We start from the raw sequence: 121,896 nt of genomic DNA on the forward strand, positions 1-121,896 counted from the left end.
TTCTTTTTCTAGTTGTATTTCAGAGGAGATGCTTCTTTGGATCTCAAGTTTTATTGCCACTCATCATTGCTCCAACCACAGTGTTGCTAAAGTTGCTACCTTTGATAAGATCACTGACATTTTTCACCTTTTGTGTGATTCTGAGGTGCTATGTGTGGTGAAGGTGTTAGTATTGTTTTATTATTGTCACGGTTAATCTTTCCTTGCCTACAGTTTGTACTGATCAAATTATTAACCAGTGTATTGAGATAGGCCAAGGTAAAGCAGTAACAACACAGAATAAAGTGGAACAGCTACAGAGAAAGACAAAGTGCAAATTCGTAATGAGATAGATTGTCATAATTGAGAACCATTCAATTGTCTGATGATAGCAGGGTAGAAGCTGTCCTTGAGTCTGCTGGTACATTCTCATTGGCTTTTGTATCTTCTGCCTGATGGAAGAGGGAACAAGAGAGAATGTCTGTTAGTGGGTTCTTTGATTATGCTGTGTGCTTTCTGAGGCAGTGAGAAGTATAGGCTGAGTCGATAGAAGGGAGGCTGCTTTACATGACTGGCTGAGCTCTGTTCACCATTCCTGAGATCATGTGCAGAGCAGTTACCATACCAAACCGCTACGCATCCATGGGGCATCGATAAATGTTGATGGGGACTACTGAATGTTGTTAGCCTCCTCAGGAACTAGAGGAGTTGGTGAGATTTCTTAACCATGACACCAACATGTTGGATCCAGAATTAGTGATGTTCGTTCCTAGGAACGTGAAGCTCTCCACTGCAAAACCATTGATGTAGACACGAGCATGTACACCGCCTCCATCCCTGCAGTCAAAGTCAAGTCAAGTTCATTGTCATTTCGACCATAAACTGCTGGTACAGTACACAGTACAAATGAAACAACATTCCTCCAGGACCCTGCTGCTACAGGAAACAACACAAAACTACACTAGGCTATGTGAGATAGCACAAGGCCACACTAGACTACATAAAACAACACTAGACTACAGACCTGCTCAGGACCACATAAAGTGCACAAAAAAGTGCAGTGCAGGGCAGTACAATAATTAATAAACAGGACAATAGGCACAGTAGAGGACAAATTACAATATAATAATAAATAATATAGATGTCAGTCTAGACTCTGGGTATTGAGGAGTCTGATGGCTTGGGGGAAGAAACTGTTGCACAGTCTGGTCGTGAGAGCCTGAATGCTTCGGTACATACAGAGAGACAGACATACTTTATTGATCCCGAGGGAAATTGGGTTTCATTACTGTCACACCAACCAAGAACAACGTAGAAATATAGCAATATAAAGCCATAAATAATTAAATAATGATAAATAAATTATTCCAAGTAGAAATAAGTCCAGGACCAGCCTATTGGCTCAGCGTGTCTGACACTCCGAGGGAGGAGTTGTAAAGTTTGATGGCCACAGGTAGGAATGACTTCCTATGATGCTCAGTGTTGCATCTCAGTGGAATGAGTCTCTGGCTGAATGTACTCCTGTGCCTGACCAGTACATTATTGAGTGGATAGGAGACATTGTCCAAGATGGCATGCAACTTGGATAGCATCCTCTTTTCAGACACCACCGTCAGTCCAGTTCCACCCCCACAACATCACTAGTCATGTTTGTTTTGTTGACATTGAGGGAACTTTGTTGCCATAAGACCATAAGTCATAGAAGCAGAATTAGGCCATTTGGCCCATCAAGTCTGCTCTGCCATTCAATCAAGGCTGATCTTTTTTTTCCTCTGCTCCTCAATCCCAGTTCCCAGCCTTTTCCCCAAAATCTTTGGTGTCATGTCTAATCAAGAACCTATCAATCTCTGCCTTAAAAATGACCCGGCCTCCACTGCCGCCCGCGGCAACAAATTCCACAAGTTCACCACCCTCTGGCTGAAGAAATTTCTCCGCATCTCTGTTTTGAATGGCTGTGCCCTCTTGTCCTAGACTTTCCCACCATGGGAAACATCTTTCCAAATCTACTCTGTCTAGGCCTTTCAACATTCGAAAGGTTTCAATGAGATCCCACCCCTCATCCCTCTGAATTCCAGCAAGTACAGACCCAGAGCCATCAAACGTTCCTCAAGTGATAACTCTTTCATTCCTCAAATCATCCTTGTAAACATCCCTTGGACCCTCTCCAATGTCAACACATCTCTTCTAAGATGAGAAGCCCAAAACTGTTCACAATACTCAAGGTGAGGCCTCACCAGTGCCTTATAAAGCCTCAGTATCACATCCCTGCTCTTGTATTCTGGACTCATTTCGAGTGCGATCATTGCACTTGCCTTCCTCACCACTGACTCAACCTGCAAACTAACCTTTAGTGTGTTCTGCACAAGGACTCCCAAGAGCCTACACATCTCAGAGTTTTGGATTTTCTCTCCAGTTAGAAAATAGTCCACACGTTTATTTCTACTACCAAAGTGCATGACCATGCATTTTCCAACAGTATATTTCATTTGCCACTCTCTTGCCCATTCTCCTAATCTGTCTTAATCCGTGCTGTAGCTTACCTGTTTTCTCAACACTACCTGGCCCTCCACCAACGTATCATCTGTAAACTTGGTAACAAACCCATTGATTCCATCATCCAAATCATTTATACACAGCATAAAAAGAAATGGTTCCAACACTGACCCCTGCGGAACACCACGAGTCACTGGCAGCCAACCAGAAAAGGATCCTTTTATTCCCACTCACTGACTCATTCCAGTCAGCCAATGCTCTAACCATGCCAGTAACTTTCCTGTAATGCCATGGTTCTTATCTTGTGCCTCATGTGTGGCACCTTGTCAAAGGCCTTCTGAAAGTCCAAATGTCAACATCCACTGCATCACCTTTATCTATCCTACTTGTAATCTCCTCAAAGAATTCCAACAGGTTTGTCAGGCAAGATTTTCCCTTAAGGAAACCATTTTGACACTGTCCTATTTTGTCCTGTGTCACCAAGTACTTCATAACCTCATTCTAAACAATTGACTCCAACATCTTCCCAACCACTGAGGTCAGACTAACTGGTCTATTGTTTCCTTTCTGCTGCCTTCCTCCTTTCTTACAAAGTGGAGTGACATTTGCAATTTTCCAGTCTCTGGCACCAATGATTTTTAAAAGATCATTACTAATACCTCCGCCACTCTCTACCACAACCTCTTTCAGAATCCTAGTGTGCAGTTCATCTGGTCTGAGTGACTCACATACTTTTTGGTCTGTCAGCTTTTTGAGCATCTTAGCTCTTGTAATAGTAACTGCACCCACTTCTCTTCCTTCACACTCTTCAACATCAGGCACACTGCTGGTGTCTTCCCTAATGAAGACTGATGCAAAATACTCATTTAGTTCATCTGCCTTGTCCCCTGTTATTATTTCTCCAGCCTCATTTTCTAGTGGTTCCAGATCCAATTTCATCTCCCTTTTATCTTTTTTTTACATACTTGAAAAGCTTTTACAATCCACTTTTACTCCTAATGATTCTTTTAGTTGCCCTCTGTAGGTTTTAAAAACTTCCCAATCCTCTGTCCACCCACTAGTTTTTGCTCTGTTGTATGCCCTGTCTTTTGCTTTTACATTAGCTTTGACTCCCTTTGTCAGCCATGGTTGTACTATTTTGCGATTTGAGTATTTCTTTGTTTTTGGAATACATCTATCCTGCACCTTCCTCATTTTTCCCCAGAAACTCACACTATTACTACTCTACTATCATCTTTGCCAGCATCTCCTTTCAATTTATTTTGACCATATCCTCTCTCATATCACTGTAATTTTCTTTACTCGACTGAAATACTGCTATGTCAGAATTTATTTACCCCCTTTCAAATTTCAAGTTGAACTCAATCACATTGTGATTGTGATCACTGTCTCCTAAGGGTTCCATTAGCTTCAGCTCCCTAATCGCCTCTGCTTCATTTCATAACCCCATTCCAGTATAGCTGATCCCCTAGTAGGCTCGATGACAAACTGCTCTAAAAAGTCACCTCATAGGCAATCAACAAACTCACTCTCATGAGATCCATTACCAACCCGATTTTCCCAATTGACCTGTCCACATGTCTAGATGTCCACAGATCCCTGAAAGTTCCCTCATAGGTAGATAGGGTAATTAAGAAAACTTATGGGGTGTTAGCTTTCATAAGTCAAGGAATAGAGTTTAAGAGATGTGATGTAATGATGCAGCTCTATAAAACTCTAGTTAGGCCACACTTGGAGTACTGTGTCCAGTTCTGGTCGCCTCACTATACGAAGGATGTGGATGCATTGGAAAGGGTACAGAGGAGATTTACCAGGATGCTGCCTGGTTTAGAGAGTATGGATTATGATCAGAGATTAAGGGAGCTAGGGCTTTACTCTTTGGAGAGAAGGAGGATGAGAGGAGACATGATAGAGGTGTACAAGATATTAAGAGGAATAGACAGAGTGGACAGCCAGTGCCTCTTCCCCAGGGCACCACTGCTCAGTACAAGAGGACATGGCGTTAAGGTAAGGGGAGGGAAGTTCAAGGGGGATATTAGAGGAAGGTTTTTCACTCAGAGAGTGGTTGGTGCGTGGAATGCACTGCCTGAATCAGTGGTGGAGGCAGATACACTGGTGAAGTTTAAGAGACTACTAGACAGGTATATGGAGGAATTTAAGGTGGGGGGGTTATATGGGAGGCAGGGTTTGAGGGGTGGCACAACATTGTGGGCCGAAGGGCCTGTAATGTGCTGTACTATTCTATGTTCTATGTTGAAATGCACTGATACTCACCCTGCTGGCTGCAATTATTTCCTATCATCTGCCTGCCCTTCCTGACAGCCAGACTGCACGCTATCTTTGCTTTTTTACAATCCATCCTATCCTGAGTTCCTGTACTCCAGTTCCCAACCACTGTCAAATTAGTTTAAACCCTCCCCAACAGCTGTAACAAACTTGAATGTGAGAATGTTAGTCCCCCTCGGGTTCAGGTGCAACCCGTCAATTTTGAACAGTTCATTCCTCCCCTGGAAGAGATCCCAATTATCCCCTGATGCCCTACCCCCTGCACCAGCTTTTCAGACGCACATTTATTTGCCAAACCTTCCTGTTTCTACCCTCATTAGCACATGGCACATGCAGCAATCCAGAAATTACTACCCTGGAGGTCCTGCTTTTCAGCTTTTTGCCAAGCTCTCTAAATTCTCTCTTCAGGACCTCCTTGCTTTTCCTTCCTATGTCATTGGTACCAATATGTACCAAGACATCTGGCTGCTCTCCCTCCTTCTCCAAACTGTTGTGGACTTTAACTGAGACATCCCTGGCACCTGGGAGGCAACATATCATCCACTTCCACAGAATCTGTCTGTTCCCCTGATTATTGAGTCCCCTATCACTACCGCTCCCCTCTACTCTCTCTTTCCCTTCTGCACCATGGACCAATGCTCAGTGTCAGCAATTCGGCCTCTGTGTACTCCCCTGGGAGCTCCTGATCCCTGACACCTGTAACTTCCACAGTGAAGACAAATGGAAAACGCCTATTCAGTTCATCTGCCGTTTTGTTCTCCCCCATTACTACCTCTTCAGTATTGTTTTCCAAGGTTCAATATATACTCTTGCCTCCCTTTTACATTTTATGGATAAGAACTTTTTAGTATCCTTTTTAATATTATTGGCCAGCTTACTTTAGTGTTCCATCTTTAGTTTCTCAATGACTTTTTTAGTTGTCTTCTGTTGGTATTTAAAAGCTTTCCAGTCCCCTAATTTCCCACTAATTTTTGCTCTATTCTATGCTCTCCCTTTGCCCTTTTTGTTGGCTTTGACTTATTTGTGATGTATATATCTGTTGCCTTGCAAATTAATTACAGTAATTCCAGCCATTGCTGCTCTGCCATCATCTCTGCCAGTGTTTTTTCTACTCAATTCTGGCCAACTCCTCTCTCGTGCCTCTTTAACTCCCTTTACTCTACAGTAATACTGAAATATCTGAGTTTAGCTTCTCCTTCTCAAATTTCAAAGTAAATTCAAACATATTATGATCTCTTACCCCAAAGGATTATTTTACCTTAAGCTTTCTAATCAATTCCAGTTCATTGCACAACCCCATCCAAAATAGCTGATCCCGGAATGGGCTCATCCACAAGCAGCTCTAAAAACCCATCTCGTAGGCTTTCTAGAAAATCCCCCCCCCCCCCTTGGAATCCTGTACGAACCTGATTTTCCAAATCTACCTGCATATTGAAGTCCCCCACGACTATTGTAACATTTACCCTTTTGGCATGTATTTTTCATCTCCTATTGTAACTTATAGACCGTATCCTTACTACTATTTGGGCATCTGTATATCACTCCCATCAGGCAACACACACAAAATGCTGGTGGAACACAGCAGGCCAGGCAGCATCTATAGGGAGAAGCACTCTCGACGTTTCGGGCTGAGACCCTTTGTCAGGACTAACTGAAAGGAGAGATAGTAAGAGATTTGAAAGTAGGAGGGGGAGGGAAAAATGTGAAATGATAGGAGAAGACCGGAGGGGGTGGGGTGAAGCCAAGAGCTGGAAAGGTGATTGGCGAAAGTGATACAGAACTGGAGAAGGGGAAGGATCATGGGACAGGAGGCCTCGGGAGAAAGAAAGGGGGAGGGTGGAGCACCAGAGGGAGATGAAGAACAGGCAGAGTGATGGGCAGAGAGAGAGAGAAAAATAAATAAACAACTAAATATGTCAGGGATGGGGTAAGAAGGGGAGGAGGGGCATTAACAGAAGTTAGAGAAGTCAATGTTCATGCCATCAGGTTGGAGGCTACCCAGCCGGTATATAAGGTGTTGTTTCTCCACCCTGAGTTTGGCTTCATCTTGACAGTAGAGGAGGCCATGGATAGACATATCAGAATGGGAATGGGACGTGGAATTAAAATATGTGGCAACTGGGAGATCCTGCTTTCTCTGGCGGACAGAGCGTAGGTGTTCAGCGAAACGGTCTCCCAGTCCTTTTAAAATCACTCCCATCAGAGTCTTTTTATCCTTGCAGTTTCTTAGCTCGATCCACAGCAATTTAACACCTTCTGACCATATGTCACCTTTTTCTAATGATTGAATTTCATTTTTACCAACAACGGCACGCAACCCCCTGGGCCTTCCTGCCTGTCCTTTCAATGCAATGTGTATCATTGGACACTAAGCTCCTAAGGTGCAGGCCTGACTCCATGTGGCATGTTATGAACAGTCTCAAGCCCTGCATCCAAGGAATGATGTGCTAGTCCTGGAGAGGATGTTCACAAGAATGATATAACCATAACCATATAACAATCACAGCACGGAAACAGGCCATCTCGGCCCTCCTAGTCCGTGCCGAACCCTTAATCTCACCTAGTCCCACCTACCCGCACTCAGCCCATAACCCTCCACTCCTTTCCTGTCCATATACCTATCCAATTTTACCTTAAATGACACAACTGAACTGGCCTCTACTACTTCTACAGGAAGCTCATTCCACACAGCTATCACTCTTTGAGTAAAGAAATACACCCTCGTGTTTCCCTTAAACTTCTGCCCCCTAACTCTCAAATCATGTCCTCTAGTTTGAATCTCCCCTACTCTCAATGGAAACAGCCTGTTCACGTCAACTCTATCTATCCCTCTCAAAATTTTAAATACCTCGATCAAATCCCCCCTCAACCTTCTAAGCTCCAATGAATAGAGACCTAACTTGTTCAACCTTTCTCTGTAACTTAATTGCTGAAACCCAGGTAACATCCTAGTAAATCGTCTCTGCACTCTCTCTAATTTATTGATATCTTTCTTATAATTCGGTGACCAGAACTGCACACAATATTCCAAATTTGGCCTTACCAATGCCTTGTACAACTTTAGCATTACATCCCAACTTCTGTACTCAATGCTTTGATTTATAAAGGCCAGCATTCCAAAAGCCTTCTTCACCACCCTATCTACATGAGACTCCACTTTCAGGGAACTATGCACAGTTATTCCTAGATCTCTCTGTTCCTCTGCATTCCTCAATGCCCTACCATTTACTCTGTATGTTCTATTTGGATTATTCCTGCCAAAATGTAGAACCTCACACTTCTCAGCATTAAACTCCATCTGCCAACGTTCAGCCCATTCTTCTAACCAGCATAAATCTCCCTGCAAGCTTTGAAAACCCACCTCATTATCCACAACACCTCCTGCCTTAGTATCATCGGCATACTTACTAATCCAATTTACCACCCCATCATCCAGATCATTTATGTATATTACAAACAACATTGGGCCCAAAACAGATCCCTGAGGCACCCCGCTAGTCACCGGCCTCCATCCCGATAAACAATTATCCACCACTACTCTCTGGCATCTCCCATCTAGCCACTGTTGAATCCATTTTATTACTACCTAACGACTGAACCTTCTTAACCAACCTTCCATGTGGATCCCAGGGAACATTTAATATCTGGGGGTTTGTACTCTATTGAGATTGGAAGGATGAGCGGTTAATCTTATTGGAAACTGCCAGATATCGATATAGTGGTCTGATGATAAAACTGTCATAAACTGAATAAAGTGTCCATGTGGGTTTCCATCAGTGGGAGAGTCTGGGATCCAAGGACAGAGTGTCCGTGTGGGTAGGATGTTTCCATCAGTGGGAGAGTCTGGGATCCAAGGACAGAGTGTCCGTGTGGGTAGGATGTTTCCATCAGTGGGAGAGTCTGGGATCCAAGGACAGAGTGTCCGTGTGGGTAGGATGTTTCCATCAGTGGGAGAGTCTGGGATCCAGGGATAGAGTGTCCGTGTGGGTAGGATGTTTCCATCAGTGGGAGAGTCTGGGATCCAGGGATAGAGTGTCCGTGTGGGTAGGATGTTTCCATCAGTGGGAGAGTCTGGGATCCAAGGATAGAGTGTCCGTGTGGGTAGGATGTTTCCATCAGTGGGAGAGTCTGGGATCCAGGGATAGAGTGTCCGTGTGGGTAGGATGTTTCCATCAGTGGGAGAGTCTGGGATCCAAGGATAGAGTGTCCGTGTGGGTAGGATGTTTCCATCAGTGGGAGAGTCTGGGATCCAAGGATAGAGTGTCCGTGTGGGTAGGATGTTTCCATCAGTGGGAGAGTCTGGGATCCAAGGATAGTGTCCCCGTGTGGGTAGGATGTTTCCATCAGTGGGAGAGTCTGGGATCCAGGGATAGTGTCCCCGTGTGGGTAGGATGTTTCCATCAGTGGGAGAGTCTGGGATCCAAGGATAGAGTGTCCGTGTGGGTAGGATGTTTCCATCAGTGGGAGAGTCTGGGATCCAAGGATAGAGTGTCCGTGTGGGTAGGATGTTTCCATCAGTGGGAGAGTCTGGGATCCAAGGATAGAGTGTCCGTGTGGGTAGGATGTTTCCATCAGTGGGAGAGTCTGGGATCCAAGGATAGAGTGTCCATGTGGGTAGGATGTTTCCATCAGTGGGAGAGTCTGGGATCCAGGGATAGAGTGTCCCCGTGTGGGTAGGATGTTTCCATCAGTGGGAGAGTCTGGGATCCAAGGATAGTGTCCCCGTGTGGGTAGGATGTTTCCATCAGTGGGAGAGTCTGGGATCCAAGGACAGAGTGTCCGTGTGGGTAGGATGTTTCCATCAGTGGGAGAGTCTGGGATCCAAGGACAGAGTGTCCGTGTGGGTAGGATGTTTCCATCAGTGGGAGAGTCTGGGATCCAGGGATAGTGTCCCCGTGTGGGTAGGATGTTTCCATCAGTGGGAGAGTCTGGGATCCAGGGATAGAGTGTCCGTGTGGGTAGGATGTTTCCATCAGTGGGAGAGTCTGGGATCCAAGGATAGAGTGTCCGTGTGGGTAGGATGTTTCCATCAGTGGGAGAGTCTGGGATCCAGGGATAGTGTCCCCGTGTGGGTAGGATGTTTCCATCAGTGGGAGAGTCTGGGATCCAAGGATAGTGTCCCCGTGTGGGTAGGATGTTTCATCAGTGGGAGAGTCTGGGATCCAAGGACAGAGTGTCCGTGTGGGTAGGATGTTTCCATCAGTGGGAGAGTCTGGGATCCAAGGATAGTGTCCGTGTGGGTAGGATGTTTCCATCAGTGGGAGAGTCTGGGATCCAAGGACAGAGTGTCCGTGTGGGTTTCCATCAGTGGGAGAGTCTGGGATCCAAGAATAGAGTGTCTGTGTGGGTAGGATGTTTCCATCAGTGGGAGAGTCTGGGATCCAAGGACAGAGTGTCCGTGTGGGTAGGATGTTTCATTAGTGGGAGAGTCTGGGATCCAGGGATAGAGCGTCCGTGTGGGTAGGATGTTTCCATCAGTGGGAGAGTCTGGGATCCAAGGACAGAGTGTCCGTGTGGGTAGGATGTTTCCATCAGTGGGAGAGTCTGGGATCCAGGGATAGAGTGTCCCCGTGTGGGTAGGATGTTTCCATCAGTGGGAGAGTCTGGGATCCAGGGATAGAGTGACCATGTGGGTAGGATGTTTCCATCAGTGGGAGAGTCTGGGATCCAAGGACAGAGTGTCCGTGTGGGTAGGATGTTTCCATCAGTGGGAGAGTCTGGGATCCAAGGACAGAGTGTCCGTGTGGGTAGGATGTTTCCATCAGTGGGAGAGTCTGGGATCCAGGGATAGAGTGACCATGTGGGTAGGATGTTTCCATCAGTGGGAGAGTCTGGGATCCAAGGACAGAGTGTCCGTGTGGGTAGGATGTTTCCATCAGTGGGAGAGTCTGGGATCCAAGGACAGAGTGTCCGTGTGGGTAGGATGTTTCCATCAGTGGGAGAGTCTGGGATCCAAGGATAGTGTCCCCGTGTGGGTAGGATGTTTTCATCAGTGGGAGAGTCTGGGATCCAAGGACAGAGTGTCCGTGTGGGTAGGATGTTTCATCAGTGGGAGAGTCTGGGATCCAAGGATAGTGTCCCCGTGTGGGTAGGATGTTTCCATCAGTGGGAGAGTCTGGGATCCAGGGATAGAGTGTCTGTGTGGGTAGGATGTTTCCATCAGTGGGAGAGTCTGGGATCCAGGGATAGAGTGTCCGTGTGGGTAGGATGTTTCCATCAGTGGGAGAGTCTGGGATCCAAGGACAGAGTGTCCGTGTGGGTAGGATGTTTCCATCAGTGGGAGAGTCTGGGATCCAGGGATAGAGTGTCCGTGTGGGTAGGATGTTTCATCAGTGGGAGAGTCTGGGATCCAGGGATAGAGTGTCCCCGTGTGGGTAGGATGTTTCCATCAGTGGGAGAGTCTGGGATCCAAGGATAGTGTCCCCGTGTGGGTAGGATGTTTCCATCAGTGGGAGAGTCTGGGATCCAGGGATAGAGTGTCTGTGTGGGTAGGATGTTTCCATCAGTGGGAGAGTCTGGGATCCAAGGATAGTGTCCCCGTGTGGGTAGGATGTTTCCATCAGTGGGAGAGTCTGGGATCCAGGGATAGAGTGTCTGTGTGGGTAGGATGTTTCCATCAGTGGGAGAGTCTGGGATCCAAGGACAGAGTGTCCGTGTGGGTAGGATGTTTCCATCAGTGGGAGAGTCTGGGATCCAAGGACAGAGTGTCCGTGTGGGTAGGATGTTTCCATCAGTGGAAGAGTCTGGGATCCAAGGACAGAGTGTCCGTGTGGGTAGGATGTTTCATCAGTGGGAGAGTCTGGGATCCAGGGATAGAGTGTCCGTGTGGGTAGGATGTTTCCATCAGTGGGAGAGTCTGGGATCCAGGGATAGAGTGTCCGTGTGGGTAGGATGTTTCCATCAGTGGGAGAGTCTGGGATCCAAGGACAGAGTGTCCGTGTGGGTAGGATGTTTCCATCAGTGGGAGAGTCTGGGATCCAAGGACAGAGTGTCCGTGTGGGTAGGATGTTTCCATCAGTGGGAGAGTCTGGGATCCAAGGATAGAGTGTCCCTGTGTGGGTAGGATGTTTCATCAGTGGGAGAGTCTGGGATCCAGGGATAGAGTGTCCATGTGGGTTTCCATCAGTGGGAGAGTCTGGGATCCAAGGACAGAGTGACCATGTGGGTAGGATGTTTCCATCAGTGGGAGAGTCTGGGATCCAGGGATAGAGTGTCCGTGTGGGTAGGATGTTTCCATCAGTGGGAGAGTCTGGGATCCAAGGATAGAGTGTCCGTGTGGGTAGGATGTTTCCATCAGTGGGAGAGTCTGGGATCCAGGGATAGTATCCCCGTGTGGGTAGGATGTTTCCATCAGTGGGAGAGTCTGGGATCCAAGGATAGTGTCCCCGTGTGGGTAGGATGTTTCATCAGTGGGAGAGTCTGGGATCCAAGGACAGAGTGTCCGTGTGGGTAGGATGTTTCCATCAGTGGGAGAGTCTGGGATCCAAGGATAGTGTCCGTGTGGGTAGGATGTTTCCATCAGTGGGAGAGTCTGGGATCCAAGGACAGAGTGTCCGTGTGGGTTTCCATCAGTGGGAGAGTCTGGGATCCAAGAATAGAGTGTCTGTGTGGGTAGGATGTTTCCATCAGTGGGAGAGTCTGGGATCCAAGGACAGAGTGTCCGTGTGGGTAGGATGTTTCATTAGTGGGAGAGTCTGGGATCCAGGGATAGAGCGTCCGTGTGGGTAGGATGTTTCCATCAGTGGGAGAGTCTGGGATCCAAGGACAGAGTGTCCGTGTGGGTAGGATGTTTCCATCAGTGGGAGAGTCTGGGATCCAGGGATAGAGTGTCCCCGTGTGGGTAGGATGTTTCCATCAGTGGGAGAGTCTGGGATCCAGGGATAGAGTGACCATGTGGGTAGGATGTTTCCATCAGTGGGAGAGTCTGGGATCCAAGGACAGAGTGTCCGTGTGGGTAGGATGTTTCCATCAGTGGGAGAGTCTGGGATCCAAGGACAGAGTGTCCGTGTGGGTAGGATGTTTCCATCAGTGGGAGAGTCTGGGATCCAGGGATAGAGTGACCATGTGGGTAGGATGTTTCCATCAGTGGGAGAGTCTGGGATCCAAGGACAGAGTGTCCGTGTGGGTAGGATGTTTCCATCAGTGGGAGAGTCTGGGATCCAAGGACAGAGTGTCCGTGTGGGTAGGATGTTTCCATCAGTGGGAGAGTCTGGGATCCAAGGATAGTGTCCCCGTGTGGGTAGGATGTTTTCATCAGTGGGAGAGTCTGGGATCCAAGGACAGAGTGTCCGTGTGGGTAGGATGATTCATCAGTGGGAGAGTCTCGGATCCAAGGATAGTGTCCCCGTGTGGGTAGGATGTTTCCATCAGTGGGAGAGTCTGGGATCCAGGGATAGAGTGTCCGTGTGGGTAGGATGTTTCCATCAGTGGGAGAGTCTGGGATCCAGGGATAGAGTGTCCGTGTGGGTAGGATGTTTCCATCAGTGGGAGAGTCTGGGATCCAAGGACAGAGTGTCCGTGTGGGTAGGATGTTTCCATCAGTGGGAGAGTCTGGGATCCAGGGATAGAGTGTCCGTGTGGGTAGGATGTTTCATCAGTGGGAGAGTCTGGGATCCAGGGATAGAGTGTCCCCGTGTGGGTAGGATGTTTCCATCAGTGGGAGAGTCTGGGATCCAAGGATAGTGTCCCTGTGTGGGTAGGATGTTTCCATCAGTGGGAGAGTCTGGGATCCAGGGATAGAGTGTCTGTGTGGGTAGGATGTTTCCATCAGTGGGAGAGTCTGGGATCCAAGGATAGTGTCCCCGTGTGGGTAGGATGTTTCCATCAGTGGGAGAGTCTGGGATCCAGGGATAGAGTGTCTGTGTGGGTAGGATGTTTCCATCAGTGGGAGAGTCTGGGATCCAAGGACAGAGTGTCCGTGTGGGTAGGATGTTTCCATCAGTGGGAGAGTCTGGGATCCAAGGACAGAGTGTCCGTGTGGGTAGGATGTTTCCATCAGTGGAAGAGTCTGGGATCCAAGGACAGAGTGTCCGTGTGGGTAGGATGTTTCATCAGTGGGAGAGTCTGGGATCCAGGGATAGAGTGTCCGTGTGGGTAGGATGTTTCCATCAGTGGGAGAGTCTGGGATCCAGGGATAGAGTGTCCGTGTGGGTAGGATGTTTCCATCAGTGGGAGAGTCTGGGATCCCAGGACAGAGTGTCCGTGTGGGTAGGATGTTTCCATCAGTGGGAGAGTCTGGGATCCAAGGACAGAGTGTCCGTGTGGGTAGGATGTTTCCATCAGTGGGAGAGTCTGGGATCCAAGGATAGAGTGTCCCTGTGTGGGTAGGATGTTTCATCAGTGGGAGAGTCTGGGATCCAGGGATAGAGTGACAATGTGGGTTTCCATCAGTGGGAGAGTCTGGGATCCAAGGACAGAGTGACCATGTGGGTAGGATGTTTCCATCAGTGGGAGAGTCTGGGATCCAGGGATAGAGTGTCCGTGTGGGTAGGATGTTTCATCAGTGGGAGAGTCTGGGATCCAAGGACAGAGTGTCCGTGTGGGTAGGATGTTTCCATCAGTGGGAGAGTCTGGGATCCAAGGATAGTGTCCCCGTGTGGGTAGGATGTTTCCATCAGTGGGAGAGTCTGGGATCCAAGGATAGTGTCCCCGTGTGGGTAGGATGTTTCCATCAGTGGGAGAGTCTGGGATCCAAGGATAGTGTCCCCGTGTGGGTAGGATGTTTCCATCAGTGGGAGAGTCTGGGATCCAGGGATAGTGTGTCCGTGTGGGTAGGATGTTTCCATCAGTGGGAGAGTCTGGGATCCAAGGATAGAGTGTCCGTGTGGGTAGGATGTTTCCATCAGTGGGAGAGTCTGGGATCCAAGGATAGAGTGTCCGTGTGGGTAGGATGTTTCCATCAGTGGGAGAGTCTGGGATCCAAGGATAGTGTGTCCGTGTGGGTAGGATGTTTCCATCAGTGGGAGAGTCTGGGATCCAAGGATAGAGTGTCCGTGTGGGTAGGATGTTTCCATCAGTGGGAGAGTCTGGGATCCAAGGATAGAGTGTCCGTGTGGGTAGGATGTTTCCATCAGTGGGAGAGTCTGGGATCCAAGGATAGTGTCCCCGTGTGGGTAGGATGTTTCCATCAGTGGGAGAGTCTGGGATCCAAGGATAGAGTGTCCGTGTGGGTAGGATGTTTCCATCAGTGGGAGAGTCTGGGATCCAAGGACAGAGTGTCTGTGTGGGTAGGATGTTTCCATCAGTGGGAGAGTCTGGGATCCAGGGATAGAGTGTCCGTGTGGGTAGGATGTTTCCATCAGTGGGAGAGTCTGGGATCCAAGGATAGAGTGACCATGTGGGTAGGATGTTTCCATCAGTGGGAGAGTCTGGGATCCAAGGACAGAGTGTCCGTGTGGGTAGGATGTTCCATCAGTGGGAGAGTCTGGGATCCAAGGATAGAGTGTCCGTGTGGGTAGGATGTTTCATTAGTGGGAGAGTCTGGGATCCAGGGATAGAGTGTCCGTGTGGGTAGGATGTTTCCATCAGTGGGAGAGTCTGGGATCCAGGGACAGAGTCCCCGTGTGGGTAGGATGTTTCCATCAGTGGGAGAGTCTGGGATCCAAGGACAGAGTGTCCGTGTGGGTAGGATGTTTCATTAGTGGGAGAGTCTGGGATCCAGGGATAGAGTGTCCGTGTGGGTAGGATGTTTCATTAGTGGGAGAGTCTGGGATCCAGGGATAGAGTGTCCGTGTGGGTAGGATGTTTCATTAGTGGGAGAGTCTGGGATCCAGGGATAGAGTGTCCGTGTGGGTAGGATGTTTCCATCAGTGGGAGAGTCTGGGATCCAGGGACAGAGTCCCCGTGTGGGTAGGATGTTTCCATCAGTGGGAGAGTCTGGGATCCAAGGACAGAGTGTCCGTGTGGGTAGGATGTTTCCATCAGTGGGAGAGTCTGGGATCCAAGGACAGAGTGTCCGTGTGGGTAGGATGTTTCCATCAGTGGGAGAGTCTGGGATCCAAGGATAGTGTGTCCGTGTGGGTAGGATGTTTCCATCAGTGGGAGAGTCTGGGATCCAGGGATAGAGTGTCCGTGTGGGTAGGATGTTTCCATCAGTGGGAGACTCTGGGATCCAGGGATAGAGTGTCCGTGTGGGTAGGATGTTTCATCAGTGGGAGTCTGGGATCCAGGGATAGAGTGTCCGTGTGGGTAGGATGTTTCATCAGTGGGAGAGTCTGGGATCCAGGGATAGTGTGTCCGTGTGGGTAGGATGTTTCCATCAGTGGGAGAGTCTGGGATCCAAGGATAGAGTGTCCGTGTGGGTAGGATGTTTCCATCAGTGGGAGAGTCTGGGATCCAAGGATAGAGTGTCCGTGTGGGTAGGATGTTTCCATCAGTGGGAGAGTCTGGGATCCAGGGATAGAGTGTCCGTGTGGGTAGGATGTTTCCATCAGTGGGAGAGTCTGGGATCCAAGGACAGAGTGTCCGTGTGGGTAGGATGTTCCATCAGTGGGAGAGTCTGGGATCCAAGGATAGAGTGTCCGTGTGGGTAGGATGTTTCATCAGTGGGAGAGTCTGGGATCCAGGGATAGTGTGTCCGTGTGGGTAGGATGTTTCCATCAGTGGGAGAGTCTGGGATCCAAGGATAGAGTGTCCGTGTGGGTAGGATGTTTCCATCAGTGGGAGAGTCTGGGATCCAAGGATAGAGTGTCCGTGTGGGTAGGATGTTTCCATCAGTGGGAGAGTCTGGGATCCAAGGATAGTGTGTCCGTGTGGGTAGGATGTTTCCATCAGTGGGAGAGTCTGGGATCCAAGGATAGAGTGTCCGTGTGGGTAGGATGTTTCCATCAGTGGGAGAGTCTGGGATCCAGGGATAGAGTGTCCGTGTGGGTAGGATGTTTCATCAGTGGGAGAGTCTGGGATCCAGGGATAGTGTGTCCGTGTGGGTAGGATGTTTCATCAGTGGGAGAGTCTGGGATCCAAGGACAGAGTGTCCGTGTGGGTAGGATGTTTCCATCAGTGGGAGAGTCTGGGATCCAAGGATAGTGTCCCCGTGTGGGTAGGATGTTTCCATCAGTGGGAGAGTCTGGGATCCAAGGATAGTGTCCCCGTGTGGGTAGGATGTTTCCATCAGTGGGAGAGTCTGGGATCCAAGGACAGAGTGTCCGTGTGGGTAGGGTGTTTCCATCAGTGGGAGAGTCTGGGATCCAAGGACAGAGTGTCCGTGTGGGTAGGATGTTTCCATCAGTGGGAGAGTCTGGGATCCAAGGATAGAGTGTCCGTGTGGGTAGGATGTTTCCATCAGTGGGAGAGTCTGGGATCCAAGGATAGAGTGTCCGTGTGGGTAGGATGTTTCCATCAGTGGGAGAGTCTGGGATCCAGGGATAGTGTCCCCGTGTGGGTAGGATGTTTCCATCAGTGGGAGAGTCTGGGATCCAGGGATAGTGTCCCCGTGTGGGTAGGATGTTTCCATCAGTGGGAGAGTCTGGGATCCAGGGATAGTGTCCCCGTGTGGGTAGGATGTTTCCATCAGTGGGAGAGTCTGGGATCCAAGGATAGAGTGTCCGTGTGGGTAGGATGTTTCCATCAGTGGGAGAGTCTGGGATCCAAGGACAGAGTGTCCGTGTGGGTAGGATGTTTCCATCAGTGGGAGAGTCTGGGATCCAAGGATAGAGTGTCCGTGTGGGTAGGATGTTTCCATCAGTGGGAGAGTCTGGGATCCAGGGATAGAGTGTCCGTGTGGGTAGGATGTTTCCATCAGTGGAAGAGTCTGGGATCCAGGGATAGAGTGTCCGTGTGGGTAGGATGTTTCCATCAGTGGGAGAGTCTGGGATCCAAGGGCACAGCCTCAGAATAAAGTTTGTCCCTTTAAAATTGAGATGAGGAATTTCTTCAGTCAGAGGTGGTGACTCTGAGGAATTCCTCACTGCAGAGGGCTGTGGTGGCCAAGTTATTTGTGTATTTTAGGCAGAAATTGATAGGTTATTGATTGGGTTAAGTCATGGGGAAAGGTGGAAGAATGGGGTTGAAAATAAAATCAGTCATGATTGGATAGCAGAGCAGACTCAATGGGCTGAATGCCCTACCTCTAATTCTATACTATCACACACATTCAGCAGGAGAGGCTACTCTCCCTGTGTGTGAGAACATGTATGAGAGGTGATATTTTCAAAGGTGGGTCCAGTTTCACGGCTTCGCAAGATCCTTTCTGCTTCAACCACACTGTTGCTGATGTTCTGTGGCTTTCAAAAGTTCAGAGACGCTTTTGTTAGTGTGACTGAATTCTCTGACCTCAAGCATTTGTTGTTTGGATCACTGAGACTTGCTGAAGTTTCATCGAGAACAATGAGTGGCCACAGCCTCATCTGATCACATGGCTGTTGACCCTGCAGCCAACAGATGTACCCAAAACCAGAGTGACCTGATACAGGTTAAAGTTATGCTACCCACTAACAATCTCACTCTGTGCCCTGGGTTAACTGCAATGGAGACGGAGTCAATATACAGCTATTTGTGAGATGTCACCTGATCTTCCACAGAACACACTTGATGCAAAGTACCAGCTAAATTCAACTGTAATCTCACCAGTCTCACTTCTCACAGAATCAAGGTTTGCTTTATTAATTCCTTGGTCTTTAAATGTCTACAGAACTTAGAACATGGAGGAGACCTTCAGTCCACGGTGTTGAGCTGCAGTAACTAAATAGCTGCCTGTTATTTGCCTGCTTTAACATCCCTGAAGGTGCACTTCAGATGCCTTTCACAAATAAATGTTAAAAAAACTTCCCCTGCAGGTGTTCTTTGAACTCCCTATTACACTTGGGATAGCGATTAGAGAAGAGCCCTGCTCCTCCGGCAGGATGTGGGAGATCAGGGAGACTGCCATTCCCCTTAGAAAGTGCGCCCAGCGACAGCTCCTGACTGACCACATTAAGAAACTGCAGCCGAAGTTGAACATGCCTGGGTTTACCAAGGATGATCAGAGTGTTAAAACTGGACTTTCCGCCAGGTGGTCACAGCTAGGGTACAGACAGCAAAAAGTTAAGTGCTCACCAATAAAGATCGAGGGAGCAGACAGGCAATGCAGGATCCGTTCCCCTCAACAACAGGCACTCACCTTTGGATACCACTGCAGAGATGATTATCAGGGCATAGCTACAGCAGCCAAGTCAGTGGCTCTGAGGATCGGTAGGGACAGGCAAAGTCAAGCAGTGCCATGGTGATAGGGTACAGACAGCACGGGGTGTTGCTGCCTGGGTACCAGGGTCGAGGATGTCTCAGTGTGAATGCAGAACATTCCCAAGGGGAGGGTTCCCATGCAAGGCTTATTGAGAAAGTAAGGAGGCATGGGATCCAAGGGGATGTTGCTTTGTGGATCTGGAAATGACTTGCCCACAGAAGGTAAAGAGTGGTTGTAGATGGTTTGTATTCTGCATGGAGGTTGGTGACCAGTGGTGTGCCTCAGGGATCTGTTCTGGCACCCCTTTGTGATTTTTATAAATGACCTGGATGGAACAGTAGAAGGGTGGGTTAGTAAATTTGCTGATGACTCTAAGGTTGGGGATGTTGTGGATAGTCTGGAGGGTTGTCAAAGGTTACAAAGGGACATCAATATGATGCAGAACTGGGCTAAAACGTGGCAGATTGACTTCAACCCAGATAGGTATGAAGTGGTTCATTTTGGTAGGTCAAATTTGAAGACAGAATATAATATTAATGATAAGACTCTTGGCGGTGTGGAGGATCAGAGAGGTCTTGGGGTCCGTGTCGATAGGACACCCAAAAGCTGCTGCGCAGGTTGACAAAGTGGTTAAGAAGTGTATGGTGTGTTGGCCTTCATCAACCGTGGGATTGAGTTCAAGAGCCATGAGGTAATGTTACAGCTATATAAGACCTTGGTCAGATCCCACTTGGAGTACTGTGTTCAGTTCTGGTCACCTACCAGATGTGGACACTATAGAGAGAGTGCAGAGGAGATTCACAAGGCTGTTAGCTGGAGTGGGGAGCATGCCTTAAGAGAATAGGTTGAGTGAACTTGGCCTTTTCTCCTTGGAGCGATGGAGAATGAGAGGCAACCTGATAGAGGTGTATAAGATGATAAAGGGCATTGATCGTGTGGATAGTCAGAGGCTTTTTCCCAGGGCTGAAAGGGCAAACATGATGGAGCATAGTTTTAAGGTGCTTGGAAATAGTTACCGAGGGGATGTCAGGAGTAAGTTTTCCACACAGAGAGTGTGAGTGTGTGGAATGCACTGTCGGAGGAGGTGATGGAAGTGGATACAATAAGGTCTTTAAAGACCTTAAATAGGTCCTTGGAGCTTAGAAAAATAGAGGGCAATGCGGTAGGGAAATTCTGGGTAGTTTCTGGAGTAGGTTTTATGGTCGTCGGAACATTATGGGCCGAAGGGCCTGTAATGTGCTGAAGATTTCAATGTTCTGTGTTCCAAAGAGGTTTTTACCAGATTAAGCTGAGAAAAAATAAAAATGAAAGGTGAAATGTTTAAGGGGAGCATGAGGGGGAACTTCTTCACCAAGAGGGTGCAAGAGTGTGGAATGAGCTGCCTGCAGAAGTGGTGGATGTGGGTTCAGTTTCAATGTTTAAGAGAAGTTTGGGCAGGTCCAGAAATGGGAGGGCTGTGGTCCAGGTGCAGGTTGGTGGGACTGGGCAGGTTAATAGTTTGGTATGAACTAGATGGGCTGAAGGGCCTGTTTCAGTGCTGTAGTGTTCCAAGATCCTATGACTCAGTAAACAAGTAAATGATGAAACTAATCCCCTCTGCCCAAACCTAACCAGAAAACCACAATCTGTGACTCGCTGACAATTAACAGTAGCGCTCCACAGGGAAGTGAGCTGATCTACTCTCCATACACACCTGATGCTGTGGCTAGGAATAGCTCAAACAGCATCTATAACTTTGTTAATGAGACAACCTTCTCCTTCTTCTCCTTCTTTTCCCTCGCCGTCCTCCCCCTCCCCCTCCCCCAGCCTAATGGTGCATTACCACCACCTTCTTTATCCTTTCTTATTTGGCTATCCTAGTACCCTATTCCTGCTTATCCATCATATCCTATAAAACCCCCTGTATCCCTTAAGAAAGCTAAAACTACCCTGACCTGTGCCCTCTCACTCATGCCCAGTAACCCTTTTAATGTGAATTCCTGCATCACCAATTCCCTTAGATAAATTCTTATTATTTCATTCTTAATCCCACACTTCCTGCAACTCAGAATTACATATTCTACTGACTCGTCTTCCTGACATTCCTCACACAAACCTGTCTTGATGATACAACCATTTTTGGTGGAACTTCAGATGGTGACAAAGGGCGTACAGGAGTGAGATGGACCAGCTGGTTGTGTGGTATTGTAGCAACAACCTGGCACTCAACGTCAGTAAGACGAAAGAGCTGATTGTGGACTTCAGGAAGGGTAAGACGAAGGAACCCATACCAATCCTCACAGAGGGATCAGAAGTGGAGAGAGTGAGTAGCTTCAGGTTGCTAGGTGTCAAGGTCTCTGAGGACCTAAGCTGGACACTATATATTGATGCATTTATAGGGAAGGCAAGACAGTGGTTTTTCTCATTTGGAGTTTTGGTTTGTCAACTAAAACACTTGAAAACTTCTACAAATGTACGTGCAGATCGTTCTGACTGGTGTCACCGTCTGATATGGGAGAGGGGCTACTGCACAAGGTCGAAATAAATTGCAGAAACTTATAAAATTAGTCATCTGTACCAGCCTCCATACTATCTAACACATCTTCAAGAAGCAGTGCCTTTCTGAAGTGCCATCCCTAAGGATGCCCACCACCCAGGGCATGCCCTCTTCACACTGTTACTGGCAGAAAGGAGGTACAGAATCCTGAAGGCACACACTCAGCGATTCAGGAGCAGCTTCTTCCCCTCTGCCATCCGATTTCTAAATGGACATTGAACCTGTGAACATTATCTCACTACTTTTTTATTTCTGCTTTTTGCACTACTTATTTTAACACAACTACTTTATTGACATATATATAGTTAATGTAACTCAGTTTTTCCCTATATTTATTTATCATGTATTTTATTGCACTACTACCATAAAGTTAACAAATGACCTATGCCGGTGATATTAAATCTGATTCTAATTCTTGAACATAGGAGTAACAATTGCCACTCTCCAAGTGTCCTCTGGCCAGTGATCATCGACAATGGCACAGAATTCTCTTCCCTCGTTTCCCATAGTAAACTGAGATATATCCCTTCTGGCCCTGGGGACTTAACTTTCCTAATGTTTTTCAAAAGTACCAGCACATCCTCTTAACATTGACATGTTCAAGCACATAAGCCTTTTTCACATCATCGTCACAAACCCCAAGGTCCCTCTGGCTGGTGAAAACTAAAGTATTTTTAAAAATGTTATTTAAGGATTTCCCTGATCTGCTGTGACTAATAACGTGATTCCTTTTCTATCCCCAGTCAGTCCTACCCTCACTCTAGCCATCCTCCTGTTCTTCACATACAGCACCTGTCGAATGCCTTGGGGTTTTCCTTTATCCTTCTCACCACAAACTTCTCACGACCCCATCTAGCTCTCCTAAATACATTAGCACCTTGCTGGTTACCTTGTAACTCTCAAGAGCCATGTCTGACTGTTGGTTGCTCATCCTGAAATAAGCTCTTCCTTCCTCTTGACTAGATGTTCCAAAGCTCTGGTCAGCCATGGTTCCTTCACCCTACCATCTTTTCCCTGCCTCAATGGGACAGACCCACTTATTATTTTTTCTTTCAAATCTGTCTACATCCTTACCTCCAATGTTTTCACTTCTTGATCAGTTTAGCCAGTTCTCTGGCTATAAACTTAATTTACATAAGAGCGAACTTTTTCCAATTAATGAAGAAGCACGAGAATTAACATTTCATGATCTCCCTTTTAAAGTAGTTCATAATCAATTTACTTATCTTGGAATTACAGTTACAAGGAAGTTTAAAGATCTCTTTCGTGAAAATTTTGCCAATCTTTCATATACTATAAAACAGAGTCTGTTACAATGGTCACCTCTATCTATGTCTTTGGTAGGTCGTATTAATGTTGTTAAAATGTATGTTCTCCCTAAACTTTTATATTTATTTCAATAAATCCCAATTTTTATTCCTAAATCTTTTTTTGATTCCTTAGACTCTATTATTTTGTCATATCTATGGAAGAATAAGTGCTCTAGAATTAATAAAGTTTATCTCCAAAAATCTAAAAAAGAGGGTGGTATGGCCTTACCTAACTTTCATTTATATTATTGGGCAGCCAATATACGTTGTGCTACCTTTTGGTCTTTTTTCCATGGCCAACCCGAGTGCCCTAATTGGGTGGCAATGGAGTTGAGTTCCACTAAAGAATTATCTATCTCTGCACTTCTTGGCTCTGTACTCCCTAGTAGCTTGTCCAGATTAATTGTTAATCCTCTTGTTAGACACACTTTGCGTATATGGGCTCAGTTTAGGAAATTTTATGGTTTCCATGGTTTTTCCTTTTCTAGTCCTGTCTTACATAATCACCTTTTTTTACCTACTACGTATGATTCAGCATTCCATGATTGGTATAGGAAGGGCATTAGACATTTTGAAGATCTTTTTATTGATAATCGCTTTGCATCTTTTCAACAGCTCTCTGCTAAGTTCAATCTGCCCAATACTAATTTTTTTAGGTATCTCCAAATTAGACACTTTATTAATCCTTTAATTCCTAACTGCCCTGAAATGCCTGAGAAAAATGTTATGGATTTATTTCTTTCTATTAACCCACTAGGTAAAGGTTTAATATAATTTATTCATGATAAATTAGCATCCTTACGGCGTGCCCCTGTGGATAAAATTAGAATGGCTTGGGAGCATGATTTAAATATCTCCTTATCTGATGAGACTTGGGACTTGATTCTCAAATCAGTTAATTCAACCTCTCTTTGTGCTAGCCATTGCCTTTTACAGTTTAAGATTGTTCATAGAGCCCATAACTATCTCAATTTTACCCTAATATTAGTCCTCTTTGTGATAAACGCAAAAAAGAGAGGCGAGGCCTCTCTTATTCATATGTACTGGTTTTGTCCTAGCTTGGAGAAATTTTGGAAAGATGTCTTCACAACGTTATCTTATAATCTGAATCACCACCACCTAACCCTTTAATTGCTTTGTTTTGTTTTTTGGGTGAGACAGATTTACGTCTGAGTTCGACCAAGTGTCGAATATTATCTTTTGCCTCTCTCCTGGCTAGACGCTTGATCCTCCTCAGATGGAGAGATGTTGCCCCGCCCACTCATGCTCAATGGCTTAATGATATTATGTCCTGCTTAGACCTTGAAAAAATTCATTATTCAGTTCTTAATTCGGATACAAAGTTCCATAAGGTCTGGGGACCTTTTATTGAGTACTTTCATAACCTTCCTCTTAACTAGGGTTTTTTTGCTTTCAGCTCCTTTTTTTTTGGTAGTAGGCATTAATATCTTCTGTTGCTAAGTGTATTCACAGTTTTGGGGGTTTGATTGTCCTGATTTATATTCTCTGTATTGTGTTGTGGTTGGTCTGGAGTTTTTTTTTGTTGCGGGGCTTGGGGAGGATACTAATTTTACATGTCTTCAATTTGGGTGCTTTCTCAATTATCTTCTTTTGTATTATATTATTATTGTATGTTTATTTTTGCACTGTATTAATGCTCTTCATTTCGATCTGGGTTTTTTTATCTGTAGCGATGTAGAAAATGTATTTAATAAAACAAATTAAAAAAAAAATGGGACAGACCATTCCAGGACCCCAAACAAGTGTTGCCTCAGCAACCTCCACGTTACAGTGGTGCATTTCCCTGAGTACGTCCATTCCCAGTTCCTGCCAAATAGCATCATAATTCCCCCTCCCACCGATTAGATTCTTTCCCATACCAATGGCTCCTATCCCTGTCCAAAGCTATGGTAAAGGCCAGGCAGTTGTGGTTACTCTCTCCAAAATGCTCTCTCACTGTGACGTCTGACACCTCACCTGGTTCTTTGCTTATATCTCTTGTCGAGCCTGAACATTTACATATCGAATCAAGAAGAAGATGGCGCCAGCAAACAACACGACCAAAGGCAACATCCTCCAGATAGCTCACAAAATCACTTTTTCACTTCTTTGATACCTTCTTTTTCTGTCAAATGTGGTTCTCTTACTGTTGGAGCCTGTAATCTACACCTGCAGGAGGGTTCTGTGCGATTCTAGTGAAGCATGTAGTCTTGAGACCAAGAAGCTGGAGATGGGATGTGAGCCCATGATTGATTCCATTTCTCACAGATTAAAGCACCGAGGAAGATTGAAATCGTCGAGACAAGTGTGGAAGGGCAAGCAGGTGTTCAGCACCATCTACCAGCCTCTCGTTCACTGCTGCCAGAGGAAAATGTCTGCGTGTGACACTTTATCTCTCTCGCTCACTGCTCCCGAAGGAAGACCCCTGTGTTCGAAAGGTCTCTCTCTCCCTCGATGCTGTCGGAGGGTGGAGCTGGAATCCATGGTCTTGTGCAAGATTTAATCGACACAGTGTGTGGATTGGACTCGGTAGTTCACGTTATGATGTGTTTCTGCTTTCTGTCACTCCTTTTCTGTTGCTATTTTAGGTGATTTTGAATCAGGGTGGCCTGAAAATAACAAACACTGAATATGCCTGGACTCTTTTGATTTTGAGGTTTCATATTCTGTTTCTCAATTTTTTATTGTTGCCTTTTGCATGATTTGTTGCTTTTTTGTGTAGTGGGTGGAGTTGGTTGATGTGTTTCTTCAAATGGGTTCCATGGTTTTCTTTGTTTTGTGGCTGTTGTGGGGAAGACAAATACCAGACTTACATACTGCATACATACTTAGATAATAAACGTACTTTGAATCTTTCCTGGACACACCTAACAAATTCTGTCTCTTCTAAGCCTTTTGAACTATGAAGATGCCATTCAATAATAGTGAAGTTAGGGTCCACCATAACACCAGCCTTGTTATTTTTTCACCTTTCCAAACTCTGACACCTGATCTGTTCCTCAATGTCACTTTTACTTCTAAGACCATAAGATATAGGAGCAGAATTAAGCCATTTGGCCCATCAAGTCTGCTCTGCTATTTCATCATGGCTGATCCAATTTTCTCCTCAGCCTCAATCTTCTGCTTTCTTCCTGTAAACCTTCATGCCCTGACCAATCAAGAATCTATTATCTCTGCCTTTCGGCCTATTTCGTCCACACCAAAGCCATTTAAACTGACTACGTCCAACAAATTGCACTGGGACCGTAGACCTCCATTTTCCTACTATCCACGTACCTATCCAAACTTCTCAAATGTTAAAATCAAGCTTACATGGACCACGTGCTGGCAGCTCGTTCCACATTTTCACAACCCTCTGAGCGAAGAAGTTTCTTCTCATGTTCCCCTTAAATTTCTCACCTTTCACCTTTAACACATGATCTCTGGTTGTCGTCCTACCCAACCTCAGTGGAAAAAGCTGCTTGCATTTACCCTATCTATACCCCTCAAATTTTTTCCTCTTTCAAATCACCTCTTAATCTACATTTTAAAGAATACAGTTCTAACCTATTTAGTCTTTCCTTTTAGGTCAGATCCTCCAGACCCAGCAACATCCTTGTGAATTTTCTCTGCACTCTTTCAACCTTATTTACTTCTTTCTTACAAGTAGGTGACCAAAACTGCACACAATATCTCCCTCAACACACACAAAATGCTGGTGGAACCCAGCAGGCCAGGCAGCATCAATGGGGAGAAGCACTGTCGACATTTCAGGCCAAGACCCTTCTCTCCATTTTGAAACATCTAAACAACATACAACAACCATTTCTTTCTTTTTGGAAGGCAACTCTCTGTAATGGGTACCACATCGTTTTAGGGTTAGGGTTAGGGTTCCATGCACTGACCCACGCTCTAAGTTCATCACCCTTGTTCCTGATGCTACTTGCATTAAAATTGACGCAGTTCAACCCATCCCACTGACTACAGCTTTGCCCTCTCAATTGCCGATCCCTCCTCACAGTCTCTTTAAAGCTCAAAGAACAACTTATTATCAGAGTACACAAGGGTCACCATATACAAACCTGAGATTCATTTTCCTGTGGGCATACTTAGCAAATCTACAGAATAGTAACTGTAAACAGAATTAATCAACAACAAACTATGCAAATGCAAATATAAACAAATAGCAAGAAAAAACAAGCATGTAATAACAAGATAAAGAGTCCTTAAAGTGAGACCGTCAGTTGTGGGAGCACCTGAAAGAGAGGGTGCAGTTACCCCCGTTTGTTCAAGAGTCTGATGGTTGAGGGGTAGTAACTATTCTTGAACCTGGTGGTGCGAGTCAAGGCAGTTGCATCTTTTACCTGATGGCAAAGTGAGAAAAGAGCATGCCCAGGTGATGCCCTCTCCCTCACTCACACTAACACAGGGTATGTGAAGAATCCTTACTCACCCTGAATTAACTGAACAGGAAGCAGAAACAGGAGCTAGTGTAAAAAAAGCAAAAAGTTGCAGATGCTGCAAATCAGAAACAAAAGCGTAAAATACTGGAAACACTCACAGGTGAGGACGTTATGTGGTTTTATTTATGAGATGATGTTTCTGTGAATGTTCATTCTTATCATTGACCTGTTCTGCTGCAGACACTGGTGTCTGGTAAGATCAGGGGCTTCTTTCACGTTCAGCAGCTGCTGCTTCAGTCTGATGTTCGAGAACTTGTGGGTTATGACTGTGACATGTGGGAAGACTGAATGACCACAGGCCCTTCTGATCACATGACCTACAGCCTGCAGACCTGCCTGAGGATGTATAAAACCAGGAATCCCTCTGCACATTGCAGCTACAATTGCCTGTGACTGCCTCGCCGAGCCATGGCGCTATCACTCCTTCTACTCATCCTGCTGGCAGCAGCCGATGGCTTTCGGTGAGTATCATCAGACTACTGGTAACTATGTGACTACACCGAGGTAAGCAGTGACAGAATGCAGAATATAGTGCTACAGTTACAGAGAAAGTGAAGTGCAAGTAGACAATACGGTGCAAGACCCGTGATCTGCTTTGTGAGTTAAACAGGTGAACTTGGTATCACGTGGAGCCTCATCTTTATCATACAAGAGCTTTTGTTAGATGGAAGTTAGGAGAGGAGAGAGTTACTGGGTTGGCAGCTATCTTTAATTATACTTGCTGCTTTCTGGAGATAGTGGGTAGTGTTAAAAAAAAGGAAGTATGACAGAGCTAAGGTGAGTGGGAGGACAGATGATTGGGAAGTTTTTAAGGAACAACAGAACTTAACTAAAAAGGCAATACGGGGAGAAAAAATGAGGTACGAATGCAAGCTAGCCAGGAATATAAAGAAGATAGCAAAAGCTTTTTTAGGTATGTGAAGAGAAAGAAGATAGTTAAGAACAATGTTGGGCCCTTGAAGAATGAATTGGGTGAAATTGTTATGGGAAACAGAGAAATGGCAGAAGAATTTAATGAGTACTTTAGATCTGTTTTCACTAAGGTAGACACAAGCAATCTCTCAGATGTATGGATGGGCCAAGGACATAGGGTAACAGAGGAAATGAAACAGATTGACATTAGGAAGGAAGCGGTGATGAGAAGACTGATGGGACTGAAGGCTGACAAATCCCCAGGTCCAGATGGTCTGCACCCTAGGGTACTAAAGGAGGTGGCCCTGGAAATTGCGGATGCATTGGTAATCATTTTCCAATGTTCCTTAGATTCAGGATCATTTCCTGAGGATTGGAGAATGGCTAATGTTATCCCACTTTTTAAGAAAGGAGGGAGGGAGAAAACAGAGAACTATTGACCTGTCAGCCTGACATCGGTGGTGGGAAAGATGCTAGAGTCCATTATTAAGGATGAAATAGTGGCATATCTAGATAGCAGTGATAGGATTGGGCAGAGCCAGCATGGATTTACCAAGAATAAATCATGCTTGACTAATCTGTTGGAGTTTTTCGAGGATGTAACCAGGAAGTTAGACGGGGGAGATCCAGTGGATGTAGTGTACCTCGATTTTCAGAAGGCATTTGATAAGGTCCCACATAGAAGATTGGTGGGTAAAATCAAAGCTCAGGGCATCGGGGGGAAGGCATTGACATGGATAGAAAACTGGTTGGCAGATAGAAAGCAAAGGGTAACGGTGAATGGGTGTTTCTCGGAATGGCAGGTGGTGACCAGTGGGGTGCCACAGGGCTCGGTATTGGGACCACAGCTGTTTACCATTTACGTCAGCGATTTAGATGAAGGCATTGAGAATAACATCAGCAAATTTGCTGATGATACTAAGCTGGGTGGCAGCGTGACATGTGATGAGGATGTTAGGAGAATTCAGGGTGACTTGGATAGGCTGGGTGAGTGGGCAGATACTTGGCAGATGGTGTTTAATGTGAATAAGTGTGAGGTTATCCAATTTGGGAGTAAGAACAGGAAGGCAGATTATTATCTGAATGGTGTAGAGTTGGGTAAGGGAGAAATACAAAGAGATCTCGAAGTCCTTGTTCATCAGTCACTGAAGGTGAATGAGCAAGTGCAGCAGGCAGTGAAGAAGGCTAATGGAATGTTGGCCTTTATTACAAAGGGAATTGAGTACAAGAGCAAGGAAATCCTCTTGCATTTGTACAGGGCCCTGGTGAAACCACACCTGGAGTATTGTGTACAGTTTTGGTCTCCAGGGTTAAGGAAGGACATCCTGGCTGTAGAGGAAGTGCAGCGTAGATTCACGAGATTAATTCCTGGGATGTCTGGACTGTCTTACGCAGAGGGGTTAGAGAGACTGTGCTTGTACACGCTGGAATTAAGGAGATTGAGAGGGGATCTGATTGAAACATATAAGATTATTAAGGAATTGGACAAGGTAGAGGCAGGAAATATGTTCCAGATGCTGGGAGAGCCCAGTACCAGAGGGCATGGTTTGAGAATAAGGGGTAGGTCATTTAGGACAGAGTTAAGGAAAAGCTTCTTCTCCCAGAGAGTTGTGGGGGTCTGGAATGCACTGCCTCGGAAGGTAGTAGAGGCCAATTCTCTGAATGCTTTCAAGAAGGAGCTAGATAGGTATCTTATGGATAGGGGAATCAAGGGATATGGGGACAAGGCAGGAACTGGGTATGGATAGTAATTGATCAGCCATGATCTCAAAATGGCGGTGCAGGCTCGAAGGGCCGAATGGTCTACTTCTGCACCTATTGTCTATTGAATCCACGGAGGGGAGGCTGGTTTCCACATTGTGTTAAGGGGTTGTAGTCTTGATTACATCGAAAACATTGGTCAGACATATTTGAATTTAATCTAAAATTTAATAAATAAATAAAAATAAAAGGGGTTGTAGTCTTGGGCAGATCAGTTGCTATACCACGAGACTACAAGATATAGGAACAGAATTAGGCCATTTGGCCCATCAGGTCTCCTCCACCATTTCATCATGGCTGATTCAATTTTCCTCTCTGCCCCAATCTTCTGCCTTCTTGCCTTAACCCTTAATACCCTGACCAATGAAGAATCTATCAGCCTCTGTTTTAAATATACATAAAGGCTTGGTTCCCATAGCTGCCTGTGGCATAGAGTTCCACAGATGCTCCACTCCGGCTAAAGAAATTCCTCCTCATCACTATTCTAAAAGAGCGCCTCTCTATTCTGAGGCTGTGTTCTCTGACCTTAGACTCTCCCACCATATGAACCATCATCTCCACATCTACTCTATCAAGGCCTTTCACCATTTGATAGGCTTCAATTAGATCACCCCTTATTCTGAATTCTTCTGAATACAGGCCCAGAGCCATTAGATGCACTTCATATGACAAGCCATTCAATCCTGGAATCATTTTCGTGAACTTCCTTTGAACCTTTCCCAGTTTCAGTACATCTTTTCTAAGATAAGGGGCCCAAGACTGTTCATGACATTCCAAATGAGGCCTCACCAGTGCTCAACATTGCATTCTTGTTTTCATGTTCTAGTCCTCTTGAAATGAATGCTAACATCACATTGACCTTCCTTACCACAGACTGAACATGCAAGTTAACTTTAGGGATTCCTGCACAAGGACTCCCAAGTCCCTTTCTGCCTCGGTATTTTGTATTTTCTCTCCATTTAGAAAATAGTCAGCCCTTTCATTTCTTCTACCAAAGTGCATGACCAAACACTTCCCGACACTGTATTCCATCTGCCATTTCTTTGCCCACTCTCCTAATCTGTCTATGTCCTTCTGTAGCCCCCTTCTTCCTCAAAACTACCTGCCCCTCCACCTATCTTCCTGCTATCTGCAAAATTTGCAACTGAGCCAAATTGCATCATCCAAATCATTGACATGTAACATAAAATCGGTCCCAACAGAGACCCCTGTGGAACATCACTAGTCACCGGCACCCAACCTGAAAAGGCTCCGTTTATACCCACTCTTTGCTCTCTGCCAATTAGCCACTGCATTATCCATATTAGAATCTTTCCAGTAATACTATGAGCTCTTAACTTGTTAAGCAGCCTCACGTGTGGGACCTTGACAAAGTCCTTCTGAAAATCCAAGTGTACATCAACTGATTCTCCCTTGTCTTTTCTGCTTGTTATTTCTTCAAAGAATTCCAACAGATTGGTTAGGCAAATATTTACTTTGCAGAAACCACGCTGACTATGGCCTATTTTATCATGTGCTTCCAACTACCACGGAACCACATCCTTAACTCTAACATCTTCCCAACCACTGAGATCAGACTAACAGGCCTATTGTTTCCTTTCTTCTGCCTCTCTCCCTCCTTGAAGAGTGGAGTGACATATGCAATCTTCCAGTCGTCTGGAAACATTCCAGAATCTAGGGACTCTTGAAAGATCATTACTAATGCCTCTACAGTCTTTTCGGCCACTTCTTCCACAACCTTGAGGTCTACACCATCTAGTCCAGGTGACTTCAGTTTCCAAAGGACCAAACTAATTAGGCCATTCAGCCCATCAAGTCTGTTTCACCATCCCATCATGGCTGATCCCACTCACCCCCATACAACTGCCTTCAATCAAAGGGTTCTTTGATTCTTTAAAAATCAATTGGTTCTTTAAAAAGGGTTCTAGAAGGAAGCCTAGCAATTATAGACCTGTCAGTTTGACATCAGTGGTGGGTAAATTAATGGAAAGTATTCTTAGAGATAGTATTTATAATTATCTGGATAGACGGGATCTGATTAGAAGTAGCCAGCATGGATTTGTGCTTGGAAGGTCATGTTTGACAAACCTTATTGAATTTTTTGAAGAAGTTACGAGGAATGTTGACGAGGGTAAGGCAGTGGATGTAGTCTATATGGACTTCAGCAAAGCCTTTGACAAAGTTCCACATGGAAGGTTAGTTAAGAAGGTTCAGTCGTTAGGTATTAATGCTGGAGTAATAAAATGGATTCAACAGTGGCTAGATGGGAGATGCCAGAGAGTAGTGGTGGATAATTGTTTATCGGGATGGAGGCCGGTGACTAGCGGGGTGCCTCAGGGATCTGTTTTGGGCCCAATGTTGTTTGTAATATACATAAATGATCTGGATGATGGGGTGGTAAATTGGATTAGTAAGTATGCCGATGATACTAAGGCAGGAGGTGTTGTGGATAATGAGGTGGATTTTCAAAGCTTGCAGGGAGATTTATGCCAGTTAGAAGAATGGGCTGAACGTTGGCAGATGGAGTTTAATGCTGAGAAGTGTGAGGTTCTACATTTTGGCAGGAATAATCCAAATAGAACATACAGAGTAAATGGTAGGGCATTGAGGAATGCAGAGGAACAGAGAGATCTAGGAATAACTGTGCATAGTTCCCTGAAGGTGGAGTCTCATGTAGATAGGGTGGTGAAGAGGGCTTTTGGAACGCTGGCCTTTATAAATCAAAGCATTGAGTACAGAAGTTGGGATGTAATGCTAAAGTTGTACAAGGCATTGGTAAGGCCAAATTTGGAATATTGTGTGCAGTTCTGGTCACCAAATTATAGGAAAGATATCAATAAGTTAGAAAGAGTGCAGAGACGATTTACTAGGATGTTACCTGGGTTTCAGCAATTAAGTTACAGAGAAAGGTTGAACAAGTTAGGTCTCTATTCATTGGAGCGTAGAAGGTTGAGGGGGGATTTGATCGAGGTATTTAAAATGTTGAGAGGGATAGATAGAGTTGACGTGAACAGGCTGTTTCCATTGAGAGTAGGGGAGATTCAAACTAGAGGACATGATTTGAGAGTTAGGGGGCAGAAGTTTAAGGGAAACACGAGAGGGTATTTCTTTACTCAAAGAGTGATAGCTGTGTGGAATGAGCTTCCTGTAGAAGTAGTAGAGGCCAGTTCAGTTGTGTCATTTAAGGTAAAATTGGATAGGTATATGGACAGGAAAGGAGTGGAGGGTCATGGGCTGAGTGCGGGTAGGTGGGACTAGGTGAGATTAAGGGTTCGGCACGGACTAGGAGGGCCAAGATGGCCTGTTTCCGTGCTGTGATTGTTATATGGTTATGGTTAATCAGGAATTTGTCAACTTCTGCCTCAAATATACCCATGGACTTGGTGTCCACTGCAGTCTGTGGTGCAGCTCTTCATGAAGCTCCTCTGGATTCTCTCCAATGACAGCATGTCCTTCCTGAGATATGGGGCCCAAAACTGTTGACAATATTCTAAGTGAGGCCTGACTAGGGTCTTATAAAGATTAAGCATTATCTCCTTGATTTTATATTCTATTCCCCTTGAAAATGCCAAATTTACATTTGCCTTCTTTACCACAGACTCAACCTGTAAATTAACCTTCTGGATGTCTTGCACGAGACTTCTAAGTCCCTCTGCACCTCTGATGTTCGAACTTTCTCCGCATTTAGATAATAGTCCTTTATGCACTATCATACATTTTCCAACACTGTATTCTGTCTGTCACTTTTTTGCTCATTCTTCCAATTTGTCTAAGTTCTGCTGCAATCACATTGCTTCCTCGAGACTACCTACCCCTCCACCTTTCTTCGTATCATCTTCAAACTTTGCGAAAAGAATTAACAATTCCATTATCTAAACCACTGACAAACAATGTGAAAAGCTGTAGTCCCAATACTGACCCCTGAGGCACACCACTAGTCACTGGCAGCCAACCAGAAAAGGCCCCTTGTTTTCCCATTTGCTGCCTCCTGCCTGCCAGCCATTGCATTATCCATGCCAGTATCTTTCCTGTAATACCATAGAATTTTATCTTGTTAAGCAGCCTCAACAGTGGCACCTTTTAACCATATAACCGTATATAAACATATAACAATTACAGCACGGAAACGGGCCATCTCGGTCCTTCTAGTCCGTGCTGACGCTTACACTCACCTAGTCTCACTGGCCTGCACTCAGCCCATAACCCTCCATTCCTTTCCTGTCCATATACCTATCCAATTTTACTTTAAATGACAATACCAAACCTGCCTCTACCACTTCTACTGGAAGCTTGTTCCACACAGCTACCAATCTCTAAGTAAAGAAATTCCTCCTCATGTTACTCTTAAACTTTTGCCCCCTAACTCTCAACTCATGTCCTCTTGTTTGAATCTCCCGATCTCAATGGAAAAAGCCTATCCACGTCAACTCTATCTATCCCCCTCATAATTTTAAATACCTCAATCAAGTCCCCCCTCAACCTTCTAAGCTCCAAAGATTAAACACCTAAATTGTTCAGCCTTTTCCTGTAACTTAGGCACTGAAACCCAGGTAACATTCTAGTAAATCTTCTCTGTACTCTCTCTATTTTGTTGACATCTTTCCTATAATTTGGTGACCAGAACTGTACACAATACTCCAAATTCGGCCTTACCAAGGCCTTGTACAATTTTAACATTAAAACCCAACTCATATACTCAATGCTCTGATTTATAAAGGCCAGCATACCAAAAGCTTTCTTCACCACCCTATCCGCATGAGATTCCACCTTCAGGGAACTATGCACCATTTTTCATTATCAAACACCCTCTGAAAATCCAATCCACTGCCTCTTCTCTGTAAACCCTACTTGTTACTTCCTCGAAGAACTCCAACAGCTTTGTCGGGCAAAATTTCCCCTACAGAAACCATACCGACTGACTTATTTTATCATTAGTCTCCAAGTACCTTAAAACCTCATCCTTAATAATAGACTCCAACACTTTCCTAACCACTGAGGTTAGACTAACTGGCCTATAATTTCCTTTCTCCCTTCTTAAAGAGTGGACTGACATTTGCAATCTTCCTGTCCTCCAGGATCATGACAGAATCAAGTGATTCTTGAAAGATCATGACCAATGCATCTGTTATCTCTTCAACAACCTCTCTCAGGACTCTGGGATGTAGTCCATCTGGTCCCTGTGACTTATCCACCTTAAGACCTTTAAGTTTGCCTAGTTCGTTTTCCTTTGTAATAGGAATGGCATTCACTCCTGCTCCCTGACACACATGGTCCTCTGGAACACTGCTAGTGTCTTCTGCATTGAAGTCAGATGCAAAGTTCTTTTAAGTTCATCTACTATTTCATTGTCCCCCATTACTATCTCACCAGTATCAGTTTCCAGGGGTCTAATATCAAATCTCCCCTCCCTTTTACTCTTTATATAACTGAAAAAAACTTCTGGTATCCTGTTTTATATTATTGGCTAGATTGCCCTCAGATTTCATCTTTTCACTGCTTATAGATTTTTTAGTTGCCTTTTATTGGCTTTTAAAAACTTCCCAATCAATGAACTTCCCACCACTTCTGCTACCTTATATGCCATTTCCTTGGCTTTTATGTAGTCCTTAACTTCCTTTGTCAGCATGGTTGCCTAGCCCTGCCATTAGAGAGAAACTACTACTGTGGGACATCTATCCTGCGCTTTGTGAACTAGACCTAGAAACGTCAGCCATCTCTGCCCTGCCATCATCCCCACCAGTATCCTCCTCCATTCCACCTGGTGCCTTTGTAATTCCCTTTATTCCGTTGTAATACTGGAGTGAGATATGTCAACTAGTGGAGTGGTGTCGCAGCAACAACCTGGCACTCCACATCAGTAAGATGAAAGAGCTGATTTTAGATATCAGGAAGGGTAAGACGAAAGCACATATACCAATCCTCATAGAGGGATCGGAAGTGGAGAGAGTGAGCAGCTTCAAGTTCTCTGAGGACCTAACCTGGTCCCAACACATCGATGCAGTCATAAAGAAAGCAAGACGGCGACTATAGCAACATAGAAAACTTACAGCACAATACAGGCACTTCGGCCCACAAAGTTGTGCTGTATGTGTCACTTCCATAGACATTACTAGGCTTACCCATCTCCTCTGTACCTTCTCCTTAGCACTTTAAACCTGTGTCCTCTTGTGGCAACCATTTCAGCCCTGGGAAAAAGCCTCTGATTATCCACAAAATCAATCCCTCTCATCATCTTATACACCTCTGTCAGGTCACCTCTCATCCCACATTGTTCAAAGGAGAAAAGGCAGAGTTCACTCAACCTATTCTCATAAGACGTGCTCCCCAATCCAGGCAACATCCTTGTAAATCTCCTCTGCACCTTTTCTATGGCTTCCACATCCTTCCTGTAGTGAGGCAACCAGAACTGAGCACAGTACTCCAAGTGGGGTCTGACCAGGGTCCTATGTAGCTACAACATTACTTCTCTGCTCCCAAATTCAATTCCATGATTGATGAAGGCCAATACACCATATGTCTTCTTAACCACAGAATCAACCTGCACAGCTGTTTTGAGAGTCCTATGGACTCGGACCCCAAGATCCCTCTGATCCTCCACACTGCCAACAGTCTTACCATTAATACTATATTCTGCCATCATATTCGACCTACCAAAGTAAACCATTTCACACTTATCTGGGTTGAACTCCACCTGCCACTTCTCAGCCCAGTTTTGCATCCAATCAATGTCCCACTGTAACCTCTGACAGCCCTCCACACTGTCCACAACAGCCCCAACCTTAGTGTCATCAGCAAACTTACTGACCCATCCTTCCAGTTCTGCATTTAGATCATTTATAAAAATCATAAAGAGTAAGGGTCCCAGAACAGATCCCTGAGGCACTCCACTGGTGACTGACCTCCATGCAGAATATGACCTGTCTGCAACCACTCTTTGCCATTTATGGGCAAACAAGTTCTTGATCCACAAAGCTATGTCCTTTTGTATCACATGGGGTAATAAGCCTTGCATGGGGTACCTTGTCAAATGCCTTACTGAAATCCATATACACTACATCTACTGCTTTCCTTCATCAATGTGTTCAGTCACATCCTCAAGAAATTCAATCAGGCTCATAAGGCACAACCTGCCCTTGACAAAGCCATGGTGACTACTCCTAATCATATTATACCTCTCCAAATGTTCATAAATCTTGTCTCTCAGGATCTTCTCCATCAATTTACCAACCACTGAGGTAAGACTCACTGGTCTATAATTTCCTGGTCGATCTCCACTCCCTTTCTTGAATAAAGGAACAACATTTGCAACCCTCAAATCCTCAGGAACCTCTCCCATCCCCATTGGTGATGCCAGAGGCTCAGCAATCTCCTCCCTCTCCTCCCACAGTAGCCTGGGGTACATCTCATCCGGGGCCGGCGACTTATCCAACTTGATGCTTTCTAATATCTACATGCTCAAGCTTTTCAGTCTGCTGCAAGTCAACTCTACAATCACCAAGATCCTTTTCCATAGTGAATACTGAAGTATTCATTAAGTACCTCTGCTATCTCCTCCAGTTCTATACACACTTTCCTACTGTCACACTTGATTCATCCTATTCTTTCACGTCTTATCCTCTTGCTCTTCACATACTTGTAGAATGCCTTGGGGTTTTCCTTAATCCTGCCCACCAAGGCCTTTTCATGGCCCCTTCTGGCTCTCCTAATTTCCTTCTTAAGCTCTTTCCTGCTAGCCTTATAATCTTCTAGATCTCTAACATTACCTAGCTCTCTGAACCTTTTCTTTTCTTCTTGATCAGATTTATTACAGCCTTTGTACACCATAGTTCCTGTACCCTATCATAACTTCCCTGTCTCATTGGAACATACCTCTGCAGAACTTCACACAAATATTCCCTGAACATTCGCCATATTTCTTCCATACTTTTCCCTGAGAACATCTGTTTCCAATTTAAGCTTCTGATTTCCTGCTTGATAGCCCCATAATTCCCCTTTACTCCAATTAAACACTTTTCTAACTTGTCTGTTCCTATTTCTCTCCAATACTATGGTAAAGGAGATAGAATTATGATCACTATCTCCAAAATGCTCTCCCACTGAGAGATCTGACACCTGACCAGGTTCATTTCCCAATACCAAATCAAGTACAGCCTCTCCTCTTGTAGGCTTATCTACATATTGTGTCAAGAAACCTTCCTGAACACACCTAACAAACTCCACCCCATCTAAACCCCTTGCTTTCAGGAGATGCCAATCAGTATTTGGGTAATTAAAATCTCCTATCACAACTCTGTTATTATTACACCTTTCCAGGATCTGTTTCCCTATCTGCTGCTCAATATCCCTGGGCGGCCTATAAAAACACCCAGTAAAATTATTGACCCTTCCTATTCCAAATCTCCACCCACAGAGACTCTGCAGACAATCCCTCCACGGCGTCCACCTTTTCTGCAGCCGTGACACTATCTCTGATCAACAGTGCCACACCCCCACCTCTTTTGCCTCCCTCCCTGTCCTTTCTGAAACATCTAAAACCCAGCACTTGAAGTAACCATTCCTGTCCCTGAGACATCCAAGTCTCTGTAATGGCCACCACATCATAGCTCCAAGTACTGATCCACGCTGTAAGCTCATCCGCTTTGTTCACAACACGCCTTGTGTTAAAATAGACACATCTCAAACCTTTGGTCTGAGCGTGTCCCTTCTCTATCACCTCCATCACACGCTGTCTCCTAGCTTCCTGTATTTGTGAGCCAGCCGCCTCTTCCCCAGTCTCTTCAGTTTGACACCTGAGAACATTTCTATCACATACAAACCTTTGATTTTTGTCCACACAAGCAGTCCTCGCATGATCTTTATCCTCCTCCACCTCACTGTCTGCTCTAACATTCTGGTTACCCTCCCCCTGCAAATCTAGTTTAAACCCCTCCCCCCCCCCCCCCCCCCCGGAGCAGCACGAGCAAACCTTCCTGTTAGTCCCCCTCCAGTTCAGGTGCAACCCGTCCCGTCGGAACAGGTCCCACCTTCCCTGGAACAAGGCCCAATTGTCCAGAAACATGAAGCCCTCCCTCCTGCACCATCTCCTTAGCCACGTATTTAGCTGCATTATTAATTAATTAATATTATTTATACTTCTTCATCTAAAATACCAGAATGTGCTATTTCTTTAGCTGCTGAAAAAGCATTTGACAGAGTTGAATGGCCATATTTATTTACTACAATGCAACAATTTAATTTTAGTTCAAAATTTATATCATGGATTAAGTTAATATACCATAAACCGTTAGCTTCGGTTTTTACCAATAATCAAAGATCCCCTTTTTTTCAGCTATTTCGTGGTACAAGGCAAGGTTGCCCTTTAAGTCCTTTACTTTTTGACATTGCTTTAGAACCGTTGGCTATAGCTATTCGTGAATCACCTAATATTCTGGGTATTACCCGTGGGGAGAGGACGTATAAAGTATCATTGTACGCTGATGATTTGTTATTATATATATATCTGACCCTGAAAAATCTATCCCTGCTATTTCATCTTTGCTTGCTCAATTTAGTAATTTTTCTGGTTATAAATTGAATTTTAACAAGAGTGAACTATTTCCATTAAATATGCAAGTTCCAATTTATAAACATTTACCATATAAAATTGTTACAGATTATTTTACTTACCTAGGTATTAAAATTACTAAAAAACATAAAGATTTATTTAAGGTTAACTTTTTACCTTTAATTGATCAAATTAAGCAACTTGCTATTAGGTGGTCTCCGCTATCTTTGTCATTGGTTGGTAGAGTTAATGCTATTAAGATGATGATATTACCTAAATTCTTATATTTATTTCAAGCATTACCAATTTTTATTCCTGAAGCTTTTTTTGATACTATTGACTCTAAAATATCTTCTTACTTGTGGCAGAACAAAAATCCTAGATTGGGTAAAAAAATATTTACAGAAGCCTAAGAAGGAGGGCGGCTTGGCTTTACCAAACTTAAGATTTTACTATTGGGCAGTTAATATACGGTATTTAATATTCTGGACACAAGAATGGACTATAGTTACTTGCCCACAATGGGTAAATTTGGAATGTAAATCTGTGCAAGATTTTTCACTGATTTCAATCTTAGGATCTTCACTTCCTTTTTCTTTATTCAAATTGAATAAACAGATAACTAATCCTATAGTCAGATATACATTACGAATTTGGTTTCAATTTTGTAAATTTTTTGGTTTGAATAAATTTATTTTATCATGTCCTATAATATCTAATTATTTTTTTTTGGCCTTCATCTATGGATCAAGCTTTTCTTTTATGGAAAACAAAAGGTATAACATGTTTTCATGATCTGTTTCTGGATGATAACATTATGTCCTTTGAACAGCTATCTAATAAATATAATTTACCTAAAACCCATTTTTTTAGATATTTGCAAGTTAGAAATTTTTTGTATAATGAGTTACAGTCTTTTTCGAAAGAATGTCCATTGGACATTACAGATAGAATTTTAGCCCTTAATCCTTATCAAAAGGGTTTAGTAGCCATCATTTATAAGATGATCATGAATTTACAGTTAGATGTATCAGAAAAAATTAAGAAGGAATGGCAAGAAGAGTTGCATTGTCCTATATCTACTGAGCAATGGGAAAAAAATTTATTATTGGTAAATTCGTCCTCTATTTGTGCTAAACATGCCCTAATACAATTTAAGGTTGTACATAGAGTTCATATGTTTAAGGATAAACTGGCTCGATTTTATTCTCATCTTAACTCAACCTGCGATAGATGTCACTCTGATGTTGCTTCATTGACTCATATGTTCTGGTCTTGTCCTTGTTTACAAAATTTTTGGAAAGATATTTTCAGTATTATTTCAAAAGTCTTAAATATTAATTTTCAACCACATCCTCTTACTGCAATTTTCGGTTTACCAATGACGGATAATAATCGTTTATCTGCTTCATCTCAACGAATGATTGCATTTGTTACATTAATGGCTAGAAGATCTATTTTATTGTATTGAAAAGAAATTAATCCTCCAACTGTATTTCAGTGGTTTTCTCAAACTATTTCTTGTTTGAGTTTAGAAAAAATTAGAAGTGTGGTTTTTGAACCTTCAGTTAAATTTGAAGAAACTTGGAGACCTTTTATTCAACATTTTCACATGAGCTGAATTGTCTTTTCCTAAACCTTACTTATACTATCCTTAATTAATTGGATGGAGGTTCGGAGTTATTGGCACTACTGTATATGTACTTAATATTATTCAATGGCCCATGTTGGTTAGTGTTTGTTTTTGCTTTTTACTTTCTCTTTTTTTTGGGGGGTTTTCTTTTTTTCTCTTTTTACTTCTTTGTTCATCAAAGTTCTGGGTTTGAGAGGTTATATATTTTTATTATTACACATCTGAATGTCTAAACTATTAATTATGTACTCTCAAACATTTTGTATTCATGTTTCATTTATGTTTATTTAAAACTAATAAAAAGATTTAAAAAGAAAGAAAGAAAGTTGTGTCATTTAAGGTAAAATTGGATAGGTATATGGACAGGAAAGGAGTGGAGGGTTATGGGCTGAGTGCGGGTAGGTGGGACTAGGTGAGATTAAGAGTTCGGCACGGACTAGGAGGGCGAAGGTGGCCTGTTTCTGTGCTGTGATTGTTATATGGTTATATTATATGGTTATAAGTATTTAGATAATCTATTAGATAAAATTTTTGCTATTATTTTATAGTCGGTGTTCAACAAAGAAATAGGCCTATATGATGTTGGCTTTAAAAGATCTCTATCTTTTTTTGGCAATACTATTAAAATAGCTGTCGAAAAAGATTCTGGAAGTTTATGCGTTCTTTCCGCTTGGTGTATTAACTTCATAGAAGGAGGAATTAGTAAATCTTTACACTTTTTGTAAAATTCGGGTGGAAAACCATCTTCTCCTGGGGATTTATTACTCTGAAGTGATCCTAGAGCTTCTTCGACCTCTTTTAATGTAAAAGGCACATCTAATCCCTTCTGTTCTTCCGAATTCAATTTTGGAAGAGTTATTTGTGATAAAAAACCTTTCTATCTCAACATTATCATTTTGTGATTCTGATTGATACAGTTCAGAATAAAAATTCTTAAAAGTTTCATTAATTTCTAAAGTTTTATAAGTAATTTTATTTACACTTGTTCTAATTGCATTTATCATTTTGGAAGTTTGGTCTGTTTTTAACTACCAAGCAAGAATTTTGTGTGATCTTTCACCTAGTTCGTAATATCTCTGTTTAGTACTCATAATTGCTTTTTCTGTTCAGTATGTCTGGTGTATTATATTGTAACTTCTTGTTAACAAGTTGTCTTCGTTCTTCTTCTGTCATATATCTTTGAGATTCTTTATCTAATTTTGTAATCTCTTTTTCCAATTGATCTATTTCTACCATATATTCCTTCTTAATTTTAGAAGTGTAACTTATTATCTGGCCTCTCAAATATGCCTTCATTGCTTCCCATAATATAAATTTATCATCAACTGAATGTAAATTTGTATCTAAAAAAAACTGAATCTGCTTTTTCATAAAGTCACAAAAATCTTGACATTTTAATAATATTAAATTAAATCTCCATCTGTAAATTGATTCCTCTTTATCCATTGTTATCATTGTCATTATCAAGGGGGAATGATCTGACAATATTCTTGCTTTATATTCCATATTTTCCACTCTGTCTTGAATATTCATTGATAATAGAAAAAAATCTATCCTTGAATAAGTTTTACGTCTATTTGAATAAAATGAATAATCTCTTTCTTTTGGATTAATTCTCCTCCATATATCAATCAAATTAAAATCTTTCATCAATGATAAAGTTAATTTTGCTATTTTTGATTTTGTAACAACCTTTGTTGATCTATCTAAAACTGGGTTTAGACAAAAGTTAAAATCTCCACCTATTAATATTTTGTCATGTGTGTCAGCCAAATTCAAAAAGGCCTCATATAAATTGTACATCATTTTCATTTGGTGCATAAATATTCATAAGAGTCCATAGTTCTGAAAAAATTTGACAATATATAATTACATATCTCCCCGCCGAATCAATTAATACATTTTGTATTTTAATTGGTAGAGTTTTATTAACCAAAATTGCAACTCCCCTCGCCTTTGAATTAAATGAAGCTGCAATAACATTTCTGACCCAATCTCCCTTTAATTTCTGATGTTCTATCTCTGTTAAGTGTGTTTCTTGTAAAAAAAGCTTTATCTATTTTCATTTTCTTAATGTATGTTAAAATTCTTTTTCTTTTCACCAGTCCATTAAGCCCATTAATGTTAAAACTTAGAAAATTCAGTAAACTAGTTATTATTTTTAACAGGGTTACTTTGATCGATAATAGTACCTAATCTTTCAACTTTCGTAGTACCTTGGGGAATCTTTTTAAAATTCTCCATGTTGCTGTGTGTCTCGCCCCCCCGATCATCCAGGCAAAGAAAGAAAGATAGAAGAAAAATAGATTATAAAGAAAAAAGTAACAAAATACCCCCTACTAATGTAGTGGATAAAAAAAACACAAAATTACGCCCCTCCATTGTATGGGTCATGGCAATCACCATGATTACACACGTGAATCCCGTAGCAATCAATCCAAAGTTCCCCCAGCTCCCCCGTAACATAAAAAAATAGAAAAGAAGAAAAAATAATATCACTATTCTTGATTAATATTTCTCAAATTTTTACCTTTCTCCCCATGTATCATATAATTAAGAATATATTTAAATATTCTTCTGTCCTTAAATGTCCATCAGTTCCATTCACTGCCCCTGTCTTCATCTTTAATCCGTTTCACTTTTAAATCTTTGGCTGTGGTTAGCGAATATTTGGGAGTTTTTGTGCAAACTCTTCCGCATCCCGATAATCAGTAAAAAATCTTCTTTGTCCGTCATCCAAAAAAATTATCAGGGTTGCCGGGTGACGCAATATCAATTTATAACCCTTTTCCCATAAAACTTTTTTCGCTGGGTTAAATTCCTTCCTTCTCTTCAAAAGGTCATAACTTATATCAGGATAGAAAAGAACTGTTTTCCCTTCTATCATCAATGGCCTGTTTCTCTTTCTGGCACGTTGGGCAGCTGCCTTCAGGATCTTTTCTTTATCTTGATATCTTAAGCATTTTATCAAGATTGATCATGGGTTTTGATCAACTTGAGGTCTTGATCTTAAGGCTCTGTGAGCCCTTTCAATTTCAATTAACTGGGTTCCTTCTTCTATTTCCAAAATTTCTGGAATACATTTTTGAAAAACATTTATTGGCTCCTCTCCCTCTATACCTTCTTTAAGTCCAACAATCTTAATATTATTTCATCTGCTAAAATTTTCAAACACATCCACTTTTTCCAACAACTGTTTTCTTTCTGATGACCAGGCAGAAATATTATCTTCCATTTTATTCATTCTATCATTGATGTCTCCCGTTGTTTCTTCCAAGTTTTTAATTTTCTTATCAATTTTGTCCTGTCTTTTCATCATTTTATCAAACATAATCTTCATATTTTAAAAATCTTTTTAATTACTTTTAATGCTTTTAATTCATGCATTATTTGCACCAAAGTCTTTCTTATGTCTCCAGAAAAACTTTCACCTCCAACCTCTTCCTGTTGTTCTTTGTTTGTCTCTTCATCTTCGTCTGATTTATCCAGAGAATCTGAATCTATCTCAGATTCACTTTCAGTTCTGATCGTAGCTGGGATTTGTAGTTTAAGTTGCTTGTGTTTGCACATGCCCTTTCCTTCACGCATGCCCAACTCCTGTTCTTTTTTTTTTGGAGATGGTTGATGTTGCCGCAGTTTCCTGTTCTGTATCGCCGAAGGTAAAATGCACTTGAGCCCGAGGCTCTTTCATGGCAGCCGGCCTTGATTCTTTCCCAACTTGTGTTGTCTTCAAAGAGTAGTTATCTTCTGCTTCTGTTTATGAGGTATATCTTGGGACAATCCTGAGTAGTTTATAAGTAACTTTTAGAAAGTATTTACTAACTTTTCTTAACTTAAACATTATTTTACTGGTTTTTTATGGGAGAGCTGGATTTCCACATCTCGATCCTAGGTCATCACGTGACATCCCCCAGCCTTACCAATGCCTTGTACAATTTTAACATTACATCCCAACTCCTATACTCAATGCTCTGACTTATAAAGGCCAACATACCAAAAGCTTTCTTCACCACCCTATCCGCATGAGATTCCACCTTCAGGGAACTGTGCACCATTATTCCGAGATCACTCTGTTCTACTGCGTTCTTCAATGCCCTACCATTTACCATCTATGTCCTATTTGGATTATTCCTACCAAAATGTAGTACCTCACACTTATCAGCATTAAACTCCATCTGCCATCTTTCAGCCCACTCTTCTAACTGGCCTAAATCTCTCTGCAAGCTTTGAAAACCTACTTCATCATCCACAACGCCACCTACCTTAGTATCATCTGCATACTTACTAATCCAATTTACCACCCCATCATCCAGATCATTAATGTATATGACAAACGACATTGGACCCAGAACAGATCCCTGAGGCACACCACTAGTCACCGGCCTCCAACCCGATAAACAATTATCCACCACTACTCTCTGGCATCTCCCATCTAGCCACTGTTGAATCCATTTTACTACTTCAATATTAATACCTAACAATTGAACTTTCCTAAATAACCTTCCATGTGGAACCTTGTCAAAGACCTTACTGAAGTCCATATAGACACCATCCACTGCCTTACCCTTGTCAACTTTCTAGTAACCTCTTCAAAAAATTCACTAAGATTTGTCAACCATGACCTTCTACGCACAAATCCATGTTGATTGTTCCTAATCAGACCTGGTCTATCCAGATAATTATATATACCATCTCTAAGAATACTTTTCATTAATTTACCCACCACTGATGTCAAACTGACAGGCCTATAATTGCTATGTTTATTCTTAAAACCCTTTTTAAACAATGGAACCACATGACCAATATGCCAATCCTCTGGCACCATCCCCGTTTCTAATGACATTTGAAATATTTCTGTCAGAGCCCCTGCTATTTCTACACGAACTTCCCTCAAGGTCCTAGGAAATATCCTGTCAGGAACTGGAGATTTATTCACTTTTATGTTCCTTAAAATCACCAGTACTTCCTCCTCTTTAATCGTCATAGCTTCCATAACTTCCCTACTTGTTTCCTTTACCTTACACAATTCAATATTCTTCTCCTTAGTGAATACTGAAGAAAAGAAATTGTTCAAAATCTCCCCCATCTCTTTCAGCTCCACACATAGCTGTCCACTCTGATTCTCTAAGGGACCAATTTTATCCCTCACTATCCTTTTGCTATTAATATAACCGTAGAAACCCTTTGGATTTATTTTCACCTTACTTGCCAAAGCAATCTCTTATTTTCTTTTAGCTTTTCTAATTTATTTCTTAAGATTCTTCTTACATTCTTTATATTCCTCGAGCACCTCATTTACTCCATGCTGCCTATATTTATTGTAGATCTCTCTCTTTTTCTGAACCAAGTTTCCAATATCCCTTGAAAACCATGGCTCTCTCAAACTTTTAACCTTTCCTTTCAACCTAACAGGAACATAAAGATTCTGTACCCTCAAAATTTCACCTTTAAATAACCACCATTTCTCTATTACATCATTCCCATAAAACAAATAGTCTCAATCCACTCCTTCTAAATCCTTTTGCATCTCCTCAAAGTTAAAGTTTCTCCAATCAAAAATCTCAACCCTGGGTCCAGTCCTATCCTCCTCCATAATTATATTGAAACTAATGGCATTGTGATCACTGGACCCGAAGTGCTCCCCAACACATACCTCCGTCACCTGACCTATTTCATTCCCTAACAGGAGATCCAACACTGCCCCTTCTCTAGTTGGTACCTCTATGTATTGCTGCAAAAAACTATCCTGCACACATTTTACAAACTCCAAACCATCCAGCCCTTTTATAGTATGGGCTTCCCAGTCTATGTGTGGAAAATTAAAATCTCCCACAATCACAACCCTGTACTTACTACAAATATTTGCTATCTCCTGACAAATTTGCTCCTCCAATTCTCGCTCCCCATTAGGTGGTCTATAATACACCCCTATAAGTGTTACTACACCCTTCCCCTTCCTTAATTCCACCCAAATAGCCTCCCTAGACGAGCTCTCTAATCTATCCTGCCAGAGCACCGCTGTAATATTTTCTCTGACAAGCAACACAACACCTCCCCCTCTTGTCCTTCTGATTCTATCACACCTGAAGCAACGAAATCCAGCAATATTTAGTTGCCAATCACACCCCTCCTGCAACCGTGTTTCCCTAATAGCCACAACATCAATCCATGCTCTAAGCTCATCCACCTTTCTTACAATGCTCCTAACATTAAAATAAATGCATTTAAGAAATTCTCCACCTCTTCCTCTCTGTTTATCTCTTCCTTCTCCCATACATCTGTTCCTACACTCTGGTTTCCCTCCCCCCTCTTGTATCTAGTTTAAATCCACTGGAGCCTCTCTAGCAAACCTGCCTGCAAGAATGTTTGTCCCCCTCCAGTTCAGATATAAACCCACCAGAACAGGTCCCACCTTCTCTGGAAAACTGCCCAATTATCTATAAATCTGAAGCCCTCCCTCCTGCACCATGTCTTCAGCCACGTCTTGTTCTGCACTACCTTACTATTTCTAAACCCACCTGCACGTGGCACTGGTAGCAATCCTGAGATTGCTATCCTGGAGGTCTTGTTCTTTAACTTGGCACCTAACTCCCTAAACTCTCCTTTAAGCACCTCCTCACTCTTCCTACTCACGTCATTGGTCCCTACATGGACCACAACATCCGGTTGCTCACCCTCCCTCTTGAGAATACTGAGAACTCGATCCGAGATATCGCGGACCCTGGCACCAGGGAGGCACCAGACCATCCGGGATTCTCCATCTCTTCCACAGAACTTCCTTCTGTCCCCCTAACTAACGAATCCCCATATCACTACTGCTCTCCTCTTTCCCCTCCTTCCCTTCTGAGCGGAGGGTCCAGTCTCGGTGCCAGAGACGCAACCACTGCTACTTGTCCCTGGTAGGTCATCCCCACCAATAGTATCCAAAACGGTATACTTATTGTTGGTGGGAACGGCCACAGGGGTGCTCTGCTCTTCCTGTCTATTCCCCTTCCCTCTCCTGACAGTCACCCAGCTACCTGTCTCCTGACTCTTAGGGGTGACCATCTCCCTGAAACTCCTGTCTATTTCTGCCTCTGTCTCCCGAATGATCTGAAGTTCATCCAGCTCCAGTTCCCTAACACGGTTTGTCAGGAGCTGCAGCTGGATGCATCTTCCGCAGGTCTAGTCATCAGGGACAACTGTGCTCGCCCTGACTTCCCACATTCTGCAAACGGAGCACTCGACTGCCCTAACTGCTGCCTCCATTACCTACTCCTAAGCTAATTAGATTAATTGAAGGAGCTTACCTGGCCTTACCTCACCTGGAGTGAAGCTCGTCCTCAGCCTCGGCTCACTTTTTAAATCGCATCACTCATCTCACAGGCTGACTTTCACGCACTTGCGCAGTCGTGTCCCGTTCAAACTGCGCCTCTGCCTGTTCTCGCCGAAGTCTGATTGAGCCAAAGCCGACCCACTCTGTCTCAGTCCACTCCGACGATGGCCACTGTATATGGCGGTCTTTCTTTTTAAACCTTTGGTGTGCTACATCACGCGCCTGTGCAGTCTGGCCTCTTTGCCACGATCAGTTTTAAAAAAACAGCTTCTCTCCGAGCTTCTTTTACCTCTTCTCTCTCTGCCTCTTGCTGCGATTTAAATAATCAAATTGTATATATATCAATTTGTTGAAGTTTTGTATCATTTTATAGCTGTAGAAGATTATGTACCAATAAAAAGATTCTAAAAATGAAAAAATGAAAAAAAATTAAGGATTAAGTATAAACATTTCTTTCTCTGAACTTTTATGTTAGATATAGGGAGCTAGATATTGTACAGAAAAATGGAACAAAGCTGGCCTTTCGGCCCGTGTTGTTTACCTTTCAGTCTAATCAAATGCTTTTGTCCTGCAGAGAACTCGACTCGTCTTTTACAATGAACCTATTTAGGAGTTTCTTGAATGTCCTTGTTGTGTCTGTCTCTATGACTACCCATGGCAGATCTTCCCATGTACCCACTGGTTTATGAAAAAAAAGCATCTCTGAGATCCCTATACTTTCTTCTGATCATTGTAAAATTGTGCCCTCTTGTGTTAACCCTTTCAGCTGGGAATCTGTTCCATGTTTTAATGATTACTCAGTCTCACCAATGTCCATTATTCCAGCACAATAATGCTCCGTAAAGTAATGGAAGGCATTAAAGTGAATCGATATTTAAATTGCATATCTATATGTGAGAAGCAAGGCCTGTAAGTGGGCAGAAGAACCAGTTAACATGACTTGATATGATGGTGTGTTGCTTTGTAGTGTTTGGCTTTTTATATTTAGCAAAATACTTTTTTCCTTTATAGGGCTTTTCTATTTTAGGGCTGTATGTTTTTTGTAACTGGGGGGAGGAATTAACGAAACTTTTTAAAACCACTATTATAAAATCGGCAGCTTGCAGAGTCTCTCTCTTTTTTAATCTATCTGGATGAATTTCGGCTTTTTTTTGCCGAATTTCAGGCTTTTTGGGGTGGTGAGAGGATTGGGGTTAATTTTGATTTATATGATTAATTGTAAGAGTAATTGGAGTTTCGTTTTTTGTATTTTTTTCCCATTACGGAGTTCTGGAGCATGCATATTTCGTATATGGTTATACATATCACCGCCAGTTTTGATTAGACCGCGCTGGTAAGCGTGTATTTATATGTTAAATAAAATAAATATTTTTATGGCAATTAAACAGATAAACATTATAAGTTGGATTGTACTTGGTTAGAATCATCCTATTAAGCGAAAGAAGACTTTTAAAATCATTAATCGATTCCAACCCAATATAATTTTTGCTCAAGAAACGTATATCAAAACGGGCAATCAAAATAGATTTTTTAAAATGTGGAAGGGCCTTCAATTTCACGCTACTTGTCAAAATAAAATAAAGGGTGTATCTTTTTATTAAATCTAATAATTTATTTATCCAAGAAGACATTGTGTCAGATATTAATGGTAGATTTTTAATTGTTAAAGGAACAACTTGTAATAGAAAATTGTTCTGGTTAATTTATATGGACCTAATGTAGATGATCCTTTTTTAAAAAATGTATTTGCTTTTTTGCTGGATTTAAATGAATATATGTTGTTAATAGGTGGTGATTTCAACTGTTGTTTAAATCCTTTGATTGACAAGAGTTCAACCATTCAGCAGCCTCCGAGTTGTTCTGCATCACTTATTAACTCTTTTTTAATTGATTTTGGCCTGGTAGAAATTTGGAGACATTTACATCCTAATGATAGAGATTATTCTTTTTTCTCACATGTTTACAAAAAATACTCGAGAATCAATTATTTTATAGCTGATCCCTGATTTTTGTCCAAAGTTCAGAAATGTGAATATGATGCTATAGCTCTCTCAGAGCATGAGCCTTTAAGCTTAGCTTTTGAAATAAATGATGTTGTTATTGCAAATTTACCTTGGTGTTGTCCAGAAAATTCATTACAAAGTCTGGACTTTGTCAAATTTATTGAGACTCAGATAAAAGATTTTTTCTTTTTAATTATATGGGAGATGTGTCAAAATTGATTATATGGGATGCATTTAAAGCTTATTTGCGTGATCAGATAATCTCCTATTCAGCTAAGCTTAACAGACAAAAACAGAGTTAGATAAGAATTCCGAACAAATTAAAGACTTGGATAATATTTGTGCAATCTCCCCTAACATTGATTTATTTAAACAAAGAGCTGAACTCCAATCACAATATAATTTATTATTAACTTATCCTATTGAAAGAAATTTGCTTAAATTGAAAAGTCAATCTTATATGTTTGGAGATAAAAATAATAAGCTATTAGCATCTCAATTAAAAGCAGTTAGAGCTAAAAGACAAATATTAAAAATTCGTAAGGGAGATGGTAGTTTAGCATTAATTATGAAGATATTAATAAAATTTTTCAAGACTTTTATATGGAACTTTATGAATCTTAGTTTCCAGTTGTTTCTTCCAAAATGAATGCCTTTTTACAAAAAATCGATTTTCCTCAAATTTCTGTTGAAGATCAACAAACCCTTGATGCTCTTATTACTGAAAGCGAAATTCAGAAATCTATTTTTTCAATGCAATCTGGTAAAGCTCCTGGACTGGATGGTTATTCTGTAGGATTTTATAAAAAATTTGAAAAATTGCTCTCTTCATATATGTTGGAAATGCTTAAAGATTCTTTTTATTAAGAGATTTACCTCCCACATTTTATGAAGCTATTTCTTTAATTCTTAAGAAAGATAAAGACTCTACTGACTGTGCTTCATATGGATCTATTTCTTTAAACGAGTCCGTAACTCTAAAAGGAATGTCATCATATAGAGAAGCAGAATCGTTTAGGGGAAATAATTCACTTTTATGAAGGTTTAGTTTATATCCCAAAAACTTTCCAAAATCATTTAATAATTTCAATAAACTAGGAATGGATTCTTCAGGCTTCGAAATATAAACTGAGAGATCATCAGCATAAAGGGAGATCTTATGAACAGTCCCATTTATGAAAATTCCATGAATATCTTTAGCTTCACAAAGTGCAATAGCCAAGGGTTCCAGCGCCAAATTAAATAACAAAGGACTTAACAGACATATAAAAATACAAAATGCTGGCAGAACTCAGCAGGCCAGACAGCATCTATGGGAGGAGTTAGTGACGATGTTTTGGGCCGAAACCCTTCATCAGGAGAGTTTCGGCCTGAAAACTTTCATCCTGAAACGTCGTCACTCCCTCCTCCCATAGATGCTGTCTGGCCTGCTGAGTTCTGCCAGCATTTTGTGTTTTTATTTATCTCCAGCATCTGCAGATTCACTCGAGTTACTTAACGGACATCCTTGTCTCGTACCCCGTGAAAGCTGAGAAAAAGGAGATCTGCAATTATTAGTAATAACAGTAGCAACAGGGCTTTTATATGTCATTCTAATCCACTTATTAAAATTACTACCAAAGCGGAATATCTCTGAAACATTTAGTAAGTATTTCCATTCAACTCTGTCAAATGCATTTTCAGCATCAGGAAAGACAACACATTGGGAAGTCTTAGAAAAAGATGAATATATAACATTCAACAGTCTCTGAACATTACAGAAGGAATAACAGCCCTTTACAAAACCTTTATTAGGTATTATTATTACTAAAAATCATAAAGGCCTTTATAAAGATAATTTGGTTCCTTCAGTGGATTTTATGAAGCAATTATTTTGTAGATGGAATCCACTTATGCTTTCGTTAGCCAGCTGAATTCATGCAGTTAAAATGATGATTTTACCAAAATTTTTATATGTATTTCAAAATATCTCTTTTTTTTAACTAAGAAGTTTTTCGATCAGGTTGACTCTTATTTCATCTATTGTTTGGAATAATAAAAGACCAAGAATTGGTAAATATCATTTACAAAAATTTTAAAAAGATTGAGGTCTTGCTTTGCCTAATTTAAGAATGTATTATCGAGCTGTTAATATATGTTATATGTGTGTTGGGTTATATTGGGCTGATAGAAATGAACGATCACCTTGGGCTGATTTGGAATTGAATGCTGTGAAACAGTTTCACTTAACCTCATTATTAGGAGCTTCTCTGCCTGTACAACTGGCTAAGATTACTAATTTAAATTTATATCCTGTGATTAAGCAGTCATTACAAATTTGGTTCCAGTTTTGTAATTTTTTTTAATCTCAAAAAATTTAAACTTTTAGTTTATCGAAATTATTTATTTAAACCTTCATTAAGTGATCCTACCTTTCTTCTTTGGAGGAATAAAGGAGATAATTCCTTCACGGATCTGTTCCAAGACGGCCGATTGATGTCTTTTGAGAAATTAGTAACTAAATACTCTCTCTCATATTCACATTTCCTGCAATATCTTCAGGTCAGACACTTCTTGCAAAAATACTTAAGTAATTTTCCATATATACAAGATTCTCACCTGTTAGATATTATTTAAAAATGAATCCTCCAGAGAAGGGTTTTATTGGGAAAATTTATAATTTATTGTTACAACAGCACAATTACCCTTCACTTAAGATTAAACAAGATTGGGAGAGAGAGAGGGCTTAACATGACCTTGATAACAGAAGATTGGTTGCAGATTTTGAAGTTGGTTAACACTTCTTTGATTTGTGTTAATCCACTCTTTAATTCAATTTAAAATTGCTCATTGTTACTATTTGACAAAGGAGAGACTGTCTAAAATGTTTCCTAATGTTGATAGTCAGTGTGACAGATGTAAAACTGAGACAGCCACTTTGACATATATGTTTTGGTCGTGTTCTGTATTGAAACATTTTTGGAAGTCTATTTTCTCTACAATTTCTAAAGTTTTAAAGATTAATGTATAACCTAATAACTTGACAGTTTTATTTGGTGTAGTCCCTCAATATATTCATGGTATTTCTCCATCAGACCAACATGTAATTGCATTAGTTACATTATTGGCCAGAAGGGCTATTTTGTTGAAATGGAAAGATGCTTCTGCTCCTACATTGATACAATGGTTCTCTCAGGTGATGCTATGTCTTAGTTTGCAGAAAATCAGAACTTTCGATCCTCGATTTGATTTTGAGAAAGGTGGGGTTCATTTGCCCGCTCCAAACATCTGATTTGAGTTAATTAATATGGTTTCCTTCCGATTTTTCTTTAAATGGATTTGAGTTGGCAGATTGATGTTTTTTCTGTGGAAGCTTGTATGATGTCTTGCTCCGGGGTTGTGTTCCCAATGGGATTTATTATTTCAGTCAGTAGGGTTTTTTTAAGTTAGTAGGGGTTCTTTTTTATCCTTTATTTCAAAAGAATATTCTTAACACTTTATTTTTTGTTATTATTATTGATTTATTGCTTAGCTTTGTTAATCAGTTATTTGCTAATTTAATTCCTTAGTGTACATAATGACATATTGACTCAATGTATCTTTTTCTTGTTAATCTTCCATAATAATTAATAAAAAAGATTTTAAAATGAAGGATTCCATCCTGGACACACTTAACAAACTCTGCCCCATCTAAACCCTTGGAACTAATCAGGTGCCAATCAATATTAGGGAAGTTAAAGTCACCCATGATAACAACCCTGTTATTTTAGCACCTTTCCAAAATCTGCCTCCCAATCTGCTCCTCGGTATCTCTGCTGCTACCAGGGGGCCTATAGAATACCCCCAGTAAAGTAACTGCTCCCTTCCTGTTCCTGACTTCCACCCATCGGTGGCGTGGAGAGGGGAAGGCCTGCAGCTTGGGCAACTGCCGGTCTCCCATACAACCCTGCCCAGGCTTGCGCCCTGGAAACTCCAGGCACAGATCCATGGTCTCTCAAGACTGACAGATGCCACCACCACCACAATAAAATCCCTGACCAGTTATGCCACCCCTCCCCTTTCCCCCCTCTCTATCCCTTTCAAAGCACTGAAATCCAGGAATATTGAGAATCTATTCCGGCCCTGGTGCCAGCCAAGTCTCTGTAATGGCCACTACATCATAATTCCATGTATGTATCCAAGCTCTCAGTTCATCACCTTTGTTCCTGATGCTTCTTGCATTGAAGTACACACACTTTAGCCCTTCTACTTTATGGCCTTTACACCCTTTATTCTGCTTCTCTTTCCTCAAAGCCTCTCTATATGTTAGATCTGGCTTTACTCCATGCACTATACTTGCAGCTCTCGCCTGACCTTTATCCTCCTCCTCCTCACTATCTACTCTGGTTCCCCTCCCCCTGCAAATCTAATCTAAACCCCCCCACCCCCCCGGAGCAGCACTAGCAAACCTTCCCACAAGGATGTTAGTCCCCCTCCAGTTCAGGTGCAACCCGTCCCGTTGGAACATGTCCCACCATCCCTGGAACAAAGCCCAATTGTATAGAAACATGAAGCCCTCCCTCCTGAACCATCTCCTTAGCCACGTATTTAGCTGCATTATCTTCCTATTTCTAGCCTCACTAGCACATGGCACGGGTAGCAATCCTGAGATTGCAACCCTGGAGGTCCTGTCCTTCAACTTTGCACCTAACTCCCTGAACTCTCTTTGCAGGACCTCCTCCTCCTTCCTACCCACGTCATTGGTCCCTACATGGACCACGACATCTGGCTGCTCACCCTCCCTCTTGAGAATCCTGAGAACTCGATCTGAGATATCGCGGACCCTGGCACCAGGGAGGCAACAGACCATCCGGGATTCACAATCTCTTCCACAGAACCTCCTATCTGTCCCCCTAACTATCGAATCCCCTATCACTACTGCTCTCCTCTTTTCCCTCCTTCCCTTCTGAGCTGAGGGTCCAGTCTCGGTGCCAGAGATGCAACCACTGCAACTTGTCCCTGGTAGGTCGTCCCCACCAACAGTATCCAAAACGCTTCATCAGGAGTCCTGATGAAGGGTTTCGGCCTGAAACGTTGTCACTACCTCCTCCCATAGATACTGTCTGGCCTGCTGTGTTCTGCCAGCATTTTGTGTTTTTATTTCCAGCATCTGCAGATTCACTCGTGTATCCAAAACGGTGTACTTATTGTTGATGGGAATGTCCACAGGGGTGCTCTGCTCATTCTGCCTATTCCCCTTCCCCCTCCTGACAGATCTTGACACCCAGGATATTGAAACCGCACACTCTCTCCACTTCTGATCCCTCTATGACGATTGGCATGTATTCCTTCGTCTTCCCCTTCCTGAAGTCCACAATCAGCTCCTTCGTCTTACTTTTTTTTATTACAAAATCCTTTATTACAAATTTCGGTGCTATACAATATATACAAAACAGTGGCAAACACAATTACTGCACTACAAATAGACAATAAACATTACACCAGAATGTTGCCGTCCCTATCCACGATGGCATTTACACCCCGCGGAGCCCAACGGTCACGAAACTCCTCCAAGGCCGCTGTGGACTGCGAGTGTTCCTTTTCAATAGTTACCCGGGCACGAACATACCCCCTAAACATTGCCAGGCAGTCTGCCCGGGGAGATCCTCCCGCCACCCGTTTCCAAGGCCCACGGATGGCGGATTTCGCCAGCCCCAGGAGCAAGTTGACTAGGACATCCTCATCCCTCCATGCCCCCCTCCTTACTGGATGACCATATATAAACAGGGTGGGACTCAAATGCAGCCAGAAGGCGAGAAGCAGCCCACGCAAATATGCAAAAAGAGGCTGCAGCCTCACACACTCCATGTACATGTGGTACACGGTCTCCTCCAGCCCGCAGAAGTGGCATGTGGGTGGGAAGTCAGTGCCAGGTTGTTGCTGTGGCACCATTCCACTAGTTGGTATATCTCACTCCTGTACGTGCTCTCATCAACACCTGAGATTCTGCCAACAATGGTTGTGTCATCAGCAAATTTATAGATGGTATTTGAGCTATGCCTCGCCATGCAGTCATGGGTATAGAGAGAGTAGAGCAGTGGGATAAGCACACACCCCTGAGGTGTGTCAGTGTTGTCATCAGCGAGGAGGAGATGTTATCACCAATCCGCACATTCTGTGGTCTTCCGGTTAGGAAGTCGAGGATCCAGTTGCAGAGGGAGGTACAGAAACCCAGGTTCTGCAACTTATCAATCTGGATTGTGGGAATGATGGTGTTAAATGCTGAGCTATAGTTGATGAACAGCATCCTGACATAGGTGTTTGTGTTGTCCAGGTGGTCTAAAGCTGTGTGGAGAGCCATTGAGATTGCGTCTGCCATTGACCTATTGTGGCGATGGGCAAACTGCAGCCTCTCAAAGCATTTCATCACTGTCGATGTGAGTGCTACCGGGCGATAGTCATTAAGGCAGCCCACATTATTCTTCTTAGGCACTGGTATTATTGTTGCCTTTTTGAAGCAAGTGGGAACTTCTGCCCGTAGCAGCGAGAGGGTGAAAATGTCCTTGAGTACTCCCACCAGCTGGTTGGCACAGGTTTTCAGAGCCTTACCAGGTACTCCATCAGGACCTCTTGCCTTGCAAGGGTTCACCCTCTTTAAGGACAGTCTAACATCGGCCTCTGAGACGGAGATCACAGAGTCATCAGGTGCAGCAGGGATCTTCACAGCTGTAGTTGTGTTCGCCCTTTCAAAGCGGGCGTAGAAGGTGTTGAGTTCATCTGGTAGTGAAGCATCGCTGCCATTCATACTATTGGGTTTCGCTTTGTAGGAAGTAATGTCTTGCAGACCCTGTCAGAGTTGCCGTGCATCCGATGTCGCCTCCAACCTCGTTTGAAATGGTCTCTTCGCCCTTGAAATAGTCCTCCGCAAATCATACCTGGTTTTCTGGTACAGGCCTGGGTTGCCGGACTTGAATGCCACAGATCTACCCCTCAGCAGACAACGTACCTCCTGGTTCATCCACGGCTTTTGGTTTGGGAATGTACAGTAAGTCTTTGTAGGCACACACTCATCCACACAGGTTTTAATGAAGTCAGTAACAACTGCAGCATACTCATCCAGATTCAAAGATGAATCCCTGAATATGGTCCAGACCATGGATTCAAAGCAGTCCTGGAGTCACTCCTGTGCTTCCCTTGTCCAAACCTTCTTGGTCCTCACTGCTGGTGCTGCAGTCTTCAGTCTCTGCCTGTACTCCGGGAGTAGAAGTACAGCCGGGTGATCAGACTTACATCCCGATTTGCCTCAGGGCAGCAAGCAACATTGTTTCTGTGATCTGTACGGAGTCCATGAAGTTGCTGCTGCTTTGCCTCATGTCCATCTCTTGAGTGAATACAAATGCAAATTGCATTTAAGATCTCCCTCATCTCTTTGGGTCCACACATGGATTATCATTCTGATCTTCCCAAGGACCAATTTTGCCACTTGCAATCCTTTTGTTCCAACGTAACTGGAATCCCTGAGGATTCCCCTTCACCTTGACTGCTGGACCACCTTCACGTCAAAAGATACAAATACAATACAAAAGATGCAAATGCAGTTCATTCCAATGAGAAGGAAGGATTCAAAGAGGGGGAAGGGGCCACAGTGGTTGACAAAGGAAGTCAGAGATTGTATAGCATTAAAGAAAAAGAAGTATGACAGGGCTAAGATGAGCGGGAATACAGATGATTGGGAAAGTTTTAAGGAACAGCAGATCTTAACTAAAAAAGCAATACGGAGAGAAAAAATCAGGTATGAGCTCAGTCTAGCCAGGAATATAAAAGGGGATAGCAAAAGCTTTTTTAGCTATGTGAAGAGAAAGAAGATAGTTAAGAACAATGTTGGCCCCTTGAAGAATGAATTGGGAGAAATTGTTATGGGAAACAGGGAAATGGCAACAGAATTTAATGCATACTTTAGATCTGTCTTCACCAGGGAGGACACAAGCAATCTCCCAGATATATGGATGGGCCAGGGTCATAAGATATCAGAGGAATTGAGACAGATTGACATTAGGAAAGAAACTGTGATGAGTAGACTGGTAGGACTGAAGGCTAATAAATCCCCGGGTCCAGATGGTCTGCATCCGAGGGTTCTAAAAGAGGTGGCTCAGGAAATTGCGGATGCATTGGTAATCATTTTCCAAAGTTCCTTAGATTCAGGATCAGTTCCTGAAGATTGGAGAGTGGCTAATGTTGTCCCACTTTTCAAGAAGGGAGGGAAGGAGAAAACGGAGAACTATCGCCCTGTTAGCCTAACGTCAGTCGTGGGGAAGATGCTTGAGTCCATTATTAAGGACGAAATAGTGGCACATCTAGATGGCAGAAATAGGATTAGGCCGAGCCAGCATGGATTTACCAAGGGCAAATCATGCTTGACTAATCTGTTGGAGTTTTTTGAGGGTGTAACAAGGATGTTAGACGAGGGTAAGCCAGTAGATGTTGTGTACCTAGATTTCCAGAAGGCATTCGATAAGGTGCCACATAGGAGATTGGTGAGTAAAATCAGAGCACATAGCATTGGGGGCAGGGTTTCAACATGGATAGAAAACTGGTTGGCAGATAGAAAGCAAAGGGTAGCAGTGAATGGGTGTTTCTCAGACTGGCTGGAGGTGACTAGTGGGGTACCACAGGGCTCTGTATTGGGACCACAGCTCTTTACGATTTATGTCAATGATTTAGATGAGGGCATTGAAAACTATATCAGCAAGTTTGCTAACGATACTAAACTGGGTGGCAGTGTGACATGCGAAGAGGACGTTAGGAGAATACAGGGAGACTTGGATAGGCTGAGTGAGTGGGCAGATACTTGGCAGATGTCATTCAATGTGAATAAATGTGAAGTTATCCACTTTGGAAGCTGGAACAAGAGGGCAGAGTATTGTCTGAACGGTGTCGAGTTAGGTAAGGGAGAAATGCAAAGAGACCTAGGAGTCCTAGTTCACCAGTCAATGAAGGTGAATGAGCAAGTGCAACAGGCAGAGAAGAGGGCAAATGGAATGTTGGCCTTTGTTACAAGGGGAATTGAATACAAGAGCAAGGATGTTCTTTTGCATTTGTACAGGGCCCTGGTGAGACCACACCTGGAATATTGTGTACAGTTTTGGTCTCCAGGTTTAAGGAAGGACATTCTGGCAATTGAGGAAGTGCAGCGTAGATTCACTAGGTTGATTCCTGGGATGGCAGGGGTGTCTTACGCAGAGAGATTGGAGAGATTGGGCTTGTACACGCTGGAATTGAGGAGATTGAGAGGGAATCTGATTGAAACGTTTAAGATAATTAAAGGATTTGATAGGATTGAGGCAGGAAATATGTTCCAGATGTTGGGAGAGTCCAGTACCAGAGGGCATGGATTGAGAATAAGAGGTCAGTTATTTAAAACAGAGTTGAGGAAGAGCTTCTTCTCCCAGAGAGTTGTGGAGGTGTGGAATGCACTGCCTCGGAAGACGGTGGAGGCCAATTCTCTGGATGCTTTCAAGAAGGAGCTGGATAGATATCTGATGGATAGGGGAATCAAGGGATATGGGGACAAGGCAGGGACTGGGTATTGATAGTGAATGATCAGCCATGATCTCAGAATGGCGGTGCAGACTCGAGGGGCCGAATGGTCTACTTCTGCACCTATTGTCTATTGTCTTCTTTAGGCCCTCCCGATTTCTTTCTTTCGTGGTGTCTTGCCTTTCTTTTAATCCAGATACTCAATAACTTATCCTCAGAGCTGCCTGTGGCAATGAATTCCATGGATACATCACCCTCTGGCTAAAGAAACTCCTCCTCATCACTGTTCTATTGTGAGGCTGTGTCCCCTGGTCTTAGACTCCCCCACTATAGCAAATATCCTACCATGTCAACTCTAGGCTTTTCAATATCTGGTAAATTTCAATGAGATCCCCTTATTCTCCCAAACTCCAGCAAATACAGGCCCAGAACCATCAACGCTCCTCGTGCATTAACCCATTCATTCCTGGAATCATTCTTGCAAACCTCCTCTGAACCCTTTCTGATGCCAGCACATCTCTTCTCAAATAAGGGGCCTAGAACTTCTCACATTACTCCAAGTACCATCTGACCAACATCTTACAGAGCTTCATCTTGTTTTTATATAGTAGTCCTCTCAAAATGAATGCTAACATTCCCTTTGCCTTCCTTCCCACTGACCCAACCTGCAGGTTTATCTTTGGGGAATCATCGGCCACTGAATTGGTGTGTTTCATCTGCCTTTGCTGAGCTTGTCAATTTCATCAACTTTGCCTCCAACCTCCACCCCGCTGTACAGCAGCAAGGACCTGGGATCCACCCCCGCTGCTGCTTGTACCTTCTCCCCATGACCGTATGGATTTCCTCTGGATGCCGGTTTCCCCCGTGCCAGTCAGTAGGTTAGTTGCTCATTGTAAGTTGTTCTGAGATGAGGCTGAAATGAAACTCTGGGGTTGCTGGCCAGTGCAGCTCAAAGGCTCCAAGCTGTATCTCAGTTAAATAAACTGACCAATTCCTACCCTGTCTCCTGTAAAAATCCTATTCTCTTCTCTCAGTTCCTTCGTCTCTGCTGCAACCATTCCCAGGATGAGATTCTCTTTTCCAGGTCAACAGTAACGTCCTCCTTTTTCAAAAAAAAATCACGGTTTCACTTCTTCCACCATTGATGCGGTCTACCCAGCACCACCTCTGTTTTCCAGATACCTGCACTCACCCCATCCTCCCACCGCTATAACAGTGATAGAGTTCATCTTGTTCCCGCCTACCACCCCATGAGGCTCCGCATCCAACACGTCATTCTCTGCAACTTCCGCCATCTCCAGAGGGATTCTACCACCAAACACAACTTTACTTCCCTCCTCCCGATCTCCTCTTTCCGCAAGGATCAGTCCCTCAGTGGTTCCGTTCATCCCTCCCCACTAATTTCCCTCCTGACACCTGTTCCTACAAGTGGCCAAAGCGTTTCATCTGCCCATTCACCTCCTCAGTCTCCTCCATTCAGGGCCCCAAATAGGGTTAGGGTTAACCCTAACCCTAACCCTAACCATCTGCCCATTCACCTCCTCAGTCTCCTCCATTCAGGGCCCCAAATAGTCCTTCCAGGCGAGGCAACAGTTGACCTGTGAATCTTCCTCACCCTCTGACTGGATTGGATGTTCTGTAATGAACCAGAGGTGATTAGGGAGCTTAAGGTAAAAGAACCCTTAGGAGCCAGTGATCACAATATGATTGAGCTCAACTTGAACTTTGATAGGGAGAAAGTAAAGTCTGATGTAACAGTAATTCAGAGAGAGAAGTGGGCTAAAGTAAACTGGAAGGAAATGCTGGCAAGATTGACAGCACAACAGAAATGGCAAAAATGAGGAAGGTGCAGGATCGGTGTATTCCAAAAACAAAAAAATACTCAAATGGCAAAATAGTACAACCGTGGCTGACAAAGGAAGTCAAAGCTGATCGAAAAGCAAAAGACAGGGCAAACAACAGAGCAAAAACTAGTGGGAAGACGGAGGGTTGGGAAGCTTTTAAAACCCTACCGAGAGCAACTAAAAGGATCTTTAGGAGGGAAAAGCTGAAATATGAAAGCAAGCTACAGACGATATAAATGTGGTTAGTAAAAATTTTTTCAAATGTGTAAAAATTAAAAGAGAGATGAGAGTAGATATCAAATCACTAGAAAATGAGGCTGGAGAAATAATAACAGGGAACAAAGAGATGACAGATGAACTAAATGAGTATTTTGCATCAGTCTTCACTGTGGAAGACATCAGCAGTGTGCCAGATGTTTGTATTGTGTGCAGGAAGAGAAGTGGGTGCAGTTACTGTTACAGGAGAGGAAGTGCTCAATAAGCTGAACAACCCAAGGGTACAAAAGTAACCTGGACCAGATGAACTGTACCCCAGAGTTGTGAAAGGGGTATAGCAGAGATTGTGGAGGTATCTTTCAAAAATTATTGGACCCTGGCATGGTGCCAGAGGACTGGAAAATTGCAAATGTCACTCCACTCCTTAAAAAAGGAGGAAGGCAGCAGAAAGGAAATTATAGACCAGTTAGCCTGAACTCAGTGGTTGGGAAGATGTTAGAGTCAATTATTAAGGGTGAGGTGATGGAGTACTTGGTGATACAGGACAAGATAGTACAAAGTCAGCATAGTTTCCTTCAGGGAAAATCCTGCCTGATGAACCTGTTGGAATTCTTTGAGGAGATTGCAAGTAGGATAGATAAAGAGGATGCAATGGATGTTGTATATTTGAGCTTTAACAAGGTGCCACATGTGACCTGGGGGTGGGGTTCACAGTGGGGACACCCCGACCCTGGGGTGGGGTTCACAGTGGGGACACACTGACCCGGGGTGGGGTTCACAGTGGGGACACACTGACCCGGGGTGGAGTTCACAGTGGGGGACACCCCGACCCGGGGGTGGGGTTCACAGTGGGGACACCCCGACCCTGGGGTGGGGTTCACAGTGGGGACACACTGACCCGGGGTGGGGTTCACAGTGGGGGACACCCTGACCCTGGGGTGGGGTTCACAGTGGGGACACACTGACCCGGGGGCGGGGTTCCCAGTGGGGGACACCCCGACCCGGGGGCGGTGTTCACAGTGGGGACACCCCGACCCGGGGGTGGAGTTCACAGTGGGGGACACCCCGACCCGGGGGTGGGGTTCACAGTGGGGACACCCCGACCCTGGGGTGGGGTTCACAGTGGGGACACACTGACCCGGGGTGGGGTTCACAGTGGGGGACACCCTGACCCTGGGGTGGGGTTCACAGTGGGGACACACTGACCCGGGGGCGGGGTTCCCAGTGGGGGACACCCCGACCCGGGGGCGGTGTTCACAGTGGGGACACCCCGACCCGGGGGTGGGGTTCACAGTGGGGGACACACCGACCCTGGGGCGGGGTTCACAGTGGGGACACCCCGACCCGGGGGTGGGGTTCACAGTGGGGACACCCCGACCCTGGGGTGGGGTTCACAGTGGGGGACACCCCGACCCAGGGGTGGGGTTCACAGTGGGGGACACCCCGACCCAGGGGTGGGGATCACAATGGGGGACACCCCGACCCGGGGGCGGTGTTCACAGTGGGGACACGCCGACCCGGGGGTGGGGTTCACAGTGGGGGACACCCCGACCCGGGGGTGTGGTTCACAGTGGGGGACACCCCGACCCGGGGGTGGGGTTCACAGTGGGGGGACACGCCGACCCGGGGGTGTGGTTCATAGTGGGGGACACACCGACCCGGGGTGGGGTTCACAGTGGGGACACAATGACCGGGGGGTGGGGTTCACAGTGGGGACACCCCGACCCTGGGGTGGGATTCACAGTGGGGGACACCCCGACCTGGGGGGTGGGGTTCACAGTGGGGACACCCAGACCCTGGGGTGGGGTTCACAGTGGGGGAAACCCCGACCCGGGGGTCGGGTTCACAGTGGGGACACAATGACCCGGGGGTGGGGTTCACAGTGGGGGAAACCCCGACCCGGGGGTGGGGTTCACAGTGGGGGACACACCGACCCTGGGGCGGGGTTCACAGTGGGGACACCCCGACCCGGGGGTGGGGTTCACAGTGGGGACACCCCGACCCTGGGGTGGGGTTCACAATGGGGGACACCCCGACCCGGGGGCGGTGTTCACAGTGGGGGGGACACCGACCCGGGGGCGGGGTTCACAGTGGGGACACGCCGACCCGGGGGTGGGGTTCACAGTGGGGGACACCCCGACCCGGGGGTGTGGTTCACAGTGGGGGACACCCCGACCCGGGGGTGGGGTTCACAGTGGGGGGACACGCCGACCCGGGGGTGTGGTTCATAGTGGGGGACACACCAACCCGGGGTGGGGTTCACAGTGGGGACACAATGACCGGGGGGTGGGGTTCACAGTGGGGACACCCCGACCCTGGGGTGGGATTCACAGTGGGGGACACCCCGACCTGGGGGGTGGGGTTCACAGTGGGGAAACCCAGACCCTGGGGTGGGGTTCACAGTGGGGGAAACCCCGACCCGGGGGTCGGGTTCACAGTGGGGACACAATGACCCGGGGGTGGGGTTCACAGTGGGGGAAACCCCGACCCGGGGGTCGGGTTCACAGTGGGGACACAATGACCCGGGGGTGGGTTTCACAGTGGGGGACACCCCGACCCGGGGGTGGGTTTCACAGTGGGGACACCCCGACCCGGGGGTGGGGTTTCGAATGGGGAACAACCTCTCCGAGGGGTGGGTTGGAAAGACGAACATATTGCCCCTCACTCTTTCCTCTCCCCCTTTCTCTTGCTCCTTTCCTCTTTCCATCTCCATTCTTCCCCTCCCTCTTGTTTCCACTGCATTTTCTCCCTCAGTGCCGGCTCTCCAATCACCAGTCACCCCTGTCACACCGCCCCCCGCCCGCTGTCCGGACTCCGGCCCCGGCTGGACTTCGCTCCCGCCTCCGCCCTCCTCCGGCACCATGGCCGTCAGAATTCCCTCGCTTCTCGGGGCCCGAATCGGCTCATCGCGGCTCCTCAGCTCCGGGAACGGCGGAGGGCTCGCCGGGCAGCGGGGTAGGTAGAGGGGCAAACCCTTCCTCAACTCCATCCCCTCCCCAACCTCCCTTCTCCCGCACCCTCCGCAGCATCACCTCTCAACCCGCTACAGGTACCCAGAGGGGGAGGACTGGACCCTCTACTCTCACCCTAACCCCCTCAATTACCCCCACATCATCATGCTCACCCCCACACCTCACCCAACCACCCTCAGCCGTCTCCATCCGCACATTGACCAAACCCCCAAACACCCCCACACCCCATTCCCCCGTTCCACACTGACTGCAGCTTCCCACAGGATCAGGAAACTGCCAGGTTGCCCCCCAGCTCCCGGCCTGTGACATCGAGCCGCAGAAATACCAGGTGAGGAGAGAGGGAGGCGACGGGGCAGAGGAAAGGGGCAGGGCAGGAAGGAGGGGGAAGAGACAGAAGGAATGGGGGTGAAGGTGCCAGGATGCGGGAGGGAAGGGGAGGGAGGAGAAAAGGTGAAGTGAAAGAGGAGGTGGGTGAGGGCCTGTGAAAAGGGTGGATGGTGAAGGCGGAGGGGAAGGGGAAAAGGAGTGGGGAGAGATGGCTGGTGTGGAGGGGAGATTTGGGTGGTGAGGAGGTTGGGAGAGTGGAGTGAGAGATCAGGGAGCAGGCAAAGTCTGCAGTGCATTGCCTACAACCTCAACCCCCTCAGACATAGAGTCTGGAGGGTGAGGGGAGAGGGTTCAGAGGGTGGAGGGAGTGGGGAATGAGTTCAGAGGGTGGAGGGTGAGGGGAGAGAGTTCAGAGGGTGGAGGGTGAGGGGAGAGAGTTCAGAGGATGGTGAGGAGAGAGAGTTCAGAGAATGGAGGGAGTGGGGAGAGAGTTCAGAGGGTGGAGGGTGAGGAGAGAGTGTTCAGAGGGTGGAGGGTGAGGGGAATGAGTTCAGAGGGTGGAGGGTGAGGGGAGAGAGTTCAGAGGGTGGAGGGTGAGGAGAGAGTGTTCAGAGGGTGGAGGGAGTGGGGAATGAGTTCAGAGGGTGGAGGGTGAGGGGAGAGAGTTCAGAGGGTGGAGGGAGTGGGGAATGAGTTCAGAGGGTGGAGGGTGAGGGGAGAGAGTTCAGAGGGTGGAGGGAGTGGGGAATGAGTTCAGAGGGTGGAGGGTGAGGAGAGGGTGTTCAGAGGGTGAGGGGAGAGAGTTCAGAGGGTGGAGGGTGAGGAGAGAGTGTTCAGAGGATGGAGGGTGAGGGGAGAGTTCAGAGGATGGAGGGTGAGGGGAGAGAGTTCAGAGGGTGGAGGGAGTGGGGAATGAGTTCAGAGGGTGGAGGGTGAGGAGAGGGTGTTCAGAGGGTGAGGGGAGAGAGTTCAGAGGGTGGAGGGTGAGGGGAGAGTGTTCAGAGGATGGAGGGTGAGGGGAGAGAGTTCAGAGGATGGTGAGGAGAGAGAGTTCAGAGAATGGAGGGAGTGGGGAGAGAGTTCAGAGGGTGGAGGGTGAGGAGAGAGTGTTCAGAGGGTGGAGGGTGAGGGGAATGAGTTCAGAGGGTGGAGGGTGAGGGGAGAGAGTTCAGAGGGTGGAGGGTGAGGAGAGAGTGTTCAGAGGGTGGAGGGAGTGGGGAGAGAGTTCAGAGGGTGGAGGGTGAGGAGAGAGTGTTCAGAGGGTGGAGGGTGAGGGGAATGAGTTCAGAGGGTGGAGGGTGAGGGGAGAGAGTTCAGAGGGTGGAGGGTGAGGAGAGAGTGTTCAGAGGGTGGAGGGAGTGGGGAATGAGTTCAGAGGGTGGAGGGTGAGGGGAGAGAGTTCAGAGGGTGGAGGGAGTGGGGAATGAGTTCAGAGGGTGGAGGGTGAGGGGAGAGAGTTCAGAGGGTGGAGGGAGTGGGGAATGAGTTCAGAGGGTGGAGGGTGAGGAGAGGGTGTTCAGAGGGTGAGGGGAGAGAGTTCAGAGGGTGGAGGGTGAGGAGAGAGTGTTCAGAGGATGGAGGGTGAGGGGAGAGTTCAGAGGATGGAGGGTGAGGGGAGAGAGTTCAGAGGGTGGAGGGAGTGGGGAATGAGTTCAGAGGGTGGAGGGTGAGGAGAGGGTGTTCAGAGGGTGAGGGGAGAGAGTTCAGAGGGTGGAGGGTGAGGGGAGAGTGTTCAGAGGATGGAGGGTGAGGGGAGAGAGTTCAGAGGATGGAGGGTGAGGGGAGAGAGTTCAGAGGGTGGAGGGAGTGGGGAATGAGTTCAGAGGGTGGAGGGTGAGGAGAGAGTGTTCAGAGGGTGGAGGGAGGGGGAGAGAGTTCAGAGGGTGGAGGGTGAGGGGAGAGAGTTCAGAGGATGGTGAGGAGAGAGAGTTCAGAGAATGGAGGGAGTGGGGAGAGAGTTCAGAGGGTGGAGGGTGAGGAAAGAGTGTTCAGAGGGTGGAGGGAGTGGGGAATAAGTTCAGAGGGTGGAGGGTGAGGAGGGAGAGTTCAGAGGGTGGTGAGGGGAGAGAGTTCAGAGGGTGGAGGGAGTGGGGTGAGAGTTCAGAGGGTGGAGGGTGAGGGGAGAGAGTTCACTGGGCTGTGTTCAGTGCCAGATGTTTGGAGAATGAAGATGTTCTTTGGGGTGTCATGGAAGGTGGGGGTGCATTTGGTAGCGGAGTTCGGGGGGTTTTGGGTGCTGATCTGCCAGCACCTCACTATAATGCTGATATGTGTCCTGGAACAGGGCCGGTCCCAGCAGGAGCTGCTCACCCTGAGGAGACGCCACCTCTCACCCTTTGCCTTCACCTATTACCAACGTCCCCTGCTGCTTCACCACGGACATATGCAGTGGGTGTGGGACGCAGACGGACGCCGTTACCTGGACTTCTACGGAGGCGTCGCCACTGTCAGTGTGGGGCACTGTCACCCGTGAGCACTCACACCCTACCCTTCCAGAGGCAGCGCCAGACTGTGGGGAGGCCAGGAGTGCGAGGAAGGGTGATGGGTGGGTTCATGGTTGGGGTCATTAGTGTTGACATGGGGGTATGGCAGGGTGGTTGTAGGTGTAGGTGAAAGGAATGGAGAGATGTATGGACATTTTGTAGAAGGAAGTGGAGGGATATGGACTTTGGGAACATGTGGTGATGTGGATATTATGAATGGGATGTGGACATTGGAAACAAGGTGTATGTGGACGTTGGGAATGAGGGATGTGAACATTGGGAGTGGGGTGGATGTGAACATTGGGAATGGGGTGGATGTGGACATTGGGAATGGGGTGGAAGTGGACATTGGGAATGGGGTGGAAGTGGACATTGGGAATGGGAATGATGTGGACATTCTGAATGGTGGTTATGCGGACATTGGGAATGGGGTGGATGTGAACATTGAGAATGGGGTGGATGTGGACATTGGGAACTGGGTGGATGTGGACATTGGGAACTGGGTGGATGTGGACATTGGGAATGGGATGGATGTGGACATTGGGAATGGGGTGGATGTGGACATTGTGAACTGGGTGGATGTGGACATTGTGAACTGGGTGGATGTGGACATTGGGAATGGGGTGGATGTGGACATTGGGAATGGGGTGGATGTGAACATTGGGAATGGGGTGGATGTGGACATTGGGAATGAGGTGGATGTGGACATTGGGAACTGGGTGGATGTGAACATTGGGAATGAGGTGCGTGAACATTGGGAATGAGGTGCATGTGAACATTGGGAACTGGGTGGATGTGAACATTGGGAATGAAGTGGATGTGAACATTGGGAATGAGGTGGATGTGAACATTGGGAACTGGGTGGATGTGAACATTGGGAACTGGGTGGATGTGAACATTGGGAACGGGGTGGATGTGACGTTGGGAACGGGGTGGATGTGGACATTGGGAACGGGGTGGATGTGGACATTGGGAACGGGGAATGTGGACATTGGGAACGGGGTGGTTGTAGACGTTGGGAACGGGGTGGATGTGAACGTTGGGAACGGGGTGGATGTGTACGTTGGGAACGGGGTTGTTGTGAACGTTGGGAACGGGGTGGATGTGGACATTGGGAACAGGGTGGATGTGGACATTGGGAACGGGGTGGATGTGGACATTGGGAATGGGGTAAATGTGGACATTGGGAACGGGGTGGATGTGGACATTGGGAACGAGGTGGTTGTGGACATTGGGAACGGAGTGGATGTGGACATTGGGAATGGAGTGGATGGGGTTGGGAATTGGGTGTATGTGGACATTGGAATTGTGTGTTGATGAGGACATTGGGAATGAGGGAATATGGAATGAGGTAATATGGATACTTGGGGAAGGTAGGTCCATTGAGAGAGGGAAACACAATGGGGAATGGTGAGATGGGGGAATACGAGATATTGAAGTTCACTTCTGCAGGTTGGAAATGTTGTTGATCCAACCAGAGTGTGGCTTCATCTCGACAGTAGAGGAGGCCATGGACTGACACGTCAGATGGGAATAAGAAGTGGAATTAAAATGAAAGAGCACTTTCGGTAATGACTTCATCCCCCTTCACCATTCCCATCCACATTTCCATTTCCCTCTTTCACCTCATCTCCTTATCTGCCCATCACCTCCCTCTGGCGCTCCTCCCCATTTTCTTCCTTTCATGGGCTTCTGCCCTACCCTATCAGATTCCCCCTGATCCTGCCCAGTATCTCTTTCACCAATCAACTTCCCAGCTCCTTACTTCATCCTTCCCCATCCTGATCTTCTTGTCTCCTGTCCTGATGAAGGCAATCGGCTGAAAGCATTGATTGTACTCTTTTCCGTAGATGCTGCCTGATCTGCTGAGTTCCTCCAACATTTTCACAAAGGGGGACATGGACATTGGGACTAGGGGGGGATGTGGGCATTGGGAATGGGGTGTGAGAAGGACACTGAGAACTGGGATGTGAACATTGGGAATGGGGGCTGTGAACATTGACAATAAGGGGTGATGTGGATATTTGGAATAGGCGGGATATGGACATTGGGAATTGGGAGATGCGGTAATTGATATAGGGTGTGTTTGGGCATTGGGAAAGGGCATTGATAGTAACATTGGAATGTGTGGTAATGTTTACATTAGGAACGGGGATGAATATGGAAGTTGGGAATGCGGTCATTGGTAATGCTGGTGGTGTGGAATGAGGGGATGACATTGGGAATTGGGTGTGATATGTATATTAGGAATGGGGATGATGTTGATACTGGGAATAGTGTTGATGTTGACATTGGAAAAGGGAATGATGTTGACATGGGCAAAAGGGGTGAAATTGACATTCTGTATGGGGGTTATGTTGACATTGGGAATGGGGGTGATGTGGACATTGGGAATGGGGATGATGTGGACATTGGGAATGGGGATGATGTGGACTTTGGGAATGAGGGTGATGTGGACATTGTGATTGGTAGTGATGTGGACATTGAGAACAGGTAATGTGGACATAGAGAATGTGTCGATGTGGACCTTGGGAATGTTGTGATGAGGACATTGGGAATGGGTGGAGAAAAACATTGGCTGTTGGGGGTGAGAACATTGGAAATAAGGAGATGTTATATTTTGGAATGGTGAATGATATGATCATTGGGAATGGGTCGATGTATACATTGTGAATATGGGACATGGACATTAAGAATGAGGTGATGTGAATATTGGGAATTGGGGGTAAGAGAGCTTTCGGAATGGGGAGGTGTTATTTGGGAATGGGGTGTGGTGTGCACATTGGGAAGGGCGGTGATGTGACATTGCAAATATGTGGTGATGTGTACATTGGGAATGATGATGAAGACATTGGGAACGCAAGGATGTCAACATTGGGAATGGGTTGATGTGGGCATTGGGAATAGGGTGATGGGGATATTAGGAACAGGGGTATAGAATTGGGAATGGGGAGGAGTGGACATTGTTTTGGGGTATTATGGACATTGACAATTGAGGGTGATGTGGATATGGGGAACTTGGAGAGATGTGGACATTGAGAAAGGGTGGATGTGGACATTGGGAATGGTGATGATGTTGACATTGGGAATAGGGGTGATGTTGACATTGGGATGGGAATGATGTGGACATTGGGAATGGGGGGAAGACATGGGGAATTGTGAGTTGTGGTATTTGGGAATGGGGTGTGATGTGCACATTCAGAATGGAGATGATATTGATGCTAGGAATAGTGGTGATATGGACATTGATAATGGTGGTGACGTGGACATTGGGAATGGGAATGATGTGGACATTCTGAATGGTGGTTATGCGGACATTGGGAATGGTGAAGATGTGAACATTGGGAAAGGGGGTGGTGTGGATATTGGAAATGGGGGTGATGTGGACATTGGGAATGGGGGATGACATTGGGAATTGGGAGATGAGGTATTTGGGAATGGGGAGTGATGTGCAGATTGGGAAATGAGATGATGTTGATACTGGGAACAGGGTTGATGTTGACATTGGGAATGCGGATGATGTTGACATTGGGAAAGGGCATGATGTTGACATTGGGAATGGACGTGATATTGACATTGGGAATAGTGGTGATGTGGACATTGGGAATTGGAATGATGTGGACATTGAATGGAGGTGATGTGGACTTTGGAAATGGGGATAATGTGCACATTGGGAATAGGTGTGATGTGGATATTGGGAATGGGGATGATGTGGAAATTGGTAATGGGTTGATGTGGAAATTCTGGATGGTAGTGATGTGGACATTGGGAATGGGGGTGTTGTGGACATTGGGAATGAGGGGATGACATTGGGAATTGGGAGATGTGGACATTGGGAATTGGGGTGATTTTGACATTGGGAATGGGGGTGATGTGGACATTGGGAATGGGAAATGTGACATTGGGAATGGGGGTGATGTGGACATTGGGAATGTGGATGATGTGGACATTGGGAATGGGGGTGATGTGGACATTGGGAATGGGGGTGATGTGGACATTGGGAATGGGGGTGATGTGGACATTGGGAATGGGGATGATGTTTGCTTTGGGAATAGGGAATGTGGACTGGAAGTGGGGTGTGAGAAGGACATTGAGAATGGGGGAATGTGGACATTATGAATGCGTAGTGTTGTTGACATTGAGAATTGGGATGTGGATGTTGGGAATTGAGGATAGGAACATTGGGAATGGGGGCCGTGAACATTGTCAATAAGGGTGATGTGGACCATGTGAATGTGGGGATGTTGAGATTGGGAATGGGGAATGTGAACATTGTGAATGGTGGTGATGTGGACATTGTGAATGGTGAGTTTTGGGTCCCTTATCTTAGTGAGGATGTGCTGTAACTGGAGAGGGTTCAAAGGAGTTTCACAAAAATGATTCCAGGATTGAATGGCTTGTCATATGAAGAGTGTTAAATGGCTCTGGGCCTGTATTCACTAGAATTCAGAAGAATGAGGGGTGACCTAATTGAAACCTATCGAATAATGAAAGGCCTTGAGAGAGTGGATGTTTCCTATGGTGGAGTGTCTAGGATCAGAGGACACAGCCGCAGAATAGAATGGCGTCTTGTTAGAATGGAGATGAGGAGCAATTTCCTTAGCCAGCGAGTGGTGAACCTGTGGAATTCTTTGCCCCAGGCAGCTGTGGAGGCCAAGTCTTTATTATATTTAAGGTAGAGTTTGATAGATTCTAGATTGGTCAGGGCATGAAGGGCTACGGGGAGAAGGCAAGAGATTGTGCGAAGAGGAAAATTGGATCAGCATGATGAAATGGTGGAGCAGACTCGATGGGCCAAATGGCAAAATTCTGCTCCTAGGTCTATGATCTTATCACATCACATACAGAGAGCAACTAAAAAAATCAATTGAAGGGAAAAGATGAAATATGAAAGCAAGCCAGCAAATAATATCAAAATGGATAGTAAATGCTTTTTCAAGTATATAAAAGATAAAGAGAGATGAGAGTGGATATAGGATCACTAGAAAGTGATGCAGGAGAAATAATATTGGGGAGAAGGAGATGACAGATGAACTAAATGAGTATCTTGCATCAGTCTTCACTGTGGAAGACACCAGCAGTGAGCCAGATGTAGTGTGTGAAGGAAGAGAAGTGGGTGCAGTTACTACTATGAGGGAGAAGGTGCTCAAAAAGCTGAAAGACCTAAGGGTATTTCAGTCATCTTGACCAGATAAAATGCACCCTTGGGTTCTGAAAGAGGTTGCGGTAGAGATTGTGGCAGCATTAGCAATAATCTTTCAAAAATCATTGGACTCAGAGCCAGAGGACTAGAAAATTGCAAATGTCACTCCACTCTTTAAGAAAGGAGGAAGGCAGCAGAAAGGAAATTATAGACCAGTTAGCCTGACCTCAGTGATTGGGAAGATGTTAGAGTCAATTGTTAAGGATGAGGTGATGGAGTACTTGGTGACACAGGACAAGATAGTACAAAGTCAGCACGGTTTCCTTCAGGGAAAATCCTGCCAAACGAACCTGTTAGAATTCTTTTAGGAGATTACAAGTAGGAGAGATAAAGGGGATGTGGTATATTAGGACCTTCAGAAGGCCTTTAGCAAGGTGCCACACATGAGACTGCTTACCAAGAGCCCGTGGTATTACAGGTAAGTTTCTAACATGGTTGGAGAATTGGCTGATTGGTAAGAGGCCACGAGTGGGAATAAAAGGATCCTTTTCTGGTTGGTTACCAGTGATAGTGATGTTCTGCAAGTGTCAATGTTGAGGTCACTTCTTTTTATGTTGTATATAGGTAGGAGCTAGATAGGTATCGTATGGATAGGGGAGTCAAGGGATATAGGGACAAGGCAGGAACCGGGTATTGATAGTAATTGATCAGCCATGATCTCAAAATGGCAGTGCAGGCTCAAAGGGCTGAATGGTCTACTTCTGCACCTATTGTCTATTGTCTATAAATGATTTAGATGATGGAATAGATGGCTTTGTTGCTAAGTTTGCAGATGATACAATGATTGGTGGAGGGGCAGATAGTGTTAAGGAAACAGATAGAATGCAGAAGGAATTAGATGGATTAGGAGACTGGGCCGGAAAGTGAGAAATGAAATATAATGTTGGAAAATGCTTGGTCATACACTTTGGTAGTAGAAATAAATGTGTGGACTATTTTATAAACAGGGAGAAAATCCAAAAATCTGAGATGCAGAGGGGCTTGGGAGTCCTTGTGACTTCAGGACAGCCTAATGGTTAACTTGCAGGTAGAGTCAGTGGTGAGGAAGGCAAATACAATGTCAGCATTCATTTCAAGAGGTCAAGAATACAAGAGCAGAGATGTGATGCTGAAGCTTTATAAGGCACTGGTGAGGCCTCACCTTGAGTATTGTGACAGGTTTGGGCTCCTCATCTTAAAAAAGATGTGCTGGCATTGGAGAGGGTCCAGAGGAGGTTCACAAGGATAATTCCAGGAATGAAAGGAATACGTTTGATGGCTCTGGGTCTGTACTCATTGGAATTTAAAAGAATGAGGGGGGATCTCATTGAAACATTTTGAATGTTGAAAGATCTAGACAGAGTAGATGTGGAAAGGATGTTTCCCATGGTGGGAGAGTCTAGGACAAGAGGGCACAGCCTCAGGATAGAGGGGTGTTCTTTCAAAACAGAGATATGGAGAAATTTCTTTAGCCAGAGGGTGGTAAATTTGTGGAATTTTTTGCTACTTGCAGCTGTGGAGGCCAGGTCGTTGGGTGTATTTAAGGCAGAGCTTGATAGGACAGGGCATCAAAGGCTACGAGGAGAAGGCCAGGAACTGGGTTTGTGGAGGAGATGGAAAGAAGGATCAGCCATGATTGAATAGTGGAGCAAACTCAATGGGCCAAATGGCCTAATTTCTCCTCCTATGTCTTATGGTCAATTGTCAAAAACTGCTGACAATATGTCAAGTGAGGCTTCATCCTTGCTTTATAAAGTCTCAACATTATATGCTTGCTTTTATATCCTAGTCTTCTTGAAATGAACGCTAACACTGCATTTGTCTTTCTCACCACAGACTCAACCTGCAAATTAACTTTTACAGAACCTGCACAAGGATTCCCAAATCCCTTTGTGCCGCAGATTTTTTTTTGTATTTTCACTCCATTTAGAAAATAGTCAACCCTTTCATTTCTTCCACCAAAGTGCATGACCATACACTTCCCGACACTATTCTATCTGCCATTTCTTTGCCCATTCTCTTAATCTAAGTTCTTCTGTAGTCTTTCTACTTCCTTAAAACGACCTTCCCCTCCACCTATCTTCATATTGTCTGCAAACTTTGCAACAAACCCATCTATTCAATCAACTAAATCATTGCCATATAACATAAAAAGAATTGGTCACCAACACAGACCATTGTGAACATCACTAGTCACCGGCAACCAACCAGAAAAGGCTCCCTTTATTTCCACTCTTTGCCTCCTGCCAATCAGCAAGTTTTACCCATTCTAGTATCTTGTAATCTCATTTGTGGGACCTTGTCAAAGGCCTTCTGAAAATCCGTGTATGCAACTTCAACGGTTTCTCCTTTGTCCATCCTGCTTGTTATTTCTTCAAAAAATTCCAACAGGTTTGTCCAGCAAAAGTTAACAAATTTCATGTTACATGCTGGTGATAATAAACATGATTCTGATTCAGCAAGATTTTCCCTTGAGGAAACCATGCCGACTGTGGCTAGTTTTATCACATGCCTCCAAGTACCCTGAAACTCATCCACAGTTCATCTGCTATTTTGTTGACGCCATTACTAACTCTCTAGCATCATTTTCCAGTGGTCCAATATCCACTCTCACCTCTCTTTTTCACCTTATGTATCTGAAGAAACTTTGCTATCATCTTTAATATTATTGGCTAGCTTACTTTCATATTCCATCCTTAAGTTCTTAATGACTTTTTTAGTTGCCTTCTGTTGGTTTTTAAAAGCTTCCCAATTGTCTAACTTCCCACTGATTTTTGCTGTTATATGTTCTCTCTTTGGCTTTGACTTATCTTGTCAGCCACGATTGTGTCATCTTTCCTTGAGAATACCGTACTTCCTCCTCTTTGGCATGTATATGTCCTGTTCCTTCTGAATTGCTTCCAGAAATTCCAGCCATTGCTGCTCGGAGAACTCTGAGACCTTCAGTGTCCCTGACAACAACAACTGTGAGAAGTGCATCCAGCTGCAGCTTCTAACAAACCACATTACGGAGTTGGAGCTGGAACTGGATGAACTCCAGATCATTCAGGAGGCTGAGGAGGTGGTAGATAGGACATATAGAGAGGTAGCTACACCCAAGGTGCAGGACATAGGAAACTGGGTGACAGTCAGGAAGGGGGAAGGGGTTAAGGAGCCAGTGCAGAGTATCCTGTGGCCATCCCTCTCAACAACAGGTACATCACTTTGGATACTGTCGGAGGAGGGGGAGGGGTGGGATGATCTAACAGAGGAATGATGGAGGAACTCAGCAGATAGGACATATAGAGAGGTAGCTACACCCAAGGTGCAGGACATAGGAAACTGGGTGACAGTCAGGAAGGGGGAAGGGGTTAAGGAGCCAGTGCAGAGTATCCTGTGGCCATCCCTCTCAACAACAGGTACATCACTTTGGATACTGTCGGAGGAGGGGGAGGGGTGGGATGATCTAACAGAGGAATGATGGAGGAACTCAGCAGGCCAGGCAGCATCAATGGAAAAACGTACAGTTGATATTTCAGGCCAAAACCCTTCAGCAGGATTGGAGAAGGAAGATGAGGTTATGCCTGCCTTCTTGTTGGCTACGTGAAACAGTCCATGTTCCAAGCTGACACTGGGACCAACCCCACTTTTCCCATCAACAACTGCATTGGCGCTGCTTCCTGAACCCATGCTGGGCTCATCAACTTCATCAACTTTGCCTCCAACTTCTACCCAGCTCTCAAATTTACCTGGTCCATTTCTGACACCTCCCTCCCTTTTCTCGATCTTACTGTCTCTATCTCCGGAGACAGCTTATCTACTGATGTCTGTTAGAAACCTATGGACTCACAGCTACCTGGACTGTACCTCTTCCCACCCTGTTACTTGTAAAAACGCCTTTCTCTTCTCTCAATTCCTCTATGTCCGCAGAATCTCTTCTCAGGGTGAAGCTTTCATTCTAGAAAGAAGGAGATGTCCCCCTTTTTTAAAGTAAGGGGCTTCCCTTCCTCCATCATCAACGTTCCCCTCAAGTGCACCTCTTCCATTTCATGCACGTCTGCTGTCACCCCATTCTCCTGCCACCCTACCAAGGATAGGGTTCCTCTTGTCCTCACCTACCACCCAACCAGCCTCCATGTTCATCACATAATTCTCTGTAATTCAACCATTTCCAACAGGATCCCACCACCAAGCACATCTTTCCCTCCCCACCCACTTTCTGCAGGGATTGCTCCCTACGCAACTCCTTTATCCATTCGTTCCTCCTCACTGATCTCCCTCCTGACACTTATCCTTGGAAGCAGAACAAGTTCTACACCTGCCCCTACACCTCCTCGCTCACCACCATTCAGAGCCCTAAACAGTGTGTTTAGGGTGTACCCTCCTGTAACTCGGTGAGACCTGATGTAGATTGGGAGACCGAGCACCCATGCTCCGTCTGCCAGAACAAGCTGGATCTCCCAGTGGCCACTCATTTTAATTCCACTTCCCATTCCCATATGTCAGTCCACGGCCTCCTCTATTGTCATGATGAGGTCACACTCAGGTTGGAGGAACAACACCTCATATTCTGTCTGGGCATGAACATGGATTTCCAAAACTTCCTGTAATGACCCCACCCCTTCACCATTTCTCATCCCCTTTTCCCTCTCTCACTTTATCTCTTTGCCCACCAGTCACCTCCCTCTGGTGCTCCTCTCTCCTTTTCTTTCTTCCATGGCCTTCTGTCCTCACCTATCAGACTCCCCGTTCTCCAGTCCTGCATCTCATTCGGCAATCAGCTTCCCAGTTATTTACTTCTCCCCCCCCCCCCACCTTTTAAATCTATCCCTCAGCTTTTTTCCTCCAGTCCTGCTGAAGGGTCTCGGCCCGAAAAGTCGACTGTACTTTTTTCCATAGATGCTGCCTGGCCTGCTGAGCATCTCCAGCACTTTGAGTGTGTTACACTTGGATTTCCACCATCCCCTGTTTGGAGAGGAAACTCACACTGGACAAGTCTCCGGCACTGACTCTGCCTCTGTGACTGTGAACAGAAGGGGAGAGGAGGCGCACTGTGGTAATAGGGAGTTCGGAAATGGGCAGGAGGTTCTGTTACCTGGATTGCAGCTTGTTAAACATCCTCCTGTGGGACCTTGTCAAAGGCCTACTGAAGATCAACTTTCCTGCCTCTATCCCTTTCATAATTTTACATGTTTCTATAAGATCTCCTCTCAGTCTTCTGAATTCCAGCGAGTACAGTCCGAGGTGACTCAATCTCTCCTCACAGTCTGACCCCTCATGTCTGGAATCAACCTGGTGAACCTCCTCTGCACCGCCTCCGAAACCAATATATCCTTTCTCAAGTAAGGAGACCAGGACTGCACCCAGTACTCCAGGTGCGGCCTCACCAGTACCCCGTACAGTTGCAGCGTAACCTCCCTGCTCTTAATGAAGGCCGAGTGGGGGTTTTGCAATGAAGGCCAACATTCCATTTGCCTTCTTGATAGCCTGCTGCACCTGCAAACCGACCTTTTGTGATTCATACACGAGCATTCCCATCCCTCTTTTACAATTCAAATAATCTGATCTTCCATTTTCCCTTCCAAAGTGGATGACCTCGCATTTACCAACATTGTACTCCATCTGCCGGACGCTTGCCCACTCACCTATCTATATCTCCCTGCAGACTCTCCGTATCTTCTGCACTATTTGCTTTTTCACTCAATTTAGTATCATCAGCAAACTTAGATACACTACACTCAGTCCCCTCTTCCAGATCGTTAATTTATATCGTGACAGTTGCAGGCCCAGCACCGAACCCTGCGGCACGCCGCTCACCACTGATTGACAACCAGAGTAGCACCTGTGTATCCCAACTCTCTGCTTTCTATTAGATAACCAATCCTCTATCCATGCTAATACATCACCCCAACTCTGTGCCCCCTTATCTTATGGATAAGTCTTTAAAGCGGCACCTTATCGAACGCCTTCTGGAAATCCCAGTAAATAACATCCACCTGTTCCCCTCTAACCATTGTACTTGTTATATCCTCAAAGAACTCCAGTAAACAGGACCTGCCTTTGCTGAATCCATGCTGCGTCTGCCTGACGGATCCATTTCTTTCCAGATGCCTCACTATTTCTTCTTTAATGACAGCTTCAAGCATTTTCCCAACTAATTGGCCTATAGTTACCTGCCTTTTGCCTCCATCCTTTTTTGAACAGTGGCGTGACATTCGCCTTCTTCCAATCTGCCAGGATCTGCCCAGAGTCCAGAGAATTTTGGTTAATTATCACCAAAGCCTCTACTATAATTTCTGCCATTTCTTTCAGTATCTGGGATGCATTCCATCAGGACCAGGGGACTTGTCTCTTTTCAGGCCCACAAGTTTTCTCAGCCTTACCTCTTTAGTGATCAGTATTGTATCGAGGTCCTCACCTCCCATCACATCCATAACATCTCTCTTTGGCATGATAGACGTGTCAACTGTAGTCTCACCCAACTTTGGCGGAAAAAAGCCTGCTTGCATTTACCCTATCTACACCACTGATAATTTTGAAAACCGGAAATTATTTCCTAAAATAAATTACATCACACTTTGAGTCATACACAACGGAAAAGACCCTTCGGCCAACAGGTCCATACTGACTAATCTGCCAAGCTCCATGCAGTTCTTCGGGAAAGTGCATCCGAATGTGCTATGGTCGGGTACCCAGAGGGTGTTCTCAGAGAGAGAGGCAGGCTGCCAGGGTCAAAGGGCTGGGAACGTTTTGTTTTCCAACGGGACCTGTGGAGGGTGCGCAAGGTGAATGAACATTGACGAGCTCAGGGGGTGGACAGTTTTGTGTATGTGTGTGTGTGTGTGTGTGTGTGTGTGTGTGTGTGTGTGTGTGTGTGTGCATGTGTCTGTGTGTGTGTGTGTCTCTCTCTCTCTGTGTTTGCGTGTGTGCATGTGTCTGTGTGTGCATCTGTGTCTCTGTGTGTGTGTGTGTGTGTGTGTGCGCGCGCGTCTGTGTCTGTGTGTGTGTCTCTCTCTCTCTCTCTGTTTGCGTGTGTGCATGTGTCTGTGTGTGCATCTGTGTCTGTGTCTGTGTGTGTGTGTGTGTGTGTCTCTCTCTGTGTTTGCGTGTGTGCATGTGTCTGTGTGTTATCCCTCAGTGCCGGGCTCTGTTCCCTGCAGGAAGGTGACAGCGGCAGGCCGGGAGCAGTTGGCGCACCTGTGGCACACCACCAACATCTACATGCACCCTGGCACCGGACCGTACATGGAAAGGCTCTGCTCCACCCTACCCCATCCGCTGCAGGTGAGGTCAAAACCCCCAGTCAGCCTTCTCACCCCTTGTTCCCAGCAAACCTCACCTGGCCACCTCTCCCCTTGGACCCTGGGAATGAGGGTGGGGGCTGGACTCTGGGATACGGTGGGGGTGTATAGGGTCCAGACTCACCCCGTGCACTGGGAGCGATTGAGTCAGTGTTGGTGTTATGTGGATTAGGTTGGGGGGTTGGTTGGAGGCAGGTATTGGGGGGTGGACTGGTGGGGTGAAGAGGTAGAGTAGTGGTTATTTTGGGAAGGAGGGATGGGTTGGGTTTTGGGAGGGAAGGGGAGTATGGGTGGGGAATGAGGGATGGGAGGGGTTTAGTGGGGGTTGTGGGTTGGTGGGGGGTTTGTCAATTGGTGGACAGGGTGGGGGTTGTGGATCGATGGACTGGGTGGGGGTTTGTTTTGGGGAGGGGAGGGTGTATGGGTGGGGAATGAGGGATGGGAGGGGTTTGGTGGGAAGGTTGTGGATCGGTGGAGACTGGGGGATTGATCTGGGGGGTGTGGATCAGTGGAGGGTGGGGTTTTGGTCTGGGGGGTGTGGATCGGTGGAGGGTGGGGGTTTGGTCTGGGGGGGGTGTGGATTGGTGGAGGGTGGGGGTTTGGTCTGGGGGGGTGTGGATCAGTGGAGGGTGGGGGTTTGGTCTGGGGGGTGTGGATCAGTGGAGGGTGGGGGTTTGGTCTGGGGGGGTGTGGATCAGTGGAGGGTGGGGGGTGTGGATCGGTGGAGGGTGGGGGTTTGGTCTGGGGGGGTGTGGATCAGTGGAGGGTGGGGGGTGTGGATCGGTGGAGGGTGGGGGTTTGGTCTGGGGGGGTGTGGATCAGTGGAGGGTGGGGGTTTGGTCTGGGGGTTGTGGATCGGTGGAGGGTGGGGGTTTGGTCTGGGGGGGTGTGGATCAGTGGAGGGTGGGGGTTTGGTCTGGGGGGTGTGGATCGGTGGAGGGTGGGGGTTTGGTCTGGGGGGGTGTGGATCAGTGGAGGGTGGGGGGTGTGGATCAGTGGAGGGTGGGGGTTTGGTCTGGGGGGGTGTGGATCAGTGGAGGGTGGGGGTTTGGTCTGGGGGGGTGTGGATCAGTGGAGGGTGGGGGTTTGATCTGGGGGTTGTGGATCAGTGGAGGGTGGGGGTTTGGTCTGGGGGGGTGTGGATCAGTGGAGGGTGGGGGTTTGGTCTGGGGGGGTGTGGATCAGTGGAGGGTGGGGGTTTGGTCTGGGGGGTGTGGATCAGTGGAGGGTGGGGGTTTGGTCTGGGGGGTGTGGATCAGTGGAGGGTGGGGGTTTGATCTGGGGGTTGTGGATCAGTGGAGGGTGGGGGTTTGGTCTGGGGGTGTGGATCAGTGGAGGGTGGGGGTTTGATCTGGGGGTTGTGGATCAGTGGAGGGTGGGGGTTTGGTCTGGGGGTGTGGATCAGTGGAGGGTGGGGGTTTGATCTGGGGGTTGTGGATCAGTGGAGGGTGGGGGTTTGGTCTGGGGGGGTGTGGATCGGTGGAGGGTGGGGGTTTGGTCTGGGGGTGTGGATCGGTGGAGGGTGGAGGTTTGGTCTGGGGGGTGTGGATCTGTGGAGGGTGGGGGTTTGGTCTGGGGGGGTGTGGATCAGTGGAGGGTGGGGGTTTGGTCTGGGGGGGTGTGGATCAGTGGAGGGTGGGGGTTTGGTCTGGGGGGGTTGATTGGTGGAGGGTGGGGGTTTGGTCTGGGGGGTGTGGATCAGTGGAGGGTGGGTGGTGTGGATCGGTGGAGGTGGGGGTTTGGTCTGGGGGTGTGGATTGGTGGAGGGTGGGGGTTTGGTCTGGGGGGTGTGGATCGGTGGAGGGTGGGGGTTTGGTCTGGGGGGTGTGGATCAGTGGAGGTGGGGGTTTGGTCTGGGGGTGTGGATCAGTGGAGGGTGGGGGTTTGGTCTGGGGGGGTGTGGATCAGTGGAGGGTGGGGGTTTGGTCTGGGGGGGTGTGGATCAGTGGAGGGTGGGGGTTTGGTCTGGGGGTAGTGGATCAGTGGAGAGTGGGGGTTTGGTCTGGGGGTGTGGGTTGGTGGAGGGTGGGGGTTTGGTCTGGGGGTGTGGATCAGTGGAGGGTGGGGGTTGTGGATCAGTGGACGGTGTGTGTTTGGTCTGGGGGGGTTGTGGAGGGTGGGGGGTTTGTGGATTGGTGGTCTGGGGTGGGTTGTGGATCAGTGAAGGGTGTGTGTTTGGTCTGGGGGGGTTGTGGAGGGTGGGGGGTTTGTGGATTGGTGGTCTGGGGTGGGTTGTGGATCAGTGAAGGGGGGTGTTTGGTCTGTGGGGGTTGTGGAGGGTGGGGTGTGTGGATCGTTGGACTGGGTGGGGGTTTGGTCTGGGGGTGTTGTGGAGGGTGGGGTGTGTGGATCGTTGGACTGGGTGGGGGTTTGGTCTGGGGGTGTTGTGGTGGGGGGGTTTGTGGATCAGTGAAGGGGGGTGTTTGGTCTGGGGGGTTTGTGGATCGGTGGTCTGGGGGGGTTGTGGAGGGTGGGGGGTGTGGATTGGTGGACTGGGCGTGGCTTTGGTCTGGGGGGTTGTGGATCGATGGAGGGTAGGGGTTGTGGAGGGTGGGGTGTGTGGATCGGTGGACTGGGTGGGGGTTTGGTCTGGGGGGGTTGTGGAGGGTGGGGTGTGTGGATCGGTGGACTGGGTGGGGGTTTGGTCTGGGGGGGTTGTGGAGGGTGGGGGTGTGTTTCGGTGGACAGTGGGGTTTGGTCTGGGGGGGTTGTGGAGGGTGGGGTGTGTGGATCGGTGGACTGGGTGGGGGTTTGGTCTGGGGGGGTTGTGGAGGGTGGGGGTGTGTTTCGGTGGACTGGGGTTTGGTCTGGGGGGGTTGTGGAGGGTGGGGTGTGTGGATCGTTGGACTTGGTGGGGGTTTGGTCTGGGGGGGTTGTTGAGGGTGGGGTGTGTGGATCGTTGGACTGGGTGGTGGTTTGGTCTGGGGGGGTTGTGGAGGGTGGGGGTGTGTTTCGGTGGACTGTGGGGTTTGGTCTGGGGGGGTTGTGGAGGGTGGGAGGTTTGTGGATCGGTGGACTGGGTGGGGGTTTGGCCTGGGGGGGTTGTGGAGGGTGGGGTGTGTGGATCGTTGGACTTGGTGGGGGTTTGGTCTGGGGGGGTTGTGGAGGGTGGGGCGTGTGGTTCGGTGGACTGGGTGGGGGTTTGGTCTGGGTGGGTTGTGGAGGGTGGGGGTGTGTTTCGGTGGACAGTGGGGTTTGGTCTGGGGGGGTTGTGGAGGGTGGGGGTGTGTTTCGGTGGACTGTGGGGTTTGGTCTGGGGGGGTTGTGGAGGGTGGGGGGGTTGTGGATCAGTGAAGGGGGGTGTTTGGTCTGGGGGGGTTGTGGAGGGTGGGGATGTGGATCGGTGGACTGGGTGGGGGTTTGGTCTGGGGGGGTTGTGGAAGGTGGGGGTGTGTTTCGGTGGACTGTGGGGTTTGGTCTGGGGGGGTTGTGGATCAGTGAAGGGGGGTGTTTGGTCTGGGGGGGTTGTGGAGGGTGGGGATGTGGATCGGTGGACTGGGTGGGGGTTTGGTCTGGGGGGGTTGTGGAGGGTGGGGGTGTGTTTCGGTGGACTGGATGGGGGTTTGGTCTGGGGGGGTTGTGGAGGGTGGGGGTGTGTTTCGGTGGATGGTGGGGGTTTGGTCTGGGGGGGTTGTGGAGGGTGTGGGTGTGTTTCGGTGGACGGTGGGGTTTGGTCTGGGGGGGTGTTTCGGTGGACGGTGGGGTTTGGTCTGGGGGGGTTGTGGAGGGTGGGGGTGTGTTTCGGTGGACGGTGGGGTTTGGTCTGGGGGGGTTGTGGAGGGTGGGGGTGTGTTTCGGTGGACGGTGGGGTTTGGTCTGGGGACGGGTACTGACGGTTACCGACTGTGGCAGGTGGTTTTTCTGGTGAACAGCGGTTCTGAGGCGAATGACCTCGCCATGCTCCTTGCCAGGCTCCACACGGGAAATCACAGCTTCATCACCCTCAGGTGAGACTCTCCCCCTCGGGCACGGGAGGGGTATGGAATGGGGAGGAGGAGGGAGGGTGTGTGTGAGGATAAGGGGTTGAAGAGTGGGAACGGGGTGGAAGGGAAAGGGTGGGAGTTGAGTGTGGAGGGGAGGGGTAAAGGATGGAGGGGAGAAGAGGGAAAGGTGGGGAGGAGAGGGGGTTCAGAGAGCTTGGACTGGAGGAGCAGGATTGGGAATGAGAAGTGAATAGGCGAGGGAGGGTGATGTGCATAGAGGAATGAGTGGGTGAGGAGGGTGGAGGGTTGGGGAGTGCTATTATGGCAGGGACAGTGATATTTTGAGACTGACTGTGATGACATGGGCTGGAACCTGTGCATTCAGTGGACGTTTCCTTCAGATGTGTCCGAGGTCACCGACTCCGAGCCGTCCCATTCCATCAGCCAGTTTATGTCGTGCTCATGGTATTCTGTTCATCATCCACAAAATTTAAAATGATGGCTGGTGAACAGTACAGACCTTCACATGACTGGCCCTGTTAAAACCCCCTGTGACGTTTACAATGTCCAATCTCCCTCGCTCACTCATCGCTGATCTACAGAGTTCACCCAACAGCATAATTCAACTCAAGCTTGTCGCTCAGCTGTCCAGGAACACAGCCAAACAAGACAGCATAACTCTGGCGTCGAGGCGGAAAACGCGGTAACAGCAGTCACACACAAGACAGCAGGCACAATCACGCAGAGTCCAAGCTCGCGCCGTCAAACTGCAATCGACCAGTCTGCCTAGCAAACTGGCTTCGGCCCGGACTGTGTGCCACAGCAGCCCTGGTGGAGCGTACTGGCTCGGATGTTGCCCTCAGTGATACCGAGACTTGAGGCCTAGTCCTTAACTATAAAAGATAACAACCACGTATAGAATCACGGTAAAATACACACCCGCAAAAATATGTATGTACATAAACTGTCCATAACCTTCAGTGCATTGAAATCTTCAGTCAGCAACAAAAGAGCTTGTCTTCTGCCGGGTGAATACTGGGGGGCAGCACCAACTCCAGCCTGGACAAGGCGCCTCACTACGCCCGGAGGAGTGCCAGATCTGACGCCTCACTCCTGGCGGCTGTGGACGGTGGCTTGCGGCCTGGTCCTCACTCTAACCAGGGCCTCGCACCTCCCTCCCGTCAGCCACTCCTGCTCTCAGCCAATAAATCAGTGAATCGATCTTGCGGCATTCCACGTTAACAATGTCCAAAAGAGTCTTGTGATGACAGGGAAAGTGCCCAAGGTGCTCAGTCGCTGTCAGACTCCAGGCCTCCAGTCACTCAGGCAGCAGCACAATACACAGCTCCCTCAATTTCTCCACTCGCTGAAGGGGCAGACTTGCAGTACATTAAATTACTAATAAATAGCAGAATCTTGCTATCATTAAAAATTCACTTAAATTGGACAGTTGCACCTTTTGATGACCCAAAAAAGCTGCTGCAACCAAATGCACTGGCATCTTCCTGGAAATTCAGTCTAGTATTTCTGAGCTTGTAACAACATGGCAACAGTAGCTTGGAGGCTGGTGAAATCCCTTTACCACTGACCCCCGTTCACTTTACCCCTGACCCTGATTCACTTTCCCACTGACCCCCGTTCGCTTTACCACTGACCCCCGTTCACTTTACCCCTGACCCTGATTCACTTTCCCACTGACCCCCATTCGCTTTACCACTGACCCCCGCTCACTTTACCCCTGACCCTGATTCACTTTCCCACTGACCCGGGTTCACTTTACCACTGACCCCCATTTACCACGGACCCCCGTTCCTGTTCCCCCTGACCCGGGTTCACGTTCCCCCTGACCCCCGTTCACTTTACCCCTGACCCCCGTTCACTTTACCCCTGACCCTGATTCACTTTCCCACTGACCCGGGTTCGCTTGACCACTGACCCCCATTTACCACGGACCCCCGTTCCTGTTCCCCCTGACCCGGGTTCACGTTCCCCCTGACCCCCGTTCACTTTACCCCTGACCCCCGTTCACTTTACCCCTGACCCTGATTCACTTTCCCACTGACCCGGGTTCGCTTGACCACTGACCCCCATTTACCACGGACCCCCGTTCCTGTTCCCCCTGACCCCCGTTCACTTTACCCCTGACCCCCGTTTGCTTTACCACTGACCCGGGTTCACTTTACCCCTGACCCTGGTTCACTTTACCACTGATCCCCGTTTACTTTACCACTGACATGGTACAGTACGACATGTTACGGTACAGCACGACACGGTACGGTACAGCACTACACGGTACAACATGACACGACACGGTACGGTACAGCACGACTCGGTACAGCACGACACGGTACGGTACAGCACTACACGGTACAACATGACACGACACGGTACGGTGCAGCACGACACGGTACAGCACAGCACGACACGGTACAGCACGACACGACACGGTACAGCACGACACGGTACGGTACAGCACGACACGGTACAGCACGACACGGTACGGTACAGCACGACACGGTACAGCACGACACGACACGGTACAGCACGACACGGTACGGTACAGCACTACACGGTGCAGCACGACACGACACGGTACAGCACGACACGACACGGTACAGCTCGACACGGTACGGTACAGCACGACAAGGTACGGTACAGCACGACACGGTACGGTACAGCATGACGGTACGGTACAGCACGACACGGTACAGCATGACACGGTACAGTACAGCTCGACACGGTACGGTACAGCACGACACGGTACGGTACAGCACGACAGGGTACGGTACAGCACGACAGGGTACGGTACAGCACTACACGGTACAACATGACACGACACGGTACGGCGCAGCACGACACGGTACAGCGCAGCACGACACGGTACAGCGCAGCACGACACAGTACAGCACGACACGACACGGTACAGCACGACACGACACGGTACAGCACGACACGGTACAGCACGACACGGTACAGCACTACACGGTACGGTACAGCACGACAGGGTACGGTACAGCACGACAGGGTACGGTACAGCACGACGGTACGGTACAGCACTGTACAGTACAACACGACAGGGTACGGTACAGCACGACACGGTACGGTACAGCACGACACGGTACAGCACGACACGGTACGGTACAGCATGACACGGTACGGTACAGCATGACACGGTACGGTACAGCACGACACGACACGGTACAGCACGACACGGTACAGCACGACACGGTACGGTACAGCACGACAGGGTACGGTACAGCATGACACGGTACAGCACGACAGGGTACAGCACGACAGGGTACAGTACAGCACGACACGGTACGGTACAGCACGACACGGTACAGCACGACACGGTACGGTACAGCATGACACGGTACGGTACAGCACGACAGGGTACGGTACAGCATGACACGGTACAGCACGACAGGGTACAGTACAGCACGACACGGTACGGTACAGCACGACACGGTACGGTACAGGGGTACGGTACAGCACGACACGGTACGGTACAGCATGACACGGTACGGTACAGCTCGACACGGTACGGTACAGCACGACACGGTACGGTACAGCACGACAGGGTACGGTACAGCACGACACGGTACGGTACAGCACGACACGGTACAGCTCGACACGGTACGGTATGACGGTACGGTACAGCACGACACGGTACGGTACAGCATGACGGTACGGTACAGCACTGTACAGTACAGCACGACAGGGTACGGTACAGCATGACACGGTACGGTACGACATGGTATGGTACAGCACGACAGGGTACGGTACAGCACGACGGTACGGTACAGCACTGTACAGTACAACACGACAGGGTACGGTACAGCATGACACGACACGGTACAGCTCGACACGGTACGGTACGACAGGGTACGGTACAGCACGACACGGTACGGTACAGCATGACGGTACGGTACAGCACTGTACAGTACAACACGACAGGGTACGGTACAGCATGACACGGTACGGTACGACACGGTATGGTACAGCACGACAGGGTACGGTACAGCACGACGGTACGGTACAGCACTGTACAGTACAACACGACAGGGTACGGTACAGCACGACACGGTACGGTACAGCACGACACGACACGGTACAGCTCGACACGGTACGGTACGACAGGGTACGGTACAGCACGACACGGTACGGTACGACAGGGTACGGTACAGCATGACACGGTACAGCACGACACGGTACGGTACAGCACGACAGGGTACGGTACAGCACGACAGGGTACGGTACAGCATGACACGGTACGGTACAGCACGACACGGTACGGTACAGCACGACACGGTACGGTACAGCACGACAGGGTACGGTACAACACGACATGGTACGGTACAGCATGACAGGGTACGGTACAGCACGACACGGTACGGTACAGCACGACACGGTACAGTACAGCACGACAGGGTACGGTACAGCACGACACGGTACAGCACGACAGGGTACAGTACAGCACGACACGGTACGGTACAGCACGACAGGGTACGGTACAGCACGACACGGTACGGTACGACAGGGTACGGTACAGCACGACACGGTATGGTACAGCACGACAGGGTACGGTACAGCACGACAGGGTACGGTACAGCACGACATGGTACGGTACGACAGGGTACGGTACAGCACGACACGGTACGGTACGACAGGGTACGGTACAGCACGACACGGTACGGTACGACAGGGTACAGTACAGCACGACGGTACGGTACAGCACTGTACAGTACAACACGACAGGGTACGGTACAGCACAACACGGCACAGCACGACACGAACAGCACGACGCGAACAGCACGACGCGAACAGCACGACGCGAACAGCACGACGCGAACAGCACGACGCGGTACGGTACAGCACGACGCGGTACGGTACAGTACGACTTGGTACGGTACAGCACGACACGGTACGGTACAGCACGACAGGGTACGGTACAGCACGACAGGGTACGGTACAGCACGACACGGTACAGCACGACACGGTACGGTACAGCACGACACGGTACGGTACAGCACGACAGGGTACGGTACAGCACGACACGGTACAGCACGACACGGTACGGTACAGCACGACACGGTACGGTACAGCACGACAGGGTACGGTACAGCACGACAGGGTACGGTACAGCACGACACGGTACGGTACAGCACGACACGGTACGGTACAGCACGACACGGTACGGTACAGCACGACAGGGTACGGTACAGCACGACAGGGTACGGTACAGCACGACACGGTACGGTACAGCACGACACGGTACGGTACAGCACGACAGGGTACGGTACAGCACGACAGGGTACGGTACAGCACGACACGGTACGGTACAGCACGACAGGGTACAGCATGACACGACACGGTACAAGATATTTGGCCCATGTTGTCATGCTGAACTGTATCAAGCTTCATTACTGTCTGTCACTGCACTCAGCGCAGTGATCCTCATCTCTGTCTGTATGGAAGGATTCTTCACAGCTGTTTCCAGAACAATTATTTTTTGGCCAGAACCCCCCTCCATTTTTCTTACCTCGGCATACCTATGTAAGAGTTCTTTAAATATCCTTATTGCAAAAGTCTGAAAATGGAATGAAATTTACTCATGGACTTTGGGTGAAAGAAAAATGAATATTGATTTTCAACCGGACATGTTAAGCTCAGGTAGTTTCACATCAGGAAAATTGTGGCACGTCCCCCAGCCCAGATGAGAGCGGGTCACGCGTACCGTTGTCACACTGACCAAGCTTCCGTTCCGAGGGCTTTCCATATTGTCTGGTTCCGGCCTCCGTTTGCTAGTGATTGCACATTCTGCCTCTCCCCGGTGTGTTGATTGTTGCCTTTGCCTTCCCGAATACCCTGTCACCTCAACCCATCATCTCTGATTCAATCCTCAGGTACCTGCCCAACCAATGCAAACCTCCCCAGTAGCACCACAGGGCTCCCCAGGTGTTTGGGATGAGGGTGGGGCAGTGGGTAATAAAGTGGACACTTGAGCTGCCAGTCTAGCTTGAAATTATCTTGCACTTAGTCTGTCTGCCTGCACTCTCACAGTACGTTCCACTTTATTCTGCTCTCTGTTACCCATTTACATTTTTTCCACCTCATTGCACTGTGTAATGATCCAATCTGTACATGAGACATGTTTTCACTGTATCTCAGTACATTTGACCAAAACAAACCAATTCCAATGTAATGAGCCCCAGCCCCCACCTTGCACCATCTGGAGGATGGGGAAGGGTGTGAACAGTCATATCTCCGAATTCCATGGTGAATTTACCAGGTCAGTTATCGAATTGTCTTTAAAAATGAGCTCCATTGCAGAATTGCAATGCTACTGTGAGGCCGATGGACAGAATGGCCTCAGTTGTGAGCAGGGTCAGCTGGGGTGAAAGTGAAGTGACACTCTGTGCTTTTCCGCAAGGGGTGGTTACCATGGAGGCACACAGGCCATCAACGGCCTCAATTCCATCAGCAGCTGGAAGTTCAATGCAGCCGCTCCCTTCGGCTGTCACCCGGTAAGTGGGACGGGCTGGGTGGGGCAGAGGCACAGAACTGGCCATCAGCACCCCAGGGTACAGGGACAGCGGGGGGGGGGGGGGGTCCCTCACACATACACACGCGCCAGAGGATAGGTCACAGGTCACATAAACACAGACACTGACCCTCACTGGGGGTCAATCCCACACACATACTGACCCTCACTGACCGACGGTCCCACACACGTAATGACCCTCACTGACTGACGGTCCCACACACACACTGACCCTCACTGGGGGACGGTCCCACACACACACTGACCCTCACTGACCGACGGTCCCACACACACACTGACCCTCACTGGGGGACGGTCCCACAGACACACTGACCCTCACTGGGGGACGGTCCCACACACACACACTGACCCTCACTGACCGACGGTCCCACACACACACTGACCCTCACTGGGGGACGGTCCCACACACACACTGACCCTCACTGGGGGACGGTCCCACACACACGTACTGACCCTCACTGGGGGACGGTCCCACACACGTACTGACCCTCACTGACCGACGGTCCCACACACACACTGATCCTCACTGGGGGACGGTCCCACACACACACTGACCCTCACTGACCGATGGTCCCACACACACTGACCCTCACTGGGGGACAGTCCCCCACACACACTGACCCTCACTGGGGGACGGTCCCACACACACACACTGACCCTCACTGGGGGACGGTCCCACACACACACACACACTGACCCTCACTGGGGGACGGTCCCACACACACACACACTGACCCTCACTGGGGATTGTCCCACACACACACTGACCCTCACTGACTGACGGTCCCACACACACACTGAACCTCACTGGGGGACGGTCCCACACACACACTGACCCTCACTGGGGGACTGTCCCACACACACACTGACCCTCACTGGGGGACGGTCCCACACACACGTACTGATCCTCACTGGGGGACGGTCCCACACACGTACTGACCCTCACTGGGGGACGGTCCCACACACACACTGACCCTCACTGACCGATGGTCCCACACACACTGACCCTCACTGGCGGACGGTCCCCCACAAACACTGACCCTCACTGGGGGATGGTCCCACACACACACACTGACCCTCACTGGGGGACGGTCCCACACACACACACACACACTGACCCTCACTGGGGGACGGTCCCACACACACACTGACCTTCAGTGGGGGACGGTCCCACACACACACTGTCTCTCACTGGGGGACAGTCCCACACACACACTGACCCTCACTGACCGACGGTCCCACACACTCACTGACCCTCACTGGGGGACGGTCCCACACACACACTGACCCTCACTGGGGGACGGTCCCACACACACACTGACCCTCACTGACCGACGGTCCCACACACACACTGACCCTCACTGACCGACGGTCCCACACACTCACTGACCCTCACTGGGGGACGGTCCCACACACACACTGACCCTCACTGGGGGACGGTCCCACACACACACTGTCTCTCACTGGGGGACGGTCCCACACACACACTGACCCTCACCGGGGGACGGTCCCACACACACACTGACCCTCACTGGGGGGCGGTCCCACACACACACTGACCCTCACTGACCGACGGTCCCACACACACACTGACACTCACTGGGGGATGATTCCCACACACATTGACCCTCAGTGTGGGGGTAAGTGGGTGAAGGGGAGAGAGGGTGAGGGATTGAGAGTGTGGGGGGGTTGAGAGTGTGGGGGGTTTGAGGGTGTGGGGGGGTTGAGGGTGTGGGGGATTGAGAGTGGGGGTTTAAGGGTCTGAGGGGGTGGAGATTGTGGGTTGAGTGTGTGTGGTTGGGGGGTGGGGAGAGGAGTGAAGGAGTGGGGAGTGAGGGGTGAAGGGGAGTGAAGGGCTGAGGGGTGAAGGGGAGTAAAGGGCTGAGGGGTGAAGGGGAGTGAAGGACTGAGGGGTGAAGGGGAGTGAAGGGCTGAGGGGTGAAGGGGAGTGAAGGGCTGAGGGGTGAAGGGGAGTAAAGGGCTGAGGGGTGAAGGGGAGTGAAGGGGCGTGAAGGAAGGGGTTGAAGGGTGAAGGGAGGAGGGGTGAAGGGTGAGGGGAGGGGTGAGGGGTGAAGGGGAGTGAAGGAGTGGGGAGTGAGGGGTGAAGGGGAGTGAAGGGCTGAGGGGTGAAGGGGAGTGAAGGGCTGAGGGGTGAAGGGGAGTAAAGGGCTGAGGGGTGAAGGGGAGTGAAGGGCTGAGGGGTGAAGGGGAGTGAAGGGCTGAGGGGTGAAGGGGAGTAAAGGGCTGAGGGGTGAAGGGGAGTGAAGGAGGGTGAAGGGAGGAGGGGTGAAGGGTGAGGGGAGGGGTGAAGGGTGAGGGGAGGGGTGAGGGGGTGGGGTGAAGGGGAGAGAGGTGAAGGCGGTGAAGGGGGTTGAAGGGTGAAGGGAGGAGGGGTGAAGGGGAAGGGGTGGTGATGGGTGAAGGGGGTGGGGGGTGAGGGGGAGTGAAGTTTGGGGAAGGGGTGAGGGGGCGGTGACGGGATTGTGTGGTGAGCTGCCGCTCTTTAATCTGTTCTGTCCTGTACTCTCTCTTCCCTTCCCTTAACCTCCCCAACCCCATCCTCCTTCCTAACTCCACCTCTTTCCTCCCTTTCCTCATCCCTCTTTTCCTTACCCCATCCCTTCCCCTCTCCCCTAACCTCATCCCACTCCTGCCTTCCCTCATCCCTCCCCTCCACCTCCCATCCCTCCCCTTCACCTCCCTAACCCCCATCCTTTTCCTCCCTAACCCCCATCCTTTTCCTCCCTTCCCTCACCCTCTCCTCCCCATCCCTCCCCGATCCCCCCTCCCCTCCCCATCCCCATTCCTTCCCAATCCCCCCAACCCCATCCCACTCCTTTCCCTCATCCCTCCTCTTCACCTCCCTAACCCCATCCTCTTCTTCCCCTCCCATCCCCCTCCACTTCCCATCCCATCCCCATACCCCATACCCCCTACCCCTAACCTCATCCCACTCCTGCCTTCCCTCATCCCTCCCCTTCAATTTCCTAAACTCCATCTTTTCCTCCCTTCCCTCATCCCTCTCCTCCCCATCCCCACCTCACTCCCTTCCCACCTCACTCCCTTAGGTCATGTGCCCTGATGTTTACCGTGGTCTGTGGGGAGGGAGCAAATGCCGTGATTCTCCTGTTCAAACAACTCGGAGCTGTGACTGTCACTCGGGTGGGTCCACATGTGTGTGTGTGTGAGAGAGAGAGAGAGAGAGAGAGAGGTAGATAGATCTCACAGGGTGTGAGTGAAGTGTCCAGTGCAGTAGTTAGTGCATGTTGCATGCTGTAGGTTGCAGACTGCTCTCTGCTTGCTACTCTCTGCTTACAGCTATTGCCACTGACTAGCCTTCTCAGCAGAGGGTGGAAAGAGGAGCCGAGTGTGTAACCCTCCTCCTGCCGGTACAGAGCCTCTCCACCACCAAGACTCCTGCAGTGCCTACCTGGGGCCACACGTGGAAACTGGGGATCTTACGCGCCCAGGTTAAACTGCAGGGGATCTCGGAGCAGCAGTGGGCCCCAGAAACCAAATGTCATTAGTGAAAGATTAATGACCCTCCGTATCCCCCGGCAAAGAAACGTCATGCCACGCTCCTCAGGGCCTACGCACCAACTTTGCCATCTGAGAACAAGGCCAAAGAATGCTTTTATCAGACATTGGATGAAGCTGTTAGCCAGATCCCGAAGAACGATCAGATCCCTGTGCTTGGGGACTTCAACGTCGGGTGGGGCAGAACAACAGGATACGGAGTGGAGTGCTCGGTTGGCTAGGGTGGGGCAGAACAACAGGATATGGAGTGGAGTGCTCGGTCGGCTAGGGTGGGGCAGAACAGCAGGATACGGAGTGGAGTGCTCGGTCGGCTAGGGTGGGACAGAACAGCAGGATACGGAGTGGAGTGCTCGGTCGGCTCGGGTGGGACAGAACAACAGGATACGGAGTGGAGTGCTCGGTCGGCTAGGGTGGGGCAGAACAGCAGGATACGGAGTGGAGTGCTCGGTCGGCTAGGGTGGGGCAGAACAACAGGATATGGAGTGGAGTGCTCGGTCGGCTCGGGTGGGGCAGAACAACAGGATATGGAGTGGAGTGCTCGGTCGGCTAGGGTGGGACAGAACAACAGGATATGGAGTGGAGTGCTCGGTCGGCTAGGGTGGGACAGAACAACAGGATACGGAGTGGAGTGCTCGGTCGGCTAGGGTGGGACAGAATAACAGGATATGGAGTGGAGTGCTCGGTCGGCTAGGGTGGGGCAGAACAGCAGGATATGGAGTGGAGTGCTCGGTCGGCTAGGGTGGGGCAGAACAGCAGGATACGGAGTGGAGTGCTCGGTCGGCTAGGGTGGGGCAGAACAGCAGGATACGGAGTGGAGTGCTCGGTCGGCTAGGGTGGGACAGAACAGCAGGATACGGAGTGGAGTGCTCGGTCGGCTAGGGTGGGACAGAACAACAGGATACGGAGTGGAGTGCTCGGTCGGCTAGGGTGGGGCAGAACAACAGGATACGGAGTGGAGTGCTCAGTCGGCTAGGGTGGGGCAGAACAACAGGATACGGAGTGGAGTGCTCGGTCGGCTAGGGTGGGGCAGAACAACAGGATACGGAGTGGAGTGCTCGGTCGGCTAGGGTGGGGCAGAACAGCAGGATACGGAGTGGAGTGCTCGGTCGGCTAGGGTGGGGCAGAACAGCAGGATACGGAGTGGAGTGCTCGGTCGGCTAGGGTGGGGCAGAACAACAGGATACGGAGTGGAGTGCTCGGTCGGCTCGGGTGGGACAGAACAACAGGATACGGAGTGGAGTGCTCGGTCGGCTAGGGTGGGGCAGAACAACAGGATATGGAGTGGAGTGCTCAGTCGGCTAGGGTGGGGCAGAACAACAGGATACGGAGTGGAGTGCTCGGTCGGCTAGGGTGGGGCAGAACAGCAGGATACGGAGTGGAGTGCTCGGTCGGCTAGGGTGGGGCAGAACAGCAGGATACGGAGTGGAGTGCTCGGTCGGCTAGGGTGGGGCAGAACAACAGGATACGGAGTGGAGTGCTCGGTCGGCTAGGGTGGGGCAGAACAGCAGGATACGGAGTGGAGTGCTCGGTCGGCTAGGGTGGGGCAGAACAGCAGGATACGGAGTGGAGTGCTCGGTCGGCTAGGGTGGGACAGAACAACAGGATACGGAGTGGAGTGCTCGGTCGGCTAGGGTGGGGCAGAACAGCAGGATACGGAGTGGAGTGCTCGGTCGGCTCGGGTGGGACAGAACAACAGGATATGGAGTGGAGTGCTCGGTCGGCTAGGGTGGGACAGAACAACAGGATACGGAGTGGAGTGCTCGGTCGGCTCGGGTGGGACAGAACAACAGGATATGGAGTGGAGTGCTCGGTCGGCTAGGGTGGGACAGAACAGCAGGATACGGAGTGGAGTGCTCGGTCGGCTAGGGTGGGACAGAACAACAGGATACGGAGTGGAGTGCTCGGTCGGCTAGGGTGGGGCAGAACAGCAGGATACGGAGTGGAGTGCTCGGTCGGCTAGGGTGGGGCAGAACAGCAGGATACGGAGTGGAGTGCTCGGTCGGCTAGGGTGGGACAGAACAACAGGATACGGAGTGGAGTGCTCGGTCGGCTAGGGTGGGGCAGAACAACAGGATACGGAGTGGAGTGCTCGGTCGGCTAGGGTGGGACAGAACAACAGGATACGGAGTGGAGTGCTCGGTCGGCTAGGGTGGGGCAGAACAACAGGATACGGAGTGGAGTGCTCGGTCGGCTAGGATGGGACAGAACAACAGGATACGGAGTGGAGTGCTCGGTCAGCTAGGGTGGGGCAGAACAACAGGATACGGAGTGGAGTGCTCGGTCGGCTAGGGTGGGGCAGAACAACAGGATATGGAGTGGAGTGCTCGGTCGGGCAGAACAACAGGATACGGAGTGGAGTGCTCGGTCGGCTAGGGTGGGGCAGAACAGCAGGATACGGAGTGGAGTGCTCGGTCGGCTAGGGTGGGCAGAACAACAGGATACGGAGTGGAGTGCTCGGTCGGCTAGGGTGGGACAGAACAACAGGATACGGAGTGGAGTGCTCGGTCGGCTAGGGTGGGGCAGAACAACAGGATACGGAGTGGAGTGCTCGGTCGGCTAGGGTGGGGCAGAACAACAGGATACGGAGTGGAGTGCTCGGTCGGCTAGGGTGGGGCAGAACAACAGGATATGGAGTGGAGTGCTCGGTCGGCTCGGGTGGGACAGAACAGCAGGATACGAAGTGGAGTGCTCGGTCGGATAGGGTGGGACAGAACAACAGGATACGGAGTGGAGTGCTCGGTCGGCTAGGGTGGGACAGAACAACAGGATACGGAGTGGAGTGCTCGGTCGGCTAGGGTGGGGCAGAACAGCAGGATACGGAGTGGAGTGCTCGGTCGGCTAGGGTGGGACAGAACAGCAGGATACGGAGTGGAGTGCTCGGTCGGCTCGGGTGGGACAGAACAACAGGATACGGAGTGGAGTGCTCGGTCGGCTCGGGTGGGACAGAACAACAGGATACGGAGTGGAGTGCTCGGTCGGCTAGGGTGGGGCAGAACAGCAGGATACGGAGTGGAGTGCTCGGTCGGCTAGGGTGGGGCAGAACAGCAGGATACGGAGTGGAGTGCTCGGTCGGCTAGGGTGGGCAGAACAACAGGATACGGAGTGGAGTGCTCGGTCGGCTAGGGTGGGACAGAACAGCAGGATACGGAGTGGAGTGCTCGGTCGGCTCGGGTGGGACAGAACAACAGGATACGGAGTGGAGTGCTCGGTCGGCTAGGGTGGGACAGAACAACAGGATACGGAGTGGAGTGCTCGGTCGGCTAGGGTGGGACAGAACAACAGGATACGGAGTGGAGTGCTCGGTCGGCTAGGGTGGGGCAGAACCGCAGGATACGGAGTGGAGTGCTCGGTCGGCTCGGGTGGGACAGAACAACAGGATACGGAGTGGAGTGCTCGGTCGGGCAGAACAGCAGGATACGGAGTGGAGTGCTCGGTCGGCTAGGGTGGGGCAGAACAACAGGATACGGAGTGGAGTGCTCGATCGGCTCGGGTGGGGCAGAACAGCAGGATACGGAGTGGAGTGCTCGGTCGGCTAGGGTGGGGCAGAACCGCAGGATACGGAGTGGAGTGCTCGGTCGGCTAGGGTGGGACAGAACAACAGGATACGGAGTGGAGTGCTCGGTCGGTTAGGGTGGGACAGAACAACAGGATACGGAGTGGAGTGCTCGGTCGGCTAGGGTGGGACAGAACAACAGGATACGGAGTGGAGTGCTCGGTCGGCTAGGGTGGGACAGAACAACAGGATACGGAGTGGAGTGCTCGGTCGGCTAGGGTGGGGCAGAACAACAGGATACGGAGTGGAGTGCTCGGTCGGCTCGGGTGGGACAGAACAACAGGATACGGAGTGGAGTGCTCGGTCGGTTAGGGTGGGGCAGAACAGCAGGATACGGAGTGGAGTGCTCGGTCGGCTAGGGTGGGCAGAACAACAGGATACGGAGTGGAGTGCTCGGTCGGCTCGGGTGGGACAGAACAACAGGATACGGAGTGGAGTGCTCGGTCGGCTAGGGTGGGGCAGAACAACAGGATACGGAGTGGAGTGCTCGATCGGCTCGGGTGGGGCAGAACAACAGGATACGGAGTGGAGTGCTCGGTCGGCTCGGGTGGGACAGAACAACAGGATACGGAGTGGAGTGCTCGGTCGGCATGGTTTTGGCAAGGTCAATGCAAATGGCATGAGGCTACTTATTCTTTGCTCTGAGCATAACCTCACCAGAACCAACACCATCTTCCAGCAGAAGGCAAAATATAAGACCTCGTGGATGCACCCTCCGTCTAAACATTGGCACATGATCACCTTCATCATTGTGAGACGTAGTGACGTCAAGGATGTTCTCATCACCTGTGCCACGAGAGGTGCAGTGCTGGACTGACCATCATATGATTGTGGCCAAGCTCCATATGAAAGTGCGACGACCCCCCCCCCCCCCACCTTGCGGCTGCAAAAACCCAATAGAAAGCGGCTAAATTGCAACCGCATCAGAAACACAGAAGCTGGAAGTGAGTTTCGACGCATCCTAGCTGAGAAACTAAGGGAGCTGGAATCTTGTCTGAGTTCAGAAAATACCATGAAACAACAATGGACCTATATCAGCTCTGCGCTCTATGAGACAGCAGCCCAAGAGAAGAAACCACCAAGACTGGTTTGACGATAACTCAGATACTATCCACAACTTGCTTAAGGACATGCACAAAGCACACCGGGCAACTTTAGACAACCCTTCATCCATCAGCAGCAGGCAGCTCGGAGGAAAGTGCAAAAGGCAATACGGGCCATACAAAATGAGTGGTGGACTGAAAAGGCACATGAAATCCAGTCCTTTGCCGATAACAATGACATGCATAATTTTTACAATGTTGTCAAAACCATCCACAGCCCAATAAGTTAATGCATTACTCCCCTGAAAACAGCAGATGGTCAAACACTTCTGAAGAATCAGAATACCATTCTGCTGAGGTGGACTGAGCATTTTAACACCTGCTTAATCAGGATTCTGACACAGACTCCATCATCCTGGATGAAATGCCTGAACTTCCTCCTATCCACGACCTCAGTCTACCACCAACCTTCCAGGAGGTTCTATCAGCTGTCCATTCCCTTAAGAACAACAAGTCCCCGGCACTGACAATATCCCTGCCGAGTTACTGAAGAACGGAGGGTACATGTGTATGTGCACCCTCCACCAGTACATCACCAAGGCCTGGACTGAGGAGAACATCCCACAGCAACGGAGAAATGCAAATATCGTTGTCATTTATAAGAACAACGGTGACAAGGCCATCTGCGGCAATAGTAGGGGCATCTTACTCCTTTCTGTTGCTGGAAAGGTCCTGGCTAAGGTGATGCTTCAGAGGCTCATCAGCAACATCACCGAGTCAATGCTGCCTGATTCGCAGTGTGGATTTAGGAAGAACAGGAGCACAATCGACATGATCTTCACTGCCCGGCAGCTTCAGGAAAAGTGCCGGGAGCAACATCAGGACCTGTTTATGACTTTTGTCGATCTCTCCAAAGCATTCAACACTGTGCAAAGAGAGCTCTTATGGGACGTCCTCCTCAGGTTTGGTTGTCCCAATAAATTTGTTAACATCCTCTGCCAGTTCCACGATGTGATGACTGCTCGGGTGACCACAGGAGGACAAGAGTTCAAGCTTTCTTTGTACAGACAGGGGTGTGTGCTAGCACCAGTTCTTTAACATCTTCCTCCTGTGTGATACCAAGCTTCTCCACAACGAGATTGAAGACAGCAGCGGTGTGGCGGTGGACGTCAGATTAGATGGCAACCTCTTTGACATCAGGTGGCTCCACGCAACCACCAAACTCCATTTTCATTTTTTAGAATGTTTTTATTGGTACATAATCTTCTACAGCTATAGAATGATACAAAACTTCAACAAATTAATATGTAACAATCAATAGAGCTGAAGAAAAAACCCTAACCCTAATATAAAAATGGAAAAAAAATTATACATAGGAAAAAGGAAAAAAAAGAACCCCATCTAACTAAGAAAAAAAACCCATTAGGAATCAGCCCCCGGAAGCAACACATCTAACCATCATCTAAATATATAAAGAAAAAGTCATCAATCGCCAATTAATATTTAAAAAAAATAATAAAATTAGAAGGAAACCAATAGAATAATTCAAATTAAATGATAATATTTGGCAAAAGAACCCCATCTCTCTCAAAATCAAATCGAGGTTCAAAAGTTCTACTTCTAGTTTTTTCCAAACTGAGACATAACATTACTTGAGAAAACCATGCAGTTAATGTAGAGGATTGTAATGTAATTCCATTTGAATAGAATAGCCCTTCTTGCCAACAATGTAACAAATGGAATTACATGTTGATCTGAAGATGAAATACCCTGAATATGATGCGGAACTATTCCAAGTAGAACAGTCAATCTATTAGGTTGTAAATTAATTTTAAGAGCTTTAGAAATTGTAGAAAATCTGATGGGTGAGTCCAGAACTAGAGGCCACAGTTTAAGAATAAGGGGTAGGCCATTTAGAACTGAGATGCGGAAAAACTTTTTCACCCAGAGAGTGGTGGATATGTGAAATGCTCTGCCCCAGAAGGCAGTGGAGGCCAAGTCTCTGGATGCATTCAAGAGAGAGTTAGATAGAGCTCTTATAGATAGCGGGGTCAAGGGATATGGGGAGAGGGCAGGAACGGGGTACTGATTGTGTATGATCAGCCATGATCACAGTGAACGGCGGTGCTGGCTAGAAGGGCCGAATGGCCTACTCCTGCACCTATTGTCTATTGTCATAAAATAAAGATTTCCAAAATGATTTTAATGAAGAACATGACCAGAACATCTTGACAAAGTAGCTACTTCAGTTTTACATATATCACAGTAAATATCAACACTAGGAAATATTTTAGATAGTCTCTCCTTTGTTAAATAATAACGATGGACAATTTTAAATTGAATTAAATAGTGGTTGGCGCATATAGAAGAAGAATTTACGTTTTTCAAAATTCGAACCCAATCTTCATCAACAAAGGTCATATTAAGTTCTCTCTCCCAATCTTGTTTAATCATTAGTGGTAGGTTCTCTTTTTGCAACAAAAATAAATTATAAATTCTGCTAATGGAACCTCACACTAAAGGATTCAACTTCAAAATGGTATCCAACAAATCAGATTCATGTAGATAAGGAAACTTAGGCGAATATTGTTGTAAAAAATGTCTAACCTGAAAATATTGCAAAAAATATGTATGGGCAAAAGAATATTTGTTAATTAACTCTTCAAAAGTCATCAATCGACCATCACAAAATAAATCTTTTATAAAAACCGGAATTACAATGTTGGAAAGTGTACGGTCATGCACTTTGGTAGAAGAAATAAACGGGCAGACTATTATTTAAATAGGGAGAGAATTCAAAGTTCTGAAATGCAATGGGACTTGGGAGTCCTCGTGCAGGATACCCTAAAGGTTAACCTCCAAGTTGAGTCGGTGGTGAAGAAGGTGAATGCAATGTTGGCATTAATTTCTAGAGGAATAGAATATAAGAGCAGGGATGTGATGTTGAGGCTCTATAAGGCTCTTGTGAGACCACCCTTGGAGTATTGTGTGCAGTTTTGGGCTCCTTATTTAAGAAAGGATGTGCTGACATTGGAGAGGGTTCAGAGAATGATTCTGGGAATGAGAGGGTTAACATATGAGGAATGTTTGACCGCTCTTGGACTGTACTCCTTGGAGTTTAGAAGAATGAAGAGGATCTCGTAGAAACATTTCAAATGTTGAAAGGCATGGACAGAGTGGATGTGGCAAAGTTGATTCCCATGGTGGGGGAGTCTAGTACGAGAGGACATGACTTAAGGATTGAAGGGCGCCCATTCAGAACAGAGATGCAAAGAAATTTTTTTAGCCAGAGGGTGGTGAATCTGTGGAATTTGTTGCCACGGGTGGCAGTGGAGGTCAAGTCATTGGGTGTGTTTAAGGCAGAAATTGTTAGGTATCTTGAATAGCCAGGGCATCAAAGGTTATGGTGAGAAGGCGGGGGAGTGGGACTAAATGGGAGATTGGATCAGCTAATGATAAAATGGCAGAGCAGACTTGATGGGCCAAATGGCCGACTTCTGCTCCTTTGTCTTATGGAAATATTTGTCTCTGGGAAAATTGCCTATGGGGTAAATGTCTGTGTGGGTTATGTCTGTTTGTGGGAGAAATGTCTGTCTGTGGGGAAATATCAAGCAGTCAGGGAAATGTCTGTAGGGGGGATGTCTGAGTGGGATAATGTCTGTGGGGGAAAAGTCTGTGGGTAAATGTAGGTGGGGAAATATCAAGCAGTCAGGGAAATGTCTGTAGGGGGGATGTCTGAGTGGGATAATGTCTGTGGGGGAAAAGTCTGTGGGTAAATGTCTGTAGGTGGGGTAATATCCATCAGTGGGGAAATATCTGAGGGTGGGGGAAATGTCTGTTTGTGGGGAAATGTCTGGGTGGGGGAATGTCAGTCTATGGGGCAAATGTCTGTAGATGGAGTAATGTCAATTGGTGGGGAAATGTCTGACTGCTGGTAAATATAACCATATAACAATCACAGCACGGAAACAGCCCATCTCGGCCCTTCTAGTCCGTGCTGAACGCTTACTCTCACCTAGTCCCACTGACCCGCACTCAGCCCATAACCCTCCACTCCTTTCCTGTCTGTATACCTATTCAATTTTTTTAAATGACAAAATTGAACCTGCTTCTACCACTTCTACTGGAAGCTCGTTCCACACAGCTACGACTCTGAGTAAAGAAGTCCCCCCTCGTGCTACCCTTAAACTTTTGCCCCCTAACTCTCAACTCATGTCCTCTTGTTTAAATCTCCCGATCTCAATGGAAAAAGCCTATCCACATCAACTTGATCTATCCCCCTCATAATTTTAAATACCTCTATCAAGTCCCCCCTCAACTTTCTACGCTCCAAAGAATAAAGACCTAACTTGTTCAGCCTTTCCCTGTAACTTAGGTGCTGAAACCCAGGTAACATTCTAGTAAATCTTCTCTGTACTCTCTCTATTTTGTTGACATCTTTCCTATAATTCGGGACCAGAACTGTACACAATACTCCAAATTTGGCCTCACCAATGCCTTGTACAATTTTAATATTACATCCCCACTCCTATACTTAATGGCAACATGAGTGAATCTGCAGATGCTGTAAATAAATAAAAACACAAAATGCTGGCAGAACTTAGCAGGCCAGACAGCATCTACGGGAGGAGGTAGTGACGACGTTTCGGGCCGAAACCCTTCACCAGGAGTGAAGTAACATGGGATGGTCGGGGGGGGGGGTAGGAAGTGGGGGGAGGGATGAAGTAGAGAGCTGGGAAGTGATAGGATGGAGGGAAATGGGCTCGGGGGAAGGTGGAGAATTATGGGAAATAAAAGAGAAAGAAAGTTAGGGCTGGGGGGAGATTATAGTGAGGGGGGAAAGAGAGAGAAAGAGAACCAGACTAAAATTATAGATAGGGATGGGGTAAGGGTCTATTTCTGACACCTCCCTCCCCTTTCTAGATCTTTCTGTTTCTATCTCTGGAGACAGCCTATCCACCGATGTCTACTACAAACCTACAGATTCTCACAGCTACCTGGACTATTCCTCCTCCCACCCTGTCTCCTGCAAAAATGATATCCCCTTCTCACAATTCCTCTGCCTCCGCCACATCTGCTCTCAGGATGAGGCCTTTCATTCTAGGACAAAAGAGATGTCTTCCTTTTTTAAAGAAAGGGGCTTCCCTTCCTCCACTATCAACTCTGCCCTCCATCGCGTCTCCTGTATTTCACCCACCTCTGCCCTCACCCCATCCCCCCGCCAGCCCACCAGGGATAGAGTCCCCCTGGTCCTCACCTATCACCCTACCAGCCTACAGATCCAACGTATAATCCTCCGTAACTTCCGCCACCTCCTACGTGATCCCACCACCAACCACACCTTCCCCTCCCCCCACTCTCGTCTTTCCGCAGGGATCGCTCCCTACGCGACTCCCTTGTCCATTCATCCCCCCCATCCCTCCCCACCGACCTCCCTCCGGGCACTCATCCCTGCAAACAGAAGAAGTGCTACACCTGCCCCCACACTTCTTCCCTCACCACCATCCCAGGCCCCAGACAGTCCTTTCAGGTGAGGCACCACTTCACCTGCGAGTCAACTGGGGTGACATACTGTATCTCGTGCTCCCGATGTGACCATTTATACATTGGGGAGACCCGCCGCAGACTGGGAGACCGTTTCTCCGAACACTGGCGCTCAGTCCTCCAGCAGTGGTGGGATCTCCCTGTGGCCACACACTTCAATTCCACAGACCACTCCCACTCCGACATGTCTGTCCATGGCCTCCTGTACCGTCAAGATGAGGCCGCACGCAGTTCGATGGAGCAATACCTTATCTCCCGCCCAGGTAGCCTCCTACCTGCCGGCATGAACATCCAACTCACTGACCTCCGTTGATACCCCTGCCCCCCCACCCTTACCCCAATCCCTATCTATTATTTCAGTCTGGTTCTCTTTCTCTCTCTTTTTTCCCCCTCACTATAATCTCCCCCCAGCCCTACCTTTCTTTCTCTTTTATTTCCCATAATTCTCCACCTTCCCCCGAGCCCATTTCCCTCCAGCCTATCACTTCCCAGCTCTCTACTTCATCCCTCCCCCCACTTCTTATCCCCCCTCGACCATTCCATGTTACTTCACTCCTGATGAAGGGTTTCGGCCCGAAACGTCGTCACTGCCATAGATGCTGTCTGGCCTGCTGAGTTCTGCCAGCATTTTGTGTTTTTACCCTACACTCGATGCTCTGATTTATAAAGGCCAGCATACCAAAAGCTTTCTTCACCACCCTCTCCACATGAGATTCCACCTTCAGGGAACTGTGCACCATTATTCCTAGATCACTTTGTGCTATGTCTCTCACTAGGGAGCAGCTCTTTCTGGGGGGGGAAATTGTCTTTCTCTGGGCTAAATGTCTGTCTTTACGGAAAATATCTGTCTGTAGAGGAAATGTCTGCTTCTGGAGGAATGATTGTGGGTGGGAGAAATGCCTGCCTGTGGGGGAAATGCCTGCAGGTGGTTAATATCTATTGGTAGGGAAATGTCTGTCTGTCAGGATATGTCTGTCTGTGGGTAAATGTCTATCTGTGGGGAAATGTCTGTCTGTTGGAGAAATGTCTCTGTGGGAGAAATGTCTCTGTGGGAGAAATGTCTGTCTGTGGGGAAATGTCTGTCTGTGGGGGAAATGTCTGTAGACAATAGACAATAGGTGCAGAAGTAGACCATTCGGCCCCTCGAGTCTGCACCGCCATTCTGAGATCATGGCTGATCATTCACTAGCAATACCCAGTCCCTGCCTTGTCCCCATATCCCTTGATTCCCCTATCCATCAGATATCTATCTAACTCCTTCTTGAAAGCATCCAGAGAATTGGCCTCCACCGTCTTCCGAGGCAGTGCATTCCACACCTCCACAACTCTCTGGGAGAAGAAGCTCTTCCTCAACTCTGTTTTAAATAACCGACCTCTTATTCTCAATCCATGCCCTCTGGTACTGGACTCTCCCAACATCTGGAACATATTTCCTGCCTCAATCCTATCAAATCCTTTAATTATCTAAAACTTTTCAATCAGATCCCCTTGGAGGGTGATGAGGGGGCAGGATCGGGAGTGAACGGTGGGTATGGAGTTTCTGGTGCAGATGGTGAAGGGTTGGAGGGCGATGAGGGGGCAGGCTCGGGAGTGAACAGTGGGTGTGGGGTTTCTGGTGCAGATGGTGAAGGGTTGGAGGGCGATGAGGGGGCAGGCTCGGGAGTGAACGGTGGGCGTGGGGTTTCTGGTGCAGATGGTGAAGGTTTGGAGGGTGATGAGGGGGCAGGCTCGGGAGTGAACGGTGGGTGTGGAGTTTCTGGTGCAGATGGTGAAGGGTTGGAGGTTGATGAGGGGGCAGGCTCGGGAGTGAACGGTGGGTGTGGAGTTTCTGGTGCAGATGGTGAAGGTTTGGAGGGTGATGAGGGGGCAGGCTCGGGAGTGAACGGTGGGTGTGGAGTTTCTGGTGCAGATGGTGAAGGGTTGGAGGGTGATGAGGGGGCAGGCTCGGGAGTGAACGGTGGGTGTGGAGTTTCTGGTGCAAATGGTGAAGGTTTGGAGGGCGATGAGGGGGCAGGCTCGGGAGTGAATGGTGGGTGTGGATTTTCTGGTGCAGATGGTGAAGGGTTGGAGGGTGATGAGGGGACAGGCTCGGGAGTGAATGGTGGGTGTGGATTTTCTGGTGCAGATGGTGAAGGGTTGGAGGGTGATGAGGGTGATGAGGGGGCAGGCTCGGGAGTGAACGGTGGGTGTGGGGTTTCTGGTGCAGATGGTGAAGGGTTGGAGGGTGATGAGGGGACAGGCTCGGGAGTGAACGGTGGGTGTGGATTTTCTGGTGCAGATGGTGAAGGGTTGGAGGGCGATGAGGGGGCAGGCTCGGGAGTGAATGGTGGGTGTGGATTTTCTGGTGCAGATGGTGAAGGGTTGGAGGGTGATGAGGGGGCAGGCTCGGGAGTGAATGGTGGGTGTGGATTTTCTGGTGCAGATGGTGAAGGGTTGGAGGGTGATGAGGGTGATGAGGGGGCAGGCTCGGGAGTGAACGGTGGGTGTGGGGTTTCTGGTGCAGATGGTGAAGGGTTGGAGGGTGATGAGGGGACAGGCTCGGGAGTGAACGGTGGGTGTGGAGTTTCTGGTGTAGATGGTGAAGGTTTGGAGGGTGATGAGGTGGCAGGATCGGGAGTGAACGGTGGGTGTGGAGTTTCTGGTGTAGATGATGAAGGTTTGGAGGGTGATGAGGGGACAGGGTGTGGGCTGAAGGATGGGTGGGGAGGGAGAGAGGAGATGAGGTGTGGCTTTCAAGGGGGTGAAGGTCAGGGTGGTGAATAAGGGAAGGGTGGTTGGGCTGGTGAGCAGGGGGCAGGAAGGGAAGTGAGGTGTAGGCGGGCATGCACTGGGTACAGAAGGGCAGGGTGGGCGTGGGTTTGAGGAGCTGGACTGGTGGGTTGATGAAGCCCTGCTCTGTCAACACTGCTTCTCCTCCAGACACAGGCGAGTGCCAGGCCAGGGAGGCCTACCTGTCCGAGTTCCGGGAGCTGCTGCTGTCTGCGGTGCCCCAGCGGGTGGCCGGGTTCATCGCTGAGCCCATCCAGGTGACGGACGGTGGCGGAGGGGGCGCGGGCCGGCTGAGACAAGAACGTGGATTGGGGGAGGGGAGTGGTGGAGGAGGGTGGGTGATTGACGGTGAAGAGAGAAGTAGGGATTATGGAGTGATGAGGTGGAGGGGAAGGTTGAGAGAGATGCAGATGATGGAGAGGGTGGGGTGGTGGGGATAAGGGTGGGAAGGGATGATTGTGACATAAATCCAGAGGGGTTTAGGGAGAGGCAGGCGAAGGATGATGGGGAGTGGGTGAGTGAGGGTGAGAACTGGGGTGGGGGCACCTGGCTCTGGTATGAAAGGAAGGGGAGGACACAACCCCCAAATCACAGAAATCCACTAGCATTTGTGGCCATTCTGTCCATTGTGGTTGTGCTACCCATTTCACAACTCAGTTCCATCTGTCGAGCCTACCTTCCTCCCACTGCCCCATACCTGCTTTCCCCCATGCTCGCCCCACAGGGTGCAGCAACCTGTGTTATGATTATTGTTGCCAACTGGAAGGTCCAGGTCCAAGGGGAATGGTGTACGAGGAATGTGTTCCGGCTCTCTGTGCTCACCCCATCCTCTGTCCCCACAGGGGGTGAGCGGTGTGGTGCAATACCCGCGGGGCTTCCTCAGCGAGGTCGCCAACATCATCCGCGAGAGAGGAGGCCTCTACATCTCTGACGAGGTGGGTGTCGGCAGGACACACATCATCACCAGTACCACGCATGTCAGCCATCTTGGTTTCCACGTGCTCAGTCACCGCAAGAAGGAGGATTTCACGTCACGTGCCTCACCTGGTTGGGCGCCGTGCATGTTTCGTGCCACGCATTCTGGCGTAGTTGTCGTCTTTACCGTGTGGTTGGACGTCATGTCGGGCTTTTATCCAATGTGTTCGGGTGCAGCTGGGGTGGGCTCACCATGGTTGCCACGTGACCTGGGGGCATGGCGCAGACAGCGTCCCACGTGATCGGGGTTACGCGGGCTGAGGTTATCCCACGTGGTCGGTGTCCATCTCCCGCGGGATGAACTTTGACCACCCACTGACCCCTAACCTTTGGCCTCAGGTGCAGACGGGCTTCGGACGCTTGGGCAGCCACTTCTGGGGCTTCCAGAGCCACGGGGTGACCCCCGACATTGTCACCATGGCAAAGAGCATGGGAAATGGCTTCCCCATGGGGGCCGTGGTCACCACAGCAGGTGAGAGAACGGCCAAGCTGGGCTCCGCAGCACTGACCCACGGGACTGACCATCTCACCCCCAGCCCACACATCTGACCCTCTCACCTGGTCCTTCGTTGGCAGGGATGGGGGTTGACTGGAGAAATTTCTACTGTCCGGACAGCTCCCCGGTGGTTCCCAGGGCTGGAAGAGTGAATACGGGAGGAGTGCCGGGGCAGGAGTTGGGAGAGGGGAAGGGAGAAGGAACTTTGTCGAGGGAGAGGGGAAATGAGGCTGGAGGGAGGGGTGAATGTGTATCGCCTGTCTTCCTCTACTGCCATTTTACAGATATCGCCGCCTGCATGCGTGAAGCCCGCCACTTCAACACGTTCGGCGGGGGCCCACTGGCCTGTGCAATCGGATCTGCCGTGCTCCAGGTGACAGCCGGGATTGAGGGTGGACGGGCTGACCGGACACAGTGCTACTCCATCTCTACACGAGTGGAGCCCTGACGGAAACCGTACTACCTCACGGCACACACAGCTTGCGCAACCTCGGCACGAGGTGCAGTGTGCAATTTTGGGTCCTCTGGTCAGTGGGATGACCCTCTTTGGGAACGGTGTTCCCGGTCGGTGGGATGACCCTCTGTGGGTCCGTGTGCCCGGTCGGTGGGATGACTCTCTCTGGGTCCGTGTGCCCGCTCGGTGGGATGACCCTCTCTGGGTCCGTGTGCCCGGTCGGTGGGATGACCCTCTGTGGGTCCGTGTGCCTGGTCGGTGGGATGACCCTCTGTGGGTCCGTGTGCCTGGTCGGTGGGATGACCCTCTGTGGGTCCGTGTGCCTGGTCGGTGGGATGACCCTCTGTGGGAACGGTGTGCCCGGTCGGTGGGATGACCCTCTCTGGGAACTGTGTGCCCGGTCGGTGGGATGACCCTCTGTGGGGCCGTGTGCCCGGTCGCTGGGATGACCCTCTCTGGGTCCGTGTTCCCGGTCGGTGGGATGACCCTCTGTGGGTCCGTGTTCCCGGTCGGTGGGATGACCCTCTCTGGGAACTGTGTGCCCGGTCGGTGGGATGACCCTCTGTGGGTCCGTGTGCCCGGTCGGTGGGATGACCCTCTGTGGGAACGGTGTGCCCGGTCGGTGGGATGACCCTCTCTGGGAACTGTGTGCCCGGTCGCTGGGATGACCCTCTCTGGGTCCGTGTTCCCGGTCGGTGGGATGACCCTCTGTGGGTCCGTGTTCCCGGTTGGTGGGATGACCCTCTCTGGGAACTGTGTGCCCGGTCGGTGGGATGACCCTCTGTGGGTCCGTGTGCCCGGTCGGTGGGATGACCCTCTGTGGGTCCATGTGCCCGGTCGGTGGGATGACCCTCTGTGGGTCCGTGTGCCCGGTCGGTGGGATGACCCTCTGTGGGTCCGTGTGCCCGGTCGGTGGGATGACCCTCTGTGGGTCCGTGTGTCCGGTCGGTGGGATGACCCTCTGTGGGTCCGTGTGCCCGGTCGGTGGGATGACCCTCTGTGGGTCCGTGTGCCCGGTCGGTGGGATGACCCTCTCTGGGTCCGTGTGCCCGGTCGGTGGGATGACTCTCTCTGGGTCCGTGTGCCCGGTCGGTGGGATGACCCTCTTTGGGAACGGTGTTCCCGGTCGGTGGGATGACCCTCTGTGGGTCCGTGTGCCCGGTCGGTGGGATGACCCTCTGTGGGTCCGTGTGCCCGGTCGGTGGGATGACCCTCTCTGGGAACCGTGTGCCCGGTCGGTGGGATGACCCTCTGTGGGTCCGTGTGCCCGGTCGGTGGGATGACCCTCTGTGGGTCCGTGTGCCCGGTCGGTGGGATGACCCTCTGTGGGTCCGTGTGCCCGGTCGGTGGGATGACCCTCTGTGGGTCCGTGTGCCCGGTCGGTGCGATGACCCTCTGTGGGTCCGTGTGACCGGTCGGTGCGATGACCCTCTGTGGGTCCGTGTGCCCGGTCGGTGGGATGACCCTCTGTGGGTCCGTGTGCCCGGTCGGTGGGATGACTCTCTGTGGGTCCCTGTGCCCGGTCGGTGGAATGACCCTCTGTGGGTCCGTGTGCCCGGTCGGTGGGATTACCCTCTGTGGGTCCGTGTGCCCGGTCGGTGGGATGACCCTCTGTGGGTCCGTGTGCCCGGTCGGTGGGATGACTCTCTGTGGGTCCCTGTGCCCGGTCGGTGGAATGACCCTCTCTGGGTCCGTGTGCCCGGTCGGTGGGATGACCCTCTCTGGGTCCGTGTGCCTGGTCGGTGGGATGACCCTCTCTGGGTCCGTGTGCCCGGTCGGTGGAATGACCCTCTGTGGGTCCGTGTGCCCGGTCGGTGGGATGACCCTCTGTGGGTCCGTGTGCCCGGTCGGTGGGCTGACGCTTTGCCTGCTCCACAGGTGATCGACGAGGAGGGACTGATGGAGAAGGCCGGGGACCGAGGCACCGATCTGATGCTGCAGCTGAGCGAGCTGCGGCAGGAGTTCGAGGTGGTGGGGGATGTGCGCGGTAAGGGTCTGATGGTTGGCCTGGAGCTGGTGCGCAGCAAGGTGAGCGGGCCCCATGCACTCAGTGTACATGCTTGGCACCGGCGGGAGGGGACAGAACAATTGTATTTCACGGTGATGGTGGCGGGCAAGTGGGAGTTGTTCACATCCCGCACCCGTTCCTAACCCTACCCACCGCTCGGAATCCTTCCTCCCCTTTCTGCACACTCACCCAGAGGCTGGTGCAGGTATACTGGGTGGCTGGCCAGTCTCAATGGACACAACGGCCTCCTCTGTCTGGGGGAATATTAAACTTTGGAAAGCCCTCATGACCCATGATTCCAAGCTCGGCGTGATGTTGACCGTTGTGTCCTCCGCCAGGAGAGTCGGGAACCGCTGCCACCGGCGGACGTGCACCGGATCTGGGAGGACTGCCGGGAGATGGGACTGCTCCTGGGCATCGGCGGCATCTACGGACAGGTGACCAGCCCCAACCCCTCTCCCTCCCCCGTCCGCCCGGCCCAGCCACTACCTGTCAAACCTGGCCCCAGCTGACCGTTCCGTCCATCTTTCTCCATCCTCGTCCTAAGCTCGAGAGAATCTGTAGATGCTGGAGACACAAAATGCTGGAGAATCTCAGGATCTATTGAAAAAGTAGTCGACAGTTCAGACCAAGACCCTTTGGCAGGACCGGAGAACAAAGCTGAGGAGCAGATTGAAAAGTTGTGGGGAGGGGAGTGAGGAACACGAGGTGACTGGTGAAACCTGGAGGGGGGAGGGATGAAGTAAAGAGCTGGGAAATTTATTGCTGAAAGAGATGCAGGGCTGGAGAAGGGGAGTCTGACAGGAGAGGGCAGAAGGCTCTGGGAGAAATAAAAGTGGGGAGGAGCACCAGAGGGAGGTGATGGGCAGGCCAGAAGATCAGGCCCCCATTCTGTCTGAATCTGTCCCTTTGTCTGACTTCTCACCTGCCATTTAACCCCTGACCCTCCATCTGACCCTCGCCCGTCCATCTGTCAGATCTTCCCATCCATCTTTCTGACCCGTCTGTCTGCTCTCTCCCACAGACATTCCGTATCAAACCCCCGATGTGCATCTCCCAGGAGGATGTCAACTTCGCTGTCAACGTTCTGAGGCTAGCATTGCAGAAACACACTCTGTGCAAATCCGGGGAGGCGTAGCCCCGCTCCCCAACCGCGGGACCAAACCACAGTACGCACACCCTTCCCCGCTTCTTTAAAGCCCTCCAGCCACAGGTCCATGATCTACGTGTGGGAAGGCCTCCAGTGCAACTCCTTTGTCTGAAAGAATTCTAACAGATTTGCCAGGAAATCTCTCCCCTTAACGAGACTGAAATGTCCTCAACAGTCGAACCAAATTTTACCAACTGAAGCCAGACTAACTGGCGTCGAGCCTCCTGTCTTTTGCCTCCCTTCCTCATTTTTGTGATTTACCCTCCAGGGCTCCTGTGATTCTTGAAAGATCACTACTAGCAATCTCTTCGGCTACCCCTTTCAGAACCCTGGGCTGTAGTCCATTGATCCAGTTATTGGGTCCAAACACCACCTCCTTGACAATGGCCGCCACACTCACTTCTGCCCCGTCCCCTGAATTTCCGCCACATTGCTGGTGTTTCCCACTGTCGGCCTTACTGGCCCCTCCACCATCTCCCTGTTTCTCATTACGACTCCTCCGTCATCATTTTACAATGTTCCAAGTTCCAAACCCTACACCCCTTCCCCACTCTGTAACTCTTCTGTACCCCTACACATCACCATGTCTGTGTATCCCCTCCCACTCCTATACCCCTCCCCGTCTCCCTCTCCTAACCTCCTGCCTTTCCCTGTCTATGTAACCTCTCCCACACCTAAATCCCTCCCCGCCTCTGTAACCCTCTCCCTCCCCATACCCCGTCTGTGACCCCTCCCATTCCTAAATCCCTCCGTCTCTGTAACCCCTCCCACTCCTATACCCCTCCCCGTCTCCCTCTCCTAACCTCCTGCCTTTCCCTGTCTATGTAACCTCTCCCACACCTAAATCCCTCCCCGCCTCTGTAACCCTCTCCCTCCCCATACCCCGTCTGTGACCCCTCCCATTCCTAAATCCCTCCGTCTCTGTAACCCCTCCCACTCCTATACCCCTCCCCGTCTCCCTCTCCTAACCTCCTGCCTCTCCCTGTCTATGTAACCTCTCCCACACCTAAATCCCTCCCCGCCTCTGTAACCCTCTCCCTCCCCATACCCCGTCTGTGACCCCTCCCATTCCTAAATCCCTCCGTCTCTGTAACCCCTCCCACTCCTATACCCCTCCCCGTCTCCCTCTCCTAACCTCCTGCCTCTCCCTGTCTATGTAACCTCTCCCACACCTAAATCCCTCCCCGCCACTGTAACCCTCTCCCTCCCTATACCCCCCATCTGTGACCCCTCTCATTCCTCAATCCCTCCGTCTCTGTAACCCTCTCCCTCCCCATACCCCGCCTGTGACCCCTCTCATTCCTCAATCCCTCCATCTCTATAACCCTCTCCCTCCCCATGCCCCGTCTGTGACCCCTCCCATTCCTAAATCCCTCCGTCTCTGTAACCCCTCCCACTCCTATACACCTCCCAGTCTCCCTCTCCTAACCTCCTGCCTCTCCTACACCCCTCCCTGTCTATGTAACCTCTCCCACACCTAAATCCCTCCCTGCCTCTATAACCCTCTCACTCCCCATACCCCGTCTGTGACCCCTCTCATTCCTCAATCCCTCCGTCTCTATAACCCTCTCCCTCCCCATCTCTGTAACCCCCTCCCTCCCTCCCCTACACCACATCTCTGTAACCTCCCCACACCCCATCTATGTAACCCCTCCCACTCCTAAATCCCTCCGTCTCTATAACCCTCTCCCTCCCCATACCCCGTCTGTGACCCCTCCCATTCCTAAATCCCTCCGTCTCTATAACCCTCTCCCTCCCCATACCCCGTCTGTGACCCCTCCCACTCCTATACCCCTCCCCGTCTCCCTCTCCTAACCTCCTGCCTCTCCCTGTCTATGTAACCTCTCCCACACCTAAATCCCTCCCCGCCACTGTAACCCTCTCCCTCCCTATACCCCCCGTCTGTGACCCCTCTCATTCCTCAATCCCTCCGTCTCTGTAACCCTCTCCCTCCCCATACCCCGTCTGTGACCCCTCTCATTCCTCAATCCCTCCGTCTCTATAACCCTCTCCCTCCCCATACCCCGTCTGTGACCCCTCTCATTCCTCAATCCCTCCATCTCTATAACCCTCTCCCTCCCCATGCCCCGTCTGTGACCCCTCCCATTCCTAAATCCCTCCGTCTCTGTAACCCCTCCCACTCCTATACACCTCCCAGTCTCCCTCTCCTAACCTCCTGCCTCTCCTACACCCCTCCCTGTCTATGTAACCTCTCCCACACCTAATTCCCTCCCTGCCTCTATAACCCTCTCCCTCCCCATACCCCGTCTGTGACCCCTCTCATTCCTCAATCCCTCCGTCTCTATAACCCTCTCCCTCCCCATACCCCGTCTGTGACCCCTCATTCCTAAACCCCTCCCCATCTCTGTAACCCCCTCCCTCCCTCCCCTACACCACATCTCTGTAACCTCCCTACACCCCATCTATGTAACCCCTCCCACTCCTAAATCCCTCCCTCTATAACCCTCTCCCTCCCCATACCCCGTCTGTGACCCCTCCCATTCCTAAATCCCTCCGTCTCTATAACCCTCTCCCTCCCCATACCCCGTCTGTGACCCCTCCCATTCCTAAACCCCTCCCCATCTCTGTAACCCCTCCCACTCCTAAATCCCTCTGTCTCTCCTACACCCCTCCTTGTCTCTGTAACCCCTCCCACTCTTATACTCCACTGTGTGTCTGTCACCCGTCCCTCCCCTATGCCCCTCCTGGTCCCTGTGACCCTACTCCCCTACACCCCTCCCCGTCTCCGTAACCCCCTCTCCCCATCCCTTTGACCCTTCTCATCCCCTACACCCCTCCCCGTCTCCGTAACCCCCTCTCCCCATCCCTTTGACCCTTCTCATCCCCTACACCCCTCCCCGTCTCCGTAACCCCACCTCTCCCTGTCCTTTTGACTCCTCATCCCCTACACCCCTCCCCGTCTCCGTAACCCCACCTCTCCCTGTCCTTTTGACTCCTCATCCCCTACACCCCTCCCCGTCTCCGTAACCCCACCTCTCCCTGTCCTTTTGACTCCTCATCCCCTACACCCCTCCCCGTCTCCGTAACCCCCTCTCCCCATCCCTTTGACCCTTCTCATCCCCTACACCCCTCCCCGTCTCCGTAACCCCCTCTCCCTGTCCTTTTGACTCCTCATCCCCTACACCCCTCCCCGTCTCCGTAACCCCCTCTCCCCATCCCTTTGACCCTTCTCATCCCCTACACCCCTCCCCGTCTCCGTAACCCCACCTCTCCCTGTCCTTTTGACTCCTCATCCCCTACACCCCTCCCCGTCTCCGTAACCCCACCTCTCCCTGTCCTTTTGACTCCTCATCCCCTACACCCCTCCCCGTCTCCGTAACCCCACCTCTCCCTGTCCTTTTGACTCCTCATCCCCTACACCCCTCCCCGTCTCCGTAACCCCCTCTCCCCATCCCTTTGACCCTTCTCATCCCCTACACCCCTCCCCGTCTCCGTAACCCCCTCTCCCTGTCCTTTTGACTCCTCATCCCCTACACCCCTCCCCGTCTCCGTAACCCCCTCTCCCCATCCCTTTGACCCTTCTCATCCCCTACACCACTCCCCATCTCTGAGCCCCTCCACTCCTCTTTATGCCACCCCGTCCATTAGCCCATTCCTCTCCAACACCCCTTCCCATTTCAGTAACCCCCACCCATTTCTGTGCTCCCCTGCACCCCACCCCATCTCTGTGGTCTCACCCACCCCATCTCTGTGCTCCCCTGCACCCCTCCCCATCTCTGTGGTCTCACCCACCCCATCTCTGTGCTCCCCTGCACCCCACCCCATCTCTGTGGTCTCACCCACCCCATCTCTGTGCTCCCCTGCACCCCTCCCCATCTCTGTGGTCTCACCCTCTCCACCCATGTGACCTCCTCTGTCTCTGTACTCACTCTTCTCATTTCTATAACCTCACCCCTCCTCATCTCCGTTATCCCTGTCTCTCCTACACCCCTCTCCATCTCTGTGCCCCTCCTCACTCTCCTGCACCCCACCCCTACCTTCCCTGTGATCCCTTCTCTCCCCCACACCCCTCCCCATCAATGTGAACCCTCAGCTGCTGGGTCCTGCGCTGTGATGCTCCCCTGTTCACCCTGCGCCAACAGAACCCCACCCGTCACACGTTCAGCACTATAAATGGAGCAAACTGTGTCTGTCGATTCGCCTGGACATAAGTTCTGGCTGTGGTGTGTCTGCTTTTAGTCAGAGTTCAACATGGACACCACAATGTGTGTGGGGGGGGGTGTTACTGAGGGAGGGTCAGTCTATGGGGGGATGTTACTGAGGGAGGGTCAGTCTATGGGGGGTGTTACTGAGGGAGGGTCAGTCTATGGGGGGTGTTACTGAGGGAGGGTCAGTCTATGGGGGGATGTTACTGAGGGAGGGTCAGTCTATGGAGGTGTTACTGAGGGAGGGTCAGTCTATGGAGGGGTTACTGAGGGCGGGTCAGTCTATGGAGGTGTTACTGAGGGAGGGTCAGTCTATGAGGGGGTGTTACTGAGGGAGTTTCAGTCTATGAGGGGTGTTACTGAAGGAGGATGAGTCTTTGAGGGGGGTTCACACTGTGGGGGGGAGGTACTGAGGGAGGGTCACTCTCTCCACCTCTGATCCCTGTACGGGGATTGGTATAGAACCATAGAACACTATAGCACCGTACAGGCCCTTCAGCCCTCCATGTTGTGCCAACCCATATAATCCTTAAGTACTAAACCCACACTACACTATAACCCTCTATTTTTCTTTCATCCATGTGCCTGTCCAAGAGGCTCTTAAATACCCCTAATGTTTTAGCCTCCACCACCATCCCTGACAAGTCATTCCAGGCACTCACAACCCTCTGTGTAAAAAAACTTACCCCTGATGTCTCCCTTAAACTTTCCTCCCTTAATTTTGTACATATGCTCTCTGGTGTTTGCTATTGGTGCCCTGGGAAACAAGTACTGACTATCCACCCTATCTATGCCTCTCATAATCTTGTAGACCTCTATCAAGTCCCCTCTCGTTCTTTTATGCTCCAAAGAGAAAAGTCCCAGCTCTGCTAACCTTGCTTCATATGACTTATTCTCCAATCCAGACAACATCCTGATAAATCTCTGCACCCTCTCCATAGCTTCCACATCCTTCCTATAATGAGGTGACCAGAATTGAACACAATACTCTTGTGGTCTCTCCAGAGATTTGTAAAGTTGCAACATGATCTCTCTACTCTTGAACTCAATCCCCCTGTTAATGAAGCCTAGCAACCCATAGATCTTCTTAACCACCCTATCAACCTGTGCAGCGACCTTGAGGGATGTATGGATTTGAACCCCAAGGTTCCTTTGTTCATCCAACTCTTAAGTAACTGACCATTAATCCTGTACTCAGTCTTCTGGTTTGTCCTTCCAAAATGCATCACCTCACACTTGTCTGGATTGAGCTCCACCTGCCATTTTTCTGCCCAACTCTGCAGCCTGTCTATATCCTCTTGTATCCTTCGACAATCTACAGTTCCATCCACAACTCCTCCAATCTTTGTGTCATCTGCAAACTTACTCACCCACCCTTCCACTTCTACATCCAGGTTATTTATAAAAATCACAAATAGAAGGAGCCCCAGGACAGATCCCTGTGGCACTCCACTAGTCACCGACCTCCAGGCAGAATACTTTCCTTCCACAACTACCCTCTGCTTTCTTCCTTTAAGCCAATTTTTTATCCAAACAGCCAAGGTTCCACTTATCCCATGCCTCATGACTTTCCGGATGAGTCTCTCATGAGGGACCTTGTCAAATGCCTTGCTAAAGTCCATGTAGACCACATCCACTGCCCTACCCTCATCAATTTCTTTTGTTACCCCTTCAAAAAGCTCAATCAGTCTCGTGAGGCACAATTTTCTCTTCACAAAGCCATGTTGACTATCAATGAGTAGACCGTACTTCTCCAAATGCTCGTAGATCCTATCCTTAAGAATCCTTTCCTGTAGTTTGCAGACCACTGATGTCAGACTCATCGGTCTACAGTTCCCAGGTTTCTCCCTATTACCTTTTTCAAACAAGGGAACTTCATTTGCCATTCTCCAGTCCTCCGGCACTTTCCCTGCAGCCAAAAGGATTCAAAGGTCATGGCTAATGCTCCAGCAATCTCTTCTCTCAATTCCAACAACCTGGAGTGTATCATATCCGGCCCTGGGGAGTTATTAATCTTGATGTTTTTCAGAAGATCCGGCACTACTTCTTCCTTAATCTCCACATTGTCCAGCACACAGGCCTGCTCTATTTCGACCTCACCCTGATCAAGATCCTTTTCACTTGCGAATACTAAAGCAAAGTATTCATTTAGGACCTCCCCAACCTCTCCGCCTCCAGGCACATGTTGCCTTCTTTATCCTTTAGTGGTCCCACCTTCGTTCTCGTCATCACGTGCCCTTTCTGAAGTCTGCAGTCAGCTGTTTTGTCATACTGACATTGAGTGCAAGATTGTTGCTGTGGCACCATTCCACTAGTTGGCATATCTCATTCCTGTATGCCCTCTCGTCACCACCTGAGATTCTACCAACAATGTTTGTATCATCAGCAAATTTATAGATGGTATTTGAGCTATGCCTGGCCACACAGTCATTGGGTATGGAGAGTAGCACAGTGTGCTGAGCACACACCCCAGTGTTGATCATCAGTGAAGAGATGTTATCACCAACAGGTTTGCCTGACAAATCTGTTGGAATTATTTGAGGAAATAACAAGCAGGATAGACAAAGGAGAAGTGGTAGATGTTGTGTACTTGGATTTTCAGAAGGCCTCTGACAAGGTGCCACTCGTGTTACAGGAAAGATATTAGCATGGATAGAGCATTGGCTGGTTGGCAGGAGGCAAAGGAAGCCTTTTCTGGTTGGCTGCTGATGACTAGAGGTGTTCCACGGAGGTCAGTGTTGGGACTGTTCTTTTTACATTATTTGGATGAAGGAATTGATGGCTTTGTGGCTAATACAAAGATAGATGGAGGGCCTGATAGTTTTGAGGCAGCAGAGAGGCTACATGCTTGAGCGATTTTAGGTCATTTACATTTAGCAAATGGCTCTGGCTACCAGTCTTCTGTTCCTTGAAAACGTATTGTTGATTTAATTTGGATCAATGTATTCCTAAAAGCCATGAATCCCGGTCCACAGACGCTGCTGGCATCTGTGGGATGGATGTGAATCAGAAAGTGTGAAGTTTGTAAGTAGCTTCAAAGGAAAGCATTGTCTATACTTTGTAGATATGGAATTGTCCTTTGTGTTTTGCAAATGACTATCGAGCCCCACATTCGGCCAGGAGACCTTTCCACTGAAAGCATCTGTATGATGCCTGCTTTACCTTGTTTTGTTGAATAAAGAAGCTGCTCTGTATCTACTACCAGTAACACTCACTCTGGTGATTTCATTCACACATTTGCTGTCAGAAGTGGGATACCTTCGTGACCCATCGTGTGGCCAGTGATCTGGGAAGTCGAAGTGGGTGGGTATTTTCTTAAATAGCACTTACACTTGTTTCTGCTCAGGTTGGTGGACGGGAACACAAGGTATCACAAATGCAGAGAGCTGAACTGGTAGATATAAAAGTGTGTTTATGCGAGTGAGGAAACTGCATGTTAATTTGCTGGGATGGATTACCGACACTTTGGGACACCAAAATGGGGGAGTGTATATTAGCGTGTGCGTGGAGCTGTATATTAGCGTGTGCGTTTTGCAAGTGTGATGCAAAAGAATACAACAGGGATCACATCACAAGTTCAGGTGCTCACAAGTGGCAGATTGTGGAGTACGCGCTTTGTGATTTTAAGTATACGTGTTGTTTAACTGGTACCCGTCTTTTATATTTTGTGTATAACCATATGACAATTACAGCACGGAAACAGGCCATCTCAGTGCTTCCAACTTTCTATCCATGTCAGTATCCTACCCCCAATATCATGTGCTCTAATTTTGTCCACTAATCTCCTATGTGGGACCTTATCAAAGGCTTTCTGAAAGTCCAGGTACACTACATCCACTGGCTCTGCCTTGTCCATTTTCATAGTTACATTCTCAAAAAATTCCAGAAGATTAGACAAGCATGATTTCCCCTTCGTATATCCATGCTGACTTAGACCGATCCTGTCACTGTTATCCAAATGTGCCGCTGTTTCATCTTTTATAATTGACTCCAGCATCTTCCCCACCACTGATGTCAGGCTAACTGGTCTATAATTCCCTGTTTTCTCTCTCCCTCCTTTCTTAAAAAGTGGGATAACATTAGCTGCCCTCCAATCTGCAGGAACTGATCCTGAATCTATAGAACATTGGAAAATGATTACCAATGCTTCCACGATTTCTAGGGCCACCTCCTTAAGTACCCTGGGATGCAGACCATCAGGCCCTGGGGATTTATCAGCTTTCAGTCCCATCAGTCTACCCAGCTCCATTTTCTGCCTAATGTGAATTTCCTTCAGTTCTTCCCTAGGTTCTCTGGCCACTATTACATCTGGGAGATTGTCTGTGTCTTCCCTAGTGAAGACAGATCCAAAGTACCTTTTCAACTCGTCTGCCATTTCCTTGTTCTACATAATAAATTCACCTGTTTCTGCCTTCAAGGGCCCAACTTTGGTCTTAACTAATTTTTTCCTCTTCACATACCTAAAGACAGAGGCTGACAGATTCTTGACTATCTAGGGCATGAAAAGATTCTGGAAGAAGACAGGAGATTGGGGCTGAGAAGGAAAATGGATCAGCCATGATGAAATGGTGGAGCAGACTCGATGGGCCAAATGCTCCTATATCTTACGGTCTTATAGATTGCTTGGCCCCTGCCGGAGACTGTTCCCATGGAGGATATTCAGGAGTTCTTATTTGACACTTGGCACTGACAATATAAGGCCCGACTCACCACTGACCAATGGACAGACCTGTCTGGGGTTGTGTGATCTGTCTACACCATCGTTAAAAAGATAGTGAAGGATTCAGAAGTGTTTAGTACTGACACTGTTTCAGGAAGTTCCTGAAAGCCCGGTTAGGGGTGCATGGACGCAGGGTAAGGAGGCCTGCTCCCACTAGCCTGGGTGCTGGCAGGAAGGAGACAGTAGAGAGCCTTAATGGCAGCAGGGAGCCTTACTCCAGGTCCCCTCATCTCTCGGTCCTCAGGGAACGGAGGTATGCAGTGAGGAAACCCACACTATTCCAGGAGTCAAATCCACTGAGTTCCTGGATTGGCAGGGGAGGGTCTGCATGAGTCACCTCAACTCCAGTTCGAGCGAGGTGGCAGTACCGTTGGCTCCATACACCCAGCCGGAGATGCGGAAGGTAGACAAGCTCGAGCCAGGACACCTGCTTACTGTACCTCACCGTGTGCTTGGGTGCAGTACCATTATACTTTATTGATGTGTATCCACCAGCCCGGCCCGATGCCAGCAGGATAGCTGTGCTGTTGGGCTCTACTGACAGAGGTGAGTGGATTGCCCTCAGGAGTTACTTCATTTGCCCCTTGAGGAGAGATCACTCTGGCCCTCAGAGCAGCTGTTTGGATCTTTTGACACAGGTCACACATCCCTCACGTGCCCGCGGCTTCCTTGCGGTTCTCTGACCACAGCCTGCTGTGGGTGGAGTTAACCCACTGCCTACGCAGGTGAGGCCCACATATTGGCATTTCAACAACCGGTTGCCGAAGCATGCCGATTCTGATTCTCGTTCCCAGTAGTAGATGGCTGCCTCTCTGACCGGAA

At 48.5% G+C, this 121,896-nt stretch overlaps 1 protein-coding gene across 5 annotated transcripts; it reads left to right on the forward strand.

The window, feature by feature from the left end:
• The first annotated feature begins 64,728 nt into the window (after positions 1–64,728).
• On the forward strand, positions 64,729–120,865 carry agxt2 (alanine--glyoxylate aminotransferase 2). Of its 5 annotated transcripts, none has more exons than XM_059974048.1 (15): positions 64,729–64,882; positions 65,163–65,227; positions 67,511–67,695; positions 80,031–80,154; positions 84,024–84,118; positions 90,528–90,621; positions 93,728–93,821; positions 107,256–107,362; positions 107,948–108,040; positions 108,420–108,552; positions 108,861–108,949; positions 110,909–111,017; positions 111,377–111,475; positions 112,063–112,207; positions 120,631–120,865. In XM_059974048.1, exons 1-15 carry the CDS (start codon positions 64,789–64,791, stop codon positions 120,848–120,850), a joined length of 1,746 nt encoding a protein of 581 aa, XP_059830031.1. In that variant the 5' UTR covers positions 64,729–64,788; the 3' UTR covers positions 120,851–120,865. The 5 variants fall into 5 exon arrangements, with proteins under 5 accessions (XP_059830031.1, XP_059830034.1, XP_059830032.1 ...); XM_059974051.1 differs by having other exon boundaries at positions 110,909–111,058; positions 120,631–120,779; XM_059974049.1 differs by lacking the exon at positions 112,063–112,207 and having other exon boundaries at positions 110,909–111,058; positions 120,631–120,810.
• The last annotated feature ends 1,031 nt before the right edge of the window (positions 120,866–121,896 follow it).

Source organism: Hypanus sabinus, chromosome 7 (genome assembly GCF_030144855.1).
Source record: "Hypanus sabinus isolate sHypSab1 chromosome 7, sHypSab1.hap1, whole genome shotgun sequence".
Taxonomy (NCBI): domain Eukaryota; kingdom Metazoa; phylum Chordata; class Chondrichthyes; order Myliobatiformes; family Dasyatidae; genus Hypanus; species Hypanus sabinus.

Coding starts and splice junctions, on each gene's coding strand:
- agxt2 (XM_059974048.1), top strand. CDS start 64,789: ATGGCCGTCAGAATTCCCTCGCTTCTCGGGGCCCGAATCGGCTCATCG. Junction 64,883..65,162: donor AGGGCTCGCCGGGCAGCGGG/GTAGGTAGAGGG, acceptor AGCTTCCCACAG/GATCAGGAAACTGCCAGGTT. Junction 90,622..93,727: donor CTCCCTTCGGCTGTCACCCG/GTAAGTGGGACG, acceptor TCACTCCCTTAG/GTCATGTGCCCTGATGTTTA.